The sequence below is a fragment of the Choloepus didactylus genome, chromosome 6 (genome assembly GCF_015220235.1).
Source record: "Choloepus didactylus isolate mChoDid1 chromosome 6, mChoDid1.pri, whole genome shotgun sequence".
Lineage (NCBI taxonomy): Eukaryota > Metazoa > Chordata > Mammalia > Pilosa > Megalonychidae > Choloepus > Choloepus didactylus.
Genome location: NC_051312.1, coordinates 37,826,640 through 37,970,818, shown reverse-complemented (window position 1 = coordinate 37,970,818; position 144,179 = coordinate 37,826,640). Strand labels below are relative to the sequence as shown.

Genomic DNA, 144,179 nt, shown 5'->3' with positions numbered 1-144,179 from the left:
ATTGAGCTTTATAACATAAGTAAATTGCCTGAAAACAATAAAGAGCATACAGGTAAGGAGGTGAGAAATGAAAATACAGTGTAATGTTTGTTCTCCTGCATGAAGTGATATCACTTGAGGGCAGACTAGAATAAGTTAAAGATATATACTATAAACCCTGAAGTAATCACTAACATTAATAACATACACATAAAAGAGTTAAAGCTGATAAATCAACAAAGGAGATAAAATGGAAAAAAAAAAAGCTCAACTAATCCAAAAAGAGGCAAGAGACGAGAAAACAAATTGTAATAAAGAACAGTCATGGCAAATAGATAACAAATAGCATGATGATAAGCTTACAACTAAGCAGATCAATAATCATATTAAATATAAATGATATCAACAAACACATGAAAACATTGGTTAAAAAAAAAAGAAGACCCAAGTTGATGCTGCTTACAAGAAACTCATTTTAAATAAATGACAAAAATAAATTAAAAGTAATTATTTGGATGGGAAAATACATACCATGTGTGCCAGTTTGAATGTATTGTGTCCCCCAAAAGCCATTATCTTTGATGTACTCTCATGTGGGCAGATGTTATCAGTGTTGATTAGACTGTAATTCTTTGAGTGTTTCTTTGGAATGTGCCCCACCCAGTTGTGGGTGATGACTCTGATTGGATAATTGCCATGGAGGTGTTGCTCTGCCCGTTCGGGGTGGGTCTCAGTTGATCAGTGGAGCCATATAAATGAGCTGACATAACAGAAGGAACTCAGTGCAGCTGTGAGTGACATTTTGAAGAGGAGCTACAGCCAAGAGGGACACTTTGAAGAATGCACAGGAACTGACAGAGTAGCTGCAGATGATGGGACAGTTTGAAGATAGCCATTGTAAGCAGACTTTTCCTCTGGAGAAGCTGTGAGAGGAAAAATGCCCCAAGAGCAACTAAGAGTGACATTTTTGAGGAACTGCAGCCTAGAGAGGAACATCCTGGGAGAAAGCCATTTTGAAACCAGAACTTTGGAGCAGACGCCAGCCACGTGCCTTCCCAGCTAATAGAGTTTTCCCGGACACCATTGGCCATCCTCCAGTGAAGGTACCCGATTGCTGATGTGTTACCTTGGACACTTTATGGCCTTAAGACTGTAACTGTGTAACCAAATAAACCACCTTTTATAAAAGCCAATCCATTTCTGGTGTTTTGCATTCTAGCAGCATTAGCAAACTAGAACACCATGCTAATACTAAAGAAAAACAGAGTAGTTACTTAAATACCAAAGTATATTTCTCTTCAGAGAAAAGAATATAAAGAAGAATCACCTCTTTAAAGAAAATTTAGGGACTATATGAGTATGTATTTCAGCAAATGAATTAATATTGTTCAGAAAATAAAATTGTCCTAAAAGCATCATTATCCAATTGTCAAGAATTGCAACAAATTAGAACACACAAAGCTTATGTGTGGTGAGAATGGTAGTACAGTTATAGTGGAAGATACCAAATTATTTCCCTGTTCAACATATGCCCATGATGTATAGATATAATACAGAGGAAAAAAAAAACAAGATTCAGCATAATTCATATTTTCTTTTTATTATATTAAGACCAATGAACCTGAAAATAGAAGCTTAAAGATTATCAGTAAATCAAATTATCTTTTCCCTTGTAGTCTCAGAAATCGATCTGATGAAGCTGGTAGATATTAGACAGTGACAAAGTAGTTTGCAAAATCCACACAGAAACATTGTCCAAAAATGTAAAAGAATTACATCCGAGGGTTGATAAACCTGATAAGAGCTCAGATCCTTATGCTTTGGGACTTCTACAAATGCCAGCCAGATCTTGCCGGCACTTCATTTCTATTCTGTTCATAAGACAAATCCTCTTACTCATTGGCACCCTTATTCAAGGCAGAGGTCAAAAACTATAGTCCTCACTGTTATTATGACTCTAGGTACTCTAGTACTCCCCTTTTTTAAGATCTCAAAACATGCTTGCTTAAGATCTCAAAACATTTTTCTTTACCTTTGCAGATATTTTATATTTATAAAATTTTATATTTATAAACTATAAATAATATATATATTATTATTTGAGGTAAATATTTCAATTTTAACTTAAATGTTTTTTAAAGACTCCTTCTGAAACTCCCTACAGTGTCTAATGGAATACTACAAACCTCACATTTCGAGGAAACTCATTTAGAGAGATTAAATAATTTGTCCAATGTAACATAGTTGGCATGTGACAGAACTAAGAGGAAAACTTAACAATTACTCATCAGAATTTTATTGGGCAACTACTACAGCAATATTCTTTGTGTTTAGGATGCATCAGTAAAAGTATTTTTTGGAAAAGACAAAAAAATAAATCCTGCACCAATCGAAAACATATGAATTTGTATTATTTCATATGGCTTGAAACTTTCCCTTTCTTACTTATGTGAACATGCCATCCAAGAGTGTTTCTGACATATTTTTCAAACCAAGATATTCTGAAAAGGCAATATTTTGAGAAAGTCTACTGGAGTAGCAAAATGACATACAGTCACAGGATGCAAATGGGGGCAGATATGTCAGCACAGTGAGCATCTGTATGACTTGGTGTGTCCTATTTTTGTCATCACTATTGGGAGACAGGTGCCTGAAATTCTATCATTAAGCAAATTAAGTATTAATTTATTTTTCTTTTCTCCATGGATTTCTCTCTTGTTAATAACTTATGAGTAGTAATTCCTATAGCCTTAGTAAGTGTTGTAGACCCCGAAGGAAAGGATAGCTAAACTAAAATGAGAAGAAGGAACTCAGAAGGGGTGTTGGTTGTGTAGCAGAAACACTGAACCTGTGTATTAGGTGAATCTCTTTTGAGTATAACCTTCAGAAATCCAACTCAAACTAGCTCAAGAGCAAAAAAAGTACATATTTAAAGATTACAGTGTAAAACAAAAAATTGACTGACTTCAGGCAAGGCTGGATCCAGGTGCTCTTAGAATGTCAGTAAAATCTTATTTTCCCTATCGTGGATCTACTTTCTTCTCTCTGGTTTTATGTTACATTTAGTTCTTTCCATTTGTTGGAAATATGGGTACCTGCAAATCTTGGTTTATGTAGTAGTTATGTCTCTTACTTTCAGAGAGAGAGTAAGTGAAAAGTTAAATTTTTAAAAGGAGAACTTAAACTGGAAATAATTGTATATTTATATATTTCATGATAAATATAAATATTTATATTTGATTTTAATAGACATGATTAATGTAAATACTTATATTTGGTTTTAATAGAGCCCTAAATCTGAATATTTTGAAAACAAAATATCTCTTCCAAAGATTTTTTTTCTGTTCCTGTTACTGGGTTTCGTTTTTGCTTCTATTTGTCATTGATAGTTGTAGATAGGTAGAATGATACAGCAAAGGTGAAAAGTATTCAAATTGTAGATCTGGGTATCTGGGGGAATTGGGGTATGTTGCAGTTCTACATTTGGGGTGTTTATTATTTTTGTAAGTTTGAAATTATTTCAAAAAATAAATATTTAAAGAAAAATGAGTAAATGAGGCTTAAAGAAATTGTAAAAGTATATGTAGCTAAAAAAGCAGCTGAGTCAGGATATGAAGCCAGAACTTGAACTTCTCTTAACACTAGGCTACCTTGCCCCTCTGATAATGCAATAGGGGCAAAATTATACAACTTTTTGATTCATCCTCAAAATTGTGTACTTAAATCTTTAACTAAAAACTGTATTTAAGAAAACAGCATGGTAGAATAAAAGATTCCAAATTCTAATAGTTGAATATGAATTCAGTCCCAATTCCACTACTTACTAGCTATAAAATTTAGTGTTTCAGCTTCGTGTCTAAAAGTATGAGTTTCACCAGATGTAAAATTAGAAAATCGTATCGACATCAGAATATCATATGTGAATTAAATGATATATTCTTTTGCTTATACAGTGGGCAGATTTTACAGTGGACAGCAAACAATGTGAAAAGCCAGATAAAATATAAAACTTACTTGTTTAATGGTACCAGAGAGCTTCTGATAAACCGAGGAACTCACATCCTACTGGTGGGAATGAAAATATGGTATAATCACTTTGGAAAACTGTTTCTTAACCATTTATAAAAAGACAAATGTACACTTACCACATGATCCATCTATTCTGCCTACAAGTACCTAAAAGGAATGAAAATATGTTCACAAAAAAGTTGTACATGATTGTATTTATTGCCATTTTATCCACAGTATCTCCAAATTGAAAACAGCCAAAATGTCTATTAACAAGTGAATACATAAACAAATTGTGCTTTGTCCATACAATGGAATGCTACATGTGAATAAAAAGAACTATTGATACACACAGCATGGATGATTCTCAAAATCATTCAATGAGTTAAAGAAGCCAGGTACAAAAAAGTACATAATGTATGACCCCATTTACGTGAAATTATGATATATGCACATCATCTCTGGTGACAAGACACGGATCAGTGGTTGCCTGGGGTTGGAAGCAGAGGGAAGAACGGACCTTTAGAAGGTGGTAGAAACTTTATGTGTCCTAATCATTGTGGTAGTTTCATGGGTAAATACATCTTTTTCCTTTTTGATTAATCTTGTAAGGTGAATTGGATATTCAAATAGAAAAACAATAAATCTTATCCTAGCACTATATATAAGAATCAGTTCTAGATGATTTGTAGATCTAAGTGTAAAGTAAACAATAGCATTTTTAGAAAAAAATATGAAAATACCTTCCTTACTTTAAAGTAGACAATGAATTCTTAAACAAGAACAGAAATTGATCACAATGAAAATTTGATAAGAAAAAGTCTAAATTGAAATTTTTTTTTTAATCATCATTTTATTGAGATATATTCACATACCAAGCAGTCATACAAAACAAATTGTACTTTCGATTGTTTACAGTACCATTACATAGTTGTACATTCATCACCTAAATCAATCCCTGACACCTTCATTAGCACACACACAAAAATAACAAGAATAATAATTAGAGTGAAAAAGAGCAATTGAAGTAAAAAAGAACACTAGGTACCTTTGTCTGTTTGTTTGCTTCCCCTACTTTTCTACACATCCATCCATAAACTAGACAAAGTGGAGTTTGGTCCTTATGGCATTCCCAATTCCACTGTCACCCCTCATAAGCTACATTTTTATACAACTGTCTTCGAGATTCATGGGTTCTCGGTTGTAGTTTAATAGTTTCAGGTATCTACCACCAGCTACCCCAATTCTTTAGAACCTAAAAAAGGTTGTCTAAAGTGTGCGTAAGAGTGCGCACCAGAGTGCTCTCTCGGCTCGTTTTGGAATCTCTCTGCCACTGAAGCTTATTTCATTTCCTTTCACATCCCCCTTTTGGTCAAGAAGATGTTCTCCATCCCACGATGCCGGGTCTACATTCCTCCCCGGGAGTCATATTCCACGTTGCCAGGGAGATTCACTTCCCTGGGTGTCTGATCCCACGTAGGGGGGAGGGCAGTGATTTCACCTTTCAAGTTGGCTTAGCCAGAGAGAGAGGGCCACATCTGAGCAACAAAGAGGCATTCAGGAGGAGACTCTTAGGCACAAATACAGGGAGGCCTAGCCTCTCCTTTGCAGCAACCGTCTTCCCAAGGGTAAAACTTATGGTAGAGGGCTCAACCCATCAAACCACCAGTCCCCTATGTCTGTGGTCATGTTAGCAACCATGGAGGTGGGGTAGGTGAATACCCCTGCATTCTCCACAGGCTCCTCAAGGGGGCACTACATCTTTTTTTTTTTTTTTTCCTTGTTTGTCTTTTTTCTTTTTTTTTTTTTTTTTTTTAACTTTCCCTTCTTTTTTCAAATCAACTGTATGAAAACAAAAGTTAAAAAGAAAACAAACATACGATAAAAGAACATTTCAAAGAGACCATAGCAAGGGAGTAAGAAAAAGACAACTAACCTAAGATAACTGCTTAACTTCCAACATGTTCCTACTTTACCCCAAGAAAGTTACATAATATAGCATTTCAGTGAACTTGTTCCTACTACATCCATCAGAAATTAACAGACCATAGTCATTTCTGGGCATCCCCAGAACGTTAAATAGCTTATCTGTTCTTTTTGGATTATTGTTCCCCCTTCCTTAATTGCTCTCTACTGCTAGTTCCCCTACATTCTACATTATAAACCATTTGTTTTACATTTTTCAAAGTTCACATTAGTGGTAGCATATAATATTTCTCTTTTTGTGCCTGGCTTATTTCGCTCAGCATTATGTCTTCAAGGTTCATCCATGTTGTCATATGTTTCACCAGATCGTTCCTTCTTACTGCCGCGTAGTATTCCATCGTGTGTATATACCACATTTTATTTATCCACTCATCTGTTGAAGGACATTTGGGTTGTTTCCATCTCTTGGCAATTGTGAATAATGCTGCTATGAACATTGGCGTGCAGATATCTGTTCGTGTCACTGCTTTCCGATCTTCCGGGTATATACCGAGAAGTGCAATCGCTGGATCGAATGGTAGCTCTATATCTAGTTTTCTAAGGAACTGCCAGACTGACTTCCAGAGTGGCTGAACCATTATACATTCCCACCAACAATGAATAAGAGTTCCAATTTCTCCACATCCCCTCCAGCATTTGTAGTTTCCTGTTTGTTTAATGGCAGCCATTCTAATCGGTGTTAGATGGTATCTCATTGTGGTCTTAATTTGCATCTCTCTAATAGCTAGTGAAGCTGAACATTTTTTCATGTGTTTCTTGGCCATTTGTATTTCCTCTTCAGAGAACTGTCTTTTCATATCTTTTGCCCATTTTATAATTGGGCTGTCTGTACTATTGTCATTGAGTTGTAGGATTTCTTTGTATATGCAAGATATCAGTCTTTTGTCAGATACATGGTTTCCAAAAATTTTTTCCCATTGAGTTGGCTGCCTCTTTACCTTTTTGAGAAATTCCTTTGAGGTGCAGAAACTTCTAAGCTTGAGGAGTTCCCATTTATCTATTTTCTCTTTTGTTGCTTGTGCTTTGGGTGTAAAGTCTAGGAAGTGGCCGCCTAATACAAGGTCTTGAAGATGTTTTCCTACATTATCTTCTAGGAGTTTTATGGTACTTTCTTTTATATTGAGATCTTTGGTCCATTTTGAGTTAATTTTTGTGTAGGGGGTGAGGTAGGGGTCCTCTTTCATTCTTTTGGATATAGATATCCAACTCTCCCAGCCCCATTTGTTGAAAAGACCATTATGGCTCAGTTCGGTGACTTTGGGGGCCTTATCAAAGATCAGTCGGCCATAGATCTGAGGGTCTATCTCTGAATTCTCAATTCAATTCCATTGATCTATATGTCTATCTTTATGCCAGTACCATGCTGTTTTGGCAACTGTGGCTTTATAATAAGCTTCAAAGTCAGGGAGTGTAAGTCCTCCCACTTGGTTTTTCTTTTTTAGAGTGTCTTTAGCAATTCGAGGCATCTTCCCTTTCCAAATAAATTTGATAACTAGCTTTTCCAAGTCTGCAAAGTAGGTTGTTGGAATTTTGATTGGGATTGCATTGAATCTATAGATGAGTTTGGGTAGAATTGACATCTTAATGACATTTAGCCTTCCTATCCATGAACATGGAATATTTTTCCATCTTTTAAGGTCCCCTTCTATTTCTTTTAGTAGAGTTATGTAGTTTTCTTTGTATAGGTCTTTTACATCTTTGGTTAAGTTTATTCCTAGGTACTTGATTTTTTTAGTTGCTATTGAAAATGGTATCTTTTTCTTGAGTGTCTCTTCAGTTTGTTCATTTCTAGCATATAGAAACATTACTGACTTATGTGCATTAATCTTGTATCCCGCTACTTTGCTAAATTTGTTTATTAGCTCTAGTAGGTGTATCGTTGATTTCTCAGGGTTTTCTAGATATAAGATCATATCATCTGCAAACAATGACAGTTTTACTTCTTCTTTTCCAATTTGGATGCCTTTTATTTCTTTGTCTTGCCGGATTGCCCTGGCTAGCACTTCCAGCACAATGTTGAATAACAGTGGTGACAGCGGGCATCCTTGTCTTGTTCCTGATCTTAGAGGGAAGGCTTTCAGTCTCTCACCATTGAGTACTATGCTGGCTGTGGGTTTTTCATATATGCTCTTTATCATGTTGAGGAAGTTTCCTTCAATTCCTACCTTTTGAAGTGTTTTTATCAAAAGGGATGTTGGATTTTGTCAAATGCTTTTTCAGCATCTATTGAGATGATCAACTGATTTTTCCCTTTCGAGTTTTTAATGTGTTGTAATACATTGATTGTTTTTCTTATGTTGAACCATCCTTGCATGCCTGGAATGAACCCCACTTGGTCATGGTGTATGATTTTTTTAATGTGTCTTTGGATTCGATTTGCAAGTATTTTGTTGAGGATTTTTGCATCTATATTCATTAGGGAGATTGGCCGGTAGTTTTCCTTTTTTGTAGCATCTTTGCCTGGTTTTGGTATTAGATTGATGTTAGCTTCATAAAATGAGTTAGGTAGTGTTCCATTTTCTTCAATGTTTTGAAAGAGTTTGAGTAAGATTGGTGTCAGTTCTTTCTGGAAAGTTTGGTAGAATTCCCCTGTGAAGCCATCTGGCCCTGGGCATTTATTTGTGGGAAGATTTTTGATGACTGATTGGATCTCTTTGCTTGTGATGGGTTGGTTGAGGTCTTCTATTTCTTCTCTGGTCAGTCTAGGTTGTTCATATGTTTCCAGGAAATTGTCCATTTCTTCTACATTATTCAGTTTGTTGCCATACAGTTGTTCATAATATCCTCTTATAATTTTTTTAATTTCTTCAGGATCTGCAGTTATGTCACCTTTTTCATTCATTATTTTGTTTATATGGGTCTTCTCTCTTTTTGATTTTGTCAGTCTAGCTAGGGGCTTGTCAATCTTGTTGATCTTCTCAAAGAACCAACTTTTGGTGATATTTATCCTTTCTATTGTTTTTTTGTTCTCTATGTCATTTATTTCTGCTTTAATCCTTGTTATTTCTTTTCTTGTACTTGGTTTAGGATTGGTTTGCTGTTCATTTTCTAGCTTCTTCAGTTGATCCATTAGTTCTTTGATTTTGGCTCTTTCTTCCTTTTTAATATATGCGTTTAGTGCTATAAATTTCCCCCTTAGCACTGCTTTTGCTGCATCCCATAGGTTTTGGTATGTTGTGTTCTCATGTTCATTCGTCTCTATATATTTAGCAATTTCTCTTGCTATTTCTTCTTTAACCCACTGATTGTTTAGGAGTGTGTTGTTTAACCTCCAGGTATTTGTGAATTTTCTAAGTCTCTGATGGTTATTGACTTCTAATTGTATTCCATTGTGGTCAGAGAATGTGCTTTGAATAATTTCAATCTTTTTAAATTTATTGAGGCTTGTTTTATGTCCCAGCATATGATCTATTCTGGAGAAAGTTCCGTGAGCACTAGAAAAGTATGTGTATCCTGGTGATTTGGGATGTAATGTCCTGTAGATGTCTGTTAAATCTAATTCATTTATCAGATTGTTTAGGTTTTCAATTTCCTTATTGGTCTTCTGTCTGGTTGATCTATCTATAGGAGAGAGTGATGTGTTGAAGTCTCCCACAATTATTGTGGAAACATCAATTGCTTCCTTTAGTTTTGCCAATGTTTCTCTCATGTATTTTGTGGCACCTTGATTGGGTACATAGACATTTACGATTGTTATTTCTTCTTGCTGAATTGCCCCTTTTATTAGTATGTAGTGGCCTTCTTTGTCTCTCAAAACATCCCTGCATTTGAAGTCTATTTTATCTGAGATTAATATTGCTACACCTGCTTTCTTTTGGCTGTAGCTTGCATGAAATATTTTTTTCCATCCTTTCACTTTCAGTTTCTTTGTGTCCCTGTGTCTAAGATGAGTCTCTTGTATGCAACATATTGATGGTTCATTTTTTTTGATCCATTCTGCGAATCTATATCTTTTAATTGGGGAGTTTAATCCATTTACATTCAACGTTAAAACCGTGAAGGCATTTCTTGAATCGGCCATCTTATCCTTTGGATTATGTTTGCCATATTTTTCCCTCTCTCTATTAATATCCTTTATTGTACCCATACCGAATCTCTTTAGTACTGAACCTTTCTCCAAGTCTCTCTGTCCTGTCTTTGTTTCTCTGTCTGTAGGGCTCCCTTTAGTATCTCCAGTAGGGCAGGTCTCTTGTTAGCAAATTCTCTCAGCATTTGTTTGTCTGTGAAAAATTTAAGCTTTCCCTCAAATTTGAAGGAGAGCTTTGCTGGATAAAGTATTCTTGGCTGGAAATTCCTCTCACTCAGAATTTTAAATATATCGTGCCACTGCCTTCTCGCCTCCATGGTGGCTGCTGAGTAGTCACTACTTAGTCTTATGCTGTTTCCTTTGTATGTGGTGAATTGCCTTTCTCTTGCTGCCTTCAGAACTTGCTCCTTCTCTTCTATGTTTGACAGTGTGATCAGTATATGTCTCGGAGTGGGTTTTTTTGGATTTATTTTATTTGGAGTTCGCTGAGCATTTATGATTTGTGTATTTATGTTGTTTAGAAGATTTGGGAAGTTTTCCCCAACAATTTCTTTGAATACTCTTCCTAGACCTTTACCCTTTTCTTCCCCTTCTGGGACACCAATGAGTCTTATATTTGGACATTTCATATTATCTATCATATCCCTGAGTTCCATTTCGAGTTTTTCAATTTTTTTCCCCATTCTTTCTTTTATGCTTTCATTTTCCATTCTGTCATCTTCCAGGTCACTGATTCGTTGTTCAACTTCCTCTAGTCTTGTACTATGAGTGTCCAGAATCTTTTTAATTTGGTCAACAGTTTCTTTAATTTCCATAAGATCATCCATTTTTTTATTTAGTCTTGCAATGTCTTCTTTATGCTCTTCTAGGATCTTCTTGATTTCCTTCATATCCCGTACTATGGTCTCATTGTTCATCTTTAGTTCTTTGAGTAGCTGCTCTAGGTGTGTCTCTTCTGGTCTTTTGATTTGGGTGCTTGGGCTTGGGTTATCCATATCGTCTGGTTTTTTCATATGCTTTATAATTTTCTGTTGTTTTTGGCCTCGTGGCATTTGCTGAACTTGATAGGGTTCTTTTAGGGTTTGTAGACCAGTTGAAGTCCTTATCTCTAATTTATCAGATCTACAGCTTCGTGGAGTACACTTTCTCTAACTAACCAGCAGGTGGCGTCCACGAGCCACCTGTTCTCCACAAGCCAGATCTCCCCTGCTTAGCCTTTTTGGTGAGTGGGGGAGTGAGTCTTGTGGGGCCCAATTGGTGTCCCAAGCTTGCGTGTGTAGTTGGTGTTGCCTGCCCTGTATGTGGGGCGTGTTTCTGGGCAGTCGGGGAGGGGGGGTGGCCCTAACAATCAAATCTCCCTGATGATCCTAGAGTTTTAAAGCTACTGCAATAGTCTAATCCTTCAGTTCAGTCCTGCCACAGTTTGTCTCTGCCACTGACCCACAAGTCTTTGGTATTGGCGTATGGCTCCTGAGACTTGCAAGTGGGCCCCTCTTCCAGGCTGTGCACTCCGGGTCCTCTGTTGAGGGATGACTGTGCTATGTCACAGGTGAGTGCCGTCCCCCCAGGGCAGTTCTGGGCTGCTGGGCTGTGTTGGGAGGCTCCCAGTCTGCTCAAATGATGGCTGAATGGGGCTCTGTTAATTCACACTGCTCCCCCTTCCCAGCTCTGGGACATTCAGCTGAGGTTGCAGGGAAGGCTAATGTCCACGCCCAGTTTTGTGGTGTGTGCCTGTTATTTGAAGCACTTCCGTCACACTGGGTTGTCTGGGGCAGCTCTGGGCTATGGGGCTGGCGATGGGCAGGAGTGTTTCCTGTCCACCAGGATGGTGGCTGTGAGCGGACACCCCCCTTTTCTTGGGAAGTTGTGTTGTTTAGTGAATTTTCTCAGCCACTGGATTATTGCCTTTTGTCTCAGAGCTCTCTTAGTTCTGCTCTTGACTTGACGTGCCCAAATTTCAATTCTTTGAAGCTTTCTGTATTGAGCTTCTTAGAGTAATTGTTTTAGAAAAAGCAAAAAGGATTTAAAAAAAACAAAAAAAAACAAAAAAAAACAAAAAAAAAAAAACGGCCCTCCTCAGAGATCTAATGGGTTATTGAAATGCTAATAGACAAAGCAACCAGGGCCATTAAGGAAAGGTGCACAGGGCAGAGAGATCAGCCTTGCTTCGGGATTTGCATATGCGCCTCAAGGCCTGATCTCTGCCCTTCCCCTTTCTGTGTTCACCAGAACTCCAAAAATCCTCTGCTTTTATTTTGGAGTTTTTCGTGTTGTTTTTTTTCTATGCCTGTCTCCTCTCTGCTGGGCTGGCTGCTCTCAGAGTCTCTGGTGTCTGGTCTCAGTCTATCTATGGTTGGAGTTTGAATCAGTAGAATGAGTTTCCGATAAGAGCAGCCACTGCAATTCTCCCTTCTCCTTCCTGGAGCTGACAGCCCCTCCTCCCCTGGGACTGAGCCTGGCAGGGAGGGGCGCGGGTCCCCTGGCCGCAAAAACTTACAGATTTCGCTGATCTCAGCAGTTCCACGTTTTCATGAGTGTTGTATGAAGTATGCCCAAAGACAGATTGCTCTGTGGTGTCCAGTCCACGCAGTTCCTGGCTTTTTACCTACTTTCCTGGAGGAGTAACTAAAACATACAGCTCACCAGTCTGCCATCTTGCCCCGCCTCTCTAAATTGAAATTTAAGTTAACAATTAATTCAAAGATCTGATTAAGAGTGCACAAAGCAAACTCAAATTGTGGAAGGCATTTCTAATGCATATATCTAACAAAAGTAACATATCCAGAATATACAAAGAACTTCTAGAAATAAGTAAGAAAAAGACAAATCAATAGGAAAAAAAAAAAGGACAATATTCTTGAATAATCATTTTAATTAAAAACTGCCCAAATGGACAATAAACACATGGAAACATGCTTAACATTATACGACATCATGGAAATACAAATATAAACCACCAGAATGACTAAAATGGGGTGGGGGCAGAAAAAGACTTACAATTATAACTGTTAGTGAGGGTGAGATGGACCTGGAATCCTCAAACTTTTCTGGTGGGAGTACAAACTGATACGGCCACTTTAGAAAACTCGTTGACAGTAGATAATAAAGCTGAACTCACTCGTAACCTACAACCTAGGACCTAGTAGTATTTTGTATATACCTAACATTACTGCATACTTAAGTACAGCAAAAGAATTATAGCAGTAGTATTTGTAATAGTCCAAAATGGAGAAAATAATCAACAACAGAAAGGATTTTAAAAATGAAATACTTTACAGTAATGAGAGTAAATAAACTGCAATTACTTGTAATGACATGAATAAATCTCATAAACTGTATCTTGAGCAAAAAAAAAGTCAAGCACAGACACAAAAAAAAATGCAAACTATACAATCCCATTCACATAAAACAGAAAAACAAGGAACGCTATTCTATGGTTTGAAGTCAGATAGTGGTTACTCTGTGGAGCTACTTACAGGAATGAGACATGCGGGTGGCTTCTGGGAGGCTGAAGCTATTTTCTTGGTTACATGAGTGTGTTCATTTTGTTAAAATTCATTGAGCTTCATTTTTTGGAAATGTAGCCTTTCCTTTATGTATGCTGTGCTTCAACAAAAAGAAAAAGTGCAGAAAGAGAACCCCCAAAACCTAAGGAAGGAATCCCATTTTATTTTTTTAAAAATCCATATCCATGTCATGATTGATTTACTATATCTGCTTGCAAATATCTATGTAAATTTAGGGAACCCAGAGGCAAAACTACAAACTATTTCACACTGGAGAAGTCAAAGAATGGGTGGAAACAGATATATACATATAAGGAAGCAACATTTCTGCTTCTGAAGCCTTTAGAATTTGTTTAGAACTGAACTTTGGTAGGAGATTGCATTAATTTACTGCTAGAATCAAGAATGATATGAACATAACTTTCTATCTTGGGGAAAAATACATTAGGATTAAAAAATGAAGTACAGATTTTTATTTTTGTGGTCATGCCTGTATATTCAATCGTGTGTCCTCAAACATACCCTACTCACACACTTATGCCCCTCATCCTTCCTAAAAAGAATGCAGTACTTATATGTGCATGTTAGAGATTCAAGTCATTTCTGCAGTAAGAATTTTTCTAATAATGTAGTTCAACTCTAACTTCAAGGTTCTCATTAATAATAAGAACATTTTAAGACTATTAGGAATTAAATCCTGACTGAAAAATATTACTTTCATTTTTGACCTGCAAATTAATAAAAAACAAAAATAGTTTAGGTTTTTCCCTTTCCCAGTGCATATGTCAATCTTGAAAAAAGGCAATAGATCCCTTGAAGAAGGACTGAAGGACTACTTTCTGTATATACTTGCTATGATGTTTCAAGATCCTTCCTCAAGTGGACTCAACCTCCCCTTAACTCAATAGATGCTAAGACTAAACTGACTACAATCTAGAAATTGGGTTATTTTTCCATTGCAGTGGATAACAACAGCTCTCAATTTATCTTCTTTTCCCTCTGTTCTCTCCTTCCTTTTATTTATTTATTTATTCATTGACTATACAAACCTAGCAACAAACCAATTAGCTGCCAATATATCTTGTCCATGGAAACATCATCATCAACTGGCTTTTCCCCTAGATTCATACAGGTCAAGGCAACCTTACTTTTGCTCTGGACTAGTTGATTAAGGAACTTGTCCACTTTTCCACTGAGTTAAGGGATGTCACTTAAAGCCTGTCATTATGGGATCCTATCATCTCCAAAAAATTAGGGAAACCAATACATGACCAGCATTTCTCCCTGTCAACCCTGGCCTCCAGAGAATAGCTACCACCAAGCTTCTCATCTGTGTTGGTGCCTTCTGCACTGCTATATCCCTTACTGCCAACAGAGGAAGTATCTCTTAGGCCCCTGATACCAAAAGTGTGGCTCACCCCCCAGCAACATTGCCATCATATGAGAGCTTATTAGAAATATACAATTTCATGCTCCTCTGCAGATACACTGTGCCGGTTTGGATATATTATGTCCCCCAAAAGCCATGTTCTTTGATGCAATCTTGTGAGGGCAGACATTAATCTTTTGAGTGTTTCCGTGGAGATGTGACTCAATCAACTGTGGGCAAGACCCTTGATTAAATTATCTCCAAGGAGATGTGGACCCCACCCATTCAGGGTGGGCCTTAATTAAATCACTGGAGTCCTATAAGAAAACTCACAGACACAAGTTGCTCAGAGCAGTGGAAGGAGACTTTTGGAGAGACATTTGCTGATGCTTTGAGATGCTTGGAGATATTTGGAGATGCTAGCCCAGAGTTTGCTTGGAGAAGCTAAGAGAGGGTCCTGAAGCTTAGATGCATAGGAGCTGAAGAAGCTAAGAGACACCCAGGGACATTTTGAAGAAAGCCATTTTGAAACGCAACCCAGGAGCAAAGGAACAGCAGACGCCAGCCATGTGCCTTCCCAGCTGACAGAGGTGTTTTGGATACCATTGGCCTTCCTTCAGGAAAGGTATCCTTTTGTTGATGCCTCAGTGTGGACACTTTTATGGCGTTTGAACTCTAAATTTGTAACCAAATAAACCCTCTTTATAAAAACCAATCCAGTTCTGGTATTTTGCACAATGGCAAGATTAGCAAGCTGGAATATATACTGAATAGGATTTTCATTTTAATAAAATCCCCAGGTAATTTGGATGCACATGAAAGTTTGAGAGCCATTCCTCTAAAAATTTCCTGAGGAAGAATTTCAGATGGAAGTTCTTAAAAGTCTCCTATGATGAATCATTTCTAATAGCTCCTCCTCCTTGAACTTTTGACCCTTCTTCCATTCTCCACCAAAAAGTTTGGCACCTCCAACCTCCACCTCTTTGACTAAACCATTGTCATATTCAGGCTTTAAAGAGCTATCCTGATAAAGATTAGAAGCTGTTCTTGACAGAACACTAAATCCTAAATCATAGCTGTGTCTCCATATCAATAAATGCTCTCCTATCTCACCCCCACCAGTGTTACACCCTCAGTACCCTCCCCTTAGTTCTTGCTGGTAGACGTTAGCCAGGTCCTGATGCTCCATTTCTATGCAAGCTATTTCTTCCTGGAGAAAAGTTTGCATTTCCTGGCTTTGGTTGTATTGAAATGTGACTCTGGTTGTAGGCCTGAGGAGTGGCGGGGATGGATCTTGAGGAAAACAAAACATCGTTTTGTGAGTCACCTACTCCAGATTTAGGAATAGCTGATAAAATACAAGCTACCCAGCTAAATTTGAAATTGAGATAAACAATGAAAATGTATTTTAGTATAAATATGTCCTAAATATTGCTTGTGTTTGTAATTATATTGAAAAGCATTTGTGTTCCATTGTTTTAAAATAAATCTTTCTAATTTTAGAACTAGATTTAGGTTTACAAAAAGATTGTGAAGATAATATGGAGTTCTTATATACACTGCACACTCTCTCATTGTTAACCTCTTGTATTAGTATAGTACATTGGCACAATTAATGAAATAATATTGATACATTTTATTAAATAAAGTCCATGCTTTATTCAGATTTCCTTAATTTTTGTCTATTGTCATTTTTCTGTTCCAGAATCCATTCTGGTATATCACAAGACATTTACTTCATGGCTTTTCATGGCTGTGACAGTTTCTGAGACTTTCCTTATTTTTGAAAATGTTAAAAGTTTTGAGAAGTATTGGTCACGTATTTTGTAGACTGATGTTTCTACCGTTTCTCATGTGATTAGACTGGGATTATGTCTCTGGGGACCAGAGAGGAAAAGTGCCATTTTTATTGCATAATGTCAAGGATATATACCATCAACATGATTTATGGCTGTTGATGTTAACCTTAATCACCTTCCTGGGTAGTGTTTGTCAGGTTCTCTACTATAAAGTCATTCTTTTTCCCCCTTTCCATAAATGTATTATTTGGAAGGAAGTCACCTTGGGCAGCCTGCACTTAAGGAGTGGGGAGTTAAGATTCCCCTCTCTGAGGGCAGAGTGTCTACATGAGTTATTTGAACTTCTTCTGCATGAGACATTTATTTATTCAGTTTATTTATTCAAACACTCATTCATATCAGTATGGACTCATGGATAGTTATTTTATACTTTGGTTTGTTATCAAATACTACTTTATTTTCTTGCTTAAATTATTCCAGCTTGGCCATTGGGAGCTCTTTCAGTTGGCTGTTGTGTCCCTCTGATATAGCCCAATCATTTTGGATTTTGGATTTGTTTTTTGGGGTGGGGGTGGGGGGTTGCCACTTCTTTACTTTCTGGTACTACAAGATGTTTCAGGATCATGTTGTGTATTTCTTGCCCTAGTCCTAAAGCATCCTGTATTTTTAGTTACTAAATCTGGAAACCCTATGTAGATGAAGTTAGTGCTTGGTCCCCAGAAAAGGAAGGACTAAAAGAAGATTGGAAGGAAGAATTTATGGCTACCAGGAAGGTTCAGGGGAACTGATAGATTTAAAATTCTCAGACTCTTTCTCTATGAGTGTTTTGCTTTTGCCATAGAATTTCTGTTGATGATGTACATTTCAGTGATTTTCAGCAAATTCTGTCCTATGGCTGCAGGAGATGGGTGACTTTTTTAAATCTACCATTGAAGATTTCTGGAGTTCATACCATGCTTTAAGTGGCAGCCAGCTACTGTGAATATAGCTTTCTGTTTTCACCTGGCTACCAATGTGCACACATGTATAATATCGTTTCTGGATTTTGGTATGTGCTCAATAAACATTTGTGAAATAAAACCATTTTCTAGATGCTATGCTTTAAAAGAATAAGAATTATGTCTATTTTTTATGGATGCTCACTGCATCCATAGTGCTGATAGTAAACATGTTCTCAATAAACAGAGATCAATGGTAAATTGATCAATGATCCATCTCCAAACCATACTGTGGAAAATATAATATCTGAGATGTATTATTTACAGAGCTAATACTCATTACTACTTCATCCAAAAGAATACCCAAAAGGTGAATTTTTCTATGAACTTCCTATCCATGAAGTTATCTGCATGTCATAAAAAATTTTATTTTCTTTTTTTGCTAGTGGAGGAATGAAGAAAGAAAAGTTGGCCATGGACACTAAATGGCAGATTTTTCATGCAATATCAAGCAATGAAACTCTATGAAACCATAGTTATAGAAACTATCCAAAGCCAACTTCCTAGAACAAGTGAAACCTACTTTGTGCAGATTGTAGTCATCAGGGCCAGCAGACTAAGTGGATTTCCAGGGGGGTTGGGACATTCCTGGATCTGGGGAAATACCTAAATGCTGATACTGATACTCTCTTGCCATTTCCCTATCCAGTAAGTATGACTGTATCCTTTATCTGTCCAGCAAATATTTATTTTCCTAAATATATTTGTCTGAGGGTTCTTGTCCCAGGAAAAAAAAAAAAAAAAAACAACCCATGGCCTTTATAGTGTTCAACGTAATATTGCATGTGAAAAACCTGTCAATCACTTAAAAATCTCTAATTTTCACCATGATAGCCTTTTGCTTGTCTAACTGGTCACAAGTTTTCAGAGGCCTTTTCTTTTGTGGTTTCTAACTTTCTGTTTGTTGACATCATTAAACACTCTGTGCCCACTGTTGAACCAGGCAATTATTAAAGAAACAAATGTAAAATAATTGAAGTAATATTTGTTAAAACCTAAGTATGTGCTAGGTAAAATGGTGACCTCTGAGATAACAAAAATAAACAGTACAACACCTCCAAATCCAGGAAATGAAGTACTAGGCAAGAATAGAAGAAAAATGGATTCTTATGTCAGATGGTAGAGGAGTATCAAAAATGTATTCACAAACAGAAATAGAAGGATAAGTAAACTATTACCCAGTGGAGAAGAAAGAAAGAAAGGGTATTCTGGGAAGAGAGAATAAACATAAAAAGTTTAGAAAAACGTGAAAGAGCATGGTGAACCTTAGGATTGACAAGTAATGAGATAAAAACACAAAGAGAAGAAAGGGAGAGGTAAAAGATAAAATTGGAAAGTTAATTTTGAGTTGTATCATAAAAGACCTGGGGTGTCATACCGAATATCATGAACTTTATTCTAAACATGAATGCACTCAGATTGAACTCAGCTTTTTGAGGACCTCACTGGTGCCTGTATAGAAGAGGAAGAAATAAAATGTAAAGGGCTACCCTGAGGCAGCTGAAAATCTATTTGGGAAGGCAGGACTTTTGAACATGGGGAAAGGCATAATTCAAAATGGAGCACAACCAAGTGGAAGATCCTGGTCTAGAAAATATATGATCCATGATTACTGTTGTCCCTTTAATCTAATTTCTTCATTTCAGCCAGAGTTATCCAGTTAAAATAAATATCTGATCATTTCAGTCTCTGTTTCCATGGTCCCTTAAATCTCTCAATGATTTTCTAGTACTTATAGAAAAAGAAATTTTGTCTGGTCTTACAAAGCCCTACCCATATGTATATATACAAATGATAGAGCTTTCTCTTGCTTTTTGCATTTCAACTACACTGACTCTTATAGGCCCCCATGCCATAGTATTTCCTTACAGTACAAGGCCTTTGCACAGGCTGTGCTCTATGTCTGGATTGTCCTTCCCATCCTAAACTTCTTAATGCCAAACATTTTACCTCAAGTGGTATCCTCTGGGAAGCCTTCATTGCCACCACCACCACCCCCAACTTGCACAGATGCCCATCATTCAATTTTGTAATATATCGTATAGTTCTTCATATCACCAATTATAATTGCAACTGGGCATTTAATTGGGCAGTGATTTGATAAGTTTGTTACATACTAGACCATAAGCTCCACAGAGGCAGGATCCTTATCTGTTCTTAATCACTATTGTGTAATAAGCTCCTAACTCAGTTCCTCATGTGTAGTCGTGTAATGGTGAATTTTATGTGTCACTTGACTAGATTATAGTGTCCAGCTGTTTTGTCAAAACACTGACCTAGTTGTAACTGTGGAGATATTTTGTGGATGGGATTAGCATCTACAATCATTTGAATTTAAGAAAAGGAGTTTACCCTCAACAATGTGAGTGGGACTTATCCAATCAGTTGGAGGTATTAAAAGCCAGAACTGAGGGTTTGAAGAATGAGAAGGAATTCTGCTTGACGGCTACTCTCTCCACCCCTCCCATACCCAGACTCAAGACTTCCCTCCTCCTGGAATTTCCAGCCTGTGGTCTGCCCTATGAAAATATTGGTTTTGTTGTTCTGGTGGTTCTGTTTTTCTGGAGAACCACAGTTAAAACAATTTGATATAAAATAAAAATCTTAAAAGAATGGTTTTGTCACACTTTACCTCCATATTCTTTCTTTAGATGTTTGGACTGCATGTTTCATGATAAAACCACCCCACCCTCATACCCACCCGTTCCCCTCCCCTGGTTTTATCCTGAAGGGATAAAAGAAATGAGTTAAATTCCCTTACAAGGATGAAAAGCTATGCTTCTTCCCCAGTTTTAGAGATATTAGGAAGAGCTTCCTGAAAAACCATATCTTGCAAACGAGTTAATTATGTTTGTTTGGATTGTGGTGATTCTGTAATTGTAGATTAACTGGTTCCATCTGCTCTGTGATTTTCCAATTAACAGGTAATAGCTTTCGAAAATAAGTTCATTTCTGACATGTGTAGGAATGTACTTAAGACGGTAATTTTTCCCCTTACTGCTCTCTGTTGCAATTGTATTTTTTTTCTTTTCAAATCCTAAGGAAAATGGCACATTCTTCTTCTATGAGTTGAGGCCTTCTAGGACAAATCTTCCTGAAAAGGGTCATAAACTTTTTTCTTTGCAATTGGTGTTCTAGGTTCATTTATTATTTGCTGTTGTTCCTTGTAGTGATTAATGACAGTAATTTTTAAGGCTAGAGGCGTTTTATTATTTTTTTTTAATTTAAAAATTGACTGATTAAGTTTCCTCCAGCTGAGTTTTCATATCATTAGAGATTCCTGACTGCACAATACCTGCTGTAAGTGAACAGGAAGTGGGGCACAAAGGAAGGGGAGCTTTCAAAATTATCTGAAAGTAATATGCAAGTTCATCACTTCCTACTAGAAAAATGATCTTGAATGTCTCAGTACTTAGCTGTAGATGTTAATGAAGCACTTCAAATTTTTTGAGTATCACTTCTTTTTCCTCCTTTTCATATGAACCATCATCAAAGTCAATCTATTTTCAGAACCTCCGGGTTATCCATTTATATTATTTTTGCTAAAGAATGACAAACTTTGGGCTTTGACAGAGAAACTGGTCAGTGGTGAAAAATTGCAGCAGATCAGTGTCCCCTTTGAAAACAATGGAGTTAAAGGATTAGAACTCAGGTTATAGAATGATTTTGACATATTCATTTATTTATTCTTTCAATAAATACTTTTTAAACATTTACTATGTGCCAGAAATGATTCTAAGATTCTTGCATACCTCAGTGAATAATTCAAAGATATCTTTGCCCTTATAAAGCTTACAGTTCAGGGCAGATAAGAAAAAGAATGCATGAAATAAATGAATAAATTAGAAATTTCCACTTCAAGTCATGATTGAGTAACAGGAACTGAATTTATTTTACCACTGAAAACAACTAGTAAACCAGGTAAAATATATGAAAGAAAGATTTTCACACATTGGACCACAGGCAGAACAAAACTGTATCTGAGAGAACATTAACAAATAAAGTCTTGTGATTGTTCCAGCTAATTGCATGGAGGAAATTTCTAGGCAACAGTGCAGAGAGGACAAATTCAAACAGAACCCACATGTCTTCCTGCATTTAGGAGTCAGAAAGTGGAGTATGCAGAGGACAATATGGCTAGAGCTTGTGAGAAAGAACATTGGAAATGAGGGAGAGACACACAAAGGAAGCTCCAAAGAGCTGCACAGTGGTATCCTAAAGTTTTGGCTGAATACTGATCTGTATAAGCATGAGAGAAACTACCCAAGGCAGCCAAACAGAGAGCAGTGACCAAACCATTAAAAAGCCTGATGTGGCTACAAATACTTCATGCTCCCTCTAGCCACAGTGGAAAGACTTTTTAGTACATGGGGCACTGGGTAGAGAACGCAGAAGGTTGTCACCTTCATACTAAGGCTACATAAGTCCTGGAATGAAACTTGCTCTGCACCTGCTTTAATAAAAGCAAGACTTACAAACATAAAATTGATTCCAAGTAATTTAATTGTGTGTCAGGACAGAAGTCCAATTCTATTTAAAGGAATATAAATAAAGCCAGAATCTAATTACATAAAATTCACAATGTCTAGCATCCAAGTAAAAATAATCAGACATCCAAATAAGTAGGAAATTTCGACCCTTAACAAGGAGAAAAGTTGATCAATAGAAAAAGCTAGAAATGATAAAGATGACTGAATTTGCAGACAAATAGATCTCTACCTTGAAAGCAGTGATCAGAATTTTTCAGATCCCTCTCTAGCAATGAAAGGGTGCTCACATCATTATTTTGGAAGTTACAAATAATCTAGAGTATAAGCCCACTTCCAGAATTTCAAATTTTCATAAAAAGAGCAGAAGGAGTAGCTTTAGTGCAGACTAGAAGAGTGACAATAACATCATAAACAGCACTAGAAACTGCAGAGTGGAGTGTGAGGCGTTTTGTTTGTTGAATCCAGAAGCTGGTTCCACAGGATGGACCTCCTCTGTCCCTGAATCTTACTAGAGAACCTATCTGTGAGCCCACAGATTCTATTTCCCATGCAGGAAATGGCAGGTCTGCCATGTGTGTAGACTTTAGGCTGCCAAGGAGGAGAACAGTTTTGGATCTATTTTCCAGGCCTGGATTGGGCCTTCACTCTGCCTTCTTCAGATAATAATGGGCTTCCTAAGAGGAGGAGCCATTAGCTTTCCATATTACTGCTGCAATGCTAGTTGTAACTTCTGTTAGGAGATTGTAGATTCCCCAACACTGCCACTTTCTGGCATTAAAGAATGGGGTCGTATATTCATTTAAACATGGCCATCCTTGCCAGCCTAACTCTCCACCAATGATGAAATCTCCCACTGAATGAGTGACAACAGGCTTAGTTAGTTCAGTCACCCATATAAACATTCTAATACTACCTGCCAACAGCAGCTGCAATCTTCCTAGACTTTTGCTCTAACTCTGCACTCTTGACACAATGCTGACACCAAATGCAGGATTAAAAACATTATTTTAGTAGATGATTAATGACATTGGGTTTGAAGCTTCAGGCTACACAATGGATCTTGCAACTTTGAACAACTAAGAAGTGGAGAACTAGTAAGTGTAGCACTTAAGCTGTTAAATTTCTAAGTCAAGTGCACACTTTGGTAAACGCAATCTCTGAAGCCAAGTTTTTTATTAGAGTTGAGTGGTGCAGTCAGAAGGCAGTTTGCAATTGATGCTGTCAAAAGTAGAATATAAAAAATGAAAAATTAAAGTACAAATATTTTAGCAATTTATATACAATTCTGTGAAGCATTAATTTCCATTTTTGTGATCTCTATAGGAGTAATATATATCCATACAATGAGGCAAAATATGTTTATGTGAAAAATTTTAGTGCTAAAACAGCAAGCCTTTCCCCTCAAAATAGGATAATTATACATCATACTGTGGGAGCAGTTTTACATTCATGTGGTCAGTGGAGTCAGGGTCATTACCGGATTGACTTTCCTTTAAACAATTCTCCTGTCACACTAGGAATAATCAGGTGCATGGTGGTAGGTGAAGGGCAGCCCACAGTGTCCCCACTGTAGTTTATTACTTGGAGGATAATAAAAGTAAGAATTGAACACTGACAGTTACTTTCTATGTAAAAACCAAAGCCTAGTCTTACAACATGTTTTCGATGATTTTATTACTAGCACCTGACATGCTACTTTACTAACTTTTCTTAGTATCCTATAATATATGCAGTAGATATACTTTTGAATATAACATTCTTCAATAAAAGATTAGCTCTCTGTGTTGTTACAAAGTCATTTATTATAAAGCTTTGTGTAGAGCTATAGAAATTAGGAAAATGTAGTTCTGGTATGAGAAAAGATACACCAATGCATTAAAGAGAGAGACAACAAACAAACCAGTGCACATGTGAACATTTGAATTATTACAAAGACGGGTTGTAGAACCATGGAGGAAAGGACTATTCTTTCAATAAATGGCACAGATACCCACATGTGAAAAAAAGAGAAAAGAACTGCAGTTTGTGTTTTTGTTGATTCCTTCCAAACACTACACATAACATGATATTCCAGTTGGATTATAGATATGTATGTATATACTCACAATGCCTGGCATCCAAGTATAAATAATCAGGCATCCAAATAAGTGGGAATATTTGACCCTTAACCAGGAGAAATGTCAATCAATAGAAACAGACCTGTATGTGGCAAAGGTAATGCAATTTGAAGACAAGGATATTAAAAGAGCAATTATAAATATGTTGCATTAGTTCAAAAAGGTAGAGTAAAACATTAACATGATGAGGAGAGAAATGGGAGATTATAAAAGAAGGATCTACATGAAACTTCTGAAATTGAAAAAATAAATATCTGAAAAGAAAAATATACACAGATTGGATACTGAAGAAGAAAAGATAATGAACTTGAAAACCTAGCAATAAAAATTATCCAAAATGAATCACAGTTTTAAAATAAAAGACTAAAAACTTTTTTGCTCAAAGATAATAGTGCAAACTTTTCAAAAATAATATAGAAAAATATCTTTATGACTCTGGGTTAGGAAAAGTGGTCTCACTGGAATCAAAAAATTCTTGGAGTTGAAGTAATAAAAGATGTTGATGGGAAGAGAGAAGGTGTGGTTAGACAACATGAGTCATAAAATTGAGATTATAAACGAGCTACATAATTACAAGTTCTAGATTACGACCATGGAATTGAGTGGCTGAGATAGGAGGGAGAAATGATCATTGACAGAGAGTTCAAAGACCAGGCCAGGGTGGCAGAATGATAATCTACCTATATATTGAAATTATTAAGAAGAGTTGTTGACCAGTGTAAGGTTTTAGTCTGTGTAAATGGTGAATGGTGGTGTCATTGTCTCAGCAGGGAAAAGCTGCATTCATCTTTTCTTCAGGTCCTTATTTTTTCCCTTCATTTGTCTATAGCACGTCCAAACTCCACAACCAATCTTTAGTCTCATCTCCCTAATGAGAGCTTCCCTGACTATCCCTGCCTAGAAAAATGCCCCCTTATCCAAAACCTTGTCATATGCATCAGCTGTACTGTGCATTTTGTACTTGGAGGAGAGCTGCTTACCAATCAGGAGCATACGCATTACACAGTAATGTTAGTGGGAAATAAATTTCTCTTAAAATGTTGGGCTTTTTATTTGCTACAGCAGCAACACTATCTAATACATGCTTTTTTCTCCTCTCTGTCTTAAAATGCACCAACTTTAATCTTAGGTCATCAGACACGTCACCTACTAGCCCTCATTTTTCCTATCATCTATTTACCACCAAATCACTCTCTCCAATTTCTCAGTGATGTTAGTTTCCGGTTCACTGGTTCACTATCACTTTTCCCACATTAAATAATGAAAGAGCATTGTTTTGGCAACACCGTGTGCTCTTCATTGTTGGAACATCTCTAGGGCCATCAGCTAAATTAGAATAGGAATTGCTATTGGGCTCTAAAAGAAAATGACCAACTATTTAATAGATTCCATGTTCCAGTCAGAGTGGAGGTTTACATCTCTTCTGTCTTTAAACAACTCTAAGATTTCACAAACACACACAACATACACACACACACACACACACACAATAAACTGAGGCACAGAGTTATGTGACTTACTTCTGGTTTTTGTTGTGAGTTAATAATTAATAGAAATAGGTGTCAGATCCATTTTTTTTTTTTTTTCTGACTTCAAAGCGGTGCTCCTTTCAAAGAAAACATCTTCCTCCTTAAGAAAACGTAAAAGATGGCACAATCATTGAAACTGACAATCTCATGGACCCAAAGTAGAAGTTTAAGATCTGGTTTAAAGGAGTATGTTGGAATTAGAAATTTCAGTTTTCTGCTTTCTCCAGAGAACTCAGCTAACAAACAAATGCCATTAGGTGTGAGCCAGCTGTGCAAATACCACACACACGTATTGTCATTAAGATAATCATGATGGCACTTGCCAAATTGTGAACTTAATGAGCTGATGTGAAACGCATTATGTATTCTCTACAGCTACTTATGGTGCATTTATGGAAACTTGCCTTTGCCTACCAGCTTTACAATGCCCAACGAATCATGCAACTATTTGGGATTAGCTTTTTCCAGTGCCTCTCAAAGAAGCATATTCCAAGTGAGTGAAGAAGCCTATCTCTTACTGAGAAGGAAGAGAAGAAAAACAAAATGAGGATACTCTAGAGAGGAAGATACAAAAAACAATCACTCCTCAATAGGATCGTTAAGTACAGTGTAAGTTTAAGATTGGGTTGTTTGGCCCAAATTTTCTCAGTATTATAGACAGCAATTTATCCATTTTCATAATAAAGTTATTGCAAAATTACTAATAACTCAAGGATATATTTGTATTTTAAAAAATTAAGCTTTATATTTTGATATATTTGCAGACTCGCATGCAGTTTTGTTTAGTTTTGTTTTAGAACATGTTATATTTTAATCCTTTCTTTACAGGGTAGTTAAATCACTTTAGATTACAAAAACTGTAGAAAGTTAGTAACTGCCACAGGTGGACACCAGGCAGTGGTGCGTGTCAATTTTCCATAGTCATGCTTTGAGGACCACCCCCTCCCCCAAACACACACACACACACACACACACACACACACACTTGCTGGAATCAGTTGCAGCAGGTTTTAGTCCAATCATTGCTTTTTCCCATATTTCTTTGTAAACTCTTCAGCCTTCTTACAGAATTTTCTGTGGTCCTTAGAGTATTCTTCAGCTAGGTCAGCTCAAAGAGGGTGCTGGGGCTGGGGTCATTCACCAGTGCATTGAGGGTCTGGGTTACTTGGTTGGTTCTGAAGGCTGGCTTCAAGTTTTCAGCACTAATTACTGGCCAACAGACCTGCCCCTTTTTATCAATGTTTGGGTGGTGGATATTTGTTTTAAGTGTGATCTTCTGTGGTTTGAATGGGGACTCAGATCTTTGTTTTAAATGTGATCTTTGATGGTTTGAACGGAAAGTTGATTTTGATTCTGAAGACCCCCTTATCATATGGAGAGTTGTTAGGAACAATAAGCCCTTGCAAAGTCAATAAATCAGCTTCATCAACATGCATTTTACAAAAGTTTTTCATTCCACATTTGTGGATTTCTTCAAATTCCTTCATCTTGGATCTGGTGCTGGGCTTCCCTGGTCACATGCAGTTTTAAGAAAGAATGTGGACAAATTTCATGAAACTTTTGCTCAGGTTCTTCCAAAGGTCACACAGTTTCACAACCAGGATATTGACATTACTATAATCCACCAACTCTATTCAGATTTCCCATTTTGCTTGCACTTATTTGTGTGCCTATATTTAGTTCTATGCAATTTTATCACACGTAGTTTCATGTATCAATCACCACAGTCAAGATATTGAACAATTTTATCACCACAAGGATCCTTCACATTGCCTTTTATGTTCATACCGACTTGCTTTCTATACCTCTTCCCCTTTCCTGAGCCCTGTTAACCATTCATCTGTTCTCCATCTCTATGATTTTATCCTTTCAAGAATGTTACACAAATGGAATCAGCCAGGATGTAAATTTTGCAATGTTTTTCTTTTTTTTTTTTTTCCCCACTTAGCATAATTCCCTGGAGATTCATCCAAGTTGTTGCATGTATCAATAGTTTGTTCCTTTTATTGTTGAATGGTATTCCATATGATGGATGTGTTTTGTTCATAAACCATATGTGAGGTATGGTGAGGCCAGACATGGGTCAAAAGAGAGAGATTGGAATAGTTTGAAAGACTTATTGTACTACAGTTCCATGAGCAGAATGTATTGTGTCACACCATATAGAGAAAATGCTGGGGTTGGTCACAAGGTAGAGAGAGAAAGTGTCTTCATTGTGGTTTCTATGAAAAGCAGTATGGATGGGGTAGAGCACACCAGGGAGGGAATGGCTGGCTATATTTGAGAGTGGTGTCCCAGGAACTGGGATTGGAATATTCTAGGACCAACAGATGTATAGGTGGGGCTTGGCCACCTGGGGACACTTATAGATGTTAAAGCATCAATTTATAGAAGCTAAAAAATGTGGTTAATACAGGAATAAATAAACCACTGTTTATTTAATTGTTAAGTCACTGAAGGACATCTGTATTGTCTCCAGTTTTGTGCTATTAAGAATAAAGCTACTATGAACATTGGCATACTGTTTTTTTTGTTGTTGTTGTTTTTGTTTTTTTTGTGTGTGAATATAAATTTTCATTTCTGTGGGATAAATGCCCAGAAGTATAATTGCTGAGTTGTATGGTAATTTCATGTTTAGTTTTATAACAAACTAACAAACTGTTTTCCACAGTGACATACTGCTTCTAAATGAATAAAAATTGTGTTTATTGGGCACTTACCATGTCAGTTGTTTAATTCATTTATTAGTGCATGCATTCATTCAACAAATATTTATTGATCACCTATTATGGTAATGACACTGTTCAAGAATTGGGTATAGAGGGATGAACAAGAATTTCCCTGCCTACATCTGGTGTAGGTAGAAAATAACAATAAATATTCAAACAAAATGATAATTTTAGATGGTGCTGAGGGCAATGGCACCAATAGTGAAGATAATGGTATGGAATCTGATAGGAGAGGGGCACTTTAGCTAAGGTGGTCAGGGACAGCTTCTCAAAAGTTGTGACATTTACATTGAAAACTGCTTGATAAGGTGGAAGCAGCCCTGCACAGACCTGGGGAAAGAGGATTTCAAGAGGAGGGAATGGCAATTGCCAAGGCTCTGGGATAAGAGATTTACAAATTTGTAGATCAGAAAGTTTTGAGTATGGCTGGAGACCACTGAATGAGGGAGACAGATGAGTAGGGTTGAAGAAACAGATGTGTCTCATTACATAATACCTTTCAGGTCTTCATAAGATGTAGGGATGTTATTCTATTTGTCATTTGAAGTATTAGGGGCTGTCTTACTTTGCCAGGGCTGCTATGAAACATATCACACCCTGGTTGGCTTTAGCAAAAGGAATTTATTGTCTCATGGCTTTAGAGGCTTTAAGTCCAAAATCAAAGTCTCGACTGGCCATGCTTTCTCCTGGAGTCTGAGCAATGTGGTGCCGGCTTGCTGCAATCCCTGGGGTCTCTTGGCCTGCAGCTCTCCCTCCATCACATGGCAATCTGCTTCATACTCTGGCTTCTTCTGACTTCTGGCTGCTACTGGCTGACTGCATTTGAATTTCTTCTGCCTTATAAGGACAGCAGGCATTTGGATTAAGGCCCACTCTGATTCAATTTGGCCTCATCTAAATAGGATCTTCAAAGAGACTATTCACAAATGAGTTCACACCTTAGCTAATAACAGCATCTTCCAAAGTCCTATTTACAAATGGTTTCACAGCCACATGAATGCAGTTTAAGGCTTGAACATGTCTTTTAGGGGGACATGATGCAATCCTCAGCCAAGGCTTTCACACAAAGGAAGGATAGGATTGAATTTATGTTCATAAAAGTTTCTTCCATAGCTTGTGGAGAATGGGCAATGTGGGGTATACAATGAGGGTTCAATCAGGAAAATATAAGCCACATTATTTTACTTGAGGCTATTCCAGGTGGAGTCCAAGCCATCCAGTGAGCTTAAGAATATTTAGATAGAAGGGGACCAATGAGAGTCAGTGCTCAAATCCCCATCAACTCTTCTATTACCTGATAGAAAAGGCCATGTCCCTAGATGCAATTTGGCTTTAATAAGACAATTATGGGCTTTGAAGTTAAATGCTTTTGGGTTCAAATCCTGACTCTACCACTGGCAAGTAGCCTCAGACAAGTTATTTAATCTTTGTGGAACACCAGTTTCCTCATCTATAAATAAAATATCAAACCTCACACAATTGTTAAGAAGTAAATAAAATAATGTGAGTAGGTGCTTGCCCACAGTACCTGGTCCTATGGCTCAGGTTTGCCTTAAACAAATATTGGCTCAGAAAGCTCCTCTTAACATTTCTCAACACAAGACCCCCTCCTCAAGTAGCTAAGATTATGAAATCCTATATTAGCTATGTATTTAAAAAGTGATAACTAATAACCCAAAACATTAGTTATCTAAATAGAGGCCAGAATTTGACCTCAAATTCCTATCAGTAACCCACTCCCCAAACAAATGAACAAGCAAACAAAAGTGTGAATTCCCTGGTGATTTAAAATTCTTTGGACTTTTGGGCAAAGGTAGAAACCAACTGCCAATTGCACATCTGCGATTACTATGATCAGTGCTAATTTGCTATAAACCAGGTTTGATTATTGTTGTTTATCTAAAAACAACATATGCAAAGGGATCTCTGTTTGAAAACATCTCTATGGTCTTGGCGGGAGAGGAATTAGGAACAGATTTCAAGATAAACAAAAATACTCTCCTGTCCTCATTCACTCATAAACAGAAAAAAATCTATATAAAGGGAAAGTGCCACAGCGTTTCCATTGAAAAGAGATGTGATTCAAATGTTTCAAATTCCTAGATACACTTTGTATATCCCTGGATGGACAATGAAGTGCATTGAAATTACAGGCATTTTTCTAAGAGATTCAGGTAGAAAAAACTGTGAAACTTTTTTCTGAAACTTTCTCAAATTTGTTCTTATGCATCCTTATCTGCCTAGAATGCAAAAGGAATGGTCACCTCAAACTAAGGCAAGAAAAGAAGTGATATGTAGCAATGTGGTCAAAACTGAGCAGTAACAGATAAGGATTAAATGGAGCTATCTGTAAAATCATTTGCAAAGTCACTAAGAAATGGTCACTTGGTACCTTTTGGAAGGGCTGAAGATCTGCCAAGACAATCAGTTTATTAAGGGAGTAGAGGAAGCTCATTATTTTTATTTCTAGTTTCTTTCTACTTAGATTATTCCCATGAGTTCCTATCTTCTCACTGGTGTCAAATCCCAAAACTTAAAGGAAAAGGGCTGAAGTAACCATCACCTCCCCCACTCTTTGTACCCTCACCAGCATAGTAAGCCAGCAAATGTGGATTGATAACCAAAATCCTCCTGAAACCACGAAACTATTGATAGTTATGGACAGCATCAGATTGTCAGTATTTGAAATTTAAAAGTCCGATGGGGAAAATGGATTCCAAACTCTCTTAAAATTGTTAAATTACCACTTTAAAATAACCATTCATCTTAGAATCTTTTGCAGTCTTTATATTTTTCATACTTTGCATGGAAAGAGTGTCAGGCGCAGTGCCTAAATTTCATCATTTAAGTGCTTCATGCTTCCTTTTATCCTTCTTAAAAAAAATCAATGTATATTTTGTGGTGATGACTTTAATATAGAGAAATCAAACTGCATATGGAGCTGTCGTATTCAGCATTTATCTCCCTAAGTTACATGATCCTGTCAGAGAAATTGCCTGTATTTCCAAACTACAACCAAATCACCTGACTTCTAGTTTAATTGGTACATGCATCTTTTGGGTTGTTTGAAAATAATCAGTAAATGATTTGCAATGGTTTTAGTAGAAATCATCAGAAGTGCTACTTTGGGCATTGGCCTCCAAAAAGTATAATTTAGAAAGAATCACCCGTGACCTTTTCCTTTTTTTCTTTTTTTTTTAAAGAATTAGATGTCCTGTTAATAAGGTTGAGATGTGTCATAAATTGAGTTTTGAAATAGTCATTTTAAAGTATCATTTAATAACTCATGGAGCTATAAAGGGATAGTAATTGGGGAAAGCTTAAATACAATATCTCATATCCAAATAAAATTAAAATGGATAGTATAGTTAATTAAAATTGATCAAATCATAGAAAAAATAAAAAGAGTATAATATCTGGGAAGAAAAATTTTGAAACAACAAACTAAATTATACAAAGAAAAGATTGATACATTCTATTTATACTAGTAAATTATATCTATAAAAATAATAATAGAAAAGCAAACATGTTCAAGCAGTTCAAGATATTTAAGAATATAATTAGAACAATTAACACTGTCTACAGTAGCACAGCCATATGGTACTTTACTTTTGAGGTCACATATTTATAGATTCCTTTTTATAACACATATAACTTTATAATACAAAAGAAATTTATTTTAGTTACATAATACAAAAAATGTAATTGATATTTAAAATAAAGAAGATCATTAGAATAGACTCAGATCTTAAACTTATGATTATCTTTTTCTTGTAAAATAATTTTGCTGAACTTTTCTTGACCTCTTAAAACCCCAAGATTTGCTTTGAGATTTGAGTGATGATTAAGAAAGGCTCATATTGTAACTGCCATTTCCCCTACTTTAATGACAGGAGAAGATAGATTAGACACTTAGGAGAGAATTCTTATACAAATAGTGTGGGCATTTGCAGACAAACAAAATTTGGCATCAACTTGAAACCATAGACCTTTGACAACATTTAAATCATGTTTTACACTGAGTCCAAGAGAAACATTTATGTGAGACATTAAAAAAGTCAACATTTCACAATTATGGAATTTGTTTCTTCTTCAGAGTAGTTATTGATACTTGTGATTTCAAGGAGTCTATAAAAAATGTTTTTTATCTACATTTGAATACTAATTAAGGCAGACGACATTTTAGATAAGAAAGAAGAAAAATCCTACTCTGAGTGATCTGTATGGTTTTGATTAGATTTGTGAGTTTTTTTTTACTTTAAGACCAAGTGTTATTATGTTTTATTGTAGTGAATTAGAGCACAGTAGGGACTCTTTCACACCATCATGCTGCTTCAGCATCTCTGAAGGATTCTGCATTGTCATGACATCTCAGCATCTTATACCTGACCATCAGGTCCCTCAGTGACCACTCTGGACACCTGCTTATGCAAAATGAACAGCTTCTCTCTACTCTTCTTATGTCCGACTTGCATGGGGCCCCTGCAAAAGTCAAATAAAACTCCCCAATCCCTACTTTTGCTTGAAGAACTGCTACAGCTCCACCTATATGACACTATACAGGCATAGATGCCACCTCCGTCTTTTGCTCCCTGACTGCTTGGTTGAGCCTCCAGTTTTGATGTGTTTCACCAAGTGGCAGCCAAGCAAGGGGTTCCAGCCACTCCTCTCTGTTCTAGGACTTGTGGGGACTAATAAACTTTTTATTCATACATTTGTGCTATCATTCATCCTTGCCACACCTATATATGTAAAGATCCTTACAATGCATATATATATATAATTAATTAAAATAAACATATATGCTTGCATGCATATATTCATATATTTAAGATCTTTGTAAAACAAATAATTATTGAAAACTAAAGCATTGAATTCAATGATGCAAGTACCTTTTTTAAAAAAAGCATCCCCTACTAAATAGAAAAGCTCTGCTACATTCCTGTGGATATAGTGACCTTTAAGATAAAGTCCCTGACTTCATTGGAGTTAATTATCATTTGGTAGACAGGAAGCAACTACAAAGATTTCCTTCAATTCTGTCTTTTGCAATTTAATATGATATTATTCTTTATAATCATATTTTTATTGTATAATATAATATATATATACCAACATAGAAGTAATAATTTCCTTATTGCATTTTAACAAGTAGTTAGCAAATTCCAAAGAATATTATGGGTTACAGTTCCACAGTTTCAGTTATTTCCTTTTTATGAAATATAACATATATACAAAAAGATAATATCTTTCAAAGGATTATTTAATAAGTAGTTATATAGGAAATTTCCAAAGTTGTTGTGAGTTATGATACCATAGTTTCAGTTATTTCCTTATAGGAATATAATATATAAGATATTAAAAGCATAATATTTTTCTTATGACCATCTGATCTATAATAGTCAGCAACATTCAGGGTACTCCTGTAAATCTCTACTTTCTTCTTTTTACTATATAGATTTTGATGCCTCGAAAGAAATGTGTTAACAATAAAAATAATAACCAAGCAACAATAAAATGGCATATATTGAACACAGGTTCTGTGAGAAACTTAACATGTGGGTTATATCATCTCATCATCTCAATAATCTTATGACAGAAGAGCTACATGTATCCCCATTTTACAGACAAGGACACAGAGGCAGAGATAGATTGACTAACAAATAGTGGAACAGGGACTTGAACCAAGAGCTGAATGATGCCAAAGAATTGATATAGCACCAAGTTCAGCTTCTTGTCAAGGCTTGTAACACTTCATAGTTAAAGGACCATCTTTGGATTAGAAATAATTTGCTCATGTCTCCAACTGCCCCTTCATGCCTGGGTTACTCTGACCAACACACTTGATCTCTCTAGGCCTTGATTTCCTCATCTATAAAGTGAGCATAATATCTCGTTGCAGGAATCTGTGAGAAGTAAAAGAGGTAATATATGTAAAATGCATAGCACAGTGACTGGATAATTGTAAGCACTGGATACATGGTAGTAATTATTACTATTAATTTCTTAAAAATTTTGCAGATACACATCAAGTCAGAGAAAAGAGAATTAACTTGCCCAAGATTAGGTGGTGTCAAAACTTGAACAAGCACCCAGGTCTCTTTGCCAAATGTGGCTGATCTTTCAGGCAGTTATAATTTCCATATGATTAGCAAAATCTTCATATGTATCTACAAACATCTAGAATTTCTTGATTTCCATATCAGGCAGTTTCAAATATTCATATTCTTGTGGTTGATTTCTAACAATTATACAAGTGTCAGCATCTGACTAACATGATAATCTAGGTTTTTGGCTGCTCAGGTGGAGTCTGTCAAATAAGCCAGACCCCTACCCAGGCAATGACCTTTCTGCCACCATGTTTTAATTTCCTAGGCTACTTAAGCAAATACCATGACATGGGTTGGGATAAACAATGGGAATTTATTTTCTCATGGTTTTGAGGCCAGGAAAATGTCCCAATCAAGGCATTATCAAGGCAATGCTTCCCTGAAGACTGTAGCCTTCTGGGGTTGGATGCTGGTAATCTTTGGTTCCTTTGTCCCAAGGAAAAGCACACGGTGGCATCTCCTGGTCTCTGCCTTCTCTTCTGGCTTGCATTGATGTAGCTTGTTGCTACCTGTGGGTTTCTCTGTGTGTCTGAATTTCAGTCTGCTTTATAAAGGACTCTAGTAACAGTATTAAGGCCCATCCTGATTGGACTGGGCTACACACACCTTAGCTGAAGCAGACTCATCAAAACTTCTTCCTTACAATGGGTTCACACATCCACAGAAATGTATTATATTTAAGACCATGATTTTCTGGGGTACATACAGCTTCGTACCACAACACTCCACCCTCTGGACCCTAAAAGACATGTTCTTTCTACATGCAAAATACATTCATTCCATCAAAACATTACAAAAGCCTTAAGTCGTTTCTGTAACAATGCTAAGTACAAAGTCTCATCAAAATCAGTTATACGCATGGTCTATTGCACAATTCTCCTCTGTTTGTGGGCCTGGGTTGGACTGCTCTCCTGTCCTCAATATGAGAAGATGTCTTGGTCCATACCTCAGCTTCCATGGTTCTCCCCTTGAATTGATTTTTAATTTCAATTTGTCTTTTTACTATCTCTTTTAGTCCAGGTTGGCAGTGATTCTGATCATACATATTATGCAAAAAATCCTTGTCAGTTTTGCTTGTAGTTCACAGGGTTCCAATACATCAGATAAAAGAACTTTCCACAAATCCTTCCTGGATAACTGTATTAACAATTCTGAATTCCATGGAAATTTCTGACTGGCTCCATGTTCAGTTAAAGCCTCACATGAAGCACTATTTTCTGGAGGCTCACTTTCCTGAAACTTGGAATTTTAATACCATCAGTTTCTGGTTTCTTTGTGCCCTGGAGTTCAGTTTTCAGCTTATCCTTTTCCCTTCACATTTTACTATAAGCAGCAAGAGAGACAAGGCTGCACTTTCCACATTTAGTTTGGAAATTCGCTCAGCTAAATATCCAAGTTCATCACTCTCAAGTTCTGCCTTCCATTTGATATCAGAACTCAATTTTACCAAGCTCTCTGCCACTTTAAAACAAGTATTGCCTTTTCTCCAGTTTCCAATAACACATTCATCATTTCCTTCTAAGGCCTCATTGGAAGTACTTTAGCATTTATTTCTACCAACAATCTCTTCAAAGCCTTTTCTATGAAGCACCTCACAATTCGTTAAGCCTCTACCCATTGCTTAATTCCAAAGCTGTTTACACATTTTTATTTTTATTTTATTTTTTTTTTGGTATTTGCAATAGCAGCACCCCACTCCTGGTACTGAAATCTGTTTTCATTTCATAGGTTGCCTAAGCAAGTACCATGAAATGGGTTAGGTTAAGCAATGGAAATTTATTTTTTCACAGTTTTGAGGCCAAGAAAATGTCCACATAAAGGCATAATCAAGCTGATGCATTCTCCCTGAAGACTGTGGCATTCTGGGGGTGGCTGCTGGTGATCCTTGGTTCCTCTGTCATATGGCAAGACATTTGGTGACATCTCCTGATCTCTTCTTTCTCTTCTGGTGTCCATTGATGTACCTTTTTGCTCCCTATGGCTTTCTCTCTGTCTCTGTCTGAATTTAATTCAGCTTATGTAAGATGATTATGTAATATGATTAAGACTCATCCTCACTGAGGTGGGTCCCACCTTAACTGAAGTAGCCTTATTAAATGGTCCTACTTACACCCACAGGAATGGATTAAATTTAAGAGCACGATTTTCTGGGATACACAGTTTCAAACACACACACTACCAGGTACCTGCAATTCTCTGCTCATCTCCTGCCTTCCTTCTTATTTTTAATTGGTTCCATTTCAGAGAAAATCTCTTGAACTATTTCAGTGAAGGCCCATGACATGCACCATTATCAGGGGATGCTCTATCTAGGCCGTAGTAGAGAGTAGTGCTTGAATTTTGCTCACCTTGGCAGAAAAAGTCTTAAGGATAGAAAGTACCCAATCATCATTAATCATTCTCATGGTAATCCTCCTTATCCTCCTCTTCAAAGACTAACAGTAAGCATTGTGATTGGTAGAACATGAATAGTGTTCAAACATATTTTAAACTCCATTATCTCCTTTGGTTGTATTAATGAACTTGCACATATCTCTGCTTAGAAGGGAGAAAACTAACCCTCTGAGACTTTAAGGAACTTGGCTGAGGTGATACAACAAAAGATATGGCTAAATCATCAATACATACTGGAGCTGCTTCCAATTTATTGTACTCTACCTTTCTCTCCAATGATGTGCTTTTCTCACCAGGGCACCAAAAAAGCAAGAGTTCATGCTGATAAGGTGGAGTCATCTCCAGAGACATCATTTCCATGCTACAAAAAGAATTTGGTGTAGTAGAAACAGTTAAGATCTTTCCATTCTGCAATCTTCAGGTGAAAAATGTCCCATGGCTCTTGGAACAAAATTAATTAATATATTGTAGATATTTATAAGATGTACATCCACATCTTAATCCAGAGATTTAAGTACACAAAGAATGTAGCATTCTTTGTTTTCTGAAATTCAATGCAATTTCTAATTTGAGCCTCCTTATGCTTCTGTCCCTGTGATTGTGGTCTACTTTTCTGTGTCATGTAAAGAAACATGGCATGTGGCAGGAGGAAAGTGGCTGACTTGATCCTGAATATGTAGTAATCCACTGAGATATCCATATCCTTGGTGGTTAGGTCTCATTGGCTGTCAAAAAGCATCACGATTTCATGTTCTCATGGCCACTTTAGGCCAGCCAGCTCCCTCTGCTATACTTTTGCTTCTCTCAAATACAAGAAAATCATCAAATCATCTTGTTGTTTGTGATATGGTGAACTCCACGAGTGGGATAAGTCCTGATCTGACTAGATAATTCCCAAAACACCTTCTCTCTGGTTTCTTGCCTGGGAAGGAAACATGGGTCCTCCTTTTCTCATATCCCACAGGTGTATTTGAATATTTAATGGCCTCTTTGGAAATGAGGCAGTGGAGTTTAAACCACTATCTCAGAGGCTCACCAGTCTTTGTTTCCTCATGAATCCCTGTCTCACTAACCCCTTTCTAGCATCATCTCTACCATCATGACTTGCCCCATAGCCTGGGGAGTCCTTTTCTAGTACACATTATGGGGAAATTTTACCACTCTTCAGCATATAGTTTCCTAAGTAGTTTATTTAGGATAAGAGTTTTTCACAATTCAAAATTTAGAAAGAGTCTTCTTGCATCTCTACTGTCCACTGTTACATCCCTTTCCAAAGGCAATGAATGCAGAATGGTTCAGCTGCTGCCCATATTGGGAAAGAGGGAGGTAAATGAAGTTAATCAGCACTCCCAGATTTAACTTTTCCAGATGGAACTTTCTGCTATATATATACTTGGAGATGTAAATCTGTACATGAGACAGTGTAAATCTGTACACAGAATCTCAAAACCAAGAGTAAATGACATAGGAGCTATGAATTTTGAAGGGGTGATGTATTTGTAACAGGCTATCTAATAAGAATTTATCAAAATCCAGTGTACTTCTTTTAATTTCCCTTAGTGAAATGGGGGGTGGTGGTGGTGGTGGTGGTATTGCCATTGGTATATCCATTGGAGTCATACTAATTTAGGGTCAAGTCTTAGTTCTGCCACTTAACTAGTTAGATGACCCTTGATAATTTATCTGTTTTGTATGAGATTTATTTTCTTTACTAAATGGTGTTAATGATGACATATATCTTACAACCTTAGGTGGTAGGTAAGGTAATATAAGGAAGTCCCTTATAAGTGTGAAACCCTAAAAATACAGCAAGGCAGCAGATATGGTAGATGTATCACCAGAATTGGAGTCAGAAGAGCTTTGCTTGAATTCTGATTCCATCATGTGTTAGTCGAATGACCTCGTACTTAACCTCTCTCAATTTCTGTTTCATTAGCTATAAAAGCTCATGAAAGTATATGTTTAAGAATAAATGAAATGATAAATATAAATCATCTTACAGTTTTTATGGAGGAAGAGTAAGCATCCAATAAATTTAGGTATTACACTTATTTATCAAGGCAATTTCACTTTGAGTTTCCTCCAAATTCCTTTGTGTCACACATGTGCTTCTTTTTTTGTCTTCTTCTAAATTAAAAATTCTCAGAAAAAGACTAAGTAGCTGCTAGAATACATCTTTTAAAGTTGTAACCAGTGAATCCCTAATACCTTTCAATCTTCAAAACTCTCTTGAAGCTGGATGGCATGTTTAGCTGGGGAACAGTTGTTTCAAGCCCTAGTTCTTGGCACTGAACTGTGGAGTTCAGCTGCATAACTGGGTTTTACATAAAGTGACAGGATTCTGGCCTGTGGTCCTTTCACCTTGTCAGACTCATCTTTTTTTTTTTTTTGCAAAAGTAGGTGAGCTCAGAGAAACAGTTCCTGCACTTGGCAATGCTATGAAATCCTGAGAACAAGGATTTGCCTCCATTCACTGAAATTTCCAAATCACTAAGAACATTTCATTACTCTTGTTAAAAATTTCTCCCCTGTCCTCCAACATAGAACATGGATTAAATTTGGCTGGGTTCCTGGAATTATTCTGTTTTTAAATGTAAATGAAAATACCATTTACTGTCAGTTTTGATAAGCCATTTAGATGCAAAATCTCTCTCTCTCTCAGGCATGACAGCTGTTTTGAGACTTGATGAATCATTTAACAAGGAAGACCAAGGAGAGTTGAATACTCTTTCCTTTCTAATCTTAAAATACGGAGATTATATTCCTTAAAATGGTTCATTTGTGTTTTTTTCATATTAATCTCTATTTTTTATTAATACCAACAATACAATGTGATCATTAATCCTTAGAAAAAGAAATCTTAGAAAAAGAAATCTAGTAATTCTTAGAAAAGGTGTCTATAATGTAACCATTTTGCAGACGTGAGAATAGAATTTCTGTGTGTTTTCATCTATTATTGTTTTCCCTGACTTACTGTGTCTTTATTCATTCATTTAGTCATCGAACCAATATTTATTGGATACAATTTGTGTATCTGTCACAATGATAATAAAAACCCAATTCCTGTCTTCTTGAAGCTATAATGGCCTAGTGGGTGTTTCGGATCTCAAGGAATTACAGTAGTCATCTATTAGTTTTTAATCAATAACTTAATGTGGAAATCAGTGAGATATCATAGGGACTTCACTAAGGAGTTTACATTCTACATCAGTAATTCATTTATGCCTTAGGATCACCTAGAAGGCTTGTTAAAACACAGATTTCTGGGTCCCATGCCCAAAGTTTCCCATTTAACAAGTATGGATTGTAACTACAGAATTTGCATTCCTAACAAACTCCCAGGTGATAATGATGTTGCTGGTCAGGGTATCTTGAAAACAAGTGCTCTAAACCATTCTAATAAGTATATAAACATTAAGGTAGTATCAGCAATGAAAAGGAAGAAGAACATATATTGACACACTGCTCTGAAACACTTTGTTCTCACAGCAATTCTTCTAAATAGGTATTTTTGGCCTGTTTTGGAGGTGTGCAAAATAGAGGCCCAGACATGTTATGAAATATTCTCAAAGCTACTTAGTAAGAGATAAAGCTGGAATTCAAAGGGAGATAAGTGGAATTCTAAGGCTGGGTTTGAAAATTCAAATACTTTCTATAGAAATGCATTTAATGTACTTTAAGAAGTCATTTGAATGATAAATACCTACTTGTGCTATTTTGAAATTGTTATGTACCCCAGGGAAGACTATGTTCTTTTAATCCACTCTTGTGAATGCAGACTTATTGTTCATAGGATCTTTTGATTAGCTTGCTTCCATGGAGATGTGACCCACCCAATTGTGGGTAGGGCATTTTGATTAGATTATTTACATGGAGATATGACCCCACCCATTCAAAGTGGGTCTTAATTAGTTCACTGGAGACCTTAAGAGAGCCAACACAGACCCAGACACTGAGATAGAAATGCCCTGGGAGAAACAAGCATAAGTACCCAGAGGAGCTAAGACAGAAGCACAAAGACATTGTGGGGAAAGCCATTTTCAAATGGGAGCCGAGGAGAGAAGGACCAGCAGACATCATCATGTGCCTTCCAATGTGACAGAGGAACCCCAGATTCCACAACCTTTCTTCAGTAAAGGTATCCTCTTGATGTTGCCTTAGTTTGGACACTTTTATGACCTAAGAACTGAAAATTTGTAACCTACTGAACCCCCTTTATACCTTGAAAGGTATTTGCTGTAAAAGTGAGGGCTTTGATGGGAAAGGAATGAGACCCTGAATATTAGAATGGGGACATTTGGGTTGATAATAATAATGGTGGGGACATTGGAACGCTAGATTGTGTTGAGTCTTTGCCACATAAACATGTAATGGTTTGTCCTGAGGAATCAGCTACCCATTCTCTAATCCACCCTGAGAAATTAATCATCCAACCTCTACCTGAAGAGATTAACCTCCCTGTGCCTCATAAATCTGTAATCAACTCCCAAAAGGAAACAGCCCTCACAACTTCCTGAATAGATTAATCTGTTTCACCAGATCCTGAAAATTGGAATGGGGTCACACAGACTTATAATGATGATGGTGGGGACACTGAAACCCTAGATTCTGTTGAGGATTTTTCTCCAGTTAAACCTGTTATAGTCTGCCCTGAGAAACCAGCCACTGATCTCCAGACTGCCCTGAAGAATCACCATCAAGCTTCCACCTGAAGAGATTAACCCTTTGTGCCTGGTAAACCTGGAACTACTTCCCCTGAGGAAATAGCCCTCATGACTCTGTCTTTTTTACCAGATGAAACTGCAATGGAAAGACCTGAGGTAGCTGACTTGCAACATACTTCTAATTCTTCTCATGACCCACTCACACAACCCTTATTTTTTTTCCAGACATATAACTAAGACAGAAATCCCAGCAGGTCCCAAAAGGTGAGGTACGAAGTATGAACCATATTGGGGATGCTAAACACCCAAAGAACTGAATTATTTTTCCAATTTATATAGACATAAATCAGGAGGTATGTATGGGAATGAATGTTAAAGGTAGAGCATAATGGCGGAAAGAACATAGAGTTGAATCAGTCTGAGCCCACTAAGCAGAGATTCTGGACTCAGTGTTGTAGCTTGAGGGGTGAAAGGGGCTGTAACAGTTTGTTCAGGTAGTCAGCTAAAGAATGAATCAAAAGTTGGCCTACATTTCATTAAGTCAAAATTCCAGAACTGCCCTGATATAATGTAGATGAAGGGATCCTAAAGCTTAGAGAGAGTGGAATGTTAGAGTGGATTTATCATGTAAGACCTGCTTACCCACTCTAGAAATGTCCAGAGGACACTCCTTTCATAATGACTGTTAGGAATAAGTTTGTGAGACTAACTCCATCATTCCTGAAGGGCTCTGTTGTTGCTTTTCTCTGTAGGTCAGATGTTACTGTGGGAACTGCTGCCACTGAATTTGGATGCTTAAACATAATGACAATGATGAGATCCTGGGTCAGCAGAAGTCAAGTGGTGGCACTTAATCAACAAAGACAAGGTGGGCATGGCTACCATAATTGACAGCAGACTAACAGCATTAATCGAAATAGTCTGACTCTCACATAACTTCGATGCTGGCTAGTAGATCATGGGGTACCCAGAAGTAAAATTGATGAACAGTCTACTTAATTCTTACTTGATCTGAATAAGCAGAGATTTCTAGGTCAAATGAACAAAAGTCTAACATGAATTACAAAAATAGAATATCCCAGCTCTTAAATCAATACCCAGCTTTGAGACAGTTCAAAGACCCAAAGCTCTGTGAATGAAGGCAAGGCTGGGTCACCATGGGGAAAGACCCTGGCATACTGCCAAAAATTTATACTTTTGCTCTTTCTTCTATCCTTCCCCTAAAACACCTATAGTCTTTTACCAGGGTAACTGTACAGTGGGGAAAAGGAAAAGATCACACATTCTGGGGATTATTAGACACTGGTTTAAAAGTGGTGTTAATTCCAGGAGACCTAAAACATCAGAGTAGCGGTTTATAGTGGTCAGGTGATCAATGGAATTTTAGCTTGGATCTGTCTCACAGTGGGTCCAGTGAGTCCTCAGAACCATCTTGTGGTTATTTTCCAAGTTCCAGAATGTACAGTTGGAATAGACATACTCAGAAACTGGCAAAATCCCCACATTGGTTCCCTGACTTGTGAAGTGAGGGCTATTATGGTAAGAAAGACAAGTGGAAGCCATTGAAACTGCCTCTGCCTAGCAAAAGAGTAAATCAAAACAATAGATCAGTGTCACCATCAAGGACTTGAGAGTTGCAGGATTAGTGATTCTCAACACATCTCCACACAACTCTCCTATTTGGTCTGACAAAACTACCATCTGTTGGCTTATAAAATACCCTATCCACCATCATGGTATTCCACGCAGCATTGTTGCTGATTAAGGAAAACACTTCATGGCATACAAAGTGTGGAAATGGGCACATGGCCACGGAATTCACTGGTCTTGCCATGTTCCCCATTACCCTGCAGCAGCTGGATTGATAGAATGGCCTTTTGAAGACTCAATTATGGTGCCATCTGGGTGGCAATACCTTGCTGAGCTGGGGCAATGTTCTGCAGGAGGCTGTGTATGTTCTAAGGAAACATCCACTCTATGGTGTTGTTTCTCCCAAAGCCAGGATTCACAGGTCCAGGAATCAAGGGTTGGAGATGGTAGTGGCACCACTCACCCCTGGTGAACCTCTAGAAAAATTTTTGCTTCCATCCCTGAAACCTTAATCTCTGCTGGTCTACAGGTCTTAGTCCAAAAGGAAGCATGCTTCCACCAGGAGATGCAAAAATGATTCCATTGAACTGGAAGTTAGACTGCCACCTAGTCACTTTGGACTCCTCAGGCCTCTGAATCAGTAGGATAAAGAAGGGATTTACTGTACTGGCTGGAGTCACTGATCCTAATTATCAAGGGGAAATAGGACTGCACATACACAATGGAGGTAAGGAAGAGTTTGCTGGGCATACAGGAGATCCCCTAGAGTGTCTCTTAGTACTATTATGTCCTGTAATTAAAGTCAGTGGAAAACTGCAACAGTCCAACTCAAGCAGGATTACTAATGGCCCAGAAACTTCAAATAGGTTTAAGTCACCTCACCAGACAAAGAACCACAGCCAGCTGAGAGGCTTGCTGAGGGTGAACGGAATATAGAATAAGTAGTAGAAAAAGGTAGTAATAAATATGAGCTGTGACCATGTGACCAGTTACTGAAATCAGGACTGTAATAGTTACGAATATTTCTTCCTTGTTTTGTTAATAGGATACTTGTATATATGCATAAAGCAAATATCTGTTTTCTTCCCATCTATTCCCCTTATCTTTTGACATAAGTTGTTTTAATATCATGTCATATCATAAAATATCAAGTTTAACAGTGAATATTACCTAAGGAACTGCATCCTATTCTTGAGTGCATTTCCTATAGTATGCAGGATAGTTAAGTATTGTTCAGCAAAATATGAATGTTATTCTTTTTATTTAAGATTAAGTGTGGTTTAAGGAGATGTGTATTGGTGCCAAGTTCATAAAGGGTAGACTGTGATGTTTAAGTTCATGTGTCAACTTGGCCAGGTTATGGTGCCAAATTGTTTGGTCAAGGAAGCACTGGCCAGATTGTTACTGTGAGGATATTTTGTAGATTTAAATCATCAGTACATTGATTACATCTATGGCCAATCACAACTACAATCAACTGAGAAGACTGTCTTCAATAATGACAGAAGTCTTATCCAATCTGTTTAAGGTCTTAAAAGGAGAAGTGATGATTTCAGTAATCAGAATGGAGAATTTCCATCTCTACTTTAGCCAGCCAACTTCTCCTGGGAAATTCATAGAAAACCTTCATCACAGTTCTCAGCTTGTGGCCTGCTCCACAGAATTTGGACTTGCCCATCCCCACAGTCAGGTGAGCCAATTCATATTTTTAAAATGCCATAATATTTACATTATAGATACATATATTATATGTACATGTATATATCTCCCATCAATTCTGTTTCCCTAGAGAATCCTTTCTAATACAACAATATACCATAAATTATGGGGTGCAGCAAAGGTAGTGTTGAGATAAAATTTTTTAGCTCTAAATGTTTACATTAAAAAAGGAGAAAAATCACAAATCAGAAACCTGTCCTCATAACTGGAGCATCTAGAAAAGAAGAAAGAAAAGAGTTATCACCTACAGTTGGGTAGGTCACATCTCCATGGAAACAACCTAATCCAAAGGTTCCAACTTAATCAACACTAATACATTTGCCCCAACAAGATTGCATCAAAGAACATGGCATTTGGGGGACATAATACATCCAAATTGGCACAGGGGTACACTGCGCTTCTTGAGTCTGTACTTTTATGTCTTTCATAATAGATGGGAAATTTTCAGTGATTATTTCCTCCAGTATCGCTTCTGCCCCTTTTCCCTTCTCTTCTCCTTCTGGGACACCCATGACATGTGCATTCATGCACTTCATGTTGTTATTCATTTCCCTGAAACATTGCTTGTATTTTTCCATTCTTTCCCCTATCTGTTCTTTTGTGTGTAGGATTTCAGATATCCTGTTCTTCAGTTTGTGAATCTTTTCTTCTGCCCTTTCAAATCTGCTGTTGTTTGTCTCCATTGAGATTTTCATCTCTTCTGTTGTGGCTTTCATTCCCATAAGTTCTGCCAATTATTTTTTTCAAACTTTCAAGTTCTTCCATATGTTCAACTAATGCCTTCTTTATATCCTTCATCTCTTTTGCCATATCTTCCCTCAACTCATTGATTTCATTTTTTAATTGATTTAGCATATTTGTTTGAAGATCTTTAATTAGTTGTTTCAATTTCTGTATCTCAGTTGAAGTGTAAGTTTGTTCCTTTGACTGAGCCATATCTTTGTTTTTCCTAGTGTGATTTGTCATTTTCCATTTTTTAGGCATCTGATTTCCTTGATTACCCCAATCAGATTTTCCCAGACCGGAGGACTCAGGTCTCAGGAGGAGACTGTATTCAGTATCACATTTCCCTGAGGGTGAGTCTTAGAAGGTTGACAGACTTTCCTGTGAGGCCTCTAGACTTTGGTGCTTTTCCCATTCTGCTCAGCAGGTGGTGCCTGTTAGCCCACCGCTCCCCACTTGTGTAAAGAGTGGTGGTATGTTTAATTCTCAGCAGACCCTGTCGTGGCCAGGGATTGAGGGTGTCAGAAACCAAGTTTAAGTTGTTTCTGGTATGTTTGTTTGTTTTCTTCCAGGCCCTGGGATCTGAATTCTCAGAGGGAAAGAAGCCATCTGAGCTGGTCCCACCCCCCTTTTCTTAGAGAAGTTATCTTCTACACTTGAATTCCTCCTTTGTCTATTTTACTCCATTAACTCCATCCTTGCCTGGGTCAGCACTGACAAATGAAAATGCCTGAGGCTTTCTCCAATGGGCCACCCAGAGTGAAAGTAAAAAAAAGGAAAAAGAGCAAAAGCCCTTTTCAGAGTCGGTACCCATCTCCTCAGTTTCACTGGTCAGCTGGTGTTGGTACCCAGTTTTCTGTGCTCTTTTTCTTGGGACACAGCTATTTTCCAGTATTTTGAGTGGAGCCAGCTCCAAAAGCCTCTGTTTTTATTTATTTATGTATTTTTTTCCATCAGCCCTGCCTCCTCTTTGCTAGAAGGAACCTGTTTCCTTTCCTACTTTGTCCATGATTATCTGTGCTTCTAGCTTGTATTCAGTAGTTCAAATTTGTTAATTAAAACCACAATTGGAGCTTGATTGAGTTACTTTCCCTGTAACCTGTTTCTTTTTTCCACACAGGAGTGCTTCAGCTCAGCCTGTCATGCCCATGGGGGAAGAGTGCCAGCTCTGGGTTTGGGGAGCTTTACTTATGATTCTGTGCTGCGATCTCAGCCATTCCACCCATTCCAGGGTGGTGTACAATGTGTGTCCATTCACGGATGTTTCCCAACTCTTGTTCCAGGTTATTATTAGTTGTTTCTGGTTATTTACAAGTTGCTCTAGAGGACTAAATAAATTCCACACCTCTCTATGCCACGGTCTTGCCCTGCCATCTCAGCCATTCACTTAAATCCTTTGATCCTTCTTTAATTAATTTTTGTATATGGTGTGAGGTAAGGACCCAGTTTCTTCTTTTGCATATGGATATACAATTGTTCCAGGACCATTGATTAAAGAGATAATTCTTCCTTCTTTCAGTGGACTTGACACTCTTATCAAAAATCAGTCGGCCATAGATGTAAGTGGTTATTTCTGAACTTTCAATTTGATCCCATTATTCTGTATTCTGTCCTTTGCCAATACTGTACTGTTTTGATTGTAGTAGCATTTTAATAAGTTTTAAAATCAGTAAGTGTGAGTCCTCTAAATTCATTCTACTTCTTCAATATGGTTTTGGCTATCCAGGTTCTCTTACACTTCCATATAAATTTGATGACTGGTTCTTACATTTCTGCAAAAATGTCTGTTGTAATTTTGATTGGGATCACACTGATTCTTTAAATCACTTTGGGTATGATTGACGTCATAACAATATTTAGCATTCCAATCCATAAACAAAGAAAGAATGTTCTTTCTTATATTTTGGTCTTTTATTCCTTTTAGTAGTGTTTTTTTTTTTTTTTTTTTAATTTTCCATGTATATGTCCTTTACATATTTGGCAAAATTTATTCCTAGATATTTGATTATTTTAGTTGCTATTGTAAATGGAATTTTCATTGTTTTCCTTTTCAGATTGTTCATTACAAATGTATGGAAACATTAATCATTTTTGCATGTTGATCCTGGACCCCACCACTTTGCTGAATTCATTTATTAGCTCTAGGAGCTTTGTTACGAATTTTTCAAGATTTTCTGTTTATAGGTTTATGTCATCTGCAAATTGGGAAAGTTTAACTTCTTCCTGTCTAAGTTGGATGCCTAATTTTTGCTTAACTGCTTTGGCAAAAACTTCCAGTACAATGTTGAGTAGCAGTGGTGACAATAGTCATCAATGTCTTTTTCCTGATCTTAAATGTAAAGCTTTCGGGTTTATGTCATTGAGTATGATGTTAACTGGGGGTTTTCATGTATGCCTTTTGTCATGTTGAGGAAGTTTCCTTCTATTATTTTATGGCCTTAAGACTGTAACTTTGTAATCAAATAAACCTGCTTTATAAAAGCCAATCCATTTCTGGTGTTTTGTGAAATGGCAGCATTAGCAAACCAGAACAACCCCTAACAGAATAGATCCAAATAGACCTACACCAAGATATTAAATAATCAGATTATCAAATGTCAAAATACAAGGAGAGAATTCAGAAGTAGCAAAAGAAACACAATCCATCACTTACAAAAGAAGGTCAATAAGACTATGTCCAGATTTCACAATAGAAACCATGGAGGTGAGAAGGCAGTTGTATGATATAATTAAGATACTGAAAGAAAAAAAAACACCAACCAAGAATTTTATGTTTAGCAAAATTGTCCTTCAAATATAAAGGAGAATTTAAAATATTCTCTGACAAGCAGACTATGAGCAAGTTCATGAACAAGATACCTGCTCTAGGCACCACTGTGGCTTGTGTTTATTTTCTTTTAGGTCCCTAAGGAAACAAGCAGAAAAGGAAATTGGGTTCCTAACTTAGAGTGACAGTTAACTTTTTATTTAGCCATGGCCTGTCCCAATGCTTTCCCTGCTGCAAAGAAAGTTATTTTGGGTTAATTTCATAAAGCTTTGCCTCCCTGGTATAAGCTGCTGTATTCTGGGGAGGACTGTTGCTCCATTCCACTCAGCATTGCTTTTCAACATGTTTCTCCAGGAGTTTCCATCCCAGAGGAATTCACAGCCATAGCATCATACATAATGGTACTTAGTGTCTACACGTACATACATGTTAGAGTCACTCTGCAAACATTAACTAATTAGTCCTTAGAAATCCCTGTGGAGAAAGCATGATTATCCCTATTCCAGGAATGGGCAACTGAAGTGAATTGACACTACCTATAAATCCACTTACAAGGCCACAGAGGGAGATGGAGTAGGATCTGGGATTTGCAAAAGAGTACTCCTCCAATATTATGCTAAACATGTTTACAAATTAACTGTGTCATCAGTTGAGCATGGCTACTTATCTTAAGTTTTTTAATTCCCTTTGTGAAAATGATTGTAGTCTAAAGAAACAGCATATGAGATAATATGGATGAGGAAAGAGGTCTGATTTGATGCTAAAAGGTGAATAGATCTACAGGCATAGATTTTTAACAGTGAGACTCATTAATCTCTGCTAATGATTTGCCAAGTTTAAAATTCTTTTACTTTCATACATTGAATACCAAAAATAAAATAACTCTGCTGATCAGGTTATTAATGCTATTCTATTTAGACAATGTCTTTTACAGACTTATATTTTCTATTGCTCCACTCTTCATGATTTTATCCAAAAATGTGTATTAAGTGTGCATTATGTTCTAGATATTCTGCTAGTCACTGAGGGTAGAGTAGTAGAAGATAGGAAAGGTCCTTGTCCTTAAGGTGTTTTCTGTGCAGTAGGGAAGATAACAAACTGAATGTGCAATTGCCATGAGACTTACAATTCTGTGTCAGAAGAAGAGGACGCTATGGACATAAGGATGGGTCAGAGACTAGAATGTCCCAGCAAATGTAATATTTAAAGTATACCTTATGTATGCACAGAAATAAGGTGGATGAATGTTAGAGGGGTGAATTTCTCCTAGCTTTTATAACAGTAATGAGAACTAACTACTGACATGTATGTTGCTATATAATTTACTTTATATATATAAATGTATTATGACGTAAGAGACATGAAACCCCCTTGCAAGGAAGGCAGGTCTAGAAATATTTTTTCCATGTAATATATGAGGGAAAGAAGCCCAGAAGTGTTAAAAAACATAGGTAAGATTTGATAGCTTAAAAGTATCTGAGCTAGTACTTGGGGTCATGATTTAAATCCAGTTTACCATAGTTCAGCTCAACCAGATGAACAAATTGGCTTCCTCATTTCCTGGAGTGATTTCATCATACAATTCTTTCACTAGGTTGGTCTAAGGTGAATTTTATGGCCTTGTTTCCTTGGTTGCTCAACTTCACTTTTTGTTCAAAATTAAATAAAAAGGGGGGGGGCGGCTTTTCTACTGAAAAAGAATGGACTATCAATGGACACATGGAACTTTGCTTCATAAATAAGTGGTAATCTTACAGTGGAAAGGAAAGTTCCTAAAAAGAAATACGGGGTGTCTTCATCAATACACCCAGTTTTGAAATCATAAAGCAGCAATGTAATTAAGGTGTTAAGAGTGAAAAAGCTCTTATTTAAAACACAAATATCTGTGATGGTAGCAAAAGCATGTAACACAGAACTGACCCGGGAAATTGCTTTTTGAATAATTGTTTTTATTTCATTTCCCTTCAACAATGGTAATAAATATCTCTCTGGTAGAAATACACAAGCAGTCCTGAGTCTTGAACATTTCCATAAATCAGCAGTGTCCCTGTGAGAGGCTCAATTTCCCAGCTCTCCCCATTACAGTATAGCAGATTGGTAATGGATAACAGACAGCAACTAAAGCTCTGAGGTATGCCTCATTGTGTTATTCTGTACCAAGCTGCTCTATTGTGCTATTTTGTACCAAGCTGCTGCATATGAATCAAGTTCCTAACTTCCAGAATTGAAATCAAAGTTGGTATTTCCAAGAATCCCTGTAGACCAAGGAAACATGATTGCAGAGTTGGTAATTGGTGAATTCATGATCGCATGCCTGCACCAAGAATAATGTTTGGGTGCTCGCTTTGGTGGCACATATACTAAAATTGGAATGGTACAGTGAAGATTAGCATAGCCCCTGAGTAAGAATGGCATGTAAATTTGAGAAGCGTTCCATATTTTTAATAGGGAGTGAGATCTGGTTTCTTTGTACAGGTTACAGTGAAGCCCTGTTATATCCCAGAGTAATTTAGGCAGAGGATAAAAAAGTATTTGAAAAGCCCCATTGAGGGACTGGGGAAAAATGGAAAAACATTAAATTTACCCACCTTGGAAATTCCTTATATTCTCGCAAACATTGGGGACTACCAATTTACTAGACCGAGGCCTTGATCTTGGGGCTGGCAAAAGAGAGGCTAAACCTACTTATAATTGTGCCTAAGACTCAACCTCAGAGAACTTCTTTTGTCAGATGTGGCCTCTCTCTTTAAGGCCACTCAGCAGGTAAACTCACTGCCCTCCCCACTACGTGGGACATGACTACCAGGGGTGTAAATCTCCCTGGCAATGTGGGACATGGCTGCCAGAGATGAGCCTGGACCAGCACTGTGGGATTGAGAAATTCTTCTTGACCAAAAGGGAGAGGATAAATGAAGCAAAATAAAGCTTCAATGGCTGAGAGGTTTCAAACGGAGTGAAGAGATCATTCTGGAGGTTATTCTTATGCATTATATAGATATCCCCTTTTAGTTTTTAGTGTACTGGAATAGCTAGAAGGAAATACCTGAAACTGTTAAACTGCAAACCAGTAACCTTGATTCTTGAAGACAAGTGTAGAAGTATATAGCTTACATAGTGTGACCATGTGATTGTGAAAACCTTGTGGCTCACACTTCCTTTATCCAGTATATAGACAAGATGAGTAGAAAAATGGGGACAAAAATGTAAAAGAACAATGCGGGTGATGGGGATATAGAATGATTTGGGTGTTCTTTATCACATTAATTTTCATTCTTATTTTTATTTTTATTATTATTTTTGGAGTAATGAAAATGTTCAAAAATCATGGTGACAAATGCACAACTATATGATGATACTGTGAAAAACTGTACGCTTTGGATGACTGTATGGTATGTAACTATATGTCATTAAAATTACAAGGGAAAATAAAAGAATAATGCTTGGTACATTCGTTCAATTGCATTTATTAGCTCCTCGTTTTGCCAGACTTGATGATACGTGCCAAGGATACTATAGAGGAGAGAGTCACAATCTCAAACCATTACAAATAAATGCAAAATTATGTTAAAGATTTCTATAAAAGAAAGAAAAATAATGCTAGGAGAACATAAAATAAGTGAGCCCTACATAGTCTGCAAGGATAAGAAAGTTTCCCCCAAGAAAGTGAATTTTGAGCTAACATGGAAAAGATTGTAGACATTATCAAGTTAGGAGAGTCCCAGACAGATGTGATTTATAACTGACCATGATATGTTTCTGAACCAACAGTAGTTCATTCTGTGATCACAGAAATATGGGATAGGGATGGAGATGTAGGAAAGGGCCAGAGGTGGCAGAGCTTTGATGCCGTGCTCAGGATTTTGGTTAAGAGCAATGGAAACCATTCAAGTATTACAAAGATGTGTGTGGGTGTAGGGTATGATTACCATTGTTTTCAAAAAGACCCATATGGCTTCTCTTTGGATTTGGAGTTAGAAGAGTAAAAAATAGATATGTTTCACTAGTTAGGAGACTATTGCAAAAATCCAAGGAACAGAAGAGAGAAAATTGTCCTAAAGATTGGTTGTGCAGATAGAGAGAAGTTCATACATTTAGCAGATATAAAGAGAAGTGGTACTGATGATGTATTAGCTGTATTTTGGGTAAGGAAAGGGAGAGTTAAGTCATGATTCCTAGGTTTCTGGCTTATGCAATTTCCTATGAGGTGGAAACATTCACTGAGAAGGTTGATATAGAGAACCTTAAAAGAAGACCAAGCTTGGGTTGGAGGAGCACTCCTTATTTCTTCTTTCGACATGTGAAGTAGGAGTTGTCTTTCAAATAGCCAAATAGAGATTTTGGTAAGTAGTGGGGTTTACTGCTATGGAGCTAAGAGTACAGATCAGGCTTACAGAAGTACATTTTGGAGTAATTTGAATGTACTCATGGTAAATGAAGCCTTAGGAACAGATGATATTGCTTAAGTAAAGAATATTGCTCTGGCTACAGCTGGTTTTGCCACTCTCTGACATAGACAATGGAGAATGTTTGGGGATGCCAGTTGAAAAATTCAGTTTGAAATAAGTTGAATTTATATTTCTGGGGACACCCACCTGCATATGGCCAATAAGATGGGCTAGAAAGTTGGGTTTGTGGAATGTCAACATATAGAGGGCAGTGCATGCAGGGGGTGAGGTTATTCAGGGAGAGAGGATAGATTATATAGGGACAGAGTGGAGAGTGGAATCTTGCAGGGAATAGCAATATTTGAGAAGACTGAGGCAAATGACCACCATACTAAGGTGTCATAAAATTCAAAGTAACACAACACCTCAGAAAAAAATAGCAAGAACATGAATGACAAATACAGTACAGAAGTTGAAAAGGTGCCCATTGAAATTGCCAACAAAGTAGTGGTTGATGACCTTAGAGCAAATATCAGGGAGTTGTGATGTCAAATCTTTACACAGATCTGCAGTGTAGACATTGCTATGTAAATATTTAGAAAGCCAACACAAAGATGTTAATTTGATCATAATCACAGGTAAGTGTCAGAACAAGATTTTGAATTCACATCTGTTTCTCTAACTCACAGAAGTATAGTATAAAAGAAAGAGTAATGTTTTGAGTCAGGCTTTTCACTTCCTAACTTGGACATGCGATCTTGGACATGTAAATTCTTTGAGCTGTAGTTTTCTTATCTGAAAATGTCAGTTAATCATCACATTTGCTTCCCAGGGAGATTGTAAGGAAGAACATAAAAAATGTAGATTAAAAGTTCTTTGGAAATTGTAATGATATTTACAAATGTTTTTATCAGATTTCCCATAAAAATAAAGAACAATAAGTAGACCATATTTAGAAATTATGGATAGGATGTATCCGCATGTGATAATATTTGCAGCATTATTTGTAAATGGACCCAAGTGCAGGATAGAATTTGCTCTTAGTTGTGTTGAATTGGTAACTGATAAGCATCCTTTTTACATTATTTTCTATTAATAAGAGAATAAGAACTGGTATATCTGGTATTGATAAGAATGCCAGATAGATTTTAAGATTACTACAGTTGGTTTCATAAGTAAAGTTATTGGAACCTGGTTGAAAGAGTGCAGTTGATTTCTTTCTTGTCAAGTATCTTATCATCATCACAATGTGGTGACACAAATGAGAATGACTCACATAAGTAGGAAATTGAACCCAAGTTATTGGTGGTGTCCTTTGAAGAAGGGGCCCAGGTTAAAAATGCCTAATTATATCCAAAATATTTTCTGAGTAACTAAGAGTGTAAGAAAAGGAAGTAAGTGAAATTCCTTCTTATTTTCTATTGTACATGAAGATATTCACTGTTGCATCATCTACTAAAAATAACAATACATATTAGAATATTTAGCAAATTGTAATAATATATCCAAGAAAATATTATTCATAGTTTTATATTAATTAAAACTAAGGAACCATGAGTTTTTATTAAATTTTTAATTTATCTACTGTTCTGGCTTAAAGCTATTATGTACCCCAGAACAGGTTGTGTTCTTTTAATCCATTCCTGTGGGTATAGACCTATTGTGAGTGGGACCTTTTGGTTAGGTTATTTCAATTGAGATGTAACCCATCCCATTCAAGGTGGTTCTTAATCCTTTTGCTGTAGTCCTTTATGAGAGGGTGAAAAAGCCAAGAGAGCTTAGAAACATGTGACATGTGACACAGGTGTTCCAGATGCCAGCAGTCTTTCTTCAGAGAAAGTATCCTCCTGTTTATGCCTTAATTTGGACTTTTTCATAGCCTTAGAATTATAGCTTGTAAGCTAATAACTCCCCATTGCTAAAAGCTGGTCCATTTCTGGTATATTGCATTTCAGCAGCTTTAGCAAACTGAAACATCTACTTATAAGGATACTAAAGAAATGTACAATATGAGTTCTGGCTAAATAAAAAAAAAGGCAAATAAAAAAAAATGCTATAGTCTCTCCAACACAATAATTTTGCAACATGGTAAGAAATTAGACTGGAACATGCCAAAAGAAAATTGTGCAGGGGTTGTAGGATTTGGGCTATTTTCTAATTTTCTTTTAAATTGTTAAATGTTAATAGGCTTTTATATCTTTTTGAATAAAATAAGGAAATGTACTTTTTGATATTGGAGCTTGAGAATGTAATTGAACCAGAAAATCACATTTTGTTTCTCTATTCAATTCAATTCACTATCCCACTCCTTTCAAATCCTTTCTACTTGTCTCATACCCACAACTCCCTTGCCTCTTCCTTTTCTCTCAGAAATTATCTTTTTTTCATAGAAAAAATTGGTGCCACCAGCCTGGCGCTGCTTCAGCTTCCTGCCACCAAATCTACATCTAACCATACCTTCAGCATCCTTCTTTATCTCCTACTGGGTAGAGCAAGTGTCTATCTGTAGCGACTGAAGCCCAACTCAAACTCACTTTAAGTAGAATATGTTGGATTGTTTATCTTACAGGCTGGGGGTTGAGCTCACTTTTCTGATAGGCCTATCCAGGGAATCCAACAACATCATCAAGGCTCTGCTTCATTTCTGGGTTCTTCTTTGTATGTTGATCTTATTCTCAGACTCACACCACATCCTATTTTGTGCGTACGTACTACATGTTTTGCTTTTATCATATCATCAAACAAGGTCTTCCATCCCCCAAATCCAAGAACTATAGATCTGTAGATGGAGACGATGCATAAATTGAGAGAAGCATTTGCTAATGTTGAAGAAATTAAGAGTTGCCACAGATTTCTGGATAAGTGGATAAGTGTGCTGTATCATTCGTCACTCGGTATGAAATGGAGTGGCAAGCCAATGAGTTCCATAGCTTTAAATCATGTTATAACCTCTAAGCGACCAACAACCCAAGATAATTTCTGTGAACTCTGGGGGAAACTTTCATGGTCTTCCGAATTTGTTGAAATTGGCTTACTGATCTGCCAAATTTACTACTTTAGGTCAACAACTTATTCTTCCTTCCATCTCTCTCCTCTTTCCTTCTCCTTCCTTTCCTTAGCAATGTATATTGACATAAATCATTGCTTTTAATGATCTGAATTTCAGTTTGAATTTCAGTTAAACAACAACTTCCTTTTTAGTGTAAGTATGTCCCACATACTTAATGGGACAAACTTATACTTAAAAAAACTGCTCAGTTGAAATTCAAATTTAACTGGGTTATCCATTATATGGGAACCCTAGTCACAAACTATTCTATTCTCAGAGACTGGACTCTGGCTCCTGAACCCAACCTAGACCAGGCCTTGCTACCAGCCCACAAAATTCATCAAACATATTAAATTTTAGTAAACCCATTGTTTATGGCTATATTCTAAAAATTCCAGGTACGATCTTTGGCTTCTTAAATGGGCATCCTGGACTTCATAGCTGGACATGTTTAAAAAACAGATTTAATCACAAATCTTGGGAACTCTTGTTCTACCCTAAAACCTATTATTTACCTGGGACACACTGAGCTACCTCGATAATTAAATCCAGGGTTGATGGTGTCAAAAGTCTTAGAAGCAAAGATTCTAATCAATGAGAGTCTTGATTTTGATGACATTTAGCCTAACTGGTTAGCATAACTCCTTATAGAAAAAAGAAATCATTGTGGCCAGGGGAAAATTTGCAAGGCTCAAATTGCTTTTTCAGAAATATTGGACAAAGGCTTTCTGAAACAGGAGAAGAAGAGTTAAAAAGGGCCAAATACACAATAATTAAATATTTTAAGAACAATATATTTCAGAAAATGTGCCTGTAATAAGAAAAGTTTTATACACTGGAACAAAGAGTGGGATGGCTACTTTGGAAGCAAATGTCCAAACCAGCAGGTGTGTTGCCCTTTTTCTATTTAACACATTTAAAAGCTGATAACCTCTCCAGAACAGTTTTTAGTCAAATGCTCCTGTTCACTACCTCCTTCTGATTCTGGTAATGGGTTTGAGGCACAACATCTGCACTATATTGAGACACCTCCAATCTCTTCACCAGTCCTACATGTCTCTTGCAATGAACAAGATAATACCATCAACAATTACATTTTAATTGCTTCTGTCTAGACTCTATTAAAATGTGGTCTCATCTTTCATATTGCAGGTAGATTGCACTAGCTATGTCCTTTTTGTCTTTTATACTTCCAATATCAGAAAGCAGAGCACACCTTCACTTATGTCTAAATTATTTTAACAGTATTTCTGTGACCTCACAAAGTCATCAAAATTATCATATCCCTCCTCTCTCCTCCCTTGTCACTTAAGCATATTTATCCAAGTTCCTGACTAGAAAAGAATTACTTCCTAACTCTGTCATCATCCTCTGAAGCTGTCAAACCTTATTAAAATAATCATTCTTTTTTGTTTCCTGAATTCAGTAACCGTGAGGCTCTTTAGATGTATTTTTTGAAACAAAAGGTCAGAAGGATCAAACTAAAGGGATTTAAACAGAATGGAAGTATAAACTATAAAAACATTTCAATACTACTCAGAAGAGAAGGACCCAGAAGTGTCAGTGAGTAGCTAATGTGCGTTTAGTGAGTCTTTTTGATATTAGAGTGTTGTGCCACATCACATGCAGGCCTGTGAAGCATGCACTTATCTTATTATCTTAGGTATCCTATTGAACTATTACTCACTAGAACCATACTGCTCAGAGTGGGGTCTGCATCTCAGGCAAGTCTGTGAGGAGATAGTTAAAGAAATTGACAGTTAGTGTTGAAAACTTTTATGTGAATTTACGAGAGCTATTTTAAGTCAGTTGAATCCAAATATATACATATATAGCCTTGCATTTTGTACTTCTTTTTTGTGTCATTTTTTTCCTAGTAATTCATTTTTATTTTATTTTGTAAATGATTGGTGTGTGACAGAATGGGAGAAAAATTAGACCTCACCACAGATAGTGGGAAAACACTGCAGAGAATACAGGATATTTCTTAACCAGCTTTGTACTTCCTCATTTCACCCTGAACTATAATAATATCTGTTTTTGAGAACCTAATATGTGCCATTCACACTTGACATTTTCCACGTTATATAATTTTCACTTGATCTCCAATATACCCCAAGACAAAACGCAAGTAAGAAGGCTAGAAAACCAGCTCTTTTAGGTTCTACCTACATTCACACTTTGTCTCCCTGATATTAACCCCTTGTGAGTCAATTGAGCTCTGCTGAACTGCAGTGTGAGCATCATATGGATGCTGGTTAAAAATGCAAAATCTTAGGCTCCAACTGAGTCAGAATCAACATTTTAAACAAGATTCCCAGGTGATTTGTATGCATAGTAAAATTTGAGCTTCATTGGCACAGATTATTTGGGGATTCTCAAAATATACAAAATTTCATAGTCTCTAAGAGTGAAACTAACATTAAAAAGGGCTACTGCAATGTGCCGTGCTGTATTTCATTAGCCAGGGCTTCTGCTCACAGAGAAAAATGCAGTACCTCTAAATCACTAACTTCAATTCATTTTGATTTAAAACTTATTCTCACCATTCTTTTGTTACTTATGTGGCAGAACTCCTTGAAGAGAACAAGAGAAAACTTTAGTGCCTGCCTGGAATTCAGAATTTAAAAGATTCTAATGTAAATTACCCTTGATTTTTTCAATTTATGATACGGAAATTCAGTTACCCCATATTAACCCCAATTTAAGGGACACTGGAGTGGTGGCCAGAAAACCACTCTGGTCTGCCTTCCTATTAGAGAATGAAGAGAACCAGGCCAGACACACACACAAATGAGTGGAATGAGCATTTGCTTGAAGGTTCCCCAATTCTAAAAGTCAGCTGCAAAATTTAAAAATGAAAGAAAGCTCATTCGTTAATTGATTCATGCATGAGTTCTTTATTGCTCTAACTGAACTATGAGGTCTTTGAGGAATCATGCTAAATATTTTCCTAACAAACACTGCACTGTCTTGCAACACCTATTGCTGGTCACTCCTTCTTCCATGCTAACTCTCTACCTTGAATGTGTTTCTGGTTTTGCAATTTTCACTTTTCTCAGACATAGGGGAAAGAATAGATAGTCACCTCTAGAGTCAAACAAACCTGGATTAAATTTCCAGCTCTACCACTTATGATCTGTGGATCCTTGAGTGATTTAATCCTTATGAACCTCTATGACTATACGAAGACCAAATTTTCTAGACTGTTACAAAATTATGCATGATGAATGAATGGCAACTAACATAACAAGATGCTTTGTAAATGATAGTTGTCACCATTATGCATATATATGCATATGCATTATGCATATATGTAGTGAACATGCATATGCTTCTTGGCCACAATGGGCTGTGAACTCCACAAATTCTATTTCTGAATTCCCTTTGACTTTCACAGTGTTTGCTAAATGGAAATTGGATGAATGAAATGAATGAAAGAATGAACAAAGTGGAAGTGGTTGATAAACATTAATTGAATTTTGCTGAGAGATTATAGAGCCCACCATTCTTAATTACTCCTGGAAGCTGTCTATCCTCACATGTGTTGCTACCTGATGATAATGATTATAATGCATTTTTCAAAGTTCCAGTTTAAATGTTGATTTCTCTAGACTCTGAAGCCTTCCTTGGTTTCCTCCTTTAAATCCATATACTCTATGTATGACTATTATTGACTTCATTTCACACATGAGAATTCAGTAATCATGCTAAACATTGTGTACTGGAAGCTCCTTGAGGTAGCTGCTTGCAATCCTCTTGAAAATGAACTGTGATGCAAATCAAATTTACTTTGGGGAATAACAGCTGAAGTTCATGACTTAGGTATACTTGCCATTCTAGGAAATAGCAACCCTCCCCTGAGAGTGGAATATCTCCAAATCATAACAGCCCAATTCTTGTATGTAATTTTAAACATTGACTCACAATTTCAGAAAAGTCTTGGCAAGGCAGATCCGAATGAGAGTTTCTGTAGGATGTGACTGCTTGAAAATTAAGAAGCTTAGATAAGATGTCATCAGCGGGCAAAAGTAAACCTCATATTTGAAGGTTGGAGGCTGGAGAGGAAAGTGAGGGCATATTGAGAAAAGCACTGGGAAAGCTAAGGAAGCTTTTCTCTAGCTAAATTCTTAGAAACGACAAATGCATACTGACAGAACAGGCAGTAAAAGTTGTGATGTACAAAAAGGAAAGTTGAGGAGAGTAAGTCATGATGGGAAGAAGCAGTAGACAAGGATCTGCTCTCTTCCATCTGAGCATGTAGCTGTGTACATATTTGGAAAATTATACTCTATTTGATCCAGCAAGTCTCTCACTTTCTTTCTCATTATTTTCAAACTCTTTTGAATAGAATATTTAAAAACTTGCTGTAATTTACCTTTCTTGCTTCAGTTCCTACACTTGTTCTCCCCACTCCAATATTATATACCAGCCAATTTGGAATAATTATTTTTCCTCAACCAACCATATTCTTTCATTTTACCTTGATATTATATCCACTGGTGATTAAGTGAAGCAAGCATTTACTGTAAAAGGACAGATAGAAGACATTTTTGCCTTTATGGGTGTTTGGTCTCTGTTGAAACTCTTCTCTCCATTTACCCCCACCCCTCTAGGCAATTCCTACTCATCTTTCTTACATTAATCCTTTCATCAACATCTCCAGGCAGATTTTATACTATTAGTTTTGTTTCTGTAGTCTCAAATTTAATCCCAGTTATTGCTGTTTTCAGTGTGTCACATACAATATTCAATGCTTTAAAAACAGTATCTCACATATGAGGGATTATTACCATGTACATTTTCAATGATGAGTAAACTATTGCATAGAAAGATTAAATAACTCACCCAAAGTCAAACATCTAGCAATGGGTTCTTCCTTTGTGTACCCACTGACAAACATAATGCATACATCTACTGATTATATCACATTGTCATTGAGGTAAGTTTCCACCCTCAGTTTCTTTGCCTGTGTTATGAGATATCTGAATTGTTTCTGGTTTGTGTAAATGAATCTTAACATTTGTTTGAAGGTTTTCTCTGCTTCCAAAGTTCTTTCTGTTCAACAAGAATTCTCAAAATTCATAACTAAATACTTAAATTATACCAGGGAGTTCCAAGGCACAGAAAATATTAAAGTTTAGGAGACAAGAAGGGTAAAATGAGATAGTTTAGCAGATATCAAATATAAATATGCATATATGGCAATATATATAAGAGTGAGAGAGAAAAATTGAAAAATTTCAGAATTTATAAAAGGCATGCATCTCCTAGTTCAGAAAGCACAAGAAAATCTAAGGTAAGAAAAATGAAAATAATTCATAAAGGATTTATTGCAAGGAAACTTCAGAACACAAGGACAGAGAGGCCCTTATATGCAGTAAGAAAAAAAGACTAATTGTGTATAAAGTGAAATCATTAAACTGATAGTTTCACCAAGTGAAACCAGAAATTAAGATAATATTTTCCAATAGCTGAGAGAAAATAACTCTCCACTTAGAATTGTTCTCCCCAGTGAAAATAGGATTAGAGAAAGAGGTAAAAAGAAAATCATCCCAGAGGTTAGGTAAATTGACTGTATAAAAGTATAGCAATAAAGTCTAATTTAAAAGTTTAACAAGTAATAACAAACTAAAATATTGACAAAAATATGTACAGAGGGAACAAAATATTGAAGTTTAGGCATTCCAAGTTCCTTATACTGTTTGAAAGCACAGTAAATATAATGAATAAATTTAGACTTTGTTAAATGAAATATCCATGCTTGCTTTTTAATCATTAAAGAAACAGATTAAATAGTAAGCAAAAATAAGTCTGCATAATTTTTAAATTTATAGAACAGGAAACAATAAAAACCTCAATTCATTATAAGGCAGAATGTAAGGAAGAAGAAAAATAAAAGTACACATAAAAAAGAATAAAATGTGGCTACAAAGAAATCTAAATATATTAGTAATCACAATAAGTATAAATGGATTAGACTAATAAGCTAAAAGACTGAGCTTCTTGGATTATTTTTTTTAATCCAGCTCTATATTTAGTATAGCTAAATTTAAAACATAAACACAAGAGAACATTAAAAATTTTTAAATATGGAAAAATAGGAACTAAACAATAAATAGTTAATAAAAATATGGGGTAGATATAATAATATCAGAAAAAAAGAATTTAAGGCAAAAACTATTTTTTGTGACTAAAGAGGCTCAATTTGAACTTCAAAATTCCAATCTCATCACAGCCACAAATTTAGCATCCAAATGTAAATATAAGACAAAAGAGTACCCAAATTAAAGAAACAATAGATAAAGCCTACTATCAGCTTCAGAAAATTTATTACATTTCTTTGAAAAATTGATATGACATGATAAGGATATAGTGTTTAGTAGCTATGCTAACAGAAGGATACTGAGTCCTGTATCTAAAATTTAAAGGACACTATTTCTTCTCAAGCAAATATTGAATATTATGACTCCTAAACCAGTATTATTTTGTACACAATGTCCTCTGATCATATGTAAATAAGCTAAACACAATTAGCAAAAATACAACTAGAAAAAAATGAACTTGGAAATTAAAATAAAAATCATATTTTTTTGAAAAATATAAAATTAAAATGATATTATAAGGGAAATTACAGTGAACAATAAAGGGATTAACACATTTTAAATCTGCAAACTGTTGCTAAAACTGAATTTACAGGTATTTTTAATATTAATTCTCATATTAGAAAAAAAGAAAAGCTAAACATTATTCAAATAATCATTCAACTTCAAAAGTTAGTAAGAGAAAAAATGGAAGCAAAAAAATAGAAAAAAGAAACTTGTAGATATGAAGGATAAATTCAAAGGAATAACAACGTAGTTGACAGTCAATATTTGTTACTTGAAAAATGATAAAAATAAACAAATCTCTGGTAACACTGATCAAGAGAAAAAGAGGGAATGCAGAATAAATTATATGATAAAAATGAAAAGAGGACAAAATTATTATTATACCAATAAGTTTTAAATCTTGGATGTAATATACAATAAAGAAAAAAATAGTTGTCAAAACTTATTATTTTTTTTTTTTAAAAAGCTTATATAGACCTAGATATCTCAAATATATGTAATCATCTGTTGGGGAGACTATCCCAATAGAAAGGTCCACATTGTTTTACTGTGGAGTTCTATAAAGCATTCAAGGAAATGGCATTTTAAATTTTATATGAATTCTTCTATTGATTTGGAACAGAAGTAATACTTTCGAATTCATTTTGTGATAATATGATAAAATAATTTTTAGTATAATTCAAGAATAACATGACAAAGAAAAAATATAGGTTAGCACCAGCTAAAAATACAGATGCAAAACTATAACTAAAATACTCTCCAGCAAAATTTAACAGTGAAATAAATTTTTATTGTTAACTATGTTTACATCTTTATCTATCTAATCAACTTGCTTTTTCAAGGAATACAAGAGTTACAAATTCTATTAATGTAATTCTTCAAAGTATCAGTTTAAAAGAGTTGAATCATTTGGTCATATGGGTAGATTCAAAAAGTTAGCATCATTTATGATTCTAAACAAATACAAGTAAACTGATAATGCAAGAGGACTTTATTAACTTCATGAAATAGTCTACCCAATGCACCTAACAAATATATTTATGGATGATGAGTTTAAAATGTTTGCTTTTGAATTCCAGAATCTGTCAAGGATGCTATTATCACTGTCTCTATTCAACATTGTGCTGAGAAAACTATCCAGTATTATAAGATTGGAAGATTGGAATAATATAAAGCTGTAAGAATTGAAAATGAAGAAATAAAACTGTCACACTACTCAGACTATATGATAATCTACTTATGAAAAAGAGTATCAGTTAAAGAAAATAAATGTTAGAAGACTTTGACCAAGTTTGCTTGATATAAAATCAATATTCAAAAATCTATGGTGGCTAAGATGGGGTATCCCAGTTCCACTATGGCATTGTAAGCCCACTGTTGCTAATCTCTCTCACTAAATACAACTAAAAATTTGGAGCAAAATACAAAAAACAAACAGGAGTACCAACAACTACCTAAGGACTACAAAAACAAAAATACATGAAGGTAGATTGTGAAGGAGTGTCAGAACGTGAGGAAGCAATCTATATGGGTTTGAGTTTACTATTTCTTTGTTCTTCCCTGGATTTGCTCTGAAAGTGAACCCCAATAAAGTTGCCACAGCAATTCAGTAGGGAAAGGAATGACTCTTTTTTGTGTGTTTATCTGTGTTTGTTTTAGAATCTCTCTTGAAGCCCTGTATTGTTTCCAGGTTAATGCTTACTTGTATCATCTTGAGACACATTTTTAATTGTTACCTTGTTAGATACCCTGGTTGCTGGATAGCATACCTTTGTCTTTATTAATTTCTTCCCTACTTCTGTAGGAGTATATAACTTTATGCAAGTGGTATACAGTTGTGTGTATGTGTGTGTGTAATCATACATTTTTTCTTGAGATAATGCAAGGTCTCTAAATGTCCATCTAACCAAATGTGGTATATCCATGAAATGAAAAATATTACAGAAATAAAAATAAATGAGCCATTTAAACACACAACTACATGGGTGAACCTCACAGTTATTTTGTGGCAACAAAGAAGCTGTTCACAAAAAAATTCCATGTATATCAACTTCAAAACCAGGAAAAACTAATTTATACTGGTCAAAATTACGAGTGGTTCCTTGTGTCAGTAGATGGCAGGGAGAAGATTGGCTGCAAATGGGTAAAAGATAACTTTCTGGGGGTAAAAATGCTCTACATCTTTATTTGGGTACTTGTTACAGAGGTATATGCATTTTCAAAAGTCATTAACCTGAATAATTCAATTGTGTAAATGTTATTATATGTAGATTTTCTCTCAATAAAAGTGATTAAAAATGTTTCTGAATGTTTCAAGTTTGAACACAGGTAGACATTTTTTATGGTTCATTTCTCTCTCTTTCTCTCTCTCTATAAAATTTTATTAATAACATCACACATAAGGAAGAGAATGATGAAAGAGGTGGGGCCAACAGTCTCAGATATAGGTTGTAGCAGAGTGTAAACTGAACTTTATATTCCATTTCTCCCAGCCCTTATGCTCATTCCACTGCATCTGGCTTCAATCCCAGTTTCTTGTTCTTGTTTTATTTCCCTTCTGCTGTTTCTTTCCTTGAGTTGCATTTCTGGTGTTAGGTGGGAAAAGAGCTGAGCACAGTGGAGGCAAATGCAGAGAGCCAGGTGAGGCTGCAAATGATGTGCTCTGGCAAAGCCGTTCCATTCAAGCCACAGTGATAGATGGAATCAATGGAGAAAAATCCAAAAAAGTGTTCAACCTTTCTTATGAATCTGCAGTTTCTTCCTAAAAAGTGAAATTTTATCACATAGCAAAATAATACACCTGTTTCCTCCAACACTCACTTCCAGATAGTGCAACATGATATGGAATAGAGCCTGAGACCAATTTCCTATTGAATTTATCAGAATTCAGTTCTGGTTACAAATTTATAGTCTTCAGAACAAGTATCACTTAAGTATTATTATTACTTTTGGAAGTATATGGACACCTTGAGCAAATTCAGGAACAATATGAGAAGTGCATTCATTCGTCAGCAAATATTTACTCTGTGTCTCATATAGGTCTGGTCCTTTTCTAGAATGCAACATCATTTTTATGTGGGCCATGGAAAACTGTAGCTAAGTTGTAGTTTATATGCTACACTGAGTTATGGTATATATTTCCTACTAGATCCATATTTCAAAAGAGGGACTGGTGGATAATTCTAAGCTGTCATTAAGTACTGTTGCTGAAACCAGCTGAACAATCTGTAAGATGACTTGTGCATGGCAAAGCTATCAATGATGCTTCATGGCTTTTAGGTAGCATTTTAGAGGATTAAATGATTGTCATGTCTAGAGGTCTCTGATATTGACAGAAGCATGATGAAAAGTATTGCATTTATTTTTAAAAAGAAAAATATATAGAAACAGCACAGTTAAATCTAAATGTTAAATAAGCAGTAACTCTATACTTATTTGCCTGTTGACATTTTAACAGTAACTTACTTATTAACCAGTCTTATTAGAGACTTTTACACATGGACAATACCCAAACAGCCAAAGGAGCATTATCTTGTGGTCAAGATCAATCATACTATTTGATATACTATGATATACTAACAATCATAGTAAAGATTGCTTGCAAAATCCATTAGTTTCTAAAATCCATTATGACCGAAACATGATAACCAGGCACAATCTGTTCATTCGAATAAGATTTCAGGGTTTGAGATGACCCAGTCTGACCCACAGTTGTTGTTTTTTAATGAGGGAGGTGAGGCCCAGGAAAATTATTTATGGACTTTAGCCTTGGCAAAAATAGAAGATGGATTTATTTCTATAAAGGTGCCAGCAGTAACAATCATTGACCACAGACAAAAATTGAGTTCTTGTTTACTAGGCTTTTCTTCTCTCTCTCTCTTTCTCTCTTCCTCTTGTATCTCTGTCTCTCTCTCCTTGCACCCCTCTTCTCCCTTTCTGTCTATGATAGCTTGTATCTTGTTCCCAAAATAAATTGTTGGCTTAAATTTGAGTAGAACATAGTACAAAATGGCACCAGATTTACAAAATATCTACATGCAAAGTATCTCAGTCTGTATCAATTGGAGTAGCAACAATGTTACAAAAAGAGATGTTCTATCATTTGTGGTTGTTTTTTGAGATTGCGTTTTGAACTTTTTTCAAACTGCAACAGTTGGCCACCATTATTGTGTCAATAACATACCTTGTATTATAGGCTACAGAAGAGAAAAGAAGGAGGACACACTGCGTTCTTTGCATTCTCCCTTTAAAGCATAAAAATAGATAAGAAATAAAGCAAGAAAGGACTTTCTAAGGAATTATATGGAACTGGGATCTGTCTGTATGATCACTCACTGTTATTAATGATACACAAGTAGAGTGAATATTTCAGAATATTTTCATAAAACAGGTAATACAAACTTCAAGGCATGCATTCAAGTGTTTTGTTAAAAGAAAATCAGCTAATTTTGCTTCCCTGATCAACCCCTCTGCTCATATATACTTTTACCGTCTCTCCTTTTTGTTCTCCTCTCTCCTCCTTCCCTCCCTGCCTTCTCTCTCTCGCTCTCTTTCTCTTATTCTTGCTTTCACTCTTATTCTCCTTTTATTCTCTATTGTAATAGGGGATTGTAAACTTCCATTGTGTTATTTTGTTACTTCACATAGAAACAGGACATTATATGAGTTTATGAAATACAATTGTGCTTTGTCTCAGTTTGCCAGTCTGCTATGACAAACACCATAAAATGGATTGGCTTAAACAATACACATTATTGGCTCATGGTTTAGAGGCCAGAACTAGCCTAAGGTCAAGGAATCAGCAAGCTAAGCTTTCTACCCTAAGACTGTAATATTCTGATGCTAGGTTGTTGGCAATCCTTGGAGTTTTTTGGTTTGAATCACTGCCTCCTGGCACATGGTGATGTCCTCTCCTTTTTTGTCTGGCTCCTGGCTCCTCCCCATGTCTTTCTCGTTTAACTCTGGCTTCCAGTTTCTTTCTCTTTATAAGGCCTCCAGTAATCCGGATTAGACCCAACCTCATTCAGTTGGGCCACATGCTAATTTAAAATGGCATCTTCAGAGATCCTATTTACAATGGATTTACACCCAAAGGAATGCCAAATAAGATTAAGAACATTATAAATTGGGGAACATAATGCAATCTACCACTTGCTTTATCAGGTTTTTATTAGCTTTTATTTGCTAGATCCCTAGAGATGGCAAGATGGAATTAGTACCGTATCAGAGCAGGCCTCTCAGGAAGGAAACTGAGCATGACTTTGAGAATAATTACCATTCTTATTCATAATCAGCTGCTTCTCATCCAGAGTAGATAAGCAGTACAAGAATTTGAGATGATGCCTGGAATATGACTAGAATTTCTTTGTTAAAATTAGCTCTCATGAATGGATCTGAGATTCATTCATACCACAATAAATAACTGAAGAGCTTTGAAAGTACTAGGCTAGCAAAGGGATTGTAAGGCTTCGAAGGTGTAACTTAATAAAGGTCACAGGTACAGGTACCAAGTTAAGAGGCCAGCTTGGACTTACTAAAATGAAATAATGAAGGCAATCCCACATCCTTCCAACAGGTAATATTGGCTTACCCTGGAGACAGATAAAGAAAATAAAGAGAAGGGAAGAAAGAGAAAGGGAAAAAGAAAGAGACAATATGAAAAAGGATATCATAAGAATGTAATATAAATTAAATTAAAATCACCAATTAATATGTGGTCATAATGTTCTATTAGATTATATATAATCTTACTAGAATTTATCACTCTCAATCAAAATTGTTTTTTTCTAACTTTTTTTCTACATTCTTTAGCTTATTATTCTCCTGGTTTTTCCTCTTTATTATAATACTTCAGGCATATTTGTTGTTTAAGAAATAGAAAAAGTATCTTTGAACTGCACTTTATGCTCTCATAAGAAAAGTAATAGAGAAAGCCAATGGATATGTTAAATAAATACTGCTGAGAGCAAGTAGCTTAAGATTGTGCCCCCAGACTTTCACTGCATTAGACTTTCTTCACATAGATCATGAATCAATGCAGTTCCTTCTGAAGTATGTATACTTGAGTGTTATAGATCTATTTCCTCATCTCTATGGGTACTTTCTTTTTCCTAAAGTATTATTAAATTTCTGATTCATTAACTTAATAAACATTTTATCGTCTCTGACACTAGCTTTCCAGATTAGCTAATATGCAATGCAAACAGACTTTTTCTAAATTATTTTACTAGAAGATTCAAGAGTGTCTTAGTAAGTGACATACTCTAGGGAAAGTCAGGTTTCAGTTACAAATGTGTACCTTATCATTAAGTGAATTTAGACACACTACTTAACTTCTTTAACACAATTCTCTCATTTATTAAATGGAGTTTTAAATTAGACCATGTCACAGTATTTATACAAAAACTAATCAAGCAGGACTTCAACATAGTAGTTATTTGAACTCAGTCATGTCTGTCTAGCCAGAATATTTGGAGTGAAGATCTGACTTCAATGCAATATTCTTGAATGGAAATCCTCAGGTACAGACTAAGATGAGCTCTTCAAAACCTCCAGGGAAACTACTGCTAACAAGGGCTTACCTATCTGATAAGCCCAGAAATCACCAGCCAACCATCAACACTCAGGCATTTAGCTTTTCTAGCGTGTCAGGGAATATTCGGGTTTCTTGACTTTAAATGATCTACTCCATTTTCCTACCTCCAAATGTCATCCCTCAGAACTAGACTCTGAAATACTGGGTATGTTGCCTGGAAATTAATTTAAAAAGCAAAAAACAAAACAAAACAAAACAAAACATTTCACACTCAGGATTCAAACTTCTTGGTTTCAGTCATTATTTACTCAATGAATAATGTCTCTCCACCTCTGCCACCAATCTGTAGAATTAAACCTGCTCGACTTTCTAAGAGTTGAATTTGCTTCTTTATTTGGTCTCTCTTTATCTTACTTTATATCTGGTTCATGCTGTTTGCTGAATGTGAGGGCTTTATTTTCTATTACTTTCCCTTTGCCTTCTGGCCCTGACACATGGTTTTCTAACATCATTCTTTAGATTTGTGTTTTAGTAAGATTTAGTAGGATTTCATAGAAGTGATATGAAATTAAAGAATTCTAAATCATCTAAAACATCTATAGCTTAAATTACTTATCATATAATCCCATCCATGCGTAGTCTCCTGTCAGCAAATAACTCAGACCTAGAAGATGAATAAAACATTCTATGAACATTGAAGAAGGGAGACAAGTTTATTAATAAAAGAACAAAAATTGAAGCTCCTGATGTATTTCTCTTCAACAGGACAACAGGGAGCTCCAGAGTCCAAGGGGACAGGTGAGGGGCAGGAAAGGGGAAGGAATGCATCGCGGGTTCCAAAGTTTCGAGGACACAGGGTTCAATTCAAGATTCTACCTAGAGTGAAAGCTCATTTGTAAAGACATTCTCAGTTTTACAAGAGCCCCCAAACTTGACTGCCCATATGCCCTTTAGGAAACACTGATTCAAAGAGCTACTTGAGTCAACCAAGGGAAGCTAAAGTAAGAATGAGAGAGTTGGGGAGTGAAGTACCAAAGGACTGTGATAATTTCTACATCCGTTAAACATATGAAATCTAGATTCATACAAAAACCAACAATCATTTTCAAGAAAGCACACAAATAAAACAAACAAGCAAAGAAAATTTCACTATCATCTGGGGCTATAATTTCAAAATACATAAGTGGATATCAGAATGTGGTAGGAAAAGAGTTATTAAAATCTGCATATAGAGTAAGGGAGAGCCACAATTACTGTATTGTTCCTTAATTTTAAAATAAAGAATAATATATGACTAAGTCTAATTTTTAAAAAGTAAATATAAATACTAGTAAGATTTTTAAATGGGATATAAGAATAGAAGAGAAAATAAATCAACCCATGAGGTCAAACTTGGAAAATAAAAGAAACAATTTACATAAATCTAAAATACAGAAGTGCAAATGTACCAAGTAAGGTGGAATCATAGATGCACAAATTATTTTAAACACAAATACTCTATTCAGTTAATAAAACATAATTTGTATATATTATTTTTAAGATAAAACCTCAAATAAAATGAGATAAAAATAAGTACAATTTTGGACAAATTTAAAAGAGGAAAGCAAAAAGGGACAATTGAAGCAATAACAATTTCATATAAAGTGAAATTTCAAAAATAACTAAAAGCATTAATTAAAAATAAATTAGGATAAAAAATTCATACCATATAACCTGTCCAGGAATTTAGGATCATCATCTATAAAGAAAAATATTATACAAACCGTAAGTTATTATAATAGAAAACTTTTCTCTTAGATCAAGAAATAATGTTAAAAATACATAAAATTTGAATCAATAAATATATTAGTCATGAGATTTAGTCTTTGAAAATAGGAAAAAAGTACATTTAAATTCTATTTTGCAACATACTAGGTATAAGTTGTCATAGGTGCCTTGGTCAAGTGTGTTAATCTCTTGAAATGTCCAAAGTTCTCATGCACACAAAACAAAAAAGAACAAATAGACTTTTGGGGTTTTGAAATTAAATGATATAACACAGATAAAATGTTTAGCATACTGCATGACACATAGAAGGAGTACAATATAAATTTTTATTATCACTAGTACCCTTATTGTCACTATTACCCTATTATAATGCAATGACAATTTACCCTACAACAAATTTACTTTTGACACAAAATGATCATATGCAAGGCACCAGACAAATGATCTACAAGGCAACAGAAATTAATGCCAAAAGTTCAGAAGTTTACAACAGATATGTCAAAATTAAAATAAACAGATTTTTCCAAAATGAAATCACTTTGACATAATGAAATAAACATTAATTACAAAAGAAAAGTAAAATTACAATTGACAGACACTTTCTTAATATTGAAAGACACTCTCACTCGAGTAACCAATATTGGAAAACCTAAGTGATAACCTCTTGATGTCAGGAATTAGAAAAAGTTTCCCACCATCAATATAATAAATAAGTAGAGTACATATTATTAAAACACATTTTACTGAAAGGCATAATTTTTAATTTAAATAAATGGGAAATACTTAACATTTTGAATAGAAGCCTTGATATGTCCTATAACCTCAATAAGTTTAAAGAATGATTCCAAATGGAATCAAATTCCCATTAGAATTTTTTGGATATTTGACAAAGCTGTTTTAAAGATCATATAAAAGAACAGAAGGAAATAATTGTTAGGATATTTTTGAAAAAAAGACTAATATGAAGGAAGAAGTATTTCTAAATTAAACATGTAGATATATATAAATATTTTGTAATTTAAACATTGTGATAGCTTCTAAGGAATAAACAGTCTTGTGAAAGAAAACATACAAAACTCATAAAAACCTTAGTATTGGTGTGTGTGTTTGTCATATACAGTGGTGACACTTTGATCCCATGAGGAAAGGAAGACTTTATAACTAACTACTAGAGAAACAAAAACGAAACAAGACAGAAATTGAGATTCCCCTCTCCCATCATCACACTATGAATTCCAAATGTACGATAGAAATAAATGTAAATAAAATGTCTTGTCAGCAAACAAAACAAAAACCTAAAAATCCTAGTATATAATAAGGGAGAGCCATAATTAGATTGGAACTATAGATTCCTCTACTCGGAGTAGGGAAGGAAGAAATCATAGGAAAAGTTTGCTAGATTTGATTACATAAAAAATTTTTAAATAACTTTAATTATTATAAAATAGTGATCCCAAATTGAAACACAAATAAAAACTTTTTATTTAACAAAGGATTAATATTCTTAATAAACCAAGGCTGTTACCAGCAGATGGTGAGAGAATTACAGCAGCAGCCAGGTAATTCAGAAACCTTTGTCTTTTATGTCTCCCTTCTCCCCTCCATCCTGGCTTTCATGGGAGAGAGGAAAGCCTTTGAAACAGATATGAGATTGGAATTTTTAAAATAAATGACTCTTCTTGAATTATTTCAAATATGACAATTGCCTAAGATGTTGTTAAAGGTTGTGCTGTCTTGTAGGAAAGAAAGAGTTCACAAAACTCAATTGGGACAATGATTGGATGAAAGTCAAGCAACTGATTTTCGTTTTCCTAAATTGATTCAAATCACAGAATACTCCACTTTATTTATTTACTTGGCTTTTAATAATGGGAATTTATTAGCTTATAATTTTACAGTTTTGAGACTGTGAAATGTCCAAATAAGGCATCATCAAGACGATGCTTTCTTCCTGAAGGCCACCTGCTGGCAATCCTGCAATCCTGCACTCCTGTCACTGGTACAGCACATGGAGGTGTCCACTTGTCTCTCCTCTTTGGGGTTTCATGGCTTTCAGCTTCTTGCTTCCATGACTGTCTCTCTCTCCATATTCATCCTTTGCCAATATCCCTGACCAAGCTTCTAATATAAAAACGTCCTCCACACTCAACATAGGTGGGGTACTTGCATTATATTCCCAGTAAATTTCTGTAGAATGTTCTCAATATCTTCTTATGCTATTTTATCATAAGGTTTTTCTTCTGTTACTTTCCCTGTAGAATCTAGTGTATCAGGAGCTTTCCCCAGTTCTCCAATGGCGATAATACCTCTTAGACCCTGACAACATACTGGTCAACATTTTTGTTCCCCTTTCAATTCCAACCACCAGAACTCCTCTGGCTGCACTGTCAAGGGTCCCTCCATGACCAATTTTCAGTCTGCTTTTTCCTCTTAGTCCATTCTGGAGAAGGTATTCCAGCTTCTGCCAGCAGCTTCTCCTTCAGCCAGCAGTTTTAGGGATTGGGGCTGTATCTGTTTTCAAAGACAACGACAATGAAGCTGACGCCACCTTGGAACCTGCCATGCTTTTGTGGCCCAGGCCTGTGTTTTTCTACTCCACTTTATTTATATCACACAGAGATACCACTATTAAAGAGGCTGGATAAATATTAATGAAACTAAATGTTAATAACAACTACCTTTAGGTGACAAGATTCATAAATGTTGTTTAATATCATCCATGCAGTTTTCTATATTTTCTGACATTCCATGACGTGTATGTATTAATTTTAAAGGCAGTGAAAAAAATGTAAAAAATGTGAGTGGGTGTCTGCAGTGGGTATAGTTCATGGATATATTAAAAAAACAAAACAAAACAAAAAAAAAAACCACACAACTCTATAAAGAGTTGAAACCACTGAAAACTTCTGGCTGCCGAGCAACTTTTGGCACAAACTTTAGGGGCTGCAGGTGACAAGCCACCTCTGCCAATCACTGCAGTTAGGCTGCAGAAATAGCCCTTCAGAGACCACAGGCCAATGACTGTGGGAGAGTGAAGGGAATATCCAGTAACTAAAGTCCCAAATGCATATGAGCTTTAACAAGCCTGCTGCGGTTGTTGTATAAGTGAGAAGTGAATTCTACTGAATTCAGAATGCTCCAGTTAGTTATCTGCCTATACCAGAGGTTCATGTGCATTTGTGCAATCTTTTCAGTCTACAGTGTCATTAAAATGGAGGCTGTGTGGTTTAGATTTAAGAAAAAGATTTCAAAACCAGACACAGACACCAGCTATGTGAACTTGAACTGCACTTCAGCGTTCTGTTCCTGAGTTCTTTCCTGAAAAAATTGAAGTACTAATAGAAGTAATAACTTAGATTGTCTTAATTTTGAGTAGAGTAAATGAGATAACAATAGGAAGGCCTAGAGGTGGCAATACATTTGGTAGAGTTAATGATTAACAATGGAACTTCAAGCCATACTTTCTGGATTTATATCCCAGATCCAGTAGTCTCTCTGTGCCTTAATTTCCTCATCTGTAAAATTGGAATAGTAATAGTAACATGACATGAGGTTATTGTGAGGATTAAATGAGCTCATACAAAATAAGGTTTAGAAGAATGCCTGGCATATGATAAGCTCTCAATAAATGTCAGATATTTTCCCCACCATTTTATAGGTGAGGAAACTGAGAACTTAAGTAACTTGTACAGTATCACCAACTAGTTAATGGATGAGTTTTGATTCAAACCTAGGCAGTCTGGCTTCATAGTTTGTGTTCTTAGCCATTGTACTGAATATGTTCAATACATATTAGGCATGATTTTTATTGTTATTAAGTCATATTTGTCACATATGGAAAAACCTCTTGTTGCAGGAACCGCGAAAGAAAGGGCAAAGAAAACTTAATCAAATGCACTGTCCATGTCTTATATATTGGATAGTCCTCCAATCTTTTTGTCTATATTATGTTATTTAATTCTCCACCTCCATGATGCATGTAATATGATTCCCATTTATAGATGCAGAAATTGTGCCAGAGGGAGGTCATGCCTAATTTTGCGTGAAACTAACATTAAAATTCAAATCTCTATAACTGTAAAGCCTGAGTTTTTCTACTATACAGCACTGTTCTAGTGTCTTAATATTTGGTTTTATGATATTCAGTTTGCCCCAGGCTCAGTCAACATACTAAGAAACTAAATTTGTCTTAAAATAACTGACAGTAGACATTTCCATTGCCTCGGTTTTTCTGCAAGTCTCAGTTTCTGAGAGAGTCAAAATTGGTGGTCAGGAGATGACACAAAGTGAAGTAATTATAGCTTCATAGACCTTCACTGCTTAAAAGAACAATTTTCAGTGACACAGAGACCCAATGCAGGCTCACAATAAAAAGAACACAATAGTTTCTGTCTTCTGAGTCCTTTGATATTGCTAAGGTGTTCTACTGGGCAGAAAATACCCATATCCTCTCTCTTTCTAGGACCTGGGCCCTAGGATTCTTTGGCAGTCTCTTTGGTAAACTGCTTCTCAACCATTTTGTTCCAGCCTTGCAGTATTGGGACTGACTCCACTCTTAGCTTCAAGGGTGGGACCTGATTGGCTTAAGTGAATTACTATGTTCTATCCCCTCCATTCACAGTAACAGATTTAGGAATGGATACATGATCCAATTTGGGCCAATAAGAGAGGGACAATCCAAAAATTTGAGCAGAAGTCTGAGGGGTTCTCCTCCCTCTTCCCCTAGAGTTATTCAGGTGGGTGTGGGATGCATTCTGGCACCTGAGAATGAAATTGTACCTGTCAAGACACTGAGTTGTTACCTCAGGTCTCAGCAGAGACCAGTCCTATCTCTAAACTGTTTCAGTTTTGTGAGTCCATAAATTCTGCTTATTGCTGCAGCTGGTTTGGATTGGGTTTTCTATTCCTAGATCTATAGAGACTCTTAAACCATACTGTATTTCTCCAGGGAAATGCCTACATGATCCAGCAACCCCTAAAATCCCAACAGTTCTTATGGAAAAATAAATTGAATACTGTAAAAATAAAAAATATAATGTCTTCTCTCACTGAATAGGAAGCACATCTAGCAATCCTCAAAAGCCTTCTTAGTTTCAGCTGCACAAGTATTTTTATAGCAGTATAACCATGTGGAGCTGCAGGGCAGACTGCGTCCCGTACTAGGTATCATGGCACCAACACAACAGTGCAGTGTGCTAATGTGCCTTCCTCTCTGTGTTAGAAAGGCTGCTGAAAATACTGACCTTTCCTCACAACTCCATTGTGAATTACTGGCATGCTATTGCTATCCTGTGACCCAGTGGTGCAATAGAATTATAAAGTAGCATAGAAAGTGTAAGCTCCAAGCTTGGAGCATGTGGTTGCCAGTATGACTCTAGACTAAACTGAGAGAAACTATTGGATTTAAGCCTATGTGAATTGTTAAAAAGAGAAATGAATGTTACAAATAATCTTGTGGTCTAGTAATAATTATTATGCTTTCAAATTCCTAACATCTCAATTTTCAACATTTAAAGAAGGGTGAAAACTCCTACTTGAGTATTATCTACTATACATGCAGGACATTGCCTAGAGTGATTCTACATATATTGGGGTGTGTCTGTATGTATTTTAATATACATACATATATTTAACATTTGTGATGTATGTATGTATGTTTATATGTATATGTGTATATTTGAAAACACACACACACACACACACACACACACACATATATACCCAAGATATATACATATCCTGGTGTGGTGGTTTGAAGTGCTATGTACCCCCAAAAAACATGTTCTTAAATTTAATCCATTCCTGTGGGTATGAACCCATTGTAAGTAGGATCTTTTGATGGATCTACTTCAGATAAGGTGTGGCCCACCTCAATCAAGATGGATCTAAATCCTATACCGGAGTCCTACATAAACAGAATGAAATTCATACAGAGGGAGAAAAAGCCACAGGAAGCAAGAAGCCAAAAAAGAACCTGGAAGAGAAGGAAGAACCAGGAGATGCCAGCATGTGACTTGCTATGTGACAGAACCAAAGATCACATCAGCCAGCTCCCAAATCCCAGAGTTTTCGGGGAGAAAGCATTGCCTTGATGATACCTTGATTTGGACATTTTCCCAGTATCAAAGCTGTGAGCAAATAAATTCCCATTTTGTAAACCAACCCATTTAAGCAGTCTGGGAAACTAAAACACCTGGTAACTTCTCATAAACACTCAGTGACTTACCTTATTTTTTTTTTCCTAAAATGTCAAAGGCCAACAAAAAAGACTGAAGCTAAGATACCAAGCAGAGTGAGACATTTCAGAACCTCTCAAGCCAATCCTCGTAACAAAGTGGTGGTAGTGTAGTCAGGGCTACAGGAAATTTTAATACATGGCATCAGGAAGATTCTGAATCCCCAGAGACATCAACAAAATAAACATGTTTTTATTTGCCTGGCTATTGCTGAAAAACATGGCTATATTCACAATGTGCAGAAAATGACCATAAAAGGAAAGTGTATGTGTTTTGAATAACTCATAAAACTTATCTGCATGTGTATTTATTTCTTCACTATTTACAAAGTTTTTCTCCATAAATTAATTTTCTTAATAATTATAAGGAGAGGGGTAGATAGGGCAGATTGCACATTCCACATTTCCCAGATGAAGTGATTAGCAGGTTTTTGGAAAGACTTTGCTTAGAACTTGAGTGTCTGTACTTTTAAGCCTCCCTGCTTTTCACTGTAACCAAAGGGCTAGAAAGGGTGAAGAGCTGGTTGTTGGCTGAGGGTAGGCAGCCCATCATTGTCAAACGGTGAGGATTACTCTCCCTCTTGACATTCTTTCTTTTGGTGCCCAAGGACAATACTGCTCTTGTGGCTGGTCTTTGTGTCTAGCAATATTGCTATTTCTAAGTCTAAAGTCAGAAGCTCATCAATTTTGATGGCACCACCAATAGAAATTATGTTATACGTGGTACATTTAAAAGGGATATGGTTTTGGAACCAGAAAGTTTTGGAAGTAAATTCTGAACAGATTTTTTATTACCTGCTTAGTTTTGGATTAGTTATTTAACCTTGAAATGCAAAAAAAAAAAAAAAAAAAAAAATCTAATTTGTAAAATGCATACAATAAATTTTATTATGAGAATGAGGCACAACATGAATGAAATCACTTAATATGTTTACAGAATGCCACAATGATTATTTAAGGGGAAGTCCATAGCTTTATAGCACAAAGCCTAAGGCCGCTGGTGCCATTCTTTGTCAGCTACAGTACAAGGACAGAAACATTTTTAAAGATGGTGTACTCTTCAGAGGGTTGACCAGCTAGACCTAAAGGCATGAAACTATACTTTAAAACAGCATAACTTTCTTATCATCTAATCAGAAAGTACTGCTTTCTGATGCATACCTAATTATCTTGATCTTATTTATTTGGCTTAATTTTTTTTTCTCTAGCTAGGAGAATGCTAGCTAATTCAAAGAGTCATGTTTCTCTTAGGTTTTTGTGTTTTGTTTTTTTTTTTTCTGTTTTTTTCAAAATTCAATGGAAGACCTGCTAGTCCAGGAAATTAGAAGATATTGGTTCCAGAGCAGCCTCTATTAACCCTGTAACCTCAAAAAAAAATCACTTAAAGAGTGAATATACTGGTTTCCTCATCTGAGCAATAAAATGATAAGCAGGTCCCAAGCAGGGATAAAATCTGGTTACTGGTTCATGTCAACCTGCACAATGGCAGGTTAACAAGAAGCGCTTTTTAGATGAATCATTTTCGCTTCACTGTTTGAAAAAAACAAACCACTGTCTGAATAAGTCATCAGTTAAGAGTTGTAGCTATCTTTGTCATAATGCATATCATTGTTTATAGAGTCTAATCACTATTAATTATAATCCAGTTGCAAAATAATTATAATAGCTAACTTTCCTTGCAAGCTTTCTGCGTGCCAATACTGTTGTCAGCAATTTACATGTATTAACTAATTAAAACTTCACAAGTCTAATCAGGTGTGTATTATATTATTTAAAAAACCCTCCATTTTAGAGGTGAGACAGGGTGGGGGCACAGGGAAGTGATATAACTCCTTCACAGTTTCTTCCCTAGCAAGTCTAAAAACCAGTGTTGAAACCTGGACAGTTTGTCTCCTGAGGCAAGTCTTCTATGGACTGCTCAACATAGCAAAGTGTAACTTTTACCTCATTTTTCCAACGTGCACTTTTGCAATACAAGTAGATCCACAAAATATAGCTTAGAAATACCAATTCACATAATTCAGATTTTGCCAAAAACAATTTTGGGCAATAGGACTATCAAGATTATGTGCAGTAAGCATGTGGCAAGCCGACTTTATGAACAGATTTATTGGAAAAACAAAATTATAAAATTGATTTAAAATGTTTATTTTTGTTTAAGTAGTTCTCTCTTAATTTGATGTGAATTGGAAAATGAATCAGACACCTGAGTACAAAAAGTCCAAGGCAAAATATCCAGGAACTTAAAAACATTAAAATATTAAAAGTAAGTTTATTACATTTACATTTTGTAGTTGAATGAAAGAGTAAACACAAAACTGTTTCCAAAAGAGAGTAATTTCCCAGTTTTACCATCTATTTAGTTTTTAAATTCTGTGTAACTAATTTTAGTAATTGTTTAAAGGTAAAATATGACACATTCATTTATTTTTCATATTTGGGAAAAAGCATAGTATCTTTATGGAGGTAATGTCACTCCATTTTTCTTTATGCTTCCCTTTTGTTCACCTCCACTTTAAATGAGCTTGTTCTTTTATCCTTCTTGTGAAATCCCTGCTCTCTTCCTTGCAAAGAAACAGAAAAGCTAAACTAAGGCAATTCTTATTAATGAAAGGGAGAATATTTTCTGGCCCTTTTTACACTTAATATTTGCAAGGACAAAAGAAAGATGATGACAATGGGAACATTCCTAATAAGAGTCTGGTGAAACAAATGAACAAACAAAACAAAATACAGTGAAAATGAAAAAGACAAAAGAAGAGTTTAGGGATCATTCATTCCTTCCTACCTTTGCCCCACTTTCATTTTTGTTTTTTTAATAGAAGGAGAGAAGAAGGGAGGAAAGGAAGAAGAAAGGATGGGTAAAAAGAAGGGGGAAGAAAAGTCTCTAGATCAGGTGGAGAGGAATGAGGAGTTTTTTACAGTAAAATGTTTCCACGTTCTCACTTATGTTCCCTGGTCATGGCTTTTAAAATTTTTTCTATCCCCAGGCAACTGGGCTTCAATGGAGAGACAACTCAACAGCTTATATAATTAGATCCCACATCCTAATTACTCTTAAGTATATAATCAGTGTCCCTTAACACCCTCAACTACTCAAGCCCTAATGCTGACTGATAAGGCAGAGAATGTTTTCTCTTACATTTTGTGAGATAGGCAATGGATGCAATTGTTTGTTTTGCAAAATCAGATGCCATCTTATTACAACATAGTCAATTAATAAAAAAACATTACTGAGTATCTAATATGACTCCAGAATGTGTCACAGATTTGTTGCCCAAGGCTAACTGGGTATGATGCATGTCCTGAAGATGTAGTAACTATAATTTTAATTTTTCCCTGAAATAACTTATTACCAAATGAAAAAGTCTGCCATACCTCTGAGTTTTTGCTTAAATAATGATTTCAACTTCTAAAAGAAAAATTGAAGACAACTGTAATATATTATCAAAAATATGAGGAGTGTGTATGAAGTAAACTGCTTTGTGTGTAAAACACCAATCTGGTGTGTGTGAGTACACTTTTGGTGTAATTGGACAGAATCTGAAGTCAAGATCTATAAGCAAATACGGGCATTGTGGGTATTATACTTAGCCCAGGGTTGCTAACCCACTGATCAGAAATCATCTTCTCTGGGAATCACACTTCACGAGAGGCAATGCCATGAATGCACAGAACTTAGATTCAAATGAAACTATTTCCCTCCATCATAAAAAAAACTTGGGTCTCTCCCCGAACCACTTATTTCATATGAACAAATAAAATTCCTGACAGCACATGCCTCCTGACACCATTTCCATATCATTAGAACAATGTTCATCATTTACAAAATGATTTACAAATTAATGATATTAATAATTAATACCTCCTAGGATTTTTGTGAGAATTAAATGAGTTAATACATGAAAAGTGCTTAAAATAGAAGTAAGCCCTATATACAATTTTAGTTATTATTAAATATATTTTGTTCACTTATTGCTAAATACATTTTTTAGTTTGTCAAAGCTGCTATGACATATACTAACTGGGTTAGAGGAAATAGCTGAATATGGGGCAGGGGGTAGGAAGATGATAAAAAGTATTTCCTAAAGGTCAGAACATCCCTGTCTATAATCACTGGCCAGACTTTGGTTTATTGGTACCTCAGGGTCTAAAACACTCCCTGAGACAGGAAGATGAAACACCCCCAGCCAGTGAGAACAGACGGATGATGTCAGGAGTGAAAAAAGGAGAACAGCTGCGTGTTTTCACTGATTCGACAAGTTTGCTTGCAACATAAGGTATTTGACTTTAGGCTCATATTTTAAGCCGTGTTTTATATATTTATTTCACAGACTAGCAGATTGTAGTGCAAATTCACCTTTTGTGCTTTGTTTCATATAATGAGTTTTCTAAGCTGTATTATAATGTCATATACTGAAAGTGTTTTCTGCTTTTCGAATGAAGATTTCAAGGTAAATGTAAACTTTTGCCACAGATGTTACCATCAATAATGAGAGAATTATATAAATGGTTTTCTACTGAGGAAGGTAAAGATAAAACATAAATAATTTTGCTTAAGGACATCATCAATAACAGTATTTCCAGGCAGCTGAGGTTCAAATCCCTTTCTAGTTATGTAATTTTGATCAAATTATTCATCCATTCTACACTATGATTTTCCCACTCATAAAACCAGATAATGACAGTCCTAGCTTATAGTCCATTTGGAAGGATTAAATGAGTTAATATATGTAGAGTTCATAGAAAAGTGCCTGCATTTAATAACCACCATCAGTGTTTGTATATAATAACCACCTACTGTCATCATCTGGAATTGACTTCTAATGCAATGGGCCCCATCAAATTGCTTTCTATGAGGCATCTCATAAACGCAATCAATTTCCTCACTATGACTGAGACCAGTACTAGGAAACAAAATGGAGAGTAATTCTGTATTTATCATCCATCTTTCAGTAAAGACCAACACTTCTAAAGATGATTGTCCATTGTACTCATAATTCTAGGGAAACTGTACTGTGGTCATGATGGCCACATTTATTTATATGACATATAATTCATCAAATGCCCCTTTTTGAAACAATGCTATGCACCCCCTACCATGAATACGGTTGAGCACATCTGTGTGTAACATTCCAAGAGCTTGTCTGGTGTTCTTTAGTCTTGACCTCAGATCGAGGATTACCACCAGCCAAACTCAGGTGCCCTGGATGCATTCACAAACTTGCATGGTCACCTTTCTGTACTAACATTAAAGATACTCAATTTGATAAACTGGTTATTAGTCCCAATACATATAAACCCCTAGTTTTAAGGCTAGAAGTGACTGCAAAGCTGGAAGAATAGAAAAAACTGGAGCTAACTTGCCTTGAACACTTATGTTCTAGGAGCCTCTCTTGGTGCCTCTCATATTCAGTCTCACATGACATGGCTTTAACAGCTTTAAATTAGGTTAGTTGATAGATACTTTACCAAGTTAAACAATGACTGAATCATGAGTCAGGATGCCTAGGGCAGAGGAAGTCTCTATGGTATCTCCTACACTCAGAAATATAATAGCATTAAAAATAATCTGAGACCTCATAGGCCCATAAATTGAGGGTAGAGACATCCCTTTTTCCTGATAATAAAAATGGAAACAATTATGTTATAATTATTTACAATTCCTTACCATTCATACCTATCTTAGTTTGCCAGATTTTCTATGACAAATCCCACATTCTGGTTGGCTTAACAACAGGGATTGTCTCATGGTTTTAGAGGCTAAAACTCCAAAATCAAGGCTGTGCTTTCTACCAGAAGTCTGTAGCCTTCTAATGCTGGTTTGCCACAATCCTTGTTTCACAGCTTACCTCTCAGCCTCCCATCACTTAGCAATGTCTCCTTGTGTCTGCTATTTTGGTTTCTGCTGACTTTGAGTTTCTTCCTGTGGCTTTCTCTTTACAAGGCCTCCAGTAATATAGATTAAAACCCACCCTGACTCAATTCGGCCATGTCTTAACTAATGATATCTTCTAAAAGTCCTGCTCACAAATGGGTTCACAACCACAGGAATGTAGATTAAGAAAATGACTTTTGCTGGTTACATGATTCACTCTACCATACTGCCATAAGGAACACCAGGCAGTTGAAAGATTCCTTGGCTCAAAAAAGCATGGGCTAAAAACAAACAAACAAACAAAGCATGGGCTCTGCTCTTTTGGAGGGCCAGGTTTTCTGTCCATGACTTCCTTTCAGACATCATTTTGCAGGGATATGAATTCATGGTCTCCCCCTAAACTGTGAATTCCTAAATGCTAAAGACCAAGGATTGGTTCTATGTTTTATACCCTGCCTCTAGTTTTTAGCACAGGACCTTAATTTTAGTACATTAGTTAGTTAATTAATTGATTAATCAATTCATGAATAGATTCAAGAAGTTCTGAAATTTCTCTTGAACAGTCCTGCTCATCTTAAATGGTCTTTTATTAATATTTTCTCAGGATCAGGTAATATGATGCCTATTTTGCTGGTTTGGATATATTATGTCCCCCCAAAAGGCATATTCTTTAAGGCAATCTTGTGGGGGCAGCCATATTAATCTTTTTGATTAGGGTATGCCCTCTTGATTGAATGTTTCCATGGAGATTTGACCCTGACTACTCAGGGTAGAGTTTGATTAGTTCACTGTTTAAGAGAGCTAAGAGAGACCCAGATGTTTGCTGATGCTTTGAGATGCTAGCCCAGAGTTTGCTGTAGAGAAGGTAAGGCCAAAGAAAATATCCTAAGAGCAGCTGAGAGGGACATTGTGGAGAGAAGCTAAGAGCCGACATAGGCGCTGACACTTAGAGATGCTTGGAGATGTTTGGAGATGCTAGCCCAGAGACATTTTGGAGAAAGCCATTTTGAAACCAGAAACAGCTAACGAGATTTCCAGACACTATCAGCCATTCTTCAGTGAAGGTATTCTCTTGTTGTCACCTTAATTTGAACATTTTCAATGCCTTTGGACTGCAAATTTGTAACTTAACAAATCCCCTTAATAAAAGCCAATCCATTTCTGGTATTTTGTATAATGGCAGCATTAGCAAACAGGAAAATCTATACAATTAAAATCTACCAGAACACCACAGATTTTAAATTTTCTGTATTGTTGTTAGATGAAATATCATAAACTATGTCTCAGTTTCTGGTTTGAGGAATATAAACACAGTGGATAAACTTCATACAACTGGTCCAGGAAACTTTGTAATTTCAAGAACTTCCACCCACCCCTGATGATTAAAGCAACCTGATATGAGGCAAAGAGCATGACCTTTCAAATCTGAGGGACCTAGGTTCAAATCCTAGGTTCTGCTGCTTACTAGAAATTTTCCAAGTGTTGTTCCAAGATTTTTATTGGTATTGGAAAGCATTAATCAAAATATTACATAAAGGGTGATGTCATCAACATGGCGATGTAAACAGCTGCCAAAAACTTCTCCCCAGATATTCATCAAAAAAGGGAGATAACCCTGACTTGTTTGGAACTCTGGAGGAGGGTATGGATGGGAGAAGAACTCTTCAGATGCTGAACTGAAGAAGAGAAATATAAGGTGGGAGGACTCCATTCCAGGCTGTCTGGTCCTATCATCTCCCCCTCACTTAGTCTCCTGCAGCATGGAAGGAACACAGAACCAGTAGTTAGGATTCCTCTCACCTTCCAGCAGGGACACAGACTAAAAATATGCTCCGAGCAGTGAGACAGATCCCCCAAATTTGGAGATTAGGGGGATAGGGGAGGACATTTCAAGGCCCAGAGCAGTGAGAGACATAGAGTCTGAGAAAACGTAGGCAGAAATGGTTCCAGCCCTGGATCTGGAAGCCCTTCCCCCACCCTTGAGGGACACAGTAGCTGGCAGCCTGATACTTGCCTGGGGGATGCCTGAAAACTGTGGCAGCTGGGGGAGCCCTCTGCGACAGAGAGAGTGGGAGACACAGTCCCGCATTGCATTAGACTTTACCCAGCAAAGTGAGGGTGCAGGAAACTTGCAGTTTCAGCTCTGCCCAGTCTGACCAGGGCATCTGGAGGTAATTCAGCCCCACCCAACCAGACTCAGCTGGCCTCTAAGAAGTAACTCAACCCCATGTAGCCAGACTCAACTGGGCTCCAAGGGGTAATTTAGCCCCACCCAACCGAACTCAGACAGGCTACAACAGGCAATTCAGCCCCACCCAGCCAGAGGTAGCTGAGCTCCCAGAGGTAATTCACCCCACCCAGCCAAACTCAGTTGTACTCCAAGACAAAATTCAGTCTCACCTGGTCAGATACAGCCTTGGATCCAGAAGGTAAACACATTCTGAGGACAATTAAGTCATCAAACAGCATCTTCTGCTGGGCAGATGGGAAAGTGCAAGAGAGTTTTAGGAATTTTTAGAACCTCTCCTGATGTAATACCAGGCCCTGTAGAGCTGGTCTACACCCCATGCACAGGAAACCAGTGCTGTTTAAGTTGAGAAATATGGACAACCTGACAGTTAAGACAGTGCTCTAAAACAACCCTGGTTGCTAGCTGGTGGAAAAATGGAACACCACTGGGTGCCAGCAGACTTGTTTTACCCACACAGAGAGAATATGCTTGGTGCCCAGTGCCTACCACCCCTCCCCCCAGAAGTAGGCTGTTGTGGGTGCCTGGTTATAGGAGGAGACTGGGGGGCAGAGCTAATCTGACAACTGGCCAGTGAGAGAGACATATAGGCAGAGCAAGAACCAGAATAACAAGAGCTAAAAAATTCTGATCAGTTAAACAGAAGCTATGTTAGAGGTCTAGAATAAGTTGAATTGAACATCAAAGAACAGATAGACAACAAAGCCAACCAAAGAGAACCCAAAATAAAAGAGTGAAAATGACCTCTAGAATAAACTAATAAATGAAACCAGATACCTAGACACCAACAAAAATTATGAGCCACACTAGGAAAAATGAAAATATAACCCAGTCAAAGGAATAAAATAACACTTAAAATGAGATACAAGAGTTGAAACAACTAATTAAAGATGTTCTAACAAACATGCTAAATCAAGTCAAAAATCAACTCAATGAATTGAGGGAAGATATGGCAAAAAAGATGATGGATAAAAAGAAGACATTGGGTGAACATAAAGAATAACTTGAAAGTTTGAAAAAACAAAATGCAGAACTTATGGAAACAAAAGGCACAATAGAAGAGATGAAAAACACAATGGAGATTTACAACATCAGATTTGAAGAGGCAGGAGAAAGGATTAGTGAACTAGAGAAAGGACTGTCTGAAATCCTACACACAAAGGAACAGATAGGGAAAATAATGAAAAAAAAATATGAGCGGGGTCTCAGGGAATTGAATGACAGACAACATGAAGCACATGAATTTACATGTATTGGGTGTCCCAGAAGGAGAAGAGAAGGGAAAAGGGCAGAAAAAACAATGGAGGAAATAATCACTGAAAATTTCCCATCTCTTATGAAAGACATAAAATTACAGATCCAAGAAGTGCAGCATACCCCAAACAGAATAGATCCAAATAGACCCACTCCAAGACACTTACTAATCTGATTGTCAAATGTCAAAGACAAAGGGAGAATTGTGAAAGGGGCAAGAAAAAAGCAATCTATTACATACAAGGGGAGCTCCATAAGACGAAGTGCATATTTCTCAGCAGAAACCATGGAGCAAGCAGGCAATGGTATGATATATTTAAGATACTGAAAGAAAAACTGCCAACCAAGAATTCTATATCCACCAAAACTGTCCTTCAAAAATGAGGGAGAATTTAAAACATTTTCAGCCAAACAGACACTGAGGAAATGTGCAAACAAGAGACCTTTACAAGACCTTTACAGCTACAGGCTGACAGGATAAGACAAGAGAGAGTTTGGAGATGAGTGTAGAAAAGAAGACTATTAAGAAGGGTAAAAATAAAGAGGGGAAAAATAAGATATGATATATAAAATGCAAAAGACAAAATGATAGAAGAAAGTACTGCCCTTACAGTACTAACATTAAAGTTAATGGATTAAACTCCCCAATAAAAAGGCACAGACTGGAAGAATGGATTAAAAAACAGGACCCATCAATATGCTGCCCACAAGAGACTCACCTTAGACACAAGGAAAAAATAGGTTGAAAGTGAAAGTTGGAAAAAAATATTGCATGCAAACAACAACCAGAAAAAAGTGGGGTTAGCTACACTAATATGAGACAAATTAGACTTCAAATGTAAAACAACTAAAAGATACAAAGGAGGACACTATACATTCATGAAAGGGGTAATTCATCAAGAAGACACAACAATAATAAATATTTATGCAACAAGCCAGAGCACCCAAAAATACATGAGGTACACACTGATAACACTTAAGGAAGAAGTAGATACCTATACAACAATAGTTGAAGACTTCAATACACCACTTTCATCAATGGACAGAACATCTAGACAGAGGACAAATAAGGAAACAGAGATGTTGAATAGTACAATAAATGAACTAGACTTAACAGACATTTATACAACACTTCACCCCACAAAAGCAGGATACATACTTTCCTCAAGTGCACATGGAACATTCTCCAGGATAGGCCACATATTGGTCACAAAGAAAGTCTCAATAAATTTAAAATATCAATATTATACAAAACCCTCTCTCAGATTATAATGGAATGAAACTGGAAATCAATAACAGGTGGAAGGCCAGAAAATTCATTGATTTATGGAGGCTGAACAGCACACTCTTAAACAACCAGTGGGTCAAGGAAGAAATTGCAAGAGAAACTAGTAAATATCTTGAGACAAATGACAATGAAAACACAACATATCAAAACTCATGGGATACAGCAAAGGCAATGCTGAGAGGGAAATTTATTGTCTTAAATACCTATATTAAAAAAGAAGAAAGCAAAAATCAAGAAATTAATTGTTCACCTGTAGGAAGTAGAGAAAGAATAGCAAACTAACCCCAAAGCAGATAGAAGGAAAGAAATAACAAAGATTAGAGCAGAAATAAATGAAACTGATAAAAGGAAAAAACAATAGAGAAAATCAACAAAATCAGAATCTGGTTCTTTGAGAAAATCATTAAAATTGGTGGATCCTTAGCTAGGCTAACAAAAAGTGAAGAGAGAGAGAGAAAGAGAGAGAAGGAAAAGATGCAAATAATTAATATCAGAAATGGGAAAGGGGACATAATATATAGCACAATACTATGTGATGGTAGCACAGTATGGTAAGTACACTGAACAAAGATGAGTGTGAGTACAGTTGAAAGAGGAAAGCTAGGGGCATGTATGGCACCAGAAGGAAAGACAGAAGGTAAAGACTGGGACTTTATAACTTAGTGAAACTAGACAGGTCAATGATGGAGATTAAATGCACAAATATAAGAGTTTTTTTACATGGAGGAGAACAAATGAATGTCAACTTTGCAAGGTGCTGAGAATGGGATGGTTTTGGAGGAAAAATACAATCAACACAAGCTAGAGTCTACAGTTAACAGTAGCATTGTAACATGCGTCCACTAATTGTAACAAGAAACATTAAAGCTGAATGTCTATAAAAGGGGGCTTTACAGGAGGGGTATGGGATTCTTGGTGGTCACGTTGTTGTTTGTACTTTTTAATTATTTTCTTTTATTTTTTTCTTCATTTTATTTTATTTTGTCTTTTTTCTCCTCCTCCTCTTTTTTTTTTTTTTTTTTTTTTTTTTTTTTTTTGCAGAAGAAATGGAAGTGTCCACATATACTGTGGTGGTGAATGCATAACCATATGATTATACTGGAAACCACTGTTTACTTAGGTTGAATGTTTAAAAAATAAACAGAGGATTACAAGAGCTGGAGAAAGTGTGGAGGGAGGGATGTAACTAATCACTGCTGGTGGGGAAGTAGAATGGTGCAGTCATTTGGAGAACAGTGTTGTGGTTCCACAGGAAGCTAAGTATGGGGTTGCCATGTGGTCCTGCGACCCTGTTATTGTTATTGGGTATATACTTGGAAGAACTGAGAGCAGGGATATGAATGGAGATTTTCACACCAGTGTTTATGGCAGCAGTATTTGATTTGCAATGGATGGATGTGAGGTAAGAGTACATCAACTGATGAATGGAATGGTGAACTGTGGTTTATACGTACAATGGAATATTGAGTGGCTGTGAGAAGAAATGAAGTTGTGAGGTACCCGACAAGGTAAATGGACCTTGAGGAGAGTATGCTGCATGAAATAAGCCAGAAATGAAAAGACAGACATTATAATGCCCACTAATATGGACTAACTATAATGGGCAAACTCTGACAACTGAATCTGAGAGCATAAGTTATCAGGGGAAGGCTTATTGTAATGGTTCCTACATTGTAAGTTCTTACAGCAGTTACCTCTATTCCTGAGTTGTACTGGTTATTTCTAGATTCTGAGATGCTGAGCTGTTGTGTATAACCTGGTCAGTCTCTGGAACTTCAGATATCTGGGTGATACCTGAGACTCAGAGCTGGAGTTTGGTAGTTATAAATGTCAACATTACCCCATAAAGCAAATGTTAAAGAAGTTGAAAGAGGTATCAGGCTTAAATTAGAGATATGAACAAAATGGCCTTTTCTAGGAATAAGGTAAATCAGAATAAAGGATGGAGAATGATATTGACCTTATTTTAAAACTTCATCTTCTGTATGAGATCAAAGGTAGAGATGTTTATTTGGTGGAAAATCTTTATTTTCTGTAGCATGCTATGTATTTGACTTGTATGGTCAGTTTATTCAAAAACTATAATTACATGGAACCCTGAATAGGGAGTGACATCTGGTTTGTTTTTACAGTTTAGTGTGAAACTCTAATACATCCCAGAGTAATTTAGGCAGAGGATGATAAAGAAGTATTTGTAAATTGCCATTGAGAGGCTGGGGAAAAATGTGGAAATATTAAATTTACCCACCTGGGGAAATCTTTATATTCTTGCAAACATCAGGGACTACCAATTTAGTAGGCCAAGCCCTTGATCCTGGGGCTTGCCTGTATGAAAACTTTTACTGTAAAGGATAGACTAAGCCTACTTATAACTGTGCCTAAGAGTCACCCCAGAGAACCTCTTTTGTTGCTCAGATGTGGCCTCTCTTTCTAAGCTAACTTGGCAGATGGACTCACTGTCCTCTCTCCTACACTGGACGTGACTCCCAGGAGTGTAAATCTCCCTGGTGACATGTGACATGACTCTCAGGGATGAGTGGACCAAACATCATGGGATTGAGAAAGCCTTCTTGACCAAAAGGGGAAGAGAAATGAAACAAAGTAAAGTTCAGGGACTGAGAGATTTCAAATGGAATCAAGAGGTCATTCTGGAGGTTATTCTTATGCATTATATAGATATCCCCTTTTACTTTTTAGTGTATTAGAATAGCTAGAAGAAAATACCTGAAACTATTGAACTGCAATGCAGTAGCCTTGTTTCTTGAAGACGTGTATAAATATATAGCTTATATGTTATAACTGTGTGTAGAAAACCTTGTGGCTCACACTCCCCTTATCCAGTATATGGACAGAAAAGTAGAAAAATGGGGACAAAAAAGTAAATGAATAATAGGGGGCATGGGGGAGACAGGTTGTTTGGGGTTTTCTTTTTTACTTTTTATTTTTATTATGATTTGTATTTTATTTCTTTTTTGGGAGTAATGAAAATGTTCAAAATGACTGTGGTATGAATGCACAACTATATGATGAGACTGTGAACAGCTGATTTTACACTTTAGATGATTGTGTGGTATGTGACTATATCTCAAAAAAATTGCAAGGAAAAGAAAAGAAAAACACATTTAAAAATATTACATGGAAACCAAATATATGTATCAGGTAAAGATGAAACTATTCTCCTTGGAGCCTATCCCTCCACTCTATAACCCATTGGTTCCAAGAAGGCAAGGCTCTGTAGAACAAAGTTTGAAAACCTCTAATTTTGTCTTTAAAATTATGAGTTTCTTTATCTCCAAATTGTGATTCAAGATACCTTCCTGGTATGTTTACGTTGAAACAACCTTACAGTCACAGCACTAATTTGTTCTTTACTACTTAGCCCATGTGTCACTTTTAGAATCTTTGTCTAGATGGGGAGAACAGATTTGTAAAGCAGTTAAATTGTCCAATCCAGCAAGTCCTGGCTTCTAATATTTTCTATAAACTCTGCTTTTAATGGAACAAAACTATCTTTAGCTTACCTCTCTCTCTTCCTATAGCTTAACACACAGAGCTGGAAAAAAATAACACTTTTAATATTCTGCTTGGAAATATCCTCAACCACTGTTTCAGTTATCTATTATTATAACAAGTTACTCTAAAACTTAGTGACTTAAAACAACAGCAATTACTATTTCTCACAAATATGGGGATTGGCTGTGCTTCATTGGTTGTTACTTTGCTTCACATAGTTTGGGCTGGTGTCAATCATTTGGCTGCATTTAGCTGGAAATTCAACTAGAGTTGGAATGTCCACAGTGGCCTTATTCACATATCTGATACCTCAGCAAATGTGACTGGAGCAGATGGGACTTGGTGGCTGTATAATATAGTATATCCTACCTGACCAAAGATTGATGTCACCCCTACCTCCCTTTCCTCAAACATTCCTCCCGTAACTCCCTGGAAGCATGCCAAGCTATAGCTGCTATAACCTTGAATGCTGCCCACTCCAAACATATCTTGTTTTGAGAAAAGAGCACATACCAAGATGTTTTCCCAAAGCTTTGCACACAAGACTCTGGAGTTTAGCCACTTTTGTCCCTCAGTCATACATAACCTGTAGAGCAGTGGCCATAGGTGTGACATACTTGAGTGAATTTCTTGATAGTCCACTGTCCATCAGGAGGTAGCCACAGTTCTCTGTAAGTTCCCTAATAAATGGTTTTGGACTGATCATCCTTGTGTTTAGGGCCTCTCTCTTTAGAATTGCAATAGGCTCTGTTATAGAGTGGATTGGGACCATCCTGTCTGGGTCTTCCCCTATTTCTTCTTTTGGTCAAGTTCAGCTGCTAGTTTAGTGGGATGCCACAGTGGGCTCTCCATCAAGATAGCTTCTCTAGCAAAGCCTGTATTTCTTATAGGGGGACTGACTTATGAGAAGGTTAAAGTGGAAGCACAGGTTTCTTGAGGTTTAGGACTGAAACTGGCATGCTGTCACTTCCAACACATTCTGCTGGTCAGAGAAAATTGCAAAGCTAACCCAAATTCCAAGGGAAGGGAGTTAGACTCTACCTTTTGATAGGAAGAGAACCATGGTATAAGAAATGGTTGGAGTGGATGGGGGGCATCTTTGTAAACCATCTACCACAGACAAACTAAAAATACCCATAAACAACAGTTTTACCAATTGGTTCACAGGCACGTAATATGGACTGATATTTTTCCAGCTTCCAATAGCAGCTTGGAGTTGTGCTCCTCTTAACTGATAGTTTCCTCACCAGCCACCTCTTGCCATCCAGTATCAAATCAAATGCAACATATTTTAAGCTTTTGTTACCACACCACCTAGGTTATGGTACCAATTTTTGCATCAGTTATGAATTGCTACATGGAAAACTACCCTAAAAGCAAATGGTAAAACAACTAGTATATTTGCTTATGATTTTCTGGATTAGTGATTTGGACTGGTTTCAGCCAGATAATTATTTTTATTAGTTTCACTGGGATAACTGATGAGATAGTACTTTAGCAGATATTTGGTGACTTAATTGTGACCAGATGATCTACAATATCCACATGTATGTGGCTGGCCACTGTTGTGCTGTCAGCTAAGGCACCTCTGTTCTCTTCATTTCCAGCTGGCTAGCTCAGACTCATTCTCATTTTGGTTTCATTATGCCTACTTCAAATAAAAGAAGGCAGGCCCCAAAGTACAAATACCTTTCAAGTCTCTGCTTATGTAATATTTGCTGATATCTCTTTTGCCAAAATGTCACATGACTAAGCACAGATTCTAGTGTTGGAGAAATAAATCCCTTCCCTTGATGGGAAATGTGTGCCAAAGCTAAATTGCAAAGTACGTACATACAAGGATGGGAGGAATTATCAGAGCCCTCTATGAAAACAACCTATAACAGATTAATTGTAAGCAGATTAACAAGTCTACTTTTGTCCTAATATTTAAATAACAAAGCTTAAGAAAGTGTCATTTGAAAAATTATTATTCAAAGAGTCAAAAGGTGGAAGCAACCCACATGTCTATCAACAGAGGAATGGTAAACAAAATGTGATATATATACATGCAATGGAATATTATTCAGCTTTAAAAAGGAATTACATTCTGATACATGCAATAATATTGATGAACCTTGAAGACATTTGTTCAGTGAAATAAGTCATACACAAAAGAACAGATACTGTGTAATTCCACTTACATGACATAACTAGAATATGCAAATTCATAGAGACATAAAATAGATATAGGTCATGTGTGAGGTGTAATGGTGGACGGAGAGTTAACACATCATGGGTGCAGGGTTTCAGTTGGGGTTACAGAAAAGTTTTGGTAATGGATGGTGATGATGTTAGAACAACATTGTGGATGTGAAGATCCAAGTGAATTGTTGAGATGTGAAATTTTATCTTGTATATATGTTTCCACAATGTAAAAAAGAGAGATTCATGAGACAATGACAATTAAATGCAAAATATGATCCTGGACAGATCTAATACTGGAGGAAAATATATCCAAAAGGATTTCATGACTGACTGACCTTGGAGAGCTGGAGGACCTCTCTGGGAGGGAGGGGGAGCCCAGAGGACCAGGTGCTATCACTGGCTGAAGGGTGAAACTGAGGGTGGCCATGGACTGGCCCTGAAGGGGGGCTTTCTGTCCCTTTTTCAGTTCAGTGGAGAAAGCCTTAGCCATTTTCATTTCCCAGCATTCAGACTCAGAAAAGGGTGGAAATAGGAGAATCAGAGAGACTATTATAATGCAAATGATATCTCCCCAGGGAGTGTATCTTCCCTAAGAGGAAAGAGGTGGTGTCAAGCTCTACTACCTGCCTTCCATTCAGAACCAGACTCCAGAGTATGGGATTAAACAGCTACAGGCCACAGCTCCTTACACCAGTCTAGAGTGATAGGCTGACAGGCACCACCTGCTGGGCAGAAAAGCACAGTAGCTTGAGGCCTCAAAGGGTGTATCAATATTCTAAGACACACCCTCAGGGAGACCTGATACTAAAGGCTCCTTCTGAAACCTGAGCTCATTCTGGTCTGGGAAAACCTGATTGGGGTAACCAAGGAAACCAGATGCCTAGACAACAGAAAACTACAAACTATACTAAGAAAAACAAAGGTATGGCCCAGTCAGAGGAACAAACTTACAGTTCAACTGAGACACAGGAATTGAAACCACTAATGCTAAATCAATTCAAAAAGTTTAGGGAAGTTATGGCAAAAGAGATGACACTTATAATGAAAACACTGGGTGTACATAAGGTGGAAATTGAAAGTTCAAAAAACAACTGGAAGAATCTATGGAAATGAAAAGCACAACACAGGATATGAGGGACACAGTGGAGACATACAACAGCAGATCTCAAGAGGCAGAAGACAACACTCAGGAACTGGAGAAGAAGACACCTGAAAGCTGAAACACAAAAGAACAGATGGGGAGAAGAATGGAAAAATATGAGCAACATCTCTGGGAAATGAATGACAACACAAAATGCAGGAATATACATTCATGAGTGTCCCAGAGGGAGAGGAGAAGGGAGAGAAGCAGAAGCAATAATAGAGGGAATAATCAATGAAAATTTCCCATCTCTTATGAAAGGCATGAAATTACAGATCTGGGAGGTACAGCATACCCCAAACAGAGTGGATCTGAATGGGCCTAGGCCAAGACACTTAATAATCAGATTATCAAAAGTCAAAGACAAAGAGAGAATCCTGAAAGCAGCAAGAGAAAAGCAATCCATCACATACAAAGGAAGCTTGATAAGACTATGTGCAGATTTCTCAATAGAAACCATGGAGGCAAGCAGAAAGTGGTGTGATACATTTAAGATACTGAAAGAGAAAAGCCACCAGCCAAGAATCCTATATCCAGCAAAGCTGTCCTTCAAATATGAGGGAGAGTTTAAAATATTCTCTGACAAACAGACAATGACAGAGTTTGTGAACAAGATACCTGTTCTACAGGAAACACTAAAGGGCGCACTACAGACAGAAAGGAAAATACAGGAGTGAGAGGTTTGGAATGCAATTTTGGGAGATGGTAGCACAGCAATGTAAGTACACTGAACAACCATACTGTGAGTATGGTTGAAAGAGGAAGGTTAGGAGCATGTGGGACACCAGAAGGAAAGAGGAAAGACAAAGACTGGGACTATATAACTCAGTGAAACCTAGGGTTCTCAATGATTGAGATAAAAGGTACAAATATGTTTTTACATGAGGGAGAACAAATGAATGTCAACCTTGCAGGGTATTGAAAATGGGGTGGGATTGGGGAAAGGATAAAATCCATGCAAACTAGAGACTATAATTAACAGAAACATTACGCTATGCTTCCTTTAATGTAACAAAGGCAATAGACCAAAGCTAAATGCATATGGGGGGGGGGGACAGGAGGAGGGGTATGGGACTGTTGGTATTGGTGATATTGTCTAATTCTTTATTCTACTTTGGATTAATGTTATCTTTACTTTTGTCGCTTCCTAGCTGTCATGTTTTTTGTTTTTTTTCTCTCTCTCTTTCTTTTTTTTCTTTTGTCTCTCTGCCTTCTTTGACTCTTCCTCCTTCTTTGTGGAAGAAATGGAGCTGTCCTTATATAGATAGTGGTGAGGGTAGTGAATATGTAAATACATGACTGTACAGGGAACCATCAATTGTTTACTTAGGACAGAATGTATGGTGTGGGAACAAAATCGTCTTAAAAAAATGGGTTAATGAAGAAACCTTGAGGGTACTATATTGAGTGAAATAAGTCAGACACATAAGGACAAATATTGTATGGTCTTACTGATTTGAACTAGTTGTAATATGTAAACTCATAGAAATGGAATGTAAGTTACCAGGATATAGAACAGGGCTAAAGAATGGGGAGTGGTTCCTTATTATGAGCAAAATGTTCAACTGGGTGAAATTAAACATTTGCAAGTGGATAGAGGTGATAGTAGCATGTTGCGAGAATGACTTAACAGTGCTGAATGGTCTGTGAATGTGGTGGAAAGGGGAAGCTTGGAGTCATGCATGTCACCAGAAGAAAAGTTGGAGGTTAAAAGATGGGAATGTATAAACGAGTGAATCTTGTCGTGGACAATGTCCTTGATTAACTGTACAAATATTAGAAATCTCTCTCATGAACTAAAGAAAATAGGTGACACTAGAACTAGAAATTAATAATAGAGGGGCATCCAGAAAAAAATATACCTATTGCAAACTATGTACTAGAGTTAGTAGTATTTTAACATTCTTTCATCAACAGTAACAAATTTACTATACCAATACTATGGGTCAACAATGGAGGGGGACTGGTTAGGGGTATGGGAGGATTTGAGTTTCCTTTTTTTGTCTTTATTTCTTTTCTGCAGTAATGAAAATGTTCTAAAAATTGAAAAAAAATAATTGTGGTGATGGATGCACAGCTGTATTATGGTACCATGGGCAATTGATTGTACACTTTGGATCTTCGGATAATTGTATGGTTTGTGAACAATCTCAATAAAAAAAAGGACATCATGACAATTGAAAAAAAATGGAATACAGATTGTATGCTTAAGGTCAAAGTTAAATTTTTTGAACTTGATAACAGAACTTAATGAGGTTACATAAGTGAATATTCTTGTTCTTAAAAAATACACATGGAAATATTAAGTGTTCAAGAAGCATGATGTATGCAACCTACTCTCAAATGTTCAGAAAATAGACAGAGTTAGATATATAGACAGACAGGCAGACAGTTATATGGATAATAGGATGATGTAACAAATGTCACAAAATATAAAAAGTTGGTAAATCTGGGTGGGGACAGTATATTGGTGTCCTCTGTTTTGATTCAGTATTATTTTTGTAACTGTCCTTTAAGTATGCTATTATTTCAAAATAAAATTTTTGTTTACGAGTGTGTACTCAAAGTTGTTCCCCAAATTGTTTCTCAGTGACTTAAATTTAAATATACTTTTTTATAGTTAAGAAAGGGATGTGGATTCAATCTAGTAACTTGAGAATTACTCATTTTCCTAGATTTATTTGGATGAAGGCCAAAACATACCTGGCAAGATAGTAACCACTCACAATTTCATTAGAGCCTGGAGAAACTGGCTTGGAAATTTTCAAGAATGGAGACAGCGAAAAAGAATGCTAAGAAAAAGGAACAACAGTGTCTTTAGTAGGTATAGTCTGTTCTCTATTGGGATTTAGTAAAGTCCCAAAGATTCTTAGTACTTTTGTCCCTCTACTTCAGTTTTAATTTCCAGAAAGCAAACATCTGATTAGCGTAGTTTTGATCACATATTGATTGGTCCTTACCCTGAAGAAGGTCAGACCACCGTGTATGGTCTTCTTGAACTATATCCAATGGGAGATAGATAACTCTTTAAAAGGTGTTCAGGTTCTCACTGGGAGGGAGAAATGGATACTGCCAACCAATAAGCAGCAAAGATTCACTTACCCTTTATTCAAGGGAAACCGTCATGTCTGGGGTAAAGGTTCCTGACATGTGAGTTGCAAAGTGACAATAAAAGTTGGAGAATTCCCAATTTAAATTATTGAAAAGCCTATGATAATACAATTTCAGGGACCACCTTCCTTCTGGATCCACATTGGAGACTTCAGGTCCTGTGTATGGGGGTGTTCTAGTTTGCTAATGCTGCAGAATGCAAAACACCAGAGATGGACTGGCTTTTATAAAAAAGGGGTTTATTTGGGTATACAGTTACAGTCTTAAGGCCATAAAGTGTCCAAGGTAACACATCAGTAATCAAGTACCTTCACTGGAGGATGGCAAATGGCGTCCAGAAAACCTCTGTTAGCTGGGAAGGCACGTGGCTGGCGTCTGCTCCAAAGTTCTGGTTTCAAAATGGCTTTCTCCCAGGACATTCTTCTCTAGCAAGCTTGCTCTTCTTCAAAACGTCACTCACAGCTGCACTCTGTTCCATCTCTTTGAGTCAGCACGTTTATATGGCTCCACTGATCAAGGCCCACCCTGAATGGGTGGGGCCATGCCTCAATGGAAATATCCTATCATCTACAGTTGGGTGGGGCGCATCTCCATGCAAACAACCTAATTCAAACATTCCAACTTAATCCCCACTATTCTGTCTGCCCCAGAAGATTGCATCAAAGAATATGGCTTTTTCTGGGGGACATAATACATTTAAACCGGCACATTCCACCCCCTGGACCCCAGAAAAACATATTCTTTCCAAGTACAAAATACATTCATTCCATCACAATATCACAAAAAGTTAAATCATTTCAGTAACAAAAGTTAAGTACAAGATCCCATCAAAATCAATTACAGGCATGGTGGGTCCTAAGGCACAATTCTCCTTTAGCTTTGGATCTGTGGACTTAGAACAAGTTATATGCTTCCAATATACAAAGGAGGGACATTCACAGGATAAACATTCCCATTGCCATAAGGGGAAAGAGTAAGGAAAACAGGGTTAACAGGACCAAAACAGTTCCTAAAACCTGCAGGACAAACTCCATTAGATTTCAAAGTCTGAGAGTCATTTATAGAACAACGTTGCATCCTTGGGGCTTGAGAGAGCGGGAGCCTAACCCTTCCTAAGGGCCTTTCTGGCAGCCCTTTCCTCTCCAAACGTTTAGGTGAGTGCTCCAACATTTCCACACATTGGGGAGACCACCTTCTCGGCCCCACCCTCCTCAAACATCGGGGCAGCTCCCGGATTCCCTTCCATCTCCGGGGCACACGCTCAACCCCTTCAGAACAGTGTGGTGGCAGCCAGGCTCTCCCCAATTCCCTGGGAATGTGCTCCACCCTCTTTGGGACCTCGGGTGGCAAAACTCTTCCAGAGCTTCGAGGTGGAAAGCCCACCCTTGACCTCCAGGGCAAACTCACCCTTTGCATGCGTGTGGGCTGCTCCACTCTCCCAGCCCGAGACCTCCTGACTCCAGACCTCAACCTCCATGGCTCTGTGTTTGAAGAAATTTTTCCTGCAATTTGTTCCTTGTCTGTCTCCTCCAGTCCAGACTGGCAGCGGCTCTGTCTATAAAGTTCTCGCAAAAATTCTGTTGGCTTTGCATGAAGCACACAGGGGTCAAAGCCATCAGACAATAGGAGTTTCCACAAATCCTTTCTGGATAATTCCATCTCCAATCTTGGCTTGTACTGAAATGGCGGCTGGATTCCATATTCAGTTACATCCTCACGTTGGGCTGTAGCTTCTGGGATTCCACCCCCTGGAAGCTCGTAATTTTCAAAGCCATCAGCTTCTGGTTTCTTTGAACCCAAGAGTTCAGTTCTAAGTTTATCTCTTTCCGCTCGCATTTTACTATAAGCTGCAAGGAGAAGCCAGGGTATATCCTCCACAGGTAGTCTGGAGATCTCCTCAGCTAAGTATTCCAGGTTGTCACTTTTAAATTCTTCCTTCCAACTGACACCAGGACTCAATTTTGCCAAATTCTCTGCCACTTTAAAACAAGGATCGCCTTTCTTCCAGTTTACAACAACATATTCATCATTTCTGCTCAAGTCCTCATCAGAAGTATCTTTAGAGTCCATATTTCCACAAACAGTCTCTTTAAAGCAGTTTTGGCCTTTTCTAACAAGCTCCTCACAATTCTTCCAGAAACTCCCCATTATCCATTTAAAAAGCCATTCCAACATGTTTGGTATTTGCAAACTCAGCAGCAAAAAGCACCCCACTCTCGGTACCAAAATCTGTTCTAGTTTGCTAATGCTGCAGAATGCAAAACACCAGAGATGGACTGGCTTTTATAAAAAAGGGGTTTATTTGGGTATACAGTTACAGTCTTAAGGCCATAAAGTGTCCAAGGTAACACATCAGTAATCAAGTACCTTCACTGGAGGATGGCAAATGGCGTCCAGAAAACCTCTGTTAGCTGGGAAGGCACGTGGCTGGCGTCTGCTCCAAAGTTCTGGTTTCAAAATGGCTTTCTCCCAGGACATTCTTCTCTAGCAAGCTTGCTCTTCTTCAAAACGTCACTCACAGCTGCACTCTGTTCCATCTCTTTGAGTCAGCATGTTTTATATGGCTCCACTGATCAAGGCCCACCCTGAATGGGTGGGGCCATGCCTCAATGGAAATATCCTATCATCTACAGTTGGGTGGGGCGCATCTCCATGCAAACAACCTAATTCAAACATTCCAACTTAATCCCCACTATTCTGTCTGCCCCAGAAGATTGCATCAAAGAATATGGCTTTTTCTGGGGGACATAATACATTTAAACCGGCACAGGGGGCTATAACAGGACTGCACAGGACACTTGAAGCCCCTTTCTTAAGTGAAATTCCTTAGGACCATGTTCCATCCTGTGGGAGAGAGGATGCCTGACACTGTGTGGGGATGAGACAAAGTGGCACAGGACCTGATGAATTAGCACACAGCATTTTGGAACTCGGGCCGCCACATGCCTGTGTTACTGCCCACTCAGCAAAGCCTGCCCGGTGGGTCATTACTTCGTCTCCAGCTGAGACTTTCTGTTGTGCATGGTGGTTGGGAATCTGATGACTCAAAGCAACCATTGTAGGTAGCAGCTGGCTGCCTCTGGATTTCTCTCTTCTCCTAATGTTCCATTAACCTCCCACAGCTGGCCTCCCTGTGCCTGATCAGCAGTTCAGCTCATCTCTCCCTGATCCCTCCCCTTCTTGCAGGAGGTTCATCATTAGTAAATCCTCGCTCTGCTCCCCACTTCCTATCAGTGTTCTCTATTAGTATATGCTGTGCCAGAGGCAATTCTTCCTGCTGTTTTCTCAGCACCAGCTTTGTTGGGTTTAGCACTGTCAGACCCTAAGGCAATGTATATCCAGACCCATTAGACACTGAGTTGGAAACAATCTTAGGATATCTACTTGTGTATGAACACGAGTTCTCGGAGAGATGAACCCACATTCCCTACTGCGGCTTGCTATCATGCTCTTGATCAGGCTCCAATATTTGTAAATTCATTCCCCTCCCATGACTATGGCTCAAATAAATTAGTATAACAAAAATTGTATTAATGATGGTTTGCAAAATTATAATAATAATGACATTATTATAATAGAAATAGTAAATTTCATGGATAGAGTGTTGATTGTGCTGGATCTGTGCCAAATACTGCATACTCCAATTAAATTCTTAAAACCTCTCTGGGAATTAGGTAATATGGTCATCCAATCAGTATGGAAAAAGCTTGTACTCACTAAAGGAAAAGTTTGTACTCAGTAAGGAAAAACCTTGTACTTGGTCCTGACTTCCCTACACTCTAATAAAGTTTGAGATTTTAACCATTTTATCTAATAATAAAACACCCATCAGTTATGTTGCTTGGTATTTTACCTGTATCAAATTTTCAAAACCAAATATAATTTAGTATTCAAATGATTAGCAAAGTTGATATGGATTAATATTAAATGTAGAGAGCATTAGCTTTGTATGAACTTAAAAATAAGACATGGAAAGGAAATACTGTAAGTATGGCCCTGCAGATAACCAAGGATACCTCTTCTCTCTCTTCTACTTTTAAGGTGCATGTGGGTGAGAACGTTTAAGCAGCACTGATGTGGGTGATGAGGACCTGACAGAGTTTTTAAGACCAAGAAATGGCATCACTGTATCCATGTCCTAAGAAGGTCCTTGGGTGGTTAGATTCTTATCTATGACTCCAGTTTAAACTGTGCTGCATCTCCTCTTACTCTATGCCCCAGCCAAATTCTGCTTCCAGGTGCCTTTCAATCTTTGATCAGCCATGTTCATTCTACCAACAATTATCTGAACTGGAAGGCTCTTCTTAACCATTTTCCTCTAAGTAACACATAATCATCTTTCAGAGCTCAGTTCAAGTGCTACTTCCTCAGGATCTTTATCCTATGACCTAGATTAGGTCCAACTCTATTATCCCTACATGTCTCTCCTTAGCACATATCACAGCCTTGATTTTAAATTTGTTTTATGACTATTTGATCAATGTTTATTTTCCTCAATGTATTATGCAAAAAGTCTGGAACTATGCACACTTAATTATCCCTCGTGCTTAGCACAGTGTATTAGTCAGCATTCTCCAGAGAAATGGAACCAATGAGATATATTTTTATATGTAGGCATATATATGTAAATATTGAGAGATTTATTATAGGAATTGGCTTACATGACTGTGGGGATTGGCAAGTCCAAATTCCACTAGACAGATCTCAAATTAGAAATTGATGAAGGTTGGTGTTGAATTCCCTAGGAGAAACTGTCTGGCTGTGAGATAGAAATCTTCATTCTGGCTTCTAAAATCCTCTGTTCTGGCTTTATGATCTTCAAGTGATTGCAGAAGAAGACTCCCGTCATTGCTGAGAACAATCTTCTTTGTTGATCATGGGTGCAATCAACTGACCATACACGCAAATTCATCTATGAAACATTATCACATAACAATCAGGTCAGAGCTTGCTTAACCAAACAACTGAAAACCATAACCCAGGCAAGGTGACACATGAATTAACCATCACACACAGTACTTGGCTTATTGTGGATACTCAATAGTTATTGTAAGAGAATGGAAAGAAAGGAAAAAGAAGGATGGAAGTAAAGAAGCACAGCAAATGTTTATAATATCTGCCCCTATCCACTTTGCATACCTAGGAATTCAGTGCAGATAGCTCCCATCCAGGCTGATGGCTGTTTTCCCCACATCTCTCTGTATTAGGTATTCTTTGGACATGATTGAGGGCATGGCCTGCACACTGGACAATTCAGAGGGACCAGATAGTTAAAGCCCCAGAAGGGACCCTCAGCGAATGAAAAATAAATTCAAATTTGTGAATAAATAACCCGGTTTCACTGCCCTTCAGTGGCCCAAACTCTTAAGTGGTGTTTCATACAGTTTCTCAGAGGGAATTTAGCCTGATAATCCACAGTAACAACAGGCTGATATAACTCATAAACAATTTTACTGAAGGAAGGCAAAATCTGTCATCAGCACATCATTTCCACTGTGCTTTAAATAAATTCCTATTTATGAATGAGAAACATTTTCCTGTCCCAAGATAATTGGTTATAGCCAAGACATGAGATGAATTAACCATTTTGTTTTCCTTTCTATTTAAAAGGTTCTCCATTTTAAGTATTTTTTCTTTCCCCTAGACCAAGAGATTTAACTCAACCTCAAAGAAAGGAATGAGAACCAAACACCTGCAATTTACAGTTAACTGTGCTGTCAACTAGTGGTATAATCTTATGAACCACTTCAATTCCTCTGTGCCTTGCTCCAGAAAAGGCTGGATCAATTCAACAGTATTTAAAGTAGGCTTTGTAGAGCACCTTCTGGGGCCTCCTAGGACTGGGGAAACGGGTAAGGGAACAGACTCTCTCACCCTACTTCATTGAAAGCAACTCTGATGATTTATTTTCCATGTTGGGTTTTGGAATAAGTTTTAATTCAAAGAAAACTTTCTGCTGAAGAAATATTCATAACAGCTTAGAAGATCTTTTCGGTCCTTTCCAACTCTAAAATACTTTCTGATTCTATAAACAAACAAATAAACCAAGGCAAGCAACCCCTAAGAAGAATTTGAAGCAAAACATGACATTTTCATTAAATGAAAACAGAAAGAACTATTTAAAAATTAAATGTAGGAATATATTAAATTTTAGAGATATTATACCCACATCTGACAAATGTGTACTTTTGGGTCAGATTAGTCTTACAGTCCTTTCCTGGCTGACTGCAAATAGGTCTACTGAGCTTCCTAAAGAGCACAGCAAAGGTATGCCTTTAAAAAGGTAGCTTAGAAGATGCCCCTCCTGCCTTTCCACCCAGTGCTCTGATCAAAATGTCATAGGAGTACACACACAGAGATGATTTCTCTCCCCTTCTAAGTGCATTAGCCCTCAATCTGTGGGCTGCCATAGAGGCTATGAAAGGGGGGAAATACATTAAAAATATTTCTTCCCTTAAGTTCCATTTGTAGTTCATCCAGGCTAAAAGGGAAATAAAAAAATGCTTCTCTCCAGGGTTCACAATTTTCAAGAGATCAAGCAGTGCACAAAGTAGCAGTGGAGTCAAGGAGGAGGTGCCTTCTCTGGGACCCTCAATTCTAGCAGGCCACTCTGTCATCTATTAAAGAAGCAGGAAGAGGTGAAAGGTATGAGAAGAGGAAATGTCAGAGTCTGTAGGAGTTCCTTGCTAACTTGGTAGCTCCAATTTGGTTTAAGAGGGGTCTCTAGATATGTGTAGCAATTATGTGGAAATAGAAGTATTTCTAGATATTTATGAACTCATTTAAACACTTTGTCATTTTTATGACTTGGGGGGATGAAGGACTATGTTTTGTTTGTACTGGGGTTTGCAGTCATCGTCCCTTACATCAGGCTTCAATTCACACCTGCAGATAGACATTGTTGTGAGTCTCTTTGGCTCCTTCAGAGGTAGATGGAAGCCTTCATTCCAATGGAGAGAAATCTACCTATTTGCAAGTAAACAATTCTTTTCCAGAAAATTCTATGAAATATTGATTCTTTAAAGCTTAGCGTATTGTCCCTCCTCTGTATAAAGAAAATGAGAAACCACATAAAATGATTAATTAAAAGTATTTTGAATCCTGGCTCTATCTCTTGCTAGGTAGGTGACTGTGGACTAATTATTTCATCAGTATGTCTGTTTTCCTTATTTGTAAAATATATATAATGAAACTTACATCATAGGGTTGTACACTTGTAAAGAGCTTAAAAATTAAATAGTATATTTATTTTTATTAGTAACAGAATTAAAAATACTCTATGCAATAGTGTGAAATTAAACTCTGGAAAATAATTGCAAGACACCAATATTGTTTGAGTATCTCTTAGTTACACATTGATGCCTTTCTTTTGTAGTAACTTATTTAAATTGTTATCCAGTCCTTATTATCATCATAATCATAGTTTCTACCATTGCCAGCCTGTAATTATAAATATTATAAAACATTTAAATGCCAAGTTGAACTTTTTAAATAATTTGGAACCACTGAAAGTATTTGAGCATGGAATTAATTAATTCCTTGAACAAATGTTCTTGAGTGCTTACCACAATGTGAGCAATGTTCTAGAAACTGATGATGATGTGGTGCAATAGACATGTAGTTTACATTTCCATGGTAGTAGAACGAGGAGAGGTGTTCTATAAGAATGATAATCTGACAGCAGAATTCAGGATTAAATAGAGAGTGAAAAGGAAATCCAAGCAGAACTGGTTAAAGACTATTACACTAGTCTAGGTAAAGGTAATCATTTTCTCTACTGCAGTCAGAGCAATGAAAGGGTCAAAGAGGAGATGCATGGATACAGATATGGTTGGTTGGGTGGATGAATGTGTGGGTGGATGGATAGATGGATGGATAAATGCTGGAATTGTGATGATAAAGTCACAGGATCTTAAATGAGATTGGATGTGAGATGTAAGGAAGAGGGAGTAATCAAAAGTGGTTCCAAGTTGTTGCTGTTTTAAAACTTGGTAACCTGAAAAAGTGGTGCCATTATCAGAAATAGAATAGGTGACAGGAAGGAAAGGAGAACATTTATTTGGTGAGAAATGAGTTCTGTTTGAAGTGTTGACAAGGAGTCTTGGAACATATGTCTCCTGAGCAGCCATAAATGGGAGACTGTGGCTCAGGAGGATTTTCATATTTGAGTGTAATTGGCAACAGGATGATTCTGAGGTTGACAAAATTATGAAAGGGGTAGAGTTGAAAAAAAGAGGAAAGAGAAAAGGTATTTAATAAAACTTATTTTATATAATTCATCACCCTCATACAATGAAGGAGGTAGATGAGCTTACCCATAAGAATCTTAGATAAATCAGCATATGGGAAACTTCTGCATTGAAATCTGCTTAAAATTTCAAATGCAAGTTTTTTGTTGTTTTACCAAGGGGAAAATATGTCTAGTCCATGTTAAGAATTAGAAATTCATCTGAATATACAATGGAGAAACCAGAGCTATTTACTCAAAGTAGTTCAATGATTAGAAAATGATTTTATATTCTCTGTGGAAATGTCTTTCCATTCTTTAAAGAAAACAAAGGAACTGATGTAGTTTCTCTCAGGAAATACTAAATGGGGCCTGGATTTATCAAACAACAAGAGTCAGTGCCTCACCTTGAGAGGGCTGGGTATTGAATTCCGTAATTGCTTGTTAATAAACATTATTCACATATTCCATTTTAAATGAAGTCACCAGATACGCTATTATGCTTTTGTAAAGGAAAAGAATAAAAAGAACAACACAAAGCCCATGCATTGTTAAAATATCAAATACAGGACTACAACACAATACTATTTAGATATCAGATATTTATTGAAAACAAAATGTAGTGTTACAATTCATGGGTAACTAAAGAATTTGAGACGTGATTGCTGACTGCATGGATCTTTCAGTCTGGTTTGGAATATATATACATATATATATATATATACACATTAAAAATTGCCATCCTGCATTTGTAAAGAGGTAGAGGACACATCATACTTTAATGATCAGGGAAGACTTTATAGAAGAGTAATACTTTAACTTATATTTGACAGGTGTGATTTGTGTAAGCTTGTGAAGAAGAAAAATAAAAAGAATCCTTGCTTTCTTGCTTATTGAGTTTACTTAAGTAAGAGTGTGCGGGCAAAATTTGTGAGATGGGTTTAGGTGATTCCATTAACTGGTTTCGATATTTGATATATGGTAAAGTTAAAAGTCTTAGACACCTGGCTAAGGTCAATAAACTTTTATCATACATGCATTCTAGAGCCATTGAAGGTTTCTGAGCAAAAAGAAAGTGGAATCTGAGGAAGAATAATCTGAAAAAAAATGCAGAGGAAGAATGAATGAAGTCATAAGAAGCAGATGGCAAGTTTCTTTCAGAAGGATAGACTTGAGACAAGATACAGAACAGTGTTGTAATATTTCAGATTCAAATTGTGACTGGAAATATTTATACCAGGTGTGGAACCTTATACAAGCCAATGTTAGATGGGGGTATTCAAGAGCCATTGCTGAGGTTTAGGCTGTAGTTACTCCTCCAGGGCAGTTGGTAGAAAGCCAGGAACTGCATGGACCATACACCACAGAGGAAACTGAGATTGGACAAACTCCATACAACACCCATGAATGTGTGGAACAGCTGAGATCAGCGAAATCTGTAAGTTCTCACAGCCAGGAGGCCTGTGCCCCTCCATGCCAGGCACAATCCTGAGGGAGGAGGGGCTGTCCCTGCTGGGAACTAGGAGGGAGAACCAAAGTGGCAACCATAGACAAACTGAGAGCAGACACCAGAAAATCTGGGAGCAGTCAGCCCAGCAGAGAGGAGATAGGGCTAGGCTAGCAAAACAGCAAAAAAAAAAAAAAATTATATATATATATATATATATATATATACACACACACACACACACACACACACACACACACTATATACACACACACACACACACACACACACACACACACACATATATATAACAAAATAAAAAAAAAACAAAAAAAATGAGACTTCTTGGAGTCAGGTGAACATAATATGGAGAAGGGCAAGGCTGAAACAGAATCAGACACATATATAAATCCAGGGAGGGAGAGCCCTTGTCTGAAAAGCCAGCTTCTCTGCTTTCTTGATCGCTCCTTAATCACCCTCAACTCCTGGTCTTTTAGCATTTAAATAGCCCCTTAGATCTGCAAAGACAGTAAATAGTCCATACTGGGCCCTTCCTTTTTTTTTTTAATTTTTTTTTCTTTTTCTAAAACAATTACACTAAGAACCCACTACAGAAAGCCTCAAAGACTTGCAATTTGGGCTCAGGCAAGATAAGATAGCTCTGAGAGACAAAGCAATAAGTCTACTCGCACAGAAAATTTGCTAAATACCATAATTTCCTAGCCTTTTTGGGAACTCAGATCTCAGGGTTTGGAATTCATTAAGTAGCTTCAGTCAGCCATGTCCTGGACTGGGTTAAGCTCACCTGGAGGACTAAAGGTTCCCCACCTCCTTACACTGGGGCAGGGGGGTGAGGGGTGGGGACTGCAGGCTGGCAAGCACCACCTGCTGGACAGCATAGAAGAAGCACAGAGTCTAAAGGCCTCACAGGAGGGTCTCATTTTCAAGGAAACTCTATACCCTCCTCCTGAGACCTGGGCCTCTCTGGATTAGGAAAACCTGATGAGGGTTGACAATATCTGAGGAGATCACCACACAAAAAGGCAGGGCAAGAAAGAGAAAAGCAAGATGTGAAAAACTCTGATGAACTAAACAGAATCTAAGTAAAAGTCTAGAATAAGCTGAACTAAAGATCAAAGTTTAGAGAACAAAGCCAACCAACAAGAAAATCCTAGGTAAAAGAGTGAAAACAAGATCCTGAATAAACTAATCAAGAAAATCAGATGCCTAGACAGCTTAAGACAATGAGCCATACTAGAAAACACAAAAATATGTATCAGCCAAAGGAACAAGCTAATAGTTCAACTGAGATACAGGAGTTGAAGCAATTATTGCTAAATCAATTCAATGAGCTGAAGGAAGAACTAATTGGAGATGTTCAAACAAATCTAAATCAATTCAAAAACCAAATCAATGAACTGAGGGAAAACATAGCAAAAGAGATGAAGGATATAAGGACACTGGATGACCATAAAGAAGAATTCATAAACTTGAAAAAACAAACGACAGAACTTATGGGTATGAAGGGCATAATGGAGGAGATGAAAAAGACAATGGAGGGATACAACAGTAGATCTGAACAGGCAGAAGAAAGGATCAGTGAAATGGAAGGCCAGGCATCTGAATTCACACACATGAAAGAACAGATGGTGAAAAGAATGGAAAACTATGAGCAGAGTCTTAGGGAGCTGAGTGATAACACAAAATGCACAAACATACATGTTATGGGTGTTCCAGATGGAGAAGAGAGGGGGAAAGAGGCAGAAAGAATAATAGAAAAAATAATCACTGAAAATTTCCCAACACTTATGAAAGACAGAAAATTAGAGATTTAAGAAGTACAGTGCACCCCAAACAGAATAGACCCCAACAGACATACTCCAAGACACTTACTGATCAGATTGTCCAATGTCAAATACAAACAGAGAATTCTGAAAGCAGCAAGAGAAAAGGAATCCATCACATATATGGGAAGCTCAATAAGACTATTTACAGATTTCTCCACAGAAACCATGGAGGTGAGAAGACAGTGGTATAATATATTTAACATATTGAAAGAGAAGAACTGTCAACCAAGAATTCTATACCCAGCAAAACTGTCCTTCAAAAATGAGGGAGAGATGAAAATATTTTCAGAAAAACAGACACTGAGAGAGTTTGTAAATACAAGACTGGAGCTACAGGAAATACTAAAGGGAGTGCTACAGGCTGATAGGAAATGACAAGAGAAAGAGGTTTGGAGAAGAATGTAGAAATGAAGATTATCAGGAAGGGTAAAAAGAGAGAGGAAAAAATAAGACATGACAAAATGATAGAAGAAAGTACTGCCCTTACAGTAATAACACTAAATGTTAATGGATTAAACCCCCAATAAAAAGACACAGACTGGCAGAACGGATTAAAAAACAGGACCCATCTATATGCTGTCTCCAAGAAACTCACCTTTGACACAGGGACAAAAATAGGCTGAAAGTGAAAGGTTGGAAAAAGACATTTCATGCAAATAGCAACCAGAAAAAAGTGGAAGTAGCTATATTAGCATCAGACAAAGTACATTTCAAAAGTAAAACAATTAAAAGAGACAAAGAAGGACACTATATATTAATAAAAGGGCCAATTCATCAAGAAAACATAACAATCATAAACATTTATGCACTAAACCAGAGTGCCCCAAAATTCATGAGGCAGACACTGAGAACACTGAAAGGAGAAGTCAATAACTCCACAATAATAGGTGGACACTTCAATACATCGCTTTCTTCAATGGATAGAACATCTAGACAGACAATCAACAAGGAATTGGAGATGTTGAATCGTATGATAAATGAACTAGACTTGACAGACATTTATAGAACACTACACCCCACAGCAACAGGGTAAACATTCTTCTCAAGTGCTCACGGAACATTTTTGAGGATAGACCACATGCTGAGTCACAAAGCAAGCCTCAACAAATTCTAAAATATTGACATTATAAAAAACACTATCTCAGATCATAATGGAATGAAGTTGGAAATAAATAACAGGCAGATGATTGAAAAATTCACAAACATATGGAGACTAAATAACAAACTCTTAGAAAACAAGTGGGTAAAGGAAGAAATTACAAGATAAATTAGTAAATACTTTGAGGCAAATGACAATGAAAACACAACGTATCAAAACTTATGGGATGCAGCAAAGGTGGTGCTGAGAAGGAAATTTATTGCCTTAAATGCCTATATTAAAAGAGAAGAGACAGCAAAAATTGAGGAATTAACTGTCCACCTGGAAGAACTAGAGACAAAACAGCAAATAAATTCCAAAGCAAACAGAAGGAAAGAAATAACAAGATCAGAGCAGAAATAAATGAAACTGAAAACAGGAAAACAATAGAATCAATAAAACCAGAAGCTGGTTCTTCAAGAAAATCAACAAAATTGATGGACCCCTAGCTAAGCTAACAAAAAAAAAAAAAAGGGAACAGATGCAAATAAATGTAATCAGAAATGGGAAAGGAAACATAACTACTGACCCTGCAGAAATAAAGGAGATAATGAGAAGAGACTATGGGTAACTATATGCTAATAAACTGGACAAGTTACATGAAATGGAGAACTTCCTAGAAAAGCATAAACAACCAACATTGACCTGAGAAGAAATAGAGGACCTCAACATACCAACCACAAGCAAAGAGATTGAGTCAGTCATTAAAAAGCTTCCAAAAAAGAAAAGCCCAGGAACAGATGGCTTCATATGTGAATTCTACTAAACATTCAAGAAAGAATGAATACCAATCCTTCTCAAATCTTCAAAAAAATTGAAGAGGAGGGAAAAGTACCCAACTCATTCTATGAAGCCAACATCACCCTAATACCAAAATCAGACAAAGGTATTACAAAAAAAGAAAATTATAGACCAATCTCTTTAATGAATATAGATGCAAAAATCTTCAACAAAATACTCACAAATCGAATCCAGCAGCACATTAAAAGAATTATACACCACAACCAAGTGGAGTTTATTCCAGCTATGCAAGGCTGGTTCAACATAAGAAAATCAAATAATGTAATACACCACATGAATAAATCAAAGCAAAAGAACCAGATGATCATCTCGATCGATGCAGAAAAAGCACTTGACAAAATTCAACATCCTTTCTAGATGAAAACACTTCAAAGGGTATGATTAGAAGGGAATTTTCTCAATATGATAAAGACAATATATATGAAAAACCCACAGCTAACATCATACTCAATGGAGAGAGACTGAAAGCTTTCCCTCTAAGATCAGGAACAAGACAGTGATGCCCACTGTCACCACTGTTATTCAGCATTGTGCTGGAAGCTCTAGCTACAGCAATCAGGCAAGAAAAGTAAATAAATTCATCCAAATTGGAGAGAAAGAAGTAAAACTTTCACTATTTGCAGATGACATGATTCTACATGTAGAAAATCCAGAAAAATCTACAGCAAAGCTATTAGAGCTAATCAATGAATACAGCAAAGTGGCAGGCTACAAGATCAATACACAAAAATCTGTAGTGTTCTTACACACCAGTAATGTGCAACAAGAGCAAGAAATAAAATAAAAGTCCATTTACAGTAGCAACCCAAAGAATCAAGTATTTAGGGATAAACTTAATGAAGGCCACAAAAGATCTATACAAAGAAAATTACAAGAAACTGCTAAAAGAAATCAAACAGGACCATAAAAAATGGAAGAACATACTGTGTTCACAGATTGGAAGACTAAATATAATTAAGATGTCAGCTCTACCTAAACTGATTTATAGATTCAATGCAATACCAATTAAAATTCCAACAACTTTGCAGAAATAGAAAAACTAATAACCAAATTTATTTGGAAGGGCAAGGTGCCCTGATAGCCAAAATTATCTTGAGAAAGAAGAACGAAGTGGGAGGTCTCACACTACCTGACTTTGAAGCATATTACAAAACTACAGTGCTCAAAACAGCATGGTACTGGCGTAAGGACAGAGATACTGACCAATAGAATCGAGTTGAACGTTCCGAAATAGACTCTCACATCTACGGACAACTGAACTTTGGTAAGGCAGTCAAGCCAAATCAATTGGGACAGAGCAGCCTCTTCAGTAAATGCTGTTTGGAGAACTGTCTATCCATTTCCAAAAGAATGAAAGAGGACTCCTACCTCACACCTTATACAACAATTAACTCTAATTGAATCCAAGACCTAAACATAAGTGCTAAGACCATAAGACTCTTAGAAGAAAATGTAGGGCACTATCTTAAAGATCTTGTGATAGGCAGTGGTTACCTAGACCTTACACCCAAAGTGCAAGCAACCAAAGAACAAATAGACAAATGGGATCTCCTCAAAATCAAACACTTTTGTACATCAAAGGACTTTGTTAGAATAGTAAAAAGGCAGCCTACACAATGGGAGACAATATTTGGAAACCACATATCAGATAAAGGTTTAATATCCCAAATATATAAAACAATCCTGCAACTCAACAACAGAAAGACAAACAACCAAATTAAAAAATGGGCAAAAGACATGGACAGGCACTTTTCTGAAGAGGAAATACATATGGCTCAAAAACATGAAAAAATGCATAACTTTACTGGCTATTAGGGGAATGCAAATCAAAACCACAATGAGATACCATCTCACACCTATCAGACTAGCCATTATACAAAAAACAGAAAATGAAAAGTGCTGGAGAGGATGTGGAGAAAGAGGCACACTCATTCATTGCTGGTGGGAATGTAGAATAGTGCAACCATGCTGGAAGGCAGTGTGGAGGTTCCTCAGGAAGCTAAGTATAGATTTGCCATAAGACCCAGCTATTCCATTGCCAGGTATATACTGAAAGGAACTGAAAGCTAAGACACAAATGGACATTTGTAAACCAATGTTAATTGCAGCATTATTCATGATTGCCAAGAGACGGAAGCAGCCCAAATGTCCATCAATGGACAAGTGGATAAACAAACTGCAGTAAATACACATGATGGAATATTATGCAGCTGTAAGACAGAACAAGACATGGAACATATAATAACACGGATGAACCCTGAGGACACTATGTTGAGTGAAGTCTTTTTTTTTTTTTAATAAATGCAGTTCATTATTTATTTAGATGTTTAAGCTCTCACACTAGGTTTTTACAAGCCGGTGAACACTGACAAATTATTTCTCCCACAGAACTATAATCACACATTCCCAGACATTATAAATATATGGTTGAACTAACATTAATACACATCACCATTTTATCAATTACATAATAAAACAAATTATCAAATATCCAAATATTAAGTTACATAGCTGAAAAGACATACAAAATATTAGATGTCTGCTGAATCATTAGCAGAAACCTACTTTCTTTTTTGCATGAGAGGTTGGGAAGAGAAGGAAAAAAAAAATCACACTTTGAACAAAAATAATGGTTGGTAAACAACTTCCAATAGATATGGGAAAAAATTACAAAAATTTCAGAAATTTTGATTAAGTATTATTGTAGCTACCCTAACAAAGTATCTGTACCTTTTAAAAAAATATTTACCAAATTAAAGAGCATATTCTGCATGTTCTGCACAAGACAAAAGCAACATTTTACTAAAATATTTAATAGCCCCCTCCCATTCATCTGTTAGGCCCTCCCAGTTAAGTTGCACCCCAAAGTGCAAACATTAAATTAACTGTAAGGCTTTTTTGTCTAGAGACATGAAAGGCATGTGCTTCTGTACAATGTAGATTTTCAAAATGGAGGTTTTCTCTAATGTCACAAAATGAGATTTATAAATAAGACATTAAAAGCCAACAAAATTCCATGGCTGAGCAAACCTCATGTATACTGGTACAAATGTGGGAGATGTAAACAAAGTGAACAGGCAAATAACTACAGAGACCCTAGTTTCAATGTTTGAAATGACTGAAAGAATAAACCACATAAAGTCTCGAATGTTCATAGTTCGTGAGACTTAAAGTTCTGTATGATACTAAAAATATAATACCAGTTTTGTGCTGGGTATTTTAGCACCTAATCTCCTTAAATTTTTTATGTATTGATAAGATTCTGGCATGGGAAGAGATTTAAGGAAGACAACTCAATACTGCATGATTTCAGGAAAGGTCAATTGTTACAAATGATAAGCCCATTTGAAAAGCTGACCAGTAAGAATCTTTTGCTAAGTGTCCAAATAGGCTGATTGTAACCCAAACACAGAGGTTGCAATTCTGTCAAACTCATAGCATGGTAAAGCTGCTTTACAATATTCCTATGGAAGCTTCATTAGACTTATTCACCAACACATATATATGACAAATATGTATGACAAATTAGATCCTTCCTCTCTCAAGTTCCAATTCCAAGGCAATAGCATCAGGTACCCAGTTTATTGAGTACAACAGTTGTTTCTGTGACCATTGGAGTCTTTGAAACGCAGCCTCATTTTAGGACGGCACTTCTCCAAATACAAAAGGTGCCTGCTGTTAAAAGCTCCACACCACTTTTGTCTTATGAACTATATTACATCTTCATATTTCATTCCGTCTTCAATCAATGCTAGGGCAACAGCACTGGAGCTCTCCCAAGACTCGCAACACAATGAACAGCAATGCAGCAACCAGGTTTTTCACAAAAGTTAATTTTTATAAGACTTAACCAATCATTGACAATCTGGTTGGATGGTGGTGCACCATCATCAAAAGGCCAATCAAGAACATGGATGCCTTCTTTCTCCAAAAGAGCAGTATCATAAGTCACTTCCCATACTCTTACTATTGTGGTAACTCCATACTTCTTAAGTTCCTCTATAAATTTGCTTAAGGTTGCATTGGTCGGATTGTGTGTGATAAGAAATCTCATGTTCTTGTATGTGACTTCCACAGGAGCTGGGTGGTTCATTTGAGCCATGTTAATTTAGTTAAAAAACACTCAAAAGGTTATGAAGGAATTTAAAAAATTGAATACAGAAATGATGTAGAGAAACTGAAGTCTACTTCAATATACTCCACTTGAAATCCTCAGTGCTTTGAGTATGAAGTTGGGAGTAATGGAATGAAATGAACCTCCTAACAAGAAGCAGCAATTCTTCAATCTAGACTACTGAGGCAATATAAAGAAGTGCACTGAGGTTTACCCCATCCAGGTCAGAACTCTTGTAAAATGCTCTGTGGATTTCAATTCAACACTTCTGTGTTCAGGTTAACCACTCTTATGGGGGTTTCTTGGTGGAGTAGTAACAAGTTTCTGCAGTTCACTTGTCTGCATAGAGGTCATTCTGTGCCTGGCCGTAATCTCCACTGCCCTTCAGAAACTCCATAAATGTGTGACCAGGAACACCACAGAAGCTTGAGAATGATCTAGTTTTCCGGTTTTCAACTGATTTACTGCAATCAAACAAAATTCTCATTAGATGAGCAACAGGAAGCATAGAAAGTACTGCCTTGGAATCTGGACCCAGAGAAGGTCGATGGTTCCAACTACAGTGCAAATAACAACTCAACTCTTGGAATGGTAGAGGCTTCCACTGACAGAAGATAAACTTCAGAATTCTGGCTCTGACTGGCTACTGTTGAGGAAAATATTTACTCATTGAAGATTGTTGCCTAATCCTACAGCTTTTCCTGAGGCGGCTGTGAAACAGCTGTTGGCGGTGGCAGTGGCCACAGGGCAGGGTGTGGCAGTGGTCACTGCAAGGTGGCTCCGGAGCAAGAGTCGGCGGTGGCACCAGGCTCTACCATGTGGTGAGTGGCTCCGAGAAGAGCGCGTCGCTGATCCGGCCCACAGCAGAGGGAGCCAATATGCCCGCCAAGGCCATGGATGAAACTTGAGGACATTACATTGAGTGAAGTTAGCCAGAAACAAAAGGACAAATACTATATGGTCTCACTAATATGAAATAACACTAATGAGCAAACTTTGAGAGTTAAAAGCTGATAACACAGGCTACTAGGAGACAAAAAGAGGGTAGAGATCAGGCATTTGATGCTGAACGACTAGAGAAATGTTCAGCAGGATTGATTGTATAGATCCAGAAATAGGTAGCATAATACTGTGTAAGGGTAGCACAATACTTTAAGTACATGGAACAAAGATGTCTGTGAGTAAAGCTGAAAGAGATGGGATAGGGGAATGTACGACACCAGAGGTAAAGATAGATGATGAAGACTGGGACTGCATAACTTGGCAAAAACTAGAATGGCCAATGATGGTTGCTAAATGTACAAATATAAAAATGTTCTCACATGTGGGAGAATAAAGGAATGTCAACCATGCAGAGTGCTGAAAAAGGGATGGTATTTGGAAAAAAAAAAAACATAATCAAAGCAAACTGGAGTCTATGGTCAACAATAACATTCTAATATGCTTCCATTAAATGTAGCAAAGGCTGTATACCAAAGTTAAATGTATACAAGAGGGGGATATAAGGGAGGGATATGGGATTCTTGGTAGTGGTATTGTTTTTTGTCCTTACTATTATATTGTATTGTATGACATTTTTATTTTTATTATCTTTTTTATTATTTACTAAGAAAAACAAAAACACACTTTTTCATAATAATCAATATGTTCAAGTGCTGACTGTGGTGATAAATGTATAACTATGTGATGATGCTGTGAAAACTGATTGTACACTGTGGATGACTCTACATTATGTGAATATATCTCTTTAAGATTGTAGGAAAAAATATAAATAGAGGTAAAAGTGCCAGAGAAAACATGGAGAGAGGGATGTGCCTATTTACTGTTGATGAGGAGGCAGAATGATGTAACCTTTCTGGATGTCACTGTGGTGGCTCCACCAAGAAGCTAAGTATGTGGGGCCATACGGTCCTGCAACCTCATTATGGGATATGTATTTGGAAGATCCAAGAGCAGAGACATGAATGGACACCTGCACACTTGTGTTTATGGAGGCAGTATTCATGATTTGCAATGGGTGGAGGTGACCTAAGGGTACACTGACTGAGGAACAGAATGGTGAACTGTGGTGTATGCATACAATGGAATATTGAGCAACTGCAAGAAGGAGTGAAGCTGTGAGACATGCAACAAGGTGAACGGACCCTGTAGATAACATGTTGAGTGAAGTACAACAGAAACCAAGGCAAGAACTATAATGCCTCACCAATAAGGAAAATATTCAAAAATAGATTGGGGTGATAAATGCCCAACTATAGGATGGTACTGTGAACAGTTGATGTACACCATGGATGATAGTATGGTATGTGAATATATCTCAATAAAACCAAATTTAAAAAAAAGCCATTGATCCCCTTTCACAACCAACTCCTAAGACAGTGATCTCACTCTCAATGTAGCTGAAGTCAGTGCAAGAACCCTGAAGAGATTTGACTACCACTACCAAGTGACCCAGATGTCTTTCTTTCCAGCTGTATAAACTTGTACAACCTTCTTAACCTCTATGCCTCCATTTCCCAAACTACAAAGTGGATTTAATCACAGTAAAACTACTGTAGGTGAAGCTTAAATGACTTAATATACGCGAAGCATTCAGATAGTGACAGGTATAAAGTAGAACCTATATGTTTTTAACTATTATTACTATTGCTTATTAATAACAAACACATTTGTGAGCTTCATGACTATCTTTAATGCCCAAACCATATCAGATAAAAACACCCTGTTCCCAAGGTGTGTCTCAATAAATGATACTTTTAAATCCTCTTAGTGCTTCCTGACACAGTTTTTATTCAACAGCATACCTCTTCTCCAAAATTTGACCTACTTGTAAAGATAATGGGGCAAGGACAAAATATTTTATGTTTTCTATCCTCTGTCTATGAGGATATTTTAATTTTTTTCTTCTTATGGGTTCTCTAAAAGCAAAAATAACTTGACCATGGCACCTATTCATTTATCCAAAATGCATTGGTTATAATGGAACATGACATACATCAGTAAAGAATGGATTCCAGCTTCTACCCCTAGTAATGGTAGACTATTTGGGCTTATCTGATACTGCATTCTCTCTCTTTGCCAATTATGCACAGTCATCAAACCTTGAACAACTGAGTGCTAGTACATACCTGTAAACTCTTGGGTAGTGGTGCTGACTGAAGCTCTACATGTAGGAAAGGCAAGCCATAGCCAGGATATGTGTTATTCTAGTAAAGAGGAATCAATTACTTTCCATTAAAAGGTGGAAGGGGTGGCTTGAGGAATAGTGCCATATCAGGGTTCAGTGATAATTGATGATTGTTTCTGGTAGACTGGACATTAGGTAGCAGAGGTAGCCAGATTTGCTTTGATCAAAGGGAACTGATGCTGTTGGGTCCATGGATAGTTTCCCTCCCTGGCCCTATGCTTGTTCCAACTATGTGCCCATTGTGCTAGCACTGGGATAGACAATGACAAGAATTGGCTGCTGAACTTGTGCATTCTGGCTACTTACCTATTTAAAGCTTTTTCCATGGTGGATGCCTTCTGGCAGGTGTTAACATGTCATACTTTATATTCAGGTCCATAGACTATTCACATGCTTTTTCCCCAGACTTCCTTCTCCCTGATCTTCCAAATTTACTCCTTTCAAGGCCTTGATCAGCCAAGCCATTTGCCACTGCCCATGAATCCATATTTATTCTTACTTTTGGCCAACTGTCAAAGTAGACAAGAAAGTACACTGCAGAAACCTCTGCCCATTGGGAGGATTCCCCATCTTTGCTCTCCTTGAGGGCCACCACTAAGTGGGGTTGAAAAAACACACCATCCACTTTTGGCTCTTACCACTTTTGGCTGTCCTAACTATATTGAGCCAAGCTCAGCATTTTCCTTCATCCTTTGTCATGTGATCAAAAGGGAACTCCATGTGCCCTTGGGTGTGACATGAGAGAACAGCACAAGTGCAGCAGTGGTAGATGTCATGGGGTTCACGGAGCTTACCTGTGCCTCTTCCTTAGCTATTGCTTGGTCCTGGATGGTAATTCCATTTAAGGATGCATTTCTGCTGGACTCATTAGAACTTATTATTTGGTGAGTCTGTTAGAACCCCACTGTTAAGGATTGAATTGTGTCCTCCACGGAAGGTATGCTGAAGTCATAATCCCCTGTACCTCAGAATGTGATGTTATTTGGAAATAGGGTTTGCTAGAGCTGCCATTATGCATAATACCAGAAATTGATTGACTTTTATAAAAGTGGTTAATTGGGTTACAAACTTACAGTTCTAAGGCCATAAAAGTGTCCAGACTAAGGCAGCAACAAGAGAATACCTTCACTGAAGAATGGTTGATGGTGTCTGGAACACCTCTGTCAGCTGAGAAGGCACATGGCTGGAGTCTGCTGGTCCTTTGCTCCTGGATTGCATTTCAAAATGGCATTCTCCAAAATGTCTCAGGGTTTCTCTTAGATCCTCTCTCTCAGCTCCTGTGTGTCCTTGCTTCTTTCTCCCAGGACATTTCTCTCTAAGAGTCTGGGGGTCCTCTTTTGGCTTCTCCCAGGCAAATTCTGGGCTTCATCTCTTATATTTGTATCTCCAAACATCCTTCTGTCTGCATCTCCAAGCATCTCTAAGCATCTCTCTCAGCTTCCAAGAGTCTAACATCTGTGTGTCCTGGCTTAGAAAACCCCAGGGAGTTTTTGTTTCTCTACTCTCTGTGCTCTCTTAAGTACTCCAGTCAACTAATCAAGACCCACCCTGAATGGGCAGGGCCACACCTCCATGGAAATTATCTAATCAAAAGTATCACCCACAGTTGGGTGAGTCACATCTCCATGGAAACACTCAATCAAAAGTTTCCATCCTAATCAAAAAACTAATAAAACTGCCCCCCACAAGGTTGTATTAAAGAACATGGCTTTTTGAGGGATGTAATATATCCAAACTGGCACAAGGGTATTTAGAGATGGAATTAGGCAAGTTAAAGTGAGATCTTACTACAGTAGGGTGGGCCCTAATCCAGTATGACCAGTATCCTTATAAGAAGAGGAAGTCTGGACATGGGGAGAACACTGTGTTATAACTGAAGCAGAGATTGAAGCCCAAGAATTGTCAGCAACCACCAGAAGCCAGGACAGAGGTGTGGAGATTTTTCCATACAGACCTCAAAGGAAGCATGGTCATGCAAACAGCTTGTTTTCTGACTTTTGACCTCCAGAACTGTGAGGCAATAAATTTTCCTGTATGTTAAGCCACCCAGTTTGTGGTACTTTTTTCTGGCATCCCTAGAAAACTCAGATACCTACTAATGATGGGCAGTTCTGGTCACTTGTCCCATTATCAAGTGGTCAGATTCCACAAGGAGCTACCAGCGTGTCTGGATCTGTTTTTTTTTTTTTTTTTTTTTTTTTAAAGTGTATAATAATATGATGGAGATGGCATGGATTTTCTTAGGCTCATATCATGATTCTCCTTTTGGGTCTTGCTATAAATTTATAAATTTACAGCATCTTTTCCTATCATAGATAGAGATAGGGTTTGCTCAACTATATGGCCATAGCAACAGGTATACTTATACCAAAGACTTTTTATTATGTTGTATATGAATAATTATAGTACTATGTCTAGGTATGGGACATGCTGCTTCTAGAAGCTAAAGATGCTATCAGATATTACATTTCCTTCTTAGTGGTGGGGGTGAGAGAAGCAATAATTTGTAATATATTGGAGGGAATTTCCTGGCATGTTCTAGACCATGGGCCTCTAAAATATTCTTGAATCTTCATGGACTTTACCTTCTAGAGGCTCTATGTCTCATCAAGGCCTCCAGTGTTTTTAACACTTCTCACTCATCTGATCTGTCATTGGTAGAATGAAACAATGTGGATTCTGTGGAATGTTCACATAGTCAAGGTCCCATTGCACTATAATATGACAAAGGGTAAGAGAACTAAGAATAATTCTAGGTAAGAATGTATGTTTGTACTCTTTTCCATCTAATGTGAAAATATACTGCTTCTAGCCCTTCTTCTTGATAAGTATAAAATAGGATGCATTTGGCAAATCAATGATTATATGTATTTGAGACCATGTTAATCTGCTCTATTAAATATACCATATTTGTCACAATAGCTGCAATAAAAAGTACTTGGTTGAGTTTGGTGCCATCTATTTTCATCCTCTAGAATTCATCTTTTTTGTTTGTTTGTTTGTTTTGTTTTATGTAGGGAACAGGAACAGAATTAAATGTGGGCTACCTGCAGTCATCTTTAGGTCTTTAAGAGTGCCATTCCATAAGCCAAGGATACAATGTGAGCATTCTGTGAATTACCAAGTAGGTCCATTCCAATTATGTGTTTAGAGACTGGGAAATAACCATTGAGTTGGTCCAACGACCAATGGGCCAATATGAGCTGGATATGGACAATATCTCCATTTATCACTTGACCCCCATATTCCTCCACTCTAATGACAAGTGCCAAATGACATACTGGGTGCCTCTGAGTATCAAAAAAACTTTGAGCCTGTTCTCAACAGTCCATTTACTGTCTGGATATTCTCCTTAACTCAGTTATGATCCTAGATACCCAATGTGAGAGAGAGGGTCATTACTGAATACAATTGGTATTCTAATCTTTCTTCCTGTAGTTTCAGCCTCACCTTTAATAAATGAGCTTTAGGTCTGAAAATTGGCTCAGATCATAACACCGGGTAAAGTTTGACTCTTGGGAGGAAGCTACCCTAGCCTCCTGATCATCTACTCTTCTTAGCTGCCCATCTATGTTATACAGGGACTCCTTATTTTAAACATCTGTATGAATCTCTGTGGGTCTTGTACCCCAACTGACACTCTGTTATAGTTCCTCATTGTTATAATTGTGCTCAGCTTCCTTCTGACACTTAAGAACCCCTACCTGATATCTGTTATTTTAGGATCCTATCAAGCTCATTGATATCAGAGACCCCAGTTCTGTAATAGCATCTTCAATTGTTATCCCTGCCTTGAAGAGGGCAGTTACCACTGAATTTATCAGTGCTGCTAGTGCCCTCACCAGTGCATTCCATATCACATTAGTACATGCAGTATCCTCTGGGTGCTCTTCTGGACACTGTCAACTGGTGAATTATCCTAACATACATAGTATGCTTTCTCTAGCATTTCCAAATCTCTCAGCTTTTTAATCCACCTTTCTACATCTTCTACATCTGCTACACCTTTCATGGTAGTTCAGTCATTTCTTTTCCCCTTAACTTGTGTAGCTTTGTCCAAGCCCCCAAAAACCATCTTAACAGAGTGATAGCAGTTTATCCTAAGGTCCTTGTCAGAGTTTCAAGTCTTGTGTAATGGGATGGGGCTCTCATATCAACAAACTCTTCCTTATCCATCTTTGTATTCAGTGACCTGCACTTCTGTCCTTGATCCTGTGTCCTCAGGATCCAGTCCATGCACTTTCCTGGTTCCTGCCAGCTTATGTGGTCTCAGTCCTGCAGCTCCTTTTGAGTATTTTTCCTTTCTTCCCTCAGCAGGGCCAAGCACTTTTCCAGCAGGTTATGTCATGTCTTGATGTCATATATTTGTCTTGTATCCAGGAGGGAAGGTGGGGATAAATCCTGAGGTAGGTATATATTATCTTGCAATGAAGAGGCCTCTGTGTGTTCCTCAAATAGAATGATGGCTAGTGAGAGGGAAAAGTCAGCTATTTCTGCACATCCAGTGGCTTCATGGAAATCTGAAGATTCTATATTTTTGATTGAATCAACCCAGAATTCCCCACCCCAAGTCTCAATGTCCTACTCCTTCCTAAGTAGGGTGCTGATGTTGGCACAAAAGACTTGCTGGGACTGAGAATTTAACTCTTTTTCTACTCTTAAAATTAAGTACTGAGTCTGATCCATTTTTATGTTGCTGTTGTTTGTTTTTTAAGGTGTGCTGCATGAGATAAAAGCCTCTTTATAAGCTGCACTCTCACTTTCATATTTCACCTTAATTTTTGATAAATTGCTCTGAGCCTTGCATCAGATTTTTCCTGTGCAGCAATCCTTCTGATCTACAGCCACCTGATTCCATTGTCCTTAACATTACAGCTTCTCTGAGATATAGCTCTGCTAGGGCATTTCCTTCCAAGTCATCCCATGACCATAAAAGTATTTATAATTGCATCACCAGAGCATGCCAGGGCCAATCAGCATTCCATCTACGAGAGACGGGTTCTTCAATGTCAACCATCCAGCATATCATACAGCTCCAGAATCACATTTTGGAGTCTGTCTCCTCTTGGACCACTCTTGGCACCAACTGTGTAGTAGGTCAGCCTCCTGGCAAACACTCTGAAATGAAAAACTATGCGGGGAATTTGGTAGGAAAGAGCCTATATAACAATATCCATGAAGAAAGAAACAATGAAGGATTGGGAAGAAAGAGAAATTGAGCTGTTACGAAATTGCAACAAAGGATTCAGCTGATCCCATGGAAAGCTCGGGAGTTAGGGTGGCTCTTTAGAGTTGTCCTAAACTGAGACAAGGTGGCCAAGTGTTTGGATCCCCACAGTGACTTGTCAGTGATAAGTAAGCTGCCTCCTTAGAGGAGACATAAACTTTGGTAGGGCAGCTTCTTTTTGCTGAAAGCAATTTATGAGGAGAGACAAATCCATGACCTGTCAGCAGGCAATAATTTGACAGCTGGATGCTGGAAGTGGAGGTGTGATTCCGAAGGCAGCACCCTAAAGCATCTGCTATATCACCATTAGTTCCCCTTTTAATAGACAAGGACTTAGGAAGACATAGATAATTAAAGCAAACTTGTCCAAATTTCCACAGCTTTAGAAGCAGGTTTTCCTTCTTTAAGATTTGGCTCCTAAGCAGAATGTGGCACTGTCTCTGTTCCAGTTTGCTAAAGCTGCCAGAAGGCAATATACCATAAGTGTATTGACTTTTACACAGGGGATTTATTAGTTCACAAATGTACAGTTTCAAGGCCATGCAAATGTCCCAATTAAGGGATCAACTGGATGATACTTTCTCTGAAGAAAGGCCAATGGTATCTGGTGTTCCTCTGTCACATGAGAAGGCACAAGGCTGGAATCTGCTGGACCTTCTCTCCCAGGTTTAGCTTCTGGTTTCCGTGGCTTCCTCCAAAATGTCTCTGGGCCTCTGTCTTAGCTTCTCTCAGCTTCATCTGTCTTTTATCCTCTCACAGGGGACTCCACCAAGGGAATTAAGACTCATCTTGAATGGGCTGTGTTACATCTTCATGGAAACAACTAATCAAAAGGACCCACCCAACGATAGGTCTGCACCCACCAGAGTGGATTAAAAAGACATAGCTCCCCTGGGGTACATAACAGATTCAAACCAGCACAGTATCCTTTATTTCTCAAATGGTAAGCTTCTCTGTTTGTTGATGATGAGTCTTTCATAATTAAGATAGTTGTTTCCTCTTATGTTCTCAAATTCTCAAGGTCCTAACTGACTTTTCAGGGCTGTATTACATGGGCCTAGGGGAGCTCCACTCTAATAATCCAAGCCTTTGAAGAGTATCAGCCAGTGCTGTTTGATCATCATTATTACCCCAGTCATTTCACATATCCCATTTAATAGTTATTTCTTACTTGTCTTTACCCTCTCTGAGAAGGATAGGGCTGCTATATTCACATATATATGCCCAATGCCTAGCAGCATGGCTGAAATCTTTTGTCATTCAGTAAATAACTGATGAATAAATTAATGAACAATAGCATCTCTTCTAAGCACAAGAATTCCACTACTCTGACCATCTGTATCAGTTCAGGATTACAACACAAGACGTGAGTTCAAGTTGCACTTCTGACACTCTCTAGATATATAGCATTGGGAAAAACACTTAAAATATCTGAGCCCCAGTTTCTCCATCTATCAAATGAGAATTACTTACTCCATGATGCTAATCTAAGGATAGAAATAAAGCATGACAGAATCCCTTGTAACCATAAAGTATACATAAATGAAAACTTTGATTAAAAAACTGAAAAATCTGCATGCGTTTTAAACAGGAATATCTCTGAAATTTCTTTTAATCTTCTTGTCTTTACTGATCACTTACCATTTTATTGTTAATTTACTTTTCACAAGCCTACACTTCACCTATAAATGGTAAGAGACTTTGTCAAGTTTATATTCCCTTTAATTTCCCTCTGCACATATTTGCAGTACAGTACTCATAGTAAATACTCAGTAAAACTCTTGAGTACTTTATAACTGTCCCATTTCCCTTTTGAACCAAATCCATCTGGAGATCTCTTTTTTTTTTTTTTTTTTTTTTTTTTTTGCCAAATACAATGTGCCATCATCTCTATGCTCTTTCAAATTGTTATTCATCTGGTTTAATGTCTATCCATAAAATGCTTTTATCCTTTATAAATTTTTTCCTTTGTAATTGCCAAATATCTCCCCCTAATAGCTTTTGACTGATTGGATTTTGATTCTTAAGGGGATGGGGGACTAATAAAACTAAGAAAAGCATAAGATAAGAGGTGCTAAGTCACAAGTCATATTGACTGAGAAGGAACAGAGAGATTTTTTTCTTCCCCTTTCAAAATTGACTCAAATTTACTTTTGAAGTCACTTTCAGTGGGAAATAGATTACAAACACAGTGTTCTCCAGGATCATCTACTTTTTTTATCCTTTGTGCTTTTCAAGGAAACACAATAGATGGGTGGGACATCTGAAGCCCAAACTGCTTTCTTAAGCGGGAGTATGAGCCTATCCAGTGAAGCATCCAGTGCCTTAAACATTGCAGCTTACCGAAGTGGAGTTTATTTCATTTTGGGATTTTAAAGTGCTGAAAAAGAACTACTTCCTAACTATACTGCCATAGCAATGGAGCAATCCAGTGTACCTGTAATCTAAGGTTTGTAAAGTTAAACTTGGGGAAATATTTACAGGAAAAGTTTACACTGGCAGCAAAATTCTAAGTCAACAAAGATCTAGATATGACATCATGTGGGTTTGCATCAGATCATCTTTATAATGGACTGAAGTCCTCATTCTTTTCCCTAACACTCTCAGTTTCCTGAAATGTGTTTTTATTTATGGAAAAGGGAGGATGAGGTTGACCCCAGTAACTTGGACAAAGAAAAGTTTTCCTAAGCAAGTCACTACCAGCAAGTGTACTCTGGCACCATTCTTCCTAAAAACTGGAGTCGTTTCCTTGGGATGTTTGTCAACATTGAATTGAAAATGCACTCCATGACCCCAGATCAACATGTCCAGAAGAGAATCAGCCGATATAGATACCGTGATGGAATTCAAAAGAAATGATTCAGATTTTTCAAATTTGCCTTTTTTTAATTGATTCTGTCATCCAATCTTTCTTTTAAGACATGTTTGTCAAAAACCATAGTGTGTACAAGATTGAAACAAATATTGAGTAAGAATTCAAAGATAGATGGATATAGTGAAAGGGGCACTTTTGCCTGGCAATCAGGTGACCTGATTCTAGCCCCAGATCTTAATTAGTATGGCATTAATTAGTATGGTACATAGTAGAGCATAGACTTTTGGGTCTTCTCTCTCAGCTACAAAATAATGGGGGTTTTAAAATAATGGATGTGGACTAGGTGTTCTTTAAGGGCTCTCCAAATTTTGGAGAGGGAATGAACCCTTTGATAATCTCAAAAATCCTCTAAGAAATATGCAAGCTCACAAAATTTTGCTCTCATATTCAAGATTCAATGGACCTGTACTCTAAGGAGAGCAAAAGAGAGATACAAAACATGCACAACTGAAACAAATTCAAATGTGATTATAGAGGTAGCCAGGCAGTCAATGTAAATATATAAAGGGAGTGAAGAGATGATGACATTAATCCTTGGGCTACCATTATTGATATTTGAAAAAGTTCATAACTACAAGGCTAATGACATCCAATATAGACAGGGCTTAGGGAAAAGGTTAGACACAGTTTTGAGGCACAAATGTAACAGGACCAAGTTTTCTGACTCAGTGTTCTCAGAAAATCATTGTAATCAGGACTTCTTATTAGGAAGTACCAATAAAACTCTTTGTACAGCTGTTATAAAACATTCTTAAAAAGTGTGTTTGAGAAGACTGTCATTATTAAGTATGATTCCAGAAAGTACTTCAATTCTTGGAGGAATGGCCAAGTTTCCCAATTTCTATGTCTAAGGGAACATACCTGCTTCCAAGTGTGTGCACACCTGCTATTTTAGTTGTGTTGGGATATTTGCCTCTTACTCTCTTACTTGTTGCAGTTCAGTGGGGGCTCCACATTGGGGCTTTGGAATCAGTGCTGTTTGTGAATTCTTTTGGGTTCAATGAAAAAAAATGAGAAAGAGAGAGAGAGTGAGAGAGAGAAGAGTTTTCAACCAAACAAACAAAAAATCTGCAAATGAAGCTTCAATCACTCCAATTGGCAGCAGATAGTCATTAAGTATGAAAAGGAATACATTTTTATATTCTATCTAAGGAATTTGGGAATGCTGATAAGTCTCTTTCATTTTTTACCCTTGGCAATGTCACTGCTTTGATGTATATCTCTATCTATCTATCTGTTGCTCTATCTTCTATCTATAGTCTATCTAGCTATCATCATCTATTTAGCTTCTTCTTTTCTTTATTGTTCAAATAGCAGGTTTATGGATTATTTGTCATTATCTGAACCACTTAAAGGAAAGGGCCTGTGGTTTTTAATGGAAGTTGATGATCTCAGTGCCTACTTTGCCCAAGGTCACCTTGAGTACATTGTTGTGGTTAACAGTTGGCTCTGGATTTAGAGAACTTGCATTTGCTTATACCTCTGTCATTCTGTATGCAGGTGTATCACCATTGGGAGCTGTTTAAGCTCCCCGAGTTTCCCCATCTGTAAAATGGAGATAACAATAATACCTACCTCATTGGGTTGTTGGGAGAATCAAGAGAAATAATCAAATTACAGTGTTTTACATAATATATGGGCTATTTTAAGGTTGAAAAATTGTTAACAATTGTTATTATGTGGTTTTATTTTGGAACTGTCCTTAGCCTTTGCGGTTAGGAGATATAGATATAATTCTGAGTCTATGCCTTAGTTATTGTGGATCAATAGCATTTCCTTTCTGAATAAGACCCCATATATAAGCAATATAAACTAATCAACCAAAGCCCAGAGTCAGAAGTTTAACTTTGGCAAATAGTGGGCCTTATCAGAAGTTTTTTGTGGTTTTATTTACACTTGGCTGCAAAGAAACCAAGCACCACAAAAATATTCATATAATCAGAATAAATGCAAACACTTGTGCACATATGAATATACATGTACACATATGAATATACAAACACACTCATACACATACACAAACATGCCTACATGGCTTTCATAAAGATAAAGCAAAGTTGACAGAACTATCTAGTGGTTTGATATTTCTTCACATATTCTCACAAGCCCTTCTTGGAGAGTGTGCTTTCTCACTATCTTCCTCCCCTTCTCTTCTATGGTTCCTATCTCCCACCCCAATCAAATGCTTGAAATTCATTTCCCTACAATTAAAAAATTATCTTGAGGTCTTAAGATAAGTACCGATCAGCAGGGTATCTCTGCTGATAGAGGACAGAACATTTTCTTTGAGCTTCTGGAAGTCTCTATTTTTTCAAAAACACCTAGTACCAGGATATACACATTTCTTTGTTATCCACATTTAACAGCACATAGAGGCTGGAGGGACATCAAATTATAAAACCTCATTGCAGAAAGTGACCTAAGAAATCATTAATCTCAAAAGTGTTAAGTGGGTTTCTCCCATGAGTTCAGCCTAGTAGTAACTAGACAGCTTTAAGATGCATGTATATGGGCAAAGGGGAATGTCCCTCGCAGAGACTTACAGTGAGGTTGTCTGGAGAATTATTTATTTGAGAACAGTTGCTTTTACTGCTTCTTCTTCTTGTTGTTTGTTTGCTTGCTTTTGTTTCCTTCAATTGGTGGAGCCTATATGATTTAGGTACCTTTTTTTTTTGACAGATGCATTTTGTTTTTGAAGTATTTTATCTGGGTATTATTTTAGTTCTCCCGGTGTATGCTTCCACTTGACTTATATCCCTGAGAGCTGTGCCTTAGGCATATACCACCTAGAAAGAGTCTTGCCTATAGCTATTACTTTTCATACAAAATAGATTGTAGTTAAATGCAGTCTTTAGGGGAAACCTACATTTTGGAAATGGGGTGAAGTTTCCTGCAATTGGATCATCTGAGTTCACTGCCTGTCTCTGCTGTGACTGACAAAGGGTTAAAGACTACTGACTTAGGTGATGTGGATTTTTTGCACTAGAAACCACAACTCCCCACCTCCAACCTTTGTTTTGCTTTTTGTCTTTTTTACAGGATATCTCTAGGACTCTGAGCAAAGTATACTTTGGAATTTGATGTCTAGAAATAAAGCCTTCATCTGAATAAAGTTAAGTATATTTACAATTCTAAAGGAGCTATGAGAAAAAAAATAATAATTGGAGAAAACAAAGATTTAATTAATGAATATGCCCAACAGTTGCTTAGATCATATGAAAAGTCATTGATAGAAACTCTTTTGGAAAGAATCTTTTTCCATGCTAACTGAGGCTCTTTTCTCCTTTCTTGGGAAAAATCAACTAAGGACAAGACTGCGAAGTCCTTGAGGAAAAATACTCTTTCCTCCTTCTTACAGCAAGGCTCCCTTAAAAAGTCATTATATTTGTTTTTAACAGTTATTCTCTTATTCTGTCTTGTAACCACTCCAATCAGACTATGTTTCTACCCCTCCAATGAAGCATCTCCTGTCAAGATCACCAATGGTCTCTGCTTTGCTAAATGTGATATGGTAATTTCTAGTTCTTGTATTACTTGCCCATTAGCAGTATTTAACACATTTGATCATTCCCTTCTTGATAAATTTATTTTCTTGACTTCTAGGACATTATTTTCTCTTCTTTCTCCTCTTATTCTACCAGCTCATAACTTCAAACTTTAATTCTTCCTCCTCCTTTGCCTCAGAACTTTACTCCATTTATATTCACTTCCAAGATTATATGATGTCTATATGGTATGGACTGCCAATAATTTTTTTACCTTAGGTTTCTCTCCTGGACTCCAGACATAGGAATCTCACCAATAACTTAGCACCTCCACTTGACTGCCAAATAACAATAAAAATAATATTTTATGACATTAATAATTGTTAACATTTAGTGTTTAAACATGCCAGATACTGTTCTATATGACTTTTATATCTATCCATCTATCTATATTTACTTAATCCTTCAACTACTCTATAAGGATAGTGTTTTCTCACCTCTATTGTAAAGTTAGAGAAAAAAACACCAAAACTAGCATTGCTTACAACAAAAAGATTTATTTCTCACTCATGTTAAATGCTAATATTTAGAAGATGACTACAGCTATGTTACAAGCCAGCACTGTAAATTATATGGCAAGGGGAAGTATATTTGTTTCCTAACTAGTTCCTGTAACTAATGTCTGCAAACTTAGTGGCTTAAGCAATACAAATTTTTTATATTACAATTCTGGGGATCAGAATTTCAAATAGATCTCACTGTGCTAAAATCAAGGTGTAGGTGTTGGCAAGGCTGCGTTCCTTCTAGAGGCTTGAGGGGAGAAGCCATATCTGTGCCTTTCACAGCTTCTAGAAGCCTAACTTCCTTGCTTCATTGCCCCCTTCCTCCATCTTCAAATCTAGTCATCTTGGGCCAAGTCCTCCAGTGGTGGCTTGGAGTTATGTATCCCAGAAAAACATGTTCTTAATCTCAGTCCATTCCTATGGGTGTGAACCCATTTTAAATAGGTCTTTTGATGAAGTTACTTCAGTTAAGTTGTGGTCCAACTGAACCAGATGGGTCTTAATCCTATTACTTGAAGAGATTATAGGAAAGGCCACAGAGAGGAGCCTGAAGGGAGCAGAGAGAAGCACGTAGTATGGAAGATTGTGTTCCCTCTTTTGCCATACTCTGTATGCAGGAGAGGCTGTCATATGCATGACCATGTGACAGAAAAACAAGGACCATGGATCACTGGCAGCCAGCTCCAGAATGACACAGTCTTCTGGGAAAAAACATTGCCTTGATGATGCCTTGATTTTGAACATCTCCTAGTCTCAAGACTGTGAGCTGACAAACTCCATTGTTGAAGAAAACACAAGGCATGATATTTGTTTTAGCATCCAGGAAATTAAAACAACTTCTAACACACTGGCATCTCTCTGAATCTCCTCTGCATCCTCAGTCTTCCACTTTTAAAGACTTGTGATCACATTGGGCCCCCCAAGAGAATTCAGGATAATATCCCTATCTTAAAGTCATCTTATTATTAACATTAATGCTGAAAACCTAAATCCTCCTTGCCATGCACCATAACAAGTTCAGAATTTTCAGGGATTAGGGCATGGGCAACTTCAGGAGAGAGCGTTATTCTGCCTTCTGCAGGTATTATGGAAGATTTTATTCCCTTTTTCACCATACTCTGTTTGCAGGAATGTGACTTACTTAGAAAATGAAATGTGAGGAAATGCATGGAGCAGAGCAGAACAGAACAAAATTGAGCCAAGTTGCCTGGCCCACAGCCACTGATAAGTAATATAAGAAGGAAAGAAATGTTCCACTGAGCTTTTGGGCTTGTTTGCAGCAAAGATGATGAATATAGATTGAAGAAGGGAGTGACTTTTTGGGAACAATAATATAATCTACCAGTCACCAGTCTCCCCTTGTAGTCATATACACTTCCTCGCAAATAGAAAACAGCTAAAACTCCTATTATGCAGCCTCAAAGATGACTCTCAATGACCTCTACCTCCTGTTATTTATTACCTTATGTTGTCCCCCTCTCCATAAAATAGGAGTGACCTGTACAACCAATAAGAAGAGACAGAAATGATGGTGTGTGAATTTTGAAGCTCAGTTTTTGTTTTTGTTTTTGTTTTTTTTAATGTTCTAGCATATGCCTTTTGGTGAACATATATACATTCACAATTCTGTTGGTATACACTTAGGAGTGGAGCTGCTGTATTATAATGGCAAAGTTTTATTACTTAACTAAAAAAAGAGTTTTGAGGGAAAAAAAGGCAAGATTCAAGCAGTCCAATGAATGGAGACAGAAAATATCTGGGCTCTGGTGTTATGGGACTATGGAGATAAGTTACCAATGTTTCTGGACCTCTGAGTGCCAGGCCTGCCACAAGGAACAAGCTTGACCATTAGCCTACTTTATCATCACAATGAGGATGCAGCTGACTATGAGGGCACCTGCTCAGGAACATGAACATGAAGACCTGGGTGCAAATCCTTGCTGTACCACCTTTCAGTACTGTGACCTGGAGCAAGCCACCAGACCTCTCTGAGGCTCAGTTTCCTCTCTTGCAAAATGGGGAAAAAACCCACCATGCCTGAGGTGATGAAGGTGAACAGCAAGTTAGTCAAGTGTTTGCCATACAGCAAGCAACTCTTAGAATTTGCAGTTTTGTGAGGTAGATACGCTTCATTTGTAGGTAAAGACGCTGGAGCTCACAAAAGAGAAAATGAGCATTTATGGAAAGCACTCCATGAACTGAGTTAGAGACTTTGCACATTCTTTTTGGTGTTTTCCTCCCAACCATGCTAAGCAGTATTCTCCCAATTTTGTGGATGAAAAAACTGAGGCTCAGAGATCAAGCAACTTTTCCAGGCCACACAGCTGGTAAGTGAAGTTCAACACAAGACTTCCTGACTCCATCCCCTAAACTCTTAATCACAACCTTCCCAGGAAGACCAGGCCATGAGCCCTGGCTCCTGCCACAATCACAGCCCCCAGACTCTAGGGACCCTGCATGAGAATGAGAACATAAAGGGAGCCCTTTCTGGCCTGTTCCCAGTCATTCTCTGTGCCAGTTTGGATGTATTATGTCCCCCAAAATGCCGTGTTCTTTGATGCAGTCTTGTGCTGGCAGTGTATTAGTGTTGATTAGGTTGGAATCCTTAACTGAGTGTTTCCATGGCGATGTGACTCAATCAACTGAGGGGGAGAACTTTGATTGGATAATTTCCATGGAGGTGTTCCCCATCCATTCAGGGTGGATCTTAATTGAATCACTGAAGTCCTATAAAAGTGTTCACAGACAGAAGGAGGCACTGCAGCCAAGAGAGACCCTTGGAAGAATGCACAGGAGCTGATGATGGAGCTGGAACACAACCTGGGAGCAAGCAGACACCAGCCACATGCCTTCCCAGCTAACAGAGGTTTTCTGGATGCCATTGGCCTTCCTCCAGTGAATGCACCCGATCGTTGATGACTTACCTTGGACACTTAAGACTGTAACGTTGTAAACAAATAAAGCCCCTTTACAAAAGCCAATCCATTTCTGGTATTTTGCATAATAGCAGCATTAGCAAACCAGAACACTCTCCCTCAGGAGACAAGGGCTATACTTTTGAACCTTCTCTCAGAGTCCTTGCATCAGAAGAAAGGGCTTTGGGCTAGCTGCTTTGATTTGGAGGTTTTCTGTAACTTTCTTGGTAAGGTCTTGTTTTCCTCACTAAAATGTCCTTTAAGGTGGGGACAGTATAAGACCTTTTGCCTCCTCTGGCCCCCCCACTGTGAGTCACTGGGAGCAGAGCTGGCCTGGAGAGGTTAGACTGAAATGAAAGCAAAAGCATCTACCAGGGAAATCACTTTGGTCAAATGAGCCTGTGTGTGAGGTGGTTGGGTAAGTGGGTTTGCTGTAGGAATGTGATAGGAAAAGGAATCACCAGGTATGAGAGTCAGCCAGAAAAAATCTGGAAAACTCTTTACCCTGCCTCCCCTTTGGAGGAATCATTCCCTCTTTTGTATCCAAAGCTTCTAGTTCCCACCCCAGCCTCTACTGCAGGAAGGATGAGAGGGAGGGCTGAGGGTGAAACTCACCTTAGAATGACATTGCAGAAACTGCCTCTTAGGCATTTGCTCTGAAGGAAGTCAGCTGCCATGTCATGAAGACACATGAGGTCCATGTGGCAAGGACCCAATGCCTTCTACCAACAGCCAACACCAATTTGCCAGCCATATGAGTGAGACACCTTGGAGGTAGAGCCTCCAGTTTCAGTCAAGCCTTCAAATGACCACAGGTCCTGCTGAGATAGTGACTGCAACCTCAAAAAAGACTGTGAGACAAAACCACCCAGCAAAGCTACTCTCAAATTCCTAACCCATAGAAACCATGAGGTAATAAATGCTTATTGTTGTTCTAAGCAGCAACGATTTGGGAGTGATTTGTTATGCAGTAATAGGTAGCTAATACACTATCCCCAGGAAAACACTGTAAAATTTTTATTCACTTACGGTACCAAGCTTAAAGTCCAGATATCATAGTCTATTAAGGTTGTATGGCACTTCTCTTGATCTTGAAATTTTTGAACAAAAAGAAATGAAAACTGGAAAAAAAAAATATGTCTGCTACCCTCTCAACACAAAGAGGTGCAACACTGATAGGAAAACCATAAATACTCTTGTACGGATAGTGTAAAATGGGAGGAACACAGCTGCCACTGGGCCACAGAAGTTCTGAAATCTTGCTAGGAAAATGTTGGGGGAGCATACTCAAGGGGTGTGAAGTGTTACTTGAATAAAAAAAAAGAATGAATACAAAAAAAATACAAGTTTTGTCTTTTCTTACCCTGATTTAATTTTCACATGCTACCTGTACTTACTTTTCATTGAATCAGGGAGCCCTGAACTTTCTGCTAGATGCCCGAGGCCTATAATATTCTAACAATATAAAAAAATCATTGACAATCATCAATTAAGTTGTTGCATATTCTTCAAGAAATGATACTAAAACTGACATTTTCAGTGTAAGTGAGAGGAAGGTGGAAGTCAGATTTCTCACGAGAGGTGTGTTTTAGTTTCCTGGTTGATAAAAGAAAAAAAAAGGTCATGCAATGATTTGGCTTAAACAATGGAGTTGACTCACAGTTTTGGATTTTTAGGAACAGTCAAAAATTGAGATATCATTCAAGCAATGCTTTCTCCCAGAAAGCATTTTTGGGCTTGCTGCTGGCAATCCTCGGTCCCTGACTTTTCTGTCACATGGCAATGTGCATGGTGGCCTCTCCTGGCTTCTCTGGGTTCTGTTGACTTTTGGTTTCTTCTGGTAGCTATCTCTTTCTGTGTCTGAATTTCATTCTGCTTATGAAGTACTTCAGTGATAGGATTAAGACCCATCATGATTCAGTTGGTCCACACCTTAACTGAAGTTACCTTATCAAAACATCCTATTTAAAATGGGTTCATACTTACAGGAATGGATTAAGATTATGTTTTTTGGTAGTACATAACTGAAAGTCACCACAAGGTATCTTTCAGACTCTGTCTTTGATACCTATTAGTCTACATGCTGTAACAAACAACATCAGAATCTCAGGGGCTTAAAACCTCAAAAGGTTACTCTCTGATTACATCATAGTCCAGTATTTATCAATCATGGCCTCTTAATGCAGTCTTTCAAGGACAAAGCTTATGTCAGAGTCCTCCACACTGAGTACAGAAAGGTAATAATGGAGGGTTTTGCTTGTATATTTGAGGAGTTGTAGGTTTACAGAAAAATCATGAAGAAATTAAGTTCATGTATCCCCTCCCACTGTCAACACTTTATACTAGTATGATCTCTTTCAGAATAGATGAAAGAATATTATTATAATTGTACTATTAACTATAGTCCATAGTTTACATTAGGGTTCACTGTTCATGTTATACACTTCTGTGTTTTTTTACAATTTTTATTCTAGTAATACATATACAACCTAAAATTTTCTATTTTAACCACATGCAAATATATAATTCAGTGGTGTTAATTACATCCACAAGGTGGAGCTACTATCACCACTGTCCATTACCAAAATATTTCCATCACCCCAAAGGGAAACTGTATACCCAGCACTGATTCCTTCTTTGCTACCGCCACACTGGGCCCTGGTAAACTGTATTCTAGTTTCTGACCCTATAAATTTGCTTTTTCTAATTATTTCATATTAGCGAGATCATAAAATATGGTCCTTTTGTGTCTGGCTTATTTCACTCAACATGATGTCTTCAAGGTTCATCTGTGTTGTCACATGTATCAGAATTCCATTCCTTTTATGACTGAATGATATTCCATTGCATGAATATAACACATTCTGTTTATCTATTCATCGATTGATGGACATTTGGGGTGCTTCCATCTTTTGGCAGTTGTGAATAATACCACTGAGAACACTGGGTGTGCAAGTATCTGTTTGAGTTCCTGCTTTGAATTCTTTTGGTTTATACCTAGAAGTAGGATTGCCAGGTCACATAATTCTATATTTAACTTTCTGAACAACTGCCAAACTTTTCCACAGCTGCTGCACCATTCTATAATCCCATGAACAATGAACAAGTGTCTCTACTTCTCCACATCCTCTCCAACACTTGTTGATTTGTGTTGTTATTTTTAATAGTAGCCATTCTAATGGTATTATATGGTATGTCATGGTTTTGTTAGCATTTACCTAATGGCTAATGATGTTGAGCACCTTTCATGTGTTTTTTGGCCATTTGTATATCTTTTTGGAGAAATGTTTAGTCAAGCCTTTTGTCCATTTTTAATTGGGTTCTTTGTTTTGTTGTTGAGTGGTAGGATTTCTTTATATATTCTGGGTATTAAGCCCTTGTCAGATACAAGGTTTCCAAATGTTTTATCCCATTCTGTAGGTTTTCCTTTACTTTCATAATGAAGTCCTTTGATGCACAAAGGTCTTTAATATTGATGAAGTCCCATTTATCTATTTTCTTTTATTGCTCCTTCTTTTTGGTGTAAAGTCTAAGAAACCATTGCTTAACACAAGATACTGCAGAGGCTTCCCTGTGTATTCTTCTAGGACTTTTATAGTTTGGATTTTGATATGTACATCTTTGACAACTTTTGTATATAGTGTGAGTAGGGGGTCCACCTTCATTCATTTGCATATGGATATGCAGTTTTCCCAGCATCATCTTTTGAAGAGACTATTCTTTCCCAGTTCCGTGGCTTTGGCACCCTCATCAAAAATCACAAACCCTGTGTGAGGGCTGATTTCTGAACCCTCAATTCAATTCTTTTGCTCTATCTGCCTACACTTATGCCAATACCATGCTGTTTTGATTACTGTAGGTTTGTAGTAAGTTTTAAAACTGGAAAGTTTGAATCCTCCAATTTTGTTCTTCTTTTTCAAGATAGTTTTGGCTATTTTGAGCCCATTACCCTTCATTATAAATTTGATAATTGGCTTTTCCATTTCTGCAAAGAAGGCTGTTGGAATTTTGATTTGCATTGCAATGAAGATAGAAACCACTTTGAGTAGAACTGACATCTTAACAATATTTAATCTTCCAATTCATGAACACAGGATATCCTTCCATTTATTTAGGTCTTCTTTGATTTTTTAGTAACAATTTTGTAGTTTTTCTGTATATAAGACATTTGCATCCTTGGTTAAATTTATCCCTGAATATTTTGTCTTTTAACTGCTACTGTAAATGGATCTTTTTTTCTTTATTTCAACTTCAGACTGTTCATTTCTAGTATATAGACACACTTCTGAATTTTTGTGTGTTGATCTTGTACCCCACAACTTCACTGAATTTGTTTACTGGCTCTAGTAGCTTTGTTGTGGATTTTTTCAGGATTTTCTCTATGTAGGATCATGTTATGAAGGCAGGGAAAATTTGAAATCTTCCTTTCCAATTTGGATGCATTTTATTTCTTTTTCTTGCCTGATTGCTCTGGCTAGAACTTCCCATACAATGGTGAATAACAGTGGTGTCAATGGGCATTCTTGTCTTGTTCCAGATCTTAAAGGAAAAGCTTTCAGTCTTTCACCATTGACTATGATGTTAGTGGTGGTTTTTTCATATATGTCACTTATTGTGTTGAAGAAGTTTCCTTCTATTCCTATTTTCCTGAGTGTTTTTTTCAAGAATGGGTGCCGGATTTTGTCAAATGCCTTTTCTACATCAACTGAGATGAACATGTTTTTATTTCTTCATTTTATTATTGTGGTATATTACATCAATTGATTTTCTCATATTGGACCATCCTTGCATACCTGGGATAAATCCAAGTTGATCTTGGTGTATAATTCTTTTAATGTGTTGTTCAATTCAGTTTCCCAGTATTTTGATGAGCATTATTGCATTTTTATTCATAAGGAACATTGGTCTGTAATTCTCTTTTTGTGCAGTATATTTATCTGGCTTTGGTATTTTGTATTTGGAATTAAAGAGAGTTCCCTCCTTTTCAATGGGATTGGCTTCTTATTCTAATTCTTCCACTTGTGAGGTTAGGTCTCTGATTTGAGTTCTTTCTTCTTTTATAATGTAAGTACTTAGAGTTATAGATTTCCCTTTCATACTGTCTTTACAACATCCCATAAGTTTTGTTATATTTCATTTTCACTTTCCTGAAGATATTTCCTTATTTCCCTTGTGATTTCTTCTTTGACCCATTGGTTGTTTAAGGTTGTGCTGTTTAATTTCCTTGTTGGTGAATTTTCTGGTTTTTCTTCTGTTGTTGATTTTCAGTTTCATTCCATTGTATTTGGGGAGGATACATTCTATGATTTCAGCAATTTTTTTTAACATTTTAAAAAAATTTATTGTGACTCATTTTGTGACCTAACATACGGTTTATACTGGAGCATGATCCAGGTGCGCTAGAGAAGAATGTGTATTCTGCTACTGTTGAGTGAAGTGTTCTATAGTTGTCTGTTTAGTCTAGAGGTTTATAATATCATTCCAGTTTTCTATTTCCTTATTGACCTTTTGTCTCAATGTTCTATCCATTATTGAAAGTGGTATTGAAGTCATGTACTACTAATGTAGACCATCTATTTCTCTCTTAAATCTTGTGAATATTTGCTTCATATATTTTGATTCTCTGCTGTAATATGCATGTATATATCTATATGTGTGCTTGTTTTTAAGGGACAAAACTGAAAGAGGCATCTATTTATTTTACCCACTTTCCAACTGGCTACAATATAGTCAAAAGTTCCCATGTAATTTCAAGGAAGACTGGAGAAAGTAGTATTCCTATGCATGCAAGATTTTATGAACTCATAGTCCTTAATCTGCCATAAATTCCCACAAATACCAAATCCTATATAATAGACAAGCTCTGTGCTCAGGATGATCACAGAAGCCAACTTTTTGAAAAGATCTCTCAGTCTATGGGGTGCACAGATCTTGAATTATGACATATCTGCAATTGATACATGCCCACCAACACTATTTCCTTGCCCATCTGACTCCCACTATCTACTGGGGAAGCAACAAAGAAACTCAAGCAGACAACAAACTATTTCATTCATTCAGAAATCAGTGTCACACATTCAAGCAGTCATGCTGTCATGTAGTCATTTACTGGGCATTTATTAATCATCTACTATGTGCCAGGAATTGGTGAAAGAAGAGAGTTCCTGTCTACCTGGCTTGTTCCAAGGCCCTGATCTAAAAGTAAAACAACCACACTACAGCTGATTTTCAATGTAGACTTGCTCCTTGCAAGTGGCAAAACAACTGTGCCCTCCCACTCCAAATCCCAATTTCACATCAGTCTTCTGCCTATTGTAATCCAATAAAAGCATCTGAACCTCCGTTGCATCCATCAGAAATTTAAAGAGAGATTTCATGACTATTAATGGAGTTAATCCATCTAAAATATTGATAACAACACTAAGCATATAGCAAGTGCTCAATAATTGTTTCTGTTGTATTTTTTTTTCCATGTTTTTCTCTTTTAAGACATTGGTGAAAAGAGAGAGATTGGCTAAGGTGGAAACAAAAAGTGTAGCCTCATGTCTGAAGATGTGTGCAAGATAACAGGATAGCTCATATGGATGTATGAATTTGCTCAGATGACTTAATCACTGATTAATATGCAGGAGCTTTGGGAATAGTTTTAAAATAATTATAAATTGGCTTTTAGGGAGAAATAAGGACTTTCTGGTCAAGAGTCCTTAGATACTAAAATAAAATATTCAGCATGTAAAATGTCATGGTAAAAGTGACATTAGGAAAATGGCAGAGTAGGCAGTTCCAAAGCATTGTCTCTCCACAGAAACATAAAAAAAAATGGCAACAAGTGTCAGAACCAACATTGGCCAGAACTCTGGAAAACTTTCAAAGGTTTATGTCAATCAAGCAGACAGTGAATGAAGAAATAGGCAACTTAGAAACGGAAGGAAATTGTTGTGGCATTATTACTTGCACCTGCTCCACCATCTCCCTGGCTCAGCAGCAGCCTCAAAGATGGCAACCTATGTAACCAGTGAGGGACTCTGTTCTCTCATACCAGAGGGAGCAGATCAGACAAGCTTATTCACAAATTATTGTATTTTTCTGTTCTAACCTGTCAGTTGGCTACATGAAAGATTCTCATCTCTGGGCTAAATCAGAATCTACTTGACAAAAAAAAAGCAGGGGCCTTTTCTTGAAAATGCTGTATGGCAACTGGAAAACATGCTGTCAACTGAGGCAAAAGATTACACTTGAAGCATATAATCGACAATAGGAAGCCCCAAAGGAAAAGCCAGGGATAGTTTCTTTGGGAAATTAGGGTCTGGGCATACTGGAGAATTTAGAGAGCCATGCACCTGCCCAGGATAAAGGCATACTCAGAAACAACCTAAAAATACTAAACATTCACCACTAGCAGATCCTAGGCTCAGTACAAGTTGGAATTAAAAATAAGCTAGAGCTGTAAACATCTTGATTAAGTGTTAAAGGAGTACTCTAGCACAGAGCCAATCCTCAAAGAATGGGAGAGGTATTTTTCTTCTTGTTATTCATTTGTGTTTTTGGTTTGTTTCATTAAAAAAACACCTGATGTTTTTTAAACATCTAAAACTGACTGAATAAGGCATATAAAGAGACAAGAAGGACTAGCCCAAAGAGGAAAAAAAAGATAGAAATTATCCTTTAAGACAATGGGAGAAAATAGTTGCAAATAATATATATGTTAAGGGTTTAATATCCATAATATCTAAAGAACTCCAACAATGCAACAACAAAAAGACAACCAATCTGGTTTTAAAAACAGACTAAGAAATTCTTAGAGATAGAAGTAGAATAGAGGTTATCAGGTGATGAGAGGAGGAGAGAAGGGAGAGTTTTCATTTGGTGGATATACTGTGTTTGTAAATAAAAACAATTGATTTTAAAACATGGACAAAGGACTTGAACAGACATCTCTACAAAGAAGACACGCAAATGACCAAGAAGCACATGAAAAGATGCACAAAATCATTAGTCATTAGGAAATTCACAATGAGATATAACTTCACAACTACTAGGATGGCTGTAATCAAACATGGAAAATAATGAGGGTTTCAAGGATGTGGAGAAATTTGAACCCTCATGCATCACTGGTGGGACTATAAATGGTGCAGCCACTATGGAAAATGGTATGGTGGTTCATCAAAAAGTTAAACATATAATTACCATGTAACCCAGCAATTCCATACCCAGATATATACCCCCAAAATTGAAAACAGGGACCCAACAGATATATGTAACCCATATGCTCAAACCATCATTATTTACAATAGCAAAAGGTAGAAACAACCCAAATATGAATAAATGAATGACCGGATAAACAAAATGTGGTATGATACATACAACAGAGTATTATTTAGCCATGTAGAGGAATGAAGTTCTGAACATCCTATCAAATAGATGAACCTTGAAAACAGTAAGCTACATGAAATAAGCCAGGTGCAAAAGGACAAATATTGTATGATTCCACTTATATGAAATGTCTAAAATAGGCAAAGTCACAGAGACTAAAAGTGGATTAGAGTTTACTAGGGACTGGAGGAGAGAGATTCTGGAGTTACTGTTCAATGGGCACAGAGTTTCTTCTTGGGGTGATAAAAAATTTTGGAACAAATGGTGTTGGTTGCTCAACATTGTGTAATTAATGCCACTGAATTCTACACTAAAATGTTTAATATGGCAAATTTTATATAAATAGATGTAGCCACAATAAAAAAATACCATCATGAGAACCAACTAGGGCTGCCCCTGGGGTACTATTCTTCAAACTAGTGTTAATTGGGTTGAGTGTTAACAGGAAGAGTCCAGCTTTGAGTTAGGAGGAAGTTTGGAAGGAGGAAATAATCAGGACTTTGAAGCTAACCAGGTGAAGAAGGCAATTCCCCAGCTTGTGGTCTGATCTCTATAGCATCAATGCCAGGACTCCCCATTCATATTTCCTTTCTTAGAAGAAGACAAAAACCATTGTGGTCTCAAACACCGGGAGAAGCTAAATATCTACCTGGCAGAAAGGCAATGACATAATTAAAGTGTAGTGCAAAGATATGCGTGTATGTGCACACACACACGTTCACACATATCCCAGAGAATCATTTCCTACAAAGGAGTAAATAAACTTCAAGTGTTGGTCCACTCCTGTATTAGTTAGGGTCCTCTAGGAAAATGGAACCAACAGGAGATATCTGTAAATATGAGATTTTACAAAAGTGTCTCATGCAACTGTAGGTATGTATGAGTCCAAATTCTGTTGGGCAGGCAGTATGACACATGAACCTGACCATCAAATCTCCTAACATAGCATCTTAAGCACTCACATTGTTTGGGATTGAGATGGGCATTATCAGAAGAGACAAGATGAATCAGCTTGTCTCTGCCAACTTTTCCCTGAATTCAGAAATATGTTTTTTTTTTCTATTAGCAACTGATATTTTGTGACACTTTACATGTAATTTCTAAAGTAACTATAATGTCCACCATTAATAGGTCACTTGAAGAATACTTAAAATCACATAGGTACAATTTATGACAAAATGAATGCAGATCTGGAGCATACAACTACTGCTTTAGCCTGCCTATCTTCCATTCTTCCTTCTTCTGGTAATAGCACCAAACTACCCCTAGGAAATATCAATCCATCCATCCATTCATTTATTTGTTTGTTTGGAACCTATTTATTGGGTAACAAATGATCAGACACTATTTACATGTTTGGGATGCAGCATTAAATAAAACAGTAAAAAAAAAAATCTTTCTCCTCATGGAGTAACATTCCAATGAGGGAAGAGGGGAACATGAACAAACTAACATATTTGTAAAATATGTAGTTTGTTACATAGAGATAAGTTCTATGGAAAGTATGGGAAGAGGTCATGCTATAAGTTCAAATAGAGTGCTCATAAATGCATCACTGCTTTCATAACCAAAGACCTGAGAGAGGTGAGAAAACAGATCACTAAACCATAGCAGAAAGTGGTGTCATTTACATGAAAGGCTAGGTGAATTGGACCCCCAGACATGGGAGCCAAGCTGGGCCAAATTGCAGTGAATATTGAGATATTTGCTAAAAGATAGGGTGTAAATATGAGGTCTTTGGTGGCTGTTAGCTAACATTTTGCCTAAGAACAAAATCAAGATAGCAGAAGTCATGGCTTTGGAAATATATATGTGTACACACACATATATCTATTACATAGGCCAAGAAATTCCTCTTCTCATAAACCATTTGGAACTAGGTTTCAGTCATTTGAAAATGGAAAAGGGACTTACATGCAGCTACCACCATCTACATATGATTTAATAATAAAAAAAATGTAAAATACAAAACATTTATGTTGCTTAATTTTGAAGAGCTTTTAACTCCAGTTGCCTGTTGGTTAAGAAGAGAGCATAGACAGAATGCGTGTTTAATTCTGAGTGGATTCTGCCCTAACACTCACATCTCATTACTGCTTCTATTTTGACCCTATAATCTTGCAGCCACAGTGATTTCCATAGCACTGCTATGTTGTTGGAAGGACTCTACTCTTTCCACTTTACCATATGGAAGTAAAGAGAGCCAAAGAAATGAAAAGACAAATATGGCAGTGTGCTGGTTTGGATATATTATGTCCCCCAGAAAAGCCATCT

General features: G+C 37.0%; 1 non-coding gene and 2 pseudogenes across 1 annotated transcript; 1 reads left to right on the top strand and 2 right to left on the bottom strand.

Annotated features, from left to right (window-relative positions):
* Positions 1–26,818: 26,818 nt before the first annotated feature.
* On the bottom strand, positions 26,819–100,763 carry LOC119536907 (annotated as a pseudogene).
* Positions 50,841–50,947, top strand: LOC119538979. Its single transcript, XR_005217755.1, has one exon. It is a non-coding gene; the product is annotated as a U6 spliceosomal RNA (small nuclear RNA).
* A 13,984-nt stretch (positions 100,764–114,747) lies between the features above and the next one.
* On the bottom strand, positions 114,748–115,268 carry LOC119537803 (annotated as a pseudogene).
* Between the last annotated feature and the right edge of the window lie 28,911 nt (positions 115,269–144,179).